This window comes from Atractosteus spatula, chromosome 7, assembly GCF_055471065.1.
Source record: "Atractosteus spatula isolate fAtrSpa1 chromosome 7, fAtrSpa1.hap1, whole genome shotgun sequence".
In the NCBI taxonomy this organism is placed as follows: Eukaryota; Metazoa; Chordata; class Actinopteri; order Semionotiformes; family Lepisosteidae; genus Atractosteus; species Atractosteus spatula.
Genome location: NC_142712.1, coordinates 40571115 through 40683574, shown reverse-complemented (window position 1 = coordinate 40683574; position 112460 = coordinate 40571115). Strand labels below are relative to the sequence as shown.

The 112460-nt window shown below is 40.7% G+C and overlaps 6 protein-coding genes across 8 annotated transcripts; all 6 read left to right on the top strand.

Moving 5' to 3' along the window:
- The first annotated feature begins 4692 nt into the window (after positions 1–4692).
- Positions 4693–40021, top strand: cntn2 (contactin 2). Its single transcript, XM_088920574.1, has 23 exons — positions 4693–5049; positions 17198–17331; positions 19105–19246; positions 20309–20484; positions 20887–20982; positions 21881–22093; positions 22331–22433; positions 23257–23438; positions 24117–24253; positions 24593–24722; positions 25480–25630; positions 25881–26008; positions 26553–26728; positions 27432–27552; positions 28030–28188; positions 28685–28834; positions 29633–29703; positions 30448–30682; positions 31637–31752; positions 33502–33688; positions 34729–34841; positions 36172–36340; positions 36782–40021. The coding sequence occupies exons 2-23, from the start codon at positions 17274–17276 to the stop codon at positions 36886–36888; spliced, it is 3120 nt and encodes a 1039-aa protein (XP_088776700.1). The 5' UTR covers positions 4693–5049; positions 17198–17273; the 3' UTR covers positions 36889–40021.
- A 6474-nt stretch (positions 40022–46495) lies between these two features.
- Positions 46496–55214, top strand: LOC148830996 (acidic mammalian chitinase-like). The gene is made up of 11 exons (XM_088920573.1): positions 46496–46600; positions 47079–47108; positions 47953–48157; positions 48583–48639; positions 48974–49139; positions 50254–50378; positions 51410–51533; positions 51722–51904; positions 52371–52487; positions 53046–53178; positions 54640–55214. Exons 1-11 carry the CDS (start codon positions 46576–46578, stop codon positions 54882–54884), a joined length of 1410 nt encoding a protein of 469 aa, XP_088776699.1. The 5' UTR covers positions 46496–46575; the 3' UTR covers positions 54885–55214.
- A 1625-nt stretch (positions 55215–56839) lies between these two features.
- On the top strand, positions 56840–64798 carry LOC148830995 (acidic mammalian chitinase-like). The gene is made up of 12 exons (XM_088921143.1): positions 56840–56861; positions 57169–57254; positions 57388–57417; positions 58520–58724; positions 59192–59248; positions 59478–59643; positions 59816–59940; positions 60058–60181; positions 60648–60830; positions 61475–61591; positions 62281–62407; positions 63339–64798. Exons 2-12 carry the CDS (start codon positions 57230–57232, stop codon positions 63539–63541), a joined length of 1362 nt encoding a protein of 453 aa, XP_088777269.1. The 5' UTR covers positions 56840–56861; positions 57169–57229; the 3' UTR covers positions 63542–64798.
- Positions 64799–68430: 3632 nt separating this feature from the next.
- On the top strand, positions 68431–81938 carry LOC148830994 (acidic mammalian chitinase-like). Its single transcript, XM_088921926.1, has 12 exons — positions 68431–68496; positions 71073–71141; positions 71596–71622; positions 71719–71923; positions 72542–72598; positions 77040–77205; positions 77688–77812; positions 78520–78643; positions 78888–79070; positions 80490–80606; positions 80890–81022; positions 81500–81938. The coding sequence occupies exons 2-12, from the start codon at positions 71117–71119 to the stop codon at positions 81763–81765; spliced, it is 1428 nt and encodes a 475-aa protein (XP_088778052.1). The 5' UTR covers positions 68431–68496; positions 71073–71116; the 3' UTR covers positions 81766–81938.
- A 2918-nt stretch (positions 81939–84856) lies between these two features.
- zc3h11a (zinc finger CCCH-type containing 11A) lies at positions 84857–100437 on the top strand. 3 transcript variants are annotated; one of them, XM_088920660.1, is made up of 18 exons: positions 84857–84912; positions 88137–88199; positions 88655–88829; positions 89974–90093; positions 90265–90388; positions 90638–90841; positions 91429–91515; positions 92028–92108; positions 92330–92458; positions 93119–93223; positions 94179–94283; positions 94624–94683; positions 95334–95831; positions 96112–96179; positions 96264–96870; positions 96999–97177; positions 97323–97597; positions 97891–100437. In XM_088920660.1, the coding sequence occupies exons 3-18, from the start codon at positions 88776–88778 to the stop codon at positions 98105–98107; spliced, it is 2913 nt and encodes a 970-aa protein (XP_088776786.1). In that variant the 5' UTR covers positions 84857–84912; positions 88137–88199; positions 88655–88775; the 3' UTR covers positions 98108–100437. The 3 variants fall into 3 exon arrangements, with proteins under 3 accessions (XP_088776786.1, XP_088776785.1, XP_088776787.1); XM_088920659.1 differs by having other exon boundaries at positions 84863–84965; XM_088920661.1 differs by lacking the exon at positions 84857–84912 and having other exon boundaries at positions 88073–88199; positions 91429–91446.
- Positions 100438–100866: 429 nt separating this feature from the next.
- Positions 100867–104091, top strand: snrpe (small nuclear ribonucleoprotein polypeptide E). The gene is made up of 5 exons (XM_088921181.1): positions 100867–101082; positions 101644–101670; positions 102148–102210; positions 103363–103441; positions 103589–104091. Exons 1-5 carry the CDS (start codon positions 101029–101031, stop codon positions 103642–103644), a joined length of 279 nt encoding a protein of 92 aa, XP_088777307.1. The 5' UTR covers positions 100867–101028; the 3' UTR covers positions 103645–104091.
- The last annotated feature ends 8369 nt before the right edge of the window (positions 104092–112460 follow it).

The window sequence follows — 112460 nt, the reverse complement described above, 5'->3', positions numbered from 1 at the left end:
ATGTCACAGGATTTTGGAAATATTTACTGTATATTACACAGCTTTTTTGTCTTTCTGAGTGAGTTCATTTTTCCTTGAACCTGACACCATAGTTCTAATTGTTTCCTCCTTATTAGAACAGGTTTTACAATTGGCCTGCAATGCACTGCACTGTTCAATTGCTCTTTAGATCAGTTCAATCTGAGCAGCTGGATTAGAACTGAGTTCCTGGAAAGTTGGGTCATGCTAATTTCCCTGTGAAGTTTGTAAAGCCCTAGTCATGTGTACTCAGATGTACCCTGGAGTTCAGAAAGTACAGCTAACTCAAGCTGCCTATGCTCCCCAATACTTCAAGCAGTAAAGGCCTGCTTCTGCTGGACTAAAAAGCACTCTGATGTCTGTTTTGGCTCTTTGTGCTAAACTCTCGTTTCTGCTGTCACAGAAGAATCTTCCCGGACGCAGCCCAAGTTTAGAAGGATTATTAAGTAGCAGGAAGCTCCTTGTATTCTCCTTGTATTCTTGTCACTGCATTCCTCTTCAAAGTGATGAGAAGATACATGTCTGTGTAACGACACAGTGAAATAACACAGAAATTAAGAATCTAGGTGTCAGGAGTCAGAATGAATATACTGTCTCTCAATGGCCAATCATTAATCTGTAACTTGATCTATTTTTGTGCACATGTGATTATTTTGTCTCTTTGTTAGATAATGTTCCAGTGAATTTGTTTGTGTGTTGAAGATTTGTCAAGTCACTCATAAAGTTTCCACTTCAGCCATATAGTAAACCAACTGTCCTGCCTTGCAGAGGACTTGATTTCAGAGATGGCCAATGCCCACTCTAACCAAGCGGTAAACAAATTGCTGATTCCCTTTCAGTTCCATCGGGTCCTGTGTTAAAGTCTTTTTTCATTTTGTTACAAATTAAATGTTGCTACGCCCCAAATTTTGAAGCATACAGCGGGGCTCTTGAGCACCTCAGCTCAAGATTTTTGCCTGAGTGCAGGTCAAACTCTACAATCCAGACATCTAGGGATAGAGCCCTGGCCCCATAGCTCAAGGGTAGGATATAGTTGGGATTGGGTTGAGGACTCCCAGCAACACAGGAACCCCAGAGCCTGACTGTGTGGTCTGTGCCTGTGCAAAAAGATGCATGGCTTACAGATACTGTAGATGAGTCAGAGGTCATTCCTTGCATGTTCAGTTGCAGGTCTCATAGGTGTGAACTGAGACTTGAGAAACACAGCATTGGAGATTCGACATTGGGTGAGAACATAAACAATTGTTGAACAGCATCTTAAACAAAAGCTGCTCCAAAACGGACACAATTTCTATTACTTTCACAGGGTCACTTGCTTTTTTCAGGTCTAGATTTTCAAGCATCTCACCTCTCCTTAGAAGCCCCTTGGAGTCTCAGTTTAGTGACAGTGCTGCCTTGGGCAGTGAGCTCAGGTTTCTGGGGCCCTTTAACATCAATAAACCCATAACTATTGATCCTCTGGCAACAGATGGCTGTTGTCCAGCCAACTGAGGTCTTTTGCTATTTTTTTCTCAGTCTGCCATTGTGCATCAGATGATAGTCATTCAAAACACAGCACACTATGTGAAGCAAAGACTTTTTTATGAGTATGAATTGAATGGCTTAATGTTTCCGGCTTTAATGACTGTTTTCTCATTTCAAAAAAGTAAAATCAAATTATAATTTCTTAATGTTAGATTGGCACAAACCATTATTTGCATTAATAAATTATTATTAACAGCTTTTGCTGTTACACTCTATGTGCTCAAAAAGGATGTACAAAAGTATAATATTCATCTCTAAATCCTTTCATGACACGGAGATATAAATGGCAATTAAAACAACAAAAGTGATTGTTATGGTTGTTGGTGTACTGTATGTATAGTTAAATGAAAGGTAAAGACACTCAGTTGTGTACTTATAGACATTTCACCTAAGTTAGAACTCACCACTGCAGCACATCTATGTCTTGACCTCTTTTCTGTTTTCAGACTCTGAACAGTCTAAAAGAACAGAGATGTTTTATTCTTGAACTCAGAGGACCAGGTACTTCTTATCACTTCCTTGCTTTACTGAATCCTTCAGCACCAACAGTAAAGCACTGCCTCTTTAAGGAAGTGCATTTCATACTGAAAACAGGAGGCACTTAAATAAAGGCTTGTCGATATTTGGAGCTAGATGGAACAAGCATGATGCCCTGGCTTCCTTCACATCACCACTGGATGAGATCCTACAATCTGTAGCTACTAGTAGCCAAACAAGGTGACCTTTTCTTACATTCTTATTTTCTCCTTATGTGCTAGCAACTCCAGCTGCTCTTAAGGATGTACAGATTCCTGTTTCTATGTCGTATTTTATATATATTTGCACACTGGGAAAATGGCAGCAGAGGTAATTGTAAGAAATGTAATTTGCACAGTGCAATAAACATATATTGTACAAACAAGGGTAGACAGCAAAAATCACTCCCACTAGTAGTGCTGGGTCCAGGGCCAAGTGATGGAGTCAGATCTGTTGCAGGACATACTATTCATTACAGAACCACAAGCAGGCAGAGCTGGGAATACAAGACATAATGCCAGCAGTACAAGTGCAGACAATCGCTATTTGTCTTGCAGATGAATTGCTGTCCCTGTCTGAGATGATGCAATTTGTTATTTGTTATTAAGTTAAGTATGGGAAATTAAAACAAATGTTGATGGAGGGGAGGCATTAAGTAAAATGAAACAGGAATCGAAACCAGATTACCTGAGAGGTTAAATCAGAGGTTAACAGTAGCCTCGAAGCTCGCTCAGCCTTGTGCTCTGTCCCCAATACAGCTCCACCAACACTGCCTCTCCCCGAGAAAACTCAAGAGAATTGGTGTCTGAAGAGCAGAAAGAAGTAAGAAAATGCATCAGTACTTTTTATTAAACCTTCTTTAGCATCAGTATTTCCTGATGCGAGTTTGGGAGTTACAATGCATTAATTTGTAGCTTATAAGTCATATTGATTGCTGTTAGTTATGGAAAACCATGCAGTATATAATTATTATATTACTATAATATTCACTTATAATGTGAAATTTCTTTATGCCATGCTGCAGCTTTTAAAATTGAAAGGTTGAAGTTACAAAAAACACTGGACTAAAAAAGGTGCATTTTGTCTGTTTCCTTATTTTATTTTCAGAAGGGTTTAAAGTGAAACATTTTTGAGCTTGTCAAAAACTGCTTGGATAGATAAGATTCTTGGATCATTTTGCTATTGAAAAAATTACAAACGAGCTACAGTCAATAGGCCAAATGGTCTCATCTCATTTGTAACTATTCTTCTGATTTCCTCAGGTACTTTAGTGGGAATACACTGCTCGTGTGCAGTTTCAGCAGAAGTCGAGGTGCTTCTGAAAGGCACTGCCCAACTGTATTTGTGCATAACTGACATTACCATCTACCTAATATGAGCTCCTACCAAAGTTCACAAATTTAATGGCCAGCAGTGGAAATGATGGGCCTCTAAAGTCTGCTGTAACATAACATATGTTACTTCTTACTCGTTCTGCTATTTTGCGTCTCGGCGGGTGTCCGCAGAGCCATAAAGATAATGGTCCTCTCGAGCAATGATTGCATGCTGCAGTCTAAACTGGGCTGTCGCGTCTGCAGTTTAGCATCCATTCCACCTGCTATTTCTATGATGCTTTGAGAAAGCAATCAGGCAAAGGAGTCGTGACTTTCAGGGCCATGCTGTTGGCGGTGTGGAGCTGCAGTTAGGGCACCTGGCGCCACCCTGGAGGGCCTTCGGTCTGGTTCCCAGGTGAGGCACTGCTGCTGAAGCCTTGAGCAAGGTCCTTTCCCTCTGGTTGCTCTAGTTCATACAGCTATAGACATGTGCACCAAAATGTGCAAGGAAACAAAATCCATTGTTTAAAAAAATAGCTCCTGTTTTCAGTCATAAATGCACATTGGCTTAATTTACAGTTGTCCTTAGGTCCTTTTTTTCCATTGTTGTTCCTGAAGCAGTCCACAGTGTTGACTTTTAGGATTTGCAATGTTTGAATACAGCCCCTATACAATCTCCCCTCTTCAAGACTAAAGAGATTCAGTGCCTTGTACTATATCTATTGAGCACATTTTCATAGGTCATAGGTCAGAAATCAACCTTTCTCTTCTTTAAATCACTCCAGAGCTGTAATGTCTTTTTTGTAATACTGATCAACACTGTACACAATACCCTTACCTGTCTCTGTTTCCCTTGATTGCAATTCTTCCCTTCATGGGATATGTGTGCACGTGGAAAGAGACAGGAAAGAAAATCAGTTGCATTTTAAACAGCTGGAGGAAGGAGAACAAAGAAAGAAGCACTAAAACAAAGACGTATGCACTTGGGGGAAGACACGCAGAAAGAAGTCATGAGGTTTGTAATTTGGATGTAACAATCAATATGATTTTACTTAATTAGTGATATTGCAGTGGGGTTGGGTTTGAGACAAAGGCATATAAATGACTGTGAAAATGGCATTAATGTTCTACAACACTAGGATCTACATGAATAATGTAGGAGAAAGTGATATAGAAGAGATGTTACTAGCGGTCTGGGGAGGAGAGAGAGGGGTTACTGCTTTAGTGTATCAAAGCAGAGAGAGAGAAAGCAGGAGGGAGGGGAGGGTGGGGGGGCTGCTGCTTTTGAGTATGAAAGCAGAGGGTGAGAGAGAGAGCCAGCGAGAGAGCGTGGGCTGTTGTATGGGGAGGAGCACATCCTAATGCGACAGAGCTGCAGCTTTCCTGAATCATCACACACTCGGAGAAAGAGCGAGCGAGGAACACGGCAGGCTCTCCCCCAGACAGCGGCACCACAGTCACTCCGGGGAGGAGAGGACCACCCCAGCCTACCCGCAGCCCAAAACCCATGCAGCCCACCTCGTTCCGGGACGCCCCAGAAACCCCCCCCCTCCCCTCCACCAAACGCACCCCAGCGTCATCCGTCCGCAGCTCCTCTGCATCCATCCAGCGTCGGAGCCGACTGCGTCTCCCTGCTCCCTGCTGCAAAGAGTCCAGCGAGCATCTCGTGCCAATTAAGGTCAGTAAGCATGCTGCCTGATTCCTCATCAGACTGTCGCTTTCCAGCTCCTCTAATTAGCACTGCAGGTCCCGTGACAGCAGCTGTGTGAAAGAAATGCTCCCTCTGAGCAGCACACAAGGGTGTTTGACTTAGCGGTGTTACGGGAGGCTGCAATGATCTTTTTTCTTCACTGTTTTGTTTTGTTCCTTTATCTATTACCCCTCGAGTAAGGGCCTGTATTGGCGCGACCGGGGATTAAGAAAGAATGAAAGCTATCCATCTGAGTTGTACCTAACCCGCACACCAGGACCTCGGCCTCCCTTTTACAATTCCGCCAGAAGTTGGCTTGCGACTCTCAGACTTGCCCTGAAATTCCTCATAATTGCTTTGTGGAAGCAACTCAGTCTTGGCTCTTGGCCTCATCAGTCCTGAAACACTGTGACATTATTTCAGTTTGAAATGTGTGTGTTTGTGAGGGGGCTGCCCTCCTCTGCTTGATACAAGCTGTGTCTGGACCTAAGCCTCTTGGGCTAGGCAGAACCCGGCTTAATCACTTACCTCCCTGTAGAGCTCTAGCCCTGTGCAACACTATTTCCCCTGCTGCTAATCAACTGGCAGACATGCTGGCAGACAGGGTAGCTAGCTGGCACTGCAGGCATAAACACAGGTGCACTGCAGTTTAAGTTAATGCCAGGGCTGTGCCTGATCCCTACTCAAGCACTCTAGTCCAGGTGCAGGTGTGCAACCTGCCGAGTCCTCTGGCCTGAATTCCTTTCTTCTAGCCAGTAGCCACTTACTGGTCTCTTTAATTGAAAAACCGAAGACGTCCTTTCAGTCCTCGTGGTCAACGTAAAGCAGGTTGACTCAGGAAGCATCAGGCTGAATACGGAATGAGCTAGACTGTCCTGTTTGCAGCTGGGCTCAAAGATGTGAGAATGTTTTTCTTAGTGAACGTTGCTTTAATTCCAAAGGCTTCTATTGCATTGTGTTGCATTGCAAGTGTTGAAGGGTGTACAGTATGGCTGTCTTTACATACAGACAGAAAAGGAATTCCTTGCAAAGAAATAAAAGATACTCAACGAGGGTTGGGACCTGACAATTCCTAAAAGAATCAAACAAGTGATTCTTTTTTGCCATCTTGTACTAAAGGAAATCTTAAAAGACTCGACCAGAAAGAAGCTGCTTTCAGAAACATTTGCTATGCTCCCCTGCTCTGACATTCTTTAGATCTCATTTGCTTTTACTTCTTTATTTCACTGTTTGTTCTTAATTCCTGGCTTCTGCAGTCAAAACCCCAAGGCTTGGGGAATATCCTGTAGTGTATAGGATCCACCGGGGAAACAAGGAAGATGATATGGGTTTAAGTATTTGAGCAGTCTGAGCTAAGTGCATTATTTTCTTATTGGAGTCTGTCAATAAATCTAACCCATAACTTAAAAATGTACATTTTCACATAACCAAAAATAAAAAAAAATCGGCGCTTTTTTTTCCCAGGAATGGGCAATGCAGTATTTCTGTGCCTTTTCTTCTGTTTCACATGATTGAGTCCACCCAGACATGTCTGTGTGCAATTGAGCAGTTCCCTAGAATGATCTCATTGTGAAACCCTATGCCTTTAATATCCAGACACTGGGTAAAACAAGGCCTTCGTTAACCACAGAGAGGTCATGTTGGGCTGAATGAGAGGGCATGGGTCTTAGAGTTTAATGCCTAACGCATACAGCAATGAGCATCCAGTGTACTAATGTTGTCAGAGACACGATCCATATGATTGAGATGAAGACTATGAAGGGAGGTTGTGGCCATCCTCACAGCAACATTACTTGCCTTGCTACAGGAGTTACAGCAGCCTGAAATAATTTAATAATAATTATTTCTTGCTATACTGGGGGTGTGTCAGTAGTAGATACAGATGACCGATTTTGTTATCAGTGTCTTGTGCCTTGAACTTGTGAGTGCTGTCAAACAATGAAATGGAATTAATTGCTCTTTTGTGCAAATTTACCCATACTACCACAGATTCCTATCATGTCAAGCATGAATAGCAAGATATTAAGGTGCAATACAGCTGTTCTTTACAGTAATTATGAGCTGCTAGTTAAGATTATGGAGCCGGTGAATGTGTTTGTCAGACCCATTCGTGAAAGCTTTCAATATTCTCTTTAATTGAGCAGTGTGTTTTCTTGAAATGTGTTGTTTTCCTGAATCCTGGGAGGGTTTTCTACTTGCTTGTATTTCTGTTCCTTTTCTAAGTCATCCAAATCTTACATTCTGCAATTTCACTGACACACACTTTTTTCTTTTCTAAGATCCCAGTCTGGAATTTGCTCTGCTCTCCCCTTGGGAAACCATATTTTTGTGAACTGAAAATGCGACACCTGCTTTTTTCACTTGCTTTTCACTTGCCTGGATGAGGAGGTCAGGCATCCCAGTCATAGCCTTTTGACTGTGCTAGGGGAAAGCTCATTGGTTGATAAAAAAAGTCAAGAAACTCAGGACAGACAGGATTGTCCTGGAATAAACAGGACATTTGGTCAATCTCATTTTTCTTGAACAAGGGGTATGGGACAGTGCACTTTTTTAAAGTAATCTTAAAGCAATCTGCCAATTTTGATACTTCAAAGACCAAAGTGTGCACAGGCAGAGGAGTGATGAGGAACGCATGTGTAACACTGGAGATGTGAGACTTATTGTAGAAATTTGCATTTGCTCTCTGTGTTTGGTATCCTGTTGCTGGTGTGATATCTCAGTGCCACAACAGCCATGCCTTTGCTATACAGTATAGGTGATGCTTCAGCATCTTTCGATCTACAGCTCGCTGTTGTTCACTTTTCCTCCCCCTCTCTCATTCACTCTCTCTTCCTTTCTCTCTCTTTGATTTCTCCCTTTCTGTCTCTCCCTCCCCTTTCTGTGCTCTTGCTTCTCTGTCTCCTTGCTCCTGTCCTCTCTGTCCCTCTCCCTGCTGACCCTAGACACTCCTTCTGCTATCTGCCCATATAGGTGACAGTGTGTAGCAATGAGTATTGCTGGGCTCAGCAGCTCCTATTCGCTCTGAGAGCAAGTCAGTCATTGTTCTGGGCCCCAGCATTCAGTCTATTGATTTCTCTCCAGTGGTCTCCACAGAGACAAGCCTGGGTTTTATTTGCAAATGAAACTATTATGAAGGAAAGCACAAACAGAAAAAATAGCTGCTGGAGTGCAGGATATTGTCCAGTGGACTTACTGTCAGTGTTCCCATCTCCTTGTCCCTAGAGAGGACAGACTTTGATCACAGAGACAGACCAGCAGGCAAGAATGACCAGGCTTCGGCTTCAAACTTACTTTAATTAGAGCTGTAGGAACCAGCCATTGATTTATTATTTTTTTAATTTGAAAAGCAATAACAACCAGGCCAACTGAAAACTAATATTCTGTGTGTCTCCTGAACCTGGAGGAAAAATTCTGCTGCTTTTTCAATTCTAAAAAAATTGAAACTCTAGCAAGATTTTCACTTCCAGGGAATGGCAATTATTTTCTGCCTCTCAGGTGGATTGTACCTGAACACATAGGTCAGGAACTAGACTGGCTGGTAAAAAAAAAAATCACACTCCCTCAAAAATGAAAATCTGCAAATGAAAGTAACAGAAGATTTTTAAAAATAATTTCAGATTTTTTTTTTTAGTGGCTGTGAGACCACTGTGAGTCTTTTTAAGACCAAAACTCAATTGAAATAAATCATTTTGTAGCAAATGATCTTGGTACTAAACATGGAATATTAAAAGCATTGGTAATTCATCCATGCTTGAAACTAAAAGCAGATCCGTTATGTGTGTGTGAACAAATTATTATCTCTTTTTTCTGGCCCCTGGCCAGTCAGGTCCCCTAGGCCCTGCAGTTTACAAATATTGGTACCAAATGGACTGTTTCAGTCTTTCTTGTAACAGTTTCTGCCCACAAGTAGCTTTCTGTCATTGGTCAAGGGGTTACCATGACAAAGTAAATGTACCAGAAAATGTAGTCAATATTCTTATTGTTAATAATGTTTAATAATTAATAATGTGTGTATTAGATCATCTGATCAGTAACCTTCAAAATATCAAACAGACTAAAGGGACCACATGGTCTCTTCTCCTTTGTAATGTTATAATTTCATATACTGTATGTGGTCAGTGTGGACTACAGGGATGTACCAGGTTACAAACTTGAGCAAGGTACTTTACTTGAATTATTCTAATCCTGTCCAACTGGGTATCAGCATTGCTGAGGGTGACACTTAGATTGACTAGTGTCCCATCCAGGGGGAGACACAACTCAGTCCATTTAACCCTATAGAAACTGGGCAGAAGGTAAGGCCTGAGAGCCCTCTGGACTCAAGTTAATTCGACATGTCAGAAAGCCTGAGTCAGCAGACTTTGAGAGTAAATTGGTTTTTGGTTGTTGACTTTGAAAGGATTAAATTCAATCCATCCCACTGCTTCAACCAATGGCATTGCCAATAACCCACCAGAGAGCAGAGAACAACAAAATAAGATATAGAGGGATTTTTCTTGTTTCTTATTTTCCCTTTGGTATGAGAATAAACACCACATACGAGAGAGTGCAGTTCTAGATAGTCACAGATAATAGGGGGCTGTATTGAAGTGAATGGAGTAGGAGGAGGATGCCGGACTTCAGGGATTGGGGACTGTAATTAGTGTGAAGTGCCACTCATTAAATAAGCCTGTGTTTAAATCTGGCAGGAGCAACTTCTAGGACAAAGTCCAGCATTGTTCCAATAAATTGTCTGCTGAATATAGAGATCAATGTCCAAAGCTCTTCAGACAGGCTTTTCACTAGATGTCAGATCCAGCTGGCTCTCTCATCTCAAATTTTGGTTTCCCGACTAAAGTTTGTAAAAGTTTTTATTTAGAACGCTCCTAGTACACAACAAGTATTGAAGATGGGAAAGGGTCACTTAGTGGCTCCAGTGTAACAAAGTGTGCTGTCAGTATTGTATTAAACAGACATTACCATTAAGGACTCAAGCAATTATCGTTATTGTGAACTAATGTCTTAATTTTGTTTGAGATACTAATGCACATGTTCTTGAAGTGGGACCATTGTCAGGTAATTAATATGTCATGAACCTTGAATTCAGATTTCCAGATTTAATAGAAGAGTGGCGTGATTCATTACACAATTTAAGAAGTCTTTTATGGTCAGTGTTTAGCTATGTATATTAAAGTAAGCACTTAATCTTTTTTGCTTTCCAAACAGGGAACCTATAGAACTCACTTTCACAGGTCTGTTAAAGAGAAGAAAAGCTTTTATGTAATATAATTTAGGAAGCACTGGGGGGAATGTACTGTGATCATTTATCCATCCTGATGGACATTTGCATTGGTTCTCCATGCTCACGTCATGTCTTTACAAGTCATCCCATAATTCCCCTCTCTCTAAACTTTGCAGTATGCCTTATGTTGCAGCGTTTTTCTGAAACTAAGGCTGTGTTAGCTCTCAAGCTGTTTCCTATGCCACAAGGTTCAGGGGTCATCTCCCGTTTAAAGCACACTCTCTTTATTTAGTCCGCAGGACGTGCAGTTTTGTTTTAATGTGTGATTACATGCCCTCCCCTCATATAGTCTACACTCCCATGTGCACTAAATGAGACTCGTAACCCCCATCAGCTCTGAGGGAGCCACCCACACCTGAGCCAGGAGTCCAGGCTGTGGGCCTACACTGACGAGGGATAACATAGCAGCTCATTAGGTACCAGTTCACCTGCTGGAAGAGCTTTGCGCTCAGTATACTTCGCTGAGTTCTCGGTGCGCTTGCCTAAAGAGCCGGGTGATGTAGCATGCATGTCCTGCGCTCTTCCCCCCCTCCACACTCCCCACACGAGCACTGCCTGTCTGAGCGCTTGCGGCTCCACTCCTGCAGATTGGCTGAAGTTTGCTGCAGCAGGAAGGAGAGAGAGAAAGAGGTGGCTCCGTTCAGCCCAGCTCTCCCCCTCTTCCTGCCATCCGAGCTGTCCCACTTTCCCGAAACTCAGCACTTTTTTTTTCTTTTGCTATTTTTCTGCCTCTTCCTGGCTCCCAAAGGAGTACACACAAAGGCGCAAATTTTTCAAACCATGATGGGTATGAAGGCGCATGCAGTAGATGAGGCTCCAGTCCTTTTTGCTGGATTGCTGTTGTGGGGGTATTCTGTGCATCCTCCTGTGATTGCCTGCAAGGAGGGATTTTCAACTTCAACTGCAAGTGTTAAAGGAGACAAATGCAGAATTGTTCAAAATAATTATATGATGTTAATTATGACCGTCATGGTAATGACATCACAGTTGCATGAACAAACACTATGCTTAAATACATGCAAAAATAAGATTTCAGCACTTGATTCATGACAATGGAGTCACATTGCATGAACATACACAGCACTTACATGTCTTAAACTCTTCTTTCACTGACATGAAAAACTCTTCAAATAATCATTTCTAGCACCAGGCTGATCTCTGGGGGGTTCATACCGCTTCAAGCTATCTCAAATAATATTTTTTATATTCAAAAGACAATTTTTTGTCATGACATGTCTTAGAAATAATTTCTCAAAATCACTAAAGGTTTAGAGTATATTTTGAGATGTATGAGTTTAACAAAAAAAACTTCCAGGTAGGAGCAGTGCTTATTTTCCAGCTCCCCTGTTTGCATCTGTCATGCAAAGAAACATACTTCAAAAAGAAAATGCAAAAAAAGGATTGTATAAAGAAAATTTAAGTTGCTGCAATATGCACATTATTTTTTACAGAAGTAGTGGCAAGTATTTATGTAAAAAATATTTTTCCTTAATATTAATGCAATCATCATAATTGCAGTAACAGTACGACTGTTTTTGTGATCCACATTTCCTATTTGTGCAGTTAAAAGAAAATGTTTTTTTTTATCATGGATACAAATCCTCTAATCTGTTTTAACATTAATCTGGTTACTGCTGCCCATCTGAATGCCAGTGAAATAATATTTCAGAGCATTTCAGTAAATTACACACAGCTGATGTTCATTTCTGATTTTGCACTGTTTCCTCTGTTACATGTGATTCTTTCTGATGGTAGACAGAAATATCAGCCCCATTATGTCTGTGGTGAAAGACAGGGAGAGGTTCAGTCTACTGGCGTGTTGAGATGTGTAATAGTTAATGCTTAACACTGCCTGGGCTTGGTCGTGTCTTATGGATGATTCTGACTGAAATTCCACCAAGATCCAGCTCCCATTAGTAAAGCCACCAGAATCCATACCCTGGACTATGCTGTGCACCTGTGAGAGACCTCCACACCTCCAGGTGGCGCTAACACTCCTGGAAGGCATTGTAAAGCTTGCCTTGGAAGCATTGGAGGGAATGTGCCGTGATATGTGATATGTTTTTCATCTGATATGAAGAACATCTCTGATCAGGCATTGTGGCAAAATTGGTCACCTAAGCCCCCAATATTTCTGTTTTTTATAGAATGTTCAGCAAAAATTAGTTTGATAGAAATCTTTTAATCAATTAAACATCATGCATCTCAGTATGCACAAAAATACACAAAGATCCTAGGTGACATTGAGATAACCTATCACAGTTCCTTGCAGTGACAAGTCTTACTCAGTATCTTACATTAGCATTCTTGGCACAAAAGAGCAAATGCGGTGAATGTGAAGTTGGCAGAGTCTTATTTAATTAGTCAACTGCACGACTGACTAAGTTACAAAATCAGCATCTCACCATTAACAAACCCTTTAAACTTCGTGAGCAAAATAAAGTGCCCCTCCCCAGATGCACCAGAGAACCAGTTATTGCTGGAAATGTAGAAACTACTGATAATGATTCACCACTAGCACCAAAACCAGAGCACCATGCAGCTTCAGTTCCCACTACAGAATGTACTGCTTGCGTTGCTAACGTTACACCTTCTTCTGTGAAATCTCCAATAGGCAGTTCTGGACAGATCTTTATTGTTAGAGCTTTTGAAGGGGAAATAAACACGTGTCTGCTGGTCCTCGTTTCCTCACATTGCGGGACCTGGGTTTCAACAGTAGAGCCGTGGCACTGGCGATTCCAAATTAGGTGAGTATAGACAGGAAATCGCTTGCACCTTCAAATTTAAAAAAGAAACAGGACTACAGTGCTGGTATTCCTGTGTCCTTAACCTAGTGAGTCAGGATTTCCTTAGATTACGGAGGTGTGACCTAGTATGAGACCACTCAAGTCAGTGCAGAGCACGAAATATTTGAATTTTCCTGTTCAAACAAGCTAGGCAGGTGAAGCTAGGTAGAGAATTTCTTTTCATTTTGTCTTTGGCAGCAAAATTGCTCGACACCCTAAGCCTAATAAGTAGTGCAATTTTGATCACTTGTCATGTCTCATGACATATGAAGGAAATCTATTGGAAAATGAAGTCTTTGAGATTTTCTTCTTTTCTTTACCCTGAAGATAATCCTTCTGAGTAGAACTGCAGTGCAAATAATGAAACGTATATTTTTGCATTGTCTTCAACATGAGTTCCCTCGGGCAGCCAGCTGGGTAATAGAGGAAAGATGAAGATGGTTTGGGCTTTCTTCTTCCTCTGAAAGGACCCTCTGAACCTCTAGTAAAGAACAAAGGCTGCATTCAGTACTTCATTGAAGATCTGGGGTGGTGTAGGTCATTGCCTTGGGCTAACAGGGCTGGCCTGCAAAACAGGGCAGTTGAATCTGCACTACAGCACCATAGTACCCAGTACAGCTCTTCACCTCAGTCTGTTTCCATCATTGCTGAGGGACAAGGCCTGCTTTGTGTCTCCTCTTTTTCATTTTAAGGCCTGAAATGCTGTTTTGTGTATGAGGAAGTAAGTGCTCTTGTGTTGTAGACCACTTATCCCATCTGGCACTCTGAGAGGAGAGCACCTTAGTTCTGCAGGCTGAAGTCATTGCTCCCTGACAATTTTCCCTTCCTTCTCTTTGAAGCCCAGATTCAAAGTGCATAGACTTTTGGTACTGGCGGGAGGTCCTGTACGGGTCAGTACTTCCAAGTCCCAACAGGCCCTAAAAGGTGAAAAGGTTCTGGGTGTCTGTTTTGAGGAGGGCGAAGGAGGACAGAAAGGTGAGGCTGTAGGATGTGGCAAGACCTTTTGCCTTTTCCAGGTCTGCAAGATCCTTTTGGTTTTATCATGGTTGAAAACAGGGAACCTGGATGCTCTATCCCTGTGCTCCTTCCTTTCAGTGACAGTGATTGATTTTGGAATCTAATCTTGTGGATGGCTTTACCTGTAGGTCTGGACATCAGGGTCTGAGGGACATTCCTGAGTAATAAATTCAGACACTAACAGACTGTTATATCACAGAGAGCTATGGGTAAGTTATGGGTATGTCATGAAGCAGAACGTTGTCATATCTTATGAGGTGGGTTCAATGTTACTTCATCATAACAGATCAGAAAACAGTTTGAAAAGTGTAAATCCACCAGAAAATTAGTTTTACATCCTGCTCTCGACTGTCTTTTTTTGCCTTTAAGTCACAGGCTTTATGAAGGGGGCAGAATTGCAGTTTAGATGACTGACCCATTTTTTTGTGTTTTCAGTAGATGACTTCCAGCCAAGTTCAATCCATAATTTGCCCCACATCAGAAAAAAATCTTATTGAAACAGGTTATTTTAAGATGTGACTTGTTCTTGTCTTCTTTTTTTAACAGTATCTCATGGAAAGGTAATAACTCATGTTATTAGGAAGACAAATTTTAGTCTTTAAGTTAACAATAGCTCTCTGTGACTAGGCCATGCTGATAAAGTAACACAGGGGTATTGATCAAGAATTCATCATCCCTTTTAAGGTGCCTGTCTTTAATGTTGATCATGTCAATAGAAAAGCCAGGCTGTGGGTTTCAGAAAATCTTTCCCATTTTTTTTCATAAACCGTGCTCTTGCTAGGTGATATCTCTGTCTCCCTTGAAGGTCCAGGAAAGTTACAGAATGCTGCTCATTCAGGAATCCTGCGTTAGTCCATTCAGTACAAATTTGGACTTTTTTGATAAAATTCTTTAGCTACATAAGTGGCTCTTGTTACTGACAGTTTCTGTAAGGAGCTAAAACTATAAAGTTCACCCTTGGTGCTTTGCTGATTACCCAGCATTACCATCACTGTATACAGCCAGCTTGATTAATTAAGGTAATGAACATGTCCCGAGGGTACAGCAGCAGTGTCTGAAATAGGTACATGAATCTACAACACTCTCCTAACAGATCCAGAGCAAAACTATTAGTGTGCGCAGTATTGCGAAAAGCAAGTGGGAGATGGTGTCCAGAAGAATGAGCAGAATGGAGGCATGAGGATGAGAGCTGGACAGCTGCACAAAGGAGCTCATGGGGGGCAGGGATACAGGGTGCGTTTGCTCATCAAATATGCCTTAAATAAATAAGTGTTTTGTCTAGCTGTGCTCATACCAGTCTCCCTCTTGCCCTGCAGAAGGCAGCCCACCTGCTGATGCAGCTCAGCAGGGGTGAAGAATGAATCTTTTCCAGCACATGTCTGCTGGGCTCTGAAAAGCTGAATTGCTGCAGGCTGTCATTAGGTTCTTTATGGAGCCTGTAGGGGGGTTCCAGGGAGGGGAGGATAATTTAATGAAATATTAACTGCATTGAATAGACCACACGCAGGCACGCACAGCCTCTCACATGCTGTCTTGGTCTCTTACCCAACCATGCACACACTGGTACACAAACAGCAGCACTCAGACATTCAAAGACAAATGTGCATCATCCCAGAGCTCACCACAGACAGAGATATCCACTGTGGCAGGCAGCCCATTGAGGTTTATTACTAGAGTTGTATGATTTTGCATCTAAGCGACTTTTGGAAGAGGGAATTAATATCTGAGGACTGTGCAGAGCATCAACAACGGGAGAGGTTTGTTACTACTGAGCTTATTTCAGTGATTATTAGAAAAAAGGTAATTTTGCCTTATTTTAAGTGTTCCAGCTGAGGATTGTCTCTGTGTTTTTAGCACATCTCCAGTATCTTAGAGAGCAGATTGAATGGTGGTGGCAGATTGAATTTGATCTTTATCTTCTCCAACACTGCTTTCCTGATATAACATGGTTAATCACAGCTCAGGCAGTCTTGATTGTTCCTGATGTACACCAGTCCTGGTTATTTTTATAACTTTCAATGTCTAAATATTACATAGAACTCTTTTGTTCGATCACCATGGTAAATTCAGGTTTTCCTTGAGTTCGTAAGATTTACACTTTACCTTTTTCTGTGGAGGTTTAGAAGTGCTGGGCACTTTTCAGTCACCATCTCGAGCCCTCAGCCTGAGGCATCCTGCCCTTCCAGCAGGGAGACTGCGTTGTGTGTCCTGCTCAGCCTAGCATAGAGGCAGCTGGTGTTCAGATCCCCCTGGTTAACTGCAGGCGAGGATGCAGTTGGCAACCCCTCTCTCTCTCTGGCCTTTAAGGCTTTGATGGCTGCTGCTGGAAGTGAAGCATCCAAATTGAGTGGATCTAGTATTTTAGTTCCCACAATGACAGCAGTGATGAAGACTCCATTCACTCCCACCTCCCAGACCCTCTCCTCACATTGTTGCTGCTTATGCAACATCACAGACGGGGCAACATAAGACAAGACACCCCAACGCTCCTCATAATCCCTTTATTTTACCCTTCATTTCATTTTCCATCCACTCTCTGCATTGGTCCCCATTTCTTTTTTTGCACAGAGGGTGCTGGGAGTCTGGATGAAGCTTAAACTTTGGTTTCGTTCAAGACACAGATGGATGATCCCCAAATCAATTAACTACTAACTACCAAATGGGATAGATGGGCCAGATGGCTTCCTCTTGCGTGTAACTTTTCTAATGTTTTTTCCAATTGCTTAGCTAATATCAGCAAAGTCATTTTAGGTGATGTAGATTACTGTGCTTATAGATGCGTATAATTCTTATAATTACTATATAATCCCCATTGATTCCCTTGAAATTAGTTCTTAAACAGGTTTTCAAGAAATTTCTCTGCTACTGATTTATTCTGCTATTTAAAATTGGAGTAGGTCGAGCAAAACCTGCAGATGTATTCAGTTTGGATGTGTCATATGGAGTTAATCTGTACTTCAGCACCACGGTCAGAGCACTGAGTTGTGATATCAGCAAGCAGCGTGCCTTCAAAGGTAGTACGTACTAAGAGTGTTTTTCTCTTTCGGTTCAGAACAGGTCATCCCTTCTGTGACTTGCTTGAGTGCTGACTGGATTCTTTCTGTCTTGGTGCTGGCCTTGAGCTGAAAATGGGACACCTATCCAGCCTCGTGCATCTGGTCTCTCTGACACTCAGCTATGCTGCTGGTAAAAGCCACCCACTTCTCTGCCCTGTCTTCTGATCTCTCTCTTTCTCCCTCTCTTTCTCATTCTCCCTCCACTCTCCTCTCTCTGTCTGCCCCCAAGACACACACACACCTCTGTCTTCTTTTCATTTAATGCCGGGTGAAATGTTGTTTAAAAAATGTGTTGCTGAGTACTTGTACTTGAGCATCTGTGCCAAGACGCTAAGAGGGAATGTATGTCCAGGGAGTTCTTTAAAATATGTTTTAAAAATTAATGTTGTTATTTTATATCAACTGGTGATGGGGGGGTTGCTATTTTCAGCTAAGCTTTCTTTTAAAATAATAAAAAAGGCTTCATACTCATTAAAGATTTATGCAAGTGCAATGCCCTTCATTCAATTAACTCTCCCAGTGTAGTTCCAAGCACACAGAAACATACCCTTCAAGAGCTTTGCTCTGCAAAATTATTTGTGCTCAGTGTTCTTAACCTAGAATATATTTACTGAAACCAGTTGTTTTCTTTGAGGTGTTCATATAATTTACTGCATTGATCTACTCTGATATATCCTTATTATGCCTGCATTTGTGAGGGAACATGCATGTGAACAGGGCTTCAGTCTTGCAAATGTTTAACTACCGTAGATTCATTCAAGAAACTGGAGTCATATGCAAAATACCATCTTCTTAAGGAAGGTCCTTTGTTGTGTTAACACTGACAAGGCACAAAGGCTCCACCCCAGCTGGGAGAGACTGCAACACAAGGTTAAATGTGATATCTCTTCCTAAAACTTTGGATTTCCAGAAAGAGAAAATGAAACATTTTTTTAAAGGCTGACACACATGTACACATGGAAACATATTTCACACTCAAGTGCCAAATCTTTTCTGGGCTGTGGTAAACACATCTTTATTTCTTTACTAACCTTGCTTTCTTCACCTGCTCAGACATTGAGATTTCCTAATAGAGGGAACAGCCTGATTAATTATTCACCTGTCTTTCTATTGTTTCTCATTCCACTACATTTGACTGTGCCAGATTAAAAAAGCACCCCTCCTCCCCCCCACCACACAAATACCTCCTGTTGTACGTCACACACCTAACAGCACATTCCCATGTGTGTATCTCAAGCATATTTGTCAATAAGGTGATGAGGCGCAACACACAGCTACCTAGAGAATAGTCAGCTAATACGCAATTCTCTTTGCTATCCACGTACTCAGTATTCCTGGTGTTATGGCACAGCATCAGCAGACACAGTAATGAATTCATAAATTCCTGATCCTGAATTCATCCTGATAAGGAGGTCTCTCCTGCATTTCTCTTTGCCCCGGGGGAGAGGAACTGCATTTTTCTTGTTTGTGGCTTGCAGAGGATACAATTTTAATGATGCATTTTGACACTTGTCTGCAGAAATAAAGCTGTTTTAAAATCACAGAAGTGGTTTATTGAATTAAGCCCACTGAAGTGTGGCCAGTTTCAAAAATCTAGTGTCACCCCCAAGTCCAGCAGAAGGGCTAAATGGGAAATCTAAACGCGTGGTTCTTGTTTGTATTAATTTATCAAACATTCATAAATACCACCTCTGTGGTCATCTTATCTGGCCTCAATTAACTCCTTGACCTTCAAACGCTTAAAGAGAATGATGTAGAAAATAAATGAATCTGAAAAGAAGCTCACCATTCCTTTCCACTGCTCTATAAATAAAGCAAAGGAGTTGAGCCCCTCCGTGCCAGGCTGTGGGTGTGTGTGGTTGCTATGGTTCCGCAGTGGGGGTTTGTGTGCCATGTGTTTCAGGGATCGGTGACAGTGCGCTGGGCAGCAGCTATGGTCCAGTGTTTGAGGAGCAGCCTTCCAGCCTCCTTTTCCCAGATGGGCTGACGGACGAGAAGATCACATTGACGTGCCGAGCGAGAGCCAGCCCCCCTGCCACCTACAGGTGAGTAGAAATCCAGCAGGGGGTATTGTTTCCTGATGGTGGAATATCCATGTTTGCGTTCCCAGAAAACCACTGACTACTGATGAGAGTCGTGGCTACCTCTAGGAGTTCTAGTGCACAAAATGGCACCACACTCCGGAATGCCAGTCCATTATATGGCATACACACGGGCAATTTAAGAAATCAATATTTATTATTTTTAATAATAAAGTGCTTAGAAGATGTCTACGTCTGGGACAGCTTACAAAAGTATACATGAAATGGACTTGTCCTTGACCAGTATATATATATATGACATTTACTGCAACAGTCATGAACATCAGCAGGATGGGGGACATGATGTGAGAGGATGAAGGTAATCAGGTGGAAGTGGAAAAAGAGGAGGAGCAGAGAAAGTATGGAGGTGGACAGAGGCATTAGGGATAGAAAAAAGTACCACTTTTACCACACATCATAAGTAAGTCAACAGTTATTCTGTTTTAATTGAGAATTTTTGGATAGTACAGGAGGAGACTTTTCAGCACTAGGTGCTGGAAATGAAACTTTGCAAATGTGGCAAGTTTTTAATGAATTTCTGTAAAATGTAAATGCTTTTCTCTTCCACTGGTGTAACCTAAGCATTTGCCTGTAACTTGCTAAATTTCTAACAGGTGAAATGGCTGTATGATAGCAGTCTTACTTCCAATTTCAACATAAGAAAACACAGAGTGTTAAACACTGTAATGAACTAATGCCTGCTCTGGGTACGGGGGGCTAATTGCATTAAATATGTCCTTCCTTCAATGTTAACTTTTCTGAAATTTTGGAGACATGCTAAATGTTGTTGAGAGACACATGGGTTTGTTTTTAAAGACTACTGTGATGTCAACATGCATAATGCAAGAGCTTAATGACAATGACCTCTGGAAAGCAGAGCAACGTGCCCACCCAGCGGCCATGGCCACTCAAAACCAGCCCCCGTGGTGCGTGCATGCATGTGTGCACCGACGCCAGAGCCCAGTCGGGAAGGTGAAAGGCAGACAAGAACCAGCCCTGTGTTATTTGCACGCTCTTCCTCTGCAGCTGGAAGGTGAATGGCTCTGACGTGCAGGTTGGGAACGAGCCACGCTATGCCCTTGTGGCTGGAAACTTGGTGATCAGCTCCCCCCAGCGCAGGAAGGACAGCGGTTCCTACCAGTGCCTGGCCACCAACCCCAGCGGCACCATCATCAGCCGCGAGGCCAGCCTGAGGTTTGGCTGTGAGTGTCTCACTTTGTTTCCACATTGCTCTGGGCTTCCTGGTATCTCAGTGCCTCCCGTGACCACGGAATTATGTTGTTCACAGCTATTATTCAATTAAGGATAAGATTTGAGTAGCAAATCAGCACTCAAGCTGCTGCAGCAGCATAATCAGGACACTATTGCTGAGGTCTTTCTATATGGGCGTGGAATCTTTCTGGATCACAAAGGCTATACAGACATCTTCTGCAGTTCTAGTAAATGTATCACTCCAGTGAAGGCACCCTCATAGATTGTATTTTATAGGAGTGACCATCCTCAATGCATATGGGTCTATTCATTCATGGTAGTTTTATTGAGGTGTTTGCATGTGAACAAAAATTCTGACATTGTGATGTGTTCCCCCTGCTATTGCATTTCAGATCTCCATGAGTTCCCTCCAGATGACAGAAGCCTGCAGACTGTGTATGAGGGAGCAGGAACCATGATTCCCTGTCACCCACCTTCTCACTACCCAGGTAACCAGGCACCCTGATGCCCTATCACCCACCCTTTTGCCAACCAGGAACGCTGATGCCCTGTCTCCGGCCCCCTCACCCACCACCCAGGTAGCCGTTGTGCTCAGCCACAGCGCAGTCAGCCTGGCCCTGATGAGAACAGTTCGGAGAGAAGATGTGAAGACACAACATACCCTTCAAGAGGATAAATTGAAAATAGTCACTCAGATGCTTTTCTTTTTTCTCCTTTTCCTTGTTGACAAATCCTTACTGCTAAAATTTGGAAAAGAGAAACTCCACACAGATGCTGTTTAATTGCAGATCTGCTAGACTGAATGGATTGTGAAAGAACAAATGGAGATGAGAAGCAATGCAAGGCACTGTTTGTGACTGCAAAGAGCAGTTTTATCACATGAGCACATATAGCCAAGTGGTACTCTGTGAGCTGTTCAGTTTTATTATGAAATTGTACAGCTTTTTCCTGGGGCTGTGCACTTCAAACTAATTAAATTCAATTAAATGTTATATCATTCATGTTCAGCTACAATACTACCAGTCCAGTATTTGTTGCAGGCAACAAAGCATCACCCACTCCAGTGCTTCCTGTCTTCCTAAAAGGGCAGTACTTCCAACTTCCAGGCAGGGATCTAAATAGGACTACAGGGTCCTGTACAATACTGTAACAATACAGGCAAAAACAATTAAATGCACATTTTTTAAATTCAATTTAAACACCATGGCTGTCTAAGTCCAACTAAGGGTGGGAAGCCTGTGTTGGCTTAGGGACTCAAGCCTGCAGATGGTAGAACCGGAAATGTGTCACATTTTCTGTATGAGATTGAAGCAGTTATTAACGTATTTCAATGCGCTTTCAGGATTTTATAAAAAAGTTCCTTCTCCTTCTCCTTCTGCCTTGCAGCCCTGTCCTATCGCTGGTTTTTCAACGAGTTTCCTACCTTCGTCCAGCCAGACAGGGGCCGCTGGTTTGTCTCCCAGGCGACAGGGAACCTGTACCTCTCCAGGGCAGAGCCCAATGACACGGGCAACTACTTCTGCTTCGCCACCAACAACATGGAGCTCAGCATCAAGAGCGTCTTCAGCAAGCCCAACCAGCTCAACGTGCTTCCTGATGGTCTGAGCGCAGTTCATCATAAGCAGACATGTTTTCCCTTTTCATTTCCTTAAAAAGCTCTGTGTATGAAGAGCTCTCATAGATTTTCTATTGGCAAGGAATTTCTAATCACAATGCTATGTTTGAAAATGTTCTTACTACAGTATGGGTTATTATGATTTTTTTTCTAATAAATTGAAATTTAAGGTGAGTAGACACATTTTAATTTTAACTCCTTGTATCTCTTGGTCTCTCCAGCCACTCCCAGGAAGTCTTCTCCTAACATTAAAGTGCGCTTCCCATCAGACACGTATGCTCTGGCTGGCCAGTCTCTGCAGCTGGAGTGCTTCGCTTATGGCAAGTGAGTATCTAGCAGACTCGACTTGACTCAAGAGAATGATGGGAGGTTCACAGCCGCTTTTGGAAAAAGAAACATGCCTTGCTGGATAGATATCACCCACGCTACACACAGCAGTCTCTAGGTTGAGAAACCAGCCATCTTCCACACAGCTCAGTTTGGGCTGGGTTTCTTGTGGTAGTGCTCACAGTATGAATAGTCACCTAACACTATAGATTAAAATATATATTGCAGATTATATATAGCAGCTTCTCAATTTCTTCATACCCTCAACGAAGAGCAACTAAAAGTTGGTTTAGCATTAAAATCCAGGTGTACAGTATGTTATGGTACAATTTAACTAAATAATTTCACTATTGTGTGTATGAATAGAATATTTGTCAAAGCTGATGTATACATGATGATAAAGATTAGTATACTCTATTGTTAAGTGCCTGATGTTCAAATTAATTTGTATTTTGGAAATCAGTATTTATGAACCATGGTTTAGGCCTTTAAAAGGTTTAAGTGCTTGTGACAGATATTTGACCATACCAAGCTTCTTCAGCCACACTAGTTTGTGTAGTCTCCATCCGTTTGAACTCTGGGTTGGTATTGTTATCCTTTTGTTACACCTATTTGTAACCCAGTGGGGGTTTAATGACAGAAGGTGTGAGTATAGAGAAGCACAGGGGGAATCCTGTGTCCCTCAGCTCTAACTCCAGGATGAGAGTTTCCAGGAAAAGGACAGAACAGGTGTGTTTTTCTTCTTTCCCCAAGGGATGACATTCTTGTTCAATTCTGTCCTTGCTTCCCTGCCGTAACCCCCCACCCCCTAACATTCCAGCCCTGTGCCCAAGCTGCGGTGGCGGAAGGTGGATGGCACTGTGCCCCCCAAGGCCCTGGGCAGTGTGGACGGGCCCATCCTGCACCTGCCCGAGCTGGATTTCATGGACGAGGGCGTGTACGAGTGTGAGGCACGCAACTCTGAGGGCCGAGACACCTACCAGGGCCGCATCACTGTGCAAGGTACCCCAGTGGCCTGGGGACCACACTCTGCTTCCGGCCTCCTCTCTGCATAAAGGACTGCTTGTGCACTGTAGGCTATCCAGTACCCAGGAATGTACTGTATGTCTCCAGGGAGCTCTGTATTATTCCCCTGAGAAAAAGAATGGAAGTGATATGTGCCACAATACTCATAGTTTTGCACGACCCCCACAGTGGCTACACGGGAAAATTCCTACTAAACCTTGAAGAATATAAAGGAAACACACAAATTCAGGCATTTGTATTCCCTTCTGAATTTATTTTATCAAAGCAGGAATACTTTACCTCTTAAAGTGCTCCTTGCAGTTATACGTAATCGCTTTCAGAATAAATGTGAACATTTTCACACAATGAGTTGAAAATGCATCATTACAAGTAGCAACAAGAATCGCTGGAGACCAATCTGTACACTTGGAGAGGTGAGAAGACTGGCAGACACCTAGAGGGTAATTCATGCGCTAGCTCTTGTGTTTAATCAGGAGCCTTATTAAGTTGCACGGCATAGCGTGAACCTTGCATTTCGACAGATGTCATTTAGATTCATTTAGAATAGACCCTCCACTCCCTTAGTCAGATTATGTAAGATGAAGTCAATGAAAGGTGAACTGAGTTATGCCAAATCGTCTCCGTTTTTCCTGTTTCCTCTCCCTGGGCCTTCAGCCCAGCCAGAGTGGCTGCAGGTGATGAGTGACTCCGAGGTGGAAATCAGCTCGGAGCTGCGCTGGAGCTGCGCGGCGGCAGGAAAACCCCGGCCCTCCATCCGATGGCTGCGGAACGGCCAGCCGCTCGCCTCCCAGGTACCGGCAGTGCACTTACACATTTTTCTCACATTGGGATTTACTAACACGTGTTTCTTACACTCCTGGGGACATAAGCTTTAAGTACAGTTACACGTAATTCAAAAATACCACAAACTCTTGTATCATTGAAAAATCAGTTTTTACATCCACAATCTCCAGGGTGAAATGGGTGACATCTGTTGGAAATCGCTGCATTCCTTTCTGAGATAGACCAGTAAATCTGTATTCTCTTATCCTGGTTGTCCAGGTAGTAAACAGCATTTTTGTCCTCCTAGATAGTGCACGATTATCGAAAGGTAACGTGCGTACCTTTTTACTTATCTCTTGTCTCTCCAGGACCGTATTGAGGTCAATGCTGGACAGCTGAGGTTCTCAAACCTGTCCCTTGAGGATTCTGGGATGTATCAGTGTGTGGCAGAGAACAAGCATGGCACCATTTATGCCAACGCAGAACTGAAGGTGCAAGGTGAGAAGTCAGGGAGGTCACCTCGAGATGAACCCCTACTTTAAGACTGGCAACATTCACACTTGTTTAACATGTTCCTGTTCTCTTTGCTTTTGATCACCACATTTCATCACAAAGATCCCAAGGCACTTTAAATAGATGAAGGGATCCACTTTACTTGTACTATTGCTGGGTCAAGTGCAGCTTTAAGTGCCCGAAGCCCCACTACACAGCAGGTCTGGTTTAGAAGTGAGAAATTATTTTTACTAATTAACTTAAGGGTTGAAATTAGATACAGTAGGACAGATAGAGGAAACCTAAAGGAGAATTTGTTTAAAACACAAGGGAACAGTGCCACGGGTTCCATAATGATCAAATAGTCAGGACCTCAGTTTAAAGTCTCTTCTGAAGGATAGATCCTCCAACAGCGCAATGTCCCCAGTCACCATACTGGGGCACTGGCTTGGAAACAATGCACCAGTGCTCCTCATGACAATTGCCCATCACTGGGCCAATCATACCATGTTATCTGGACTGATATTCTGTTTCTCCTTTCTACTCTGGTCCTGGATAAACAAGCAGCAAAACTCAGGACTCCTGGAGAGGAATTTGGGTTAAGAGAGCAGTTCTGCACATACAATAATGAGCCGCGATATCCAAAACACACTTAATGTTACATCTCAGATGAAGCTGTGCCCCCCCTAATGCTATCCTCTCCACTTATTTAATCTTTTGTCTTCTGCTCTTTTCTCCTTCCGTGCCTTGGTTCCGGTCGCAGTCCAGGCTCCAGATTTCCGGCTGAGCCCTGTGCGCCGCTTGACTCCATCGGCACGGGGGGGCCAGGTGAAGATGGAGTGTCGCCCGAGGGCTGCGCCCCGGCCTGTCCTGTTCTGGAGCCGCGGGACGGAGATCCTGTCCAACAACAGCCGGTGAGGCCTGAGATATCTCTCCTAGCTGGCTCTGTGGCTAAGGATCCGCGCCTGCGGCTGGAAGGTTGCCAGTTTGTATCCCGCGGCCGGCAGAGTAATCCTACTCCGTTGGGCCCCTGAGCAAGGCCCTTAACCCCAACTGCTCCAGGGGTGCCGTATAAATGGCTGACCCTGTGCTCTGTATAAGGCCCCAGTATAAGTGTGGTAATTGATTGATTGACGTTATCTGAGTGCTGGGATTTTCCTGCAGGGTGACAGTCACTCCAGATGGGAGCCTCTGGATCCAGAATATCAGCCGTTCGGATGAGGGGAAGTACACGTGTTTTGCAGAAAACTTCCTTGGGAAAGCGAACAGCACAGGTTTTCTCTCTGTCCGAGGTACAGCAGCCTGTCCTCTCTCCTGATTGATTATTGATTACAGTTGTTAACTGAGCACTGTCCTCTCTCCTGGCTTGTTTCCAGTGTGACAATTGTGACAATTCCATTGTGAGTGTTTTTGATTTAGAAACATTCAGAGTTTTGTTCACTCACAGAATAACAGATAATGTCACACAGATAATGAAAAAAGAAATCTGTGTAGAATTTGTTTGGAATTTAAGTTAAATGTTAAAAAAGATGAAAAAAATGGAATTTCAATATTACCTCTAACATGGGATATTTAACACTTTATAATTGCATAACATCAGATGTAACCAGCAGGTGTTTCAGGTCAAGTGCGAATGTGCTCTTCTGTTTCAGCCTTTCAGTGTCTAAATGTTACAGATAATTTTTAAACTAAATTCTTTGAACATTTCTATTGCACTATATTTTTTCCAGGAAATCTGTTGCAAATTCTACTGTTAAGAAATCATCCAGTCTGTTTCCAGAGAACTATAGTGTTTTCTTGCTGTAACTTTTGCTCACCCTCTCTCCTTACTCATAGAAGCCACCAAAATTACACTGGTGCCTTCCAACGCTGACATCAATCAGGGGGAGAATGTGACCCTGCAGTGCCATGCGTCACATGACCCCACCATGGACCTCACTTTCACCTGGTCCTTGAACGGAATCCTCCTGGACACAGAGGACGCCAGCCGGCACTTCCATCGCATAGAGGGGGTGAGTCTTGCTGCAGCAAGCACTCAGTCAGTAGTCAGTATATGACTGATTGACGCCCTTTTCTAAACAAAGGCAGCCAAACTCAAACTGGATCAGGGGAGAGGTATATTGTGAATAGCTCAGTTGTTTAACTCGTGTTATCATTTGATTAATTGGTGAAGCTTAGCAATACTGTATATCCAAAGACATGCAAGGAAATGACCACTTTGAGTATGTTGTTATGTTATTTAAGTAAAAAGGAGATTCTACACAAAAAAATGCTGCAACCTTCCAGGAATGGAGATGTCCACTTCTGATGTAAGAAGTGTCTTGCAAACTTGACTGACTTGCAAAGCCTTCCCTTTGTTACTATAAAATTCTAAATGAATGATAAAAGTCAATCCAAGAATAGTGCCAGCGTGACCAAGATTGATGTTGGGCTGGGCCTTAGCCTTGAATTCTAGTGCAACTCCAACAACTGCTGATTGCCTACAGGCTTGCAGTGATGTCAGTGAGAGATGCACCTCTCCTATCACCTATCAGCACTTACTCTCCTGCCTGGCACTGTGGCACTCACAGTGTGTCAAAAGCTGAATGACTGTGATAAGTGGGTGTGTCAGAGGAGCATGTCAGCTAGCTCTCATTCTCCCAGTGCAGTCCATGAGTCTCTGCCTGAAAATGAAACCTTAAATAACTGGCAATTCCAAATTGCCTCTCTCCTCAGAAAGAGACTGTGGGGGACCTGATGATTGTAAGTGGCCAGCTGGGGCATGCTGGGATATACAAGTGCACAGCGCAGACAGTGGTGGACAGTGCCTCAGCGTCCGCAAGGCTTGTGGTCAGAGGTAAAATCTAAGCAATGAATCTAAGGCATAGCCTTGAGGTGCCTGCCATCTGGTGTACATCTGAAAATAAATGGATGGCACAAAACCCACTTGAATAAGAACTGATATAACAAGTGTATAATTCCTGATTCCTGTTCACTTAAAAAAAACCTTCCTGAATATTATCAGTAGATCTATGTATCTCTATGCATCAATATGCATTATGAGTTACTACAGAACCACTACACTACCATCTAATCTACTGTAGGATTATTTAAATGTCACACCTTACAATATTTCCTCTTTCCACTATTTAACTACAGAAGTAAGCATCATAACAATGAACAGTTTTAAAAAAGTTGACATAAAACAAAAAAAAAGCTGTAGATCCAAAAACGAGAGTGCAGTAAAAGTGAGGCTGCATCCTAGCAGCTTATCTAATGAGTTGGGGTGAAGACCAACATCAGTCAACCATCCTTGCTTTTCTGTCTGTCACAGGTCCTCCTGGGCCACCAGGGGGCGTAGTTGTAAAGGACATGAACGAGACGTCGGTAGAACTCAGGTGGAGTCGAGGTTATGACAACCACAGCCCAATTGGGAAGTACACAATTGAGGGCAGGTCCCCCCTCTCTGAGGCCTGGAAACAGATGCGAACAGGTGCGCTACAGAGGCGAACCAGGGCTGAACAGAACTGCTGGACAATCAGTATTCGCTTACTACATTGAGGAGATACAATTGTGCAAATCCAAGTAAATAGGAACAGCACCACAGTTTGACAGTCAGGAAACAAACATTAATTATAAGAGACAAACTGACAGGTTTGGGTCCATAGTCCCATGATAAATTGGAATGGAGATGCATTAATGAAAAGATCATGCTGTTGTACAACACTGCATGACTATGGTCATTTTGATTTGACAATTAGATGTTCTTAAGGATTGTTGTCTAAACCACAGCTAAAAAAAACATGCATAGCAGTTTATTCTGAAGTACAGTTTTAGGTTTTCCTAATCTAATGTTAGGAAGTGTTTTTATGTAGCCCGGGGGGTGTGTGGATAAGATGTACACAGATCAATCGATTAGGGCTGTGTGCTGCAGAGAAGAACATGAATCCTGTGGTTGCAGGGTTAACAGTTGCCCTCTGACTCGACAGATCCAGCCAACATTGAGGGCAATGCTGAGTCTGCCCATGTGATTGGGCTCATGCCCTGGATGGACTATGAGTTCAGGGTGATCGCCAGCAACATCCTGGGCAGCGGAGAACCCAGCATGGCATCGCAGAAGGTCCGAACACGACCTGCAGGTCAGAACAATGAGTGGGAGCAGGCAGGCTATTGAATCTGGGCTCGTGAGTTACTGGCATCCATCCTCATCCAACGATGAAGAAGTTTTATTCAGATATGAAATGCATGTTTGGTGTTACCCAAGTGCTTCTCAAATGGGGAAGACACTACCACAATCCTGGATTAAGATAATTCTGAATTTATAAAAATATATACAGTTGACTCACAACACTATCGCAGCTTTAAGAGGTTAGTTCCAGATATTAAAAAATGATTGAAAAAATGCTTTAGTCTCTGAAAAATTAGTCAAGTAAGCCCACAAGACCTAGTCATTTACTTTTATTCACTGTTTTGATGTTTATATTTAATGTCTTGATATAAGGTTAAATCTGAGTGTAAAATTGATATTGTCTTCATATAGGGTAAAATAAGACTATACATGAATTTGGGTTTACGCACTACTCAAAATCCCTAACCCCCACGTAAATGATGAGTCGACTAATCAGGGTATATGCCATAGAGAGGTGTATGGTTCCAATGATGCATTTTTGTCTTTCTCACTTGACACAGTGTCAGGGGTTTTTTTGTGTGCATGTTTTGAAAATGAATTTACAGCTTTACTGTTAAAATTTGCCTTGGCACTCATTCACAGTTACACATTCTGCAAAGTGCTGCAAGCTGTTCAATGTAGTGATGAGGCAGGTGAACGTTCTTGACGATGGAGATCTGGAGGTCTGCCTGTATGATCTTTTATCAGCTTTATCGTCTCTCCATGTGATTGTCCCCTGGTGTGCTAACACTGCACTGTTGTTCATCAGCTCCCATGGTTGCCCCTAGTGGACTTGGTGGAGGTGGCGGAGACCGACATGAGCTCATCATTACTTGGACTGTGAGTGCATCATTGAAATTCTCTGGAATTCACTACCGTTATACTGCTATTGCTTCAATTTTCAATGTTATTACCCTTGATTGCAATTTACAACTTGCATATATTCTGTAATAAGTCCTTACATCATCCTGCTGATTCAGCACATCTTATTGACTCTGAATTGTCCTTATAGTCTCTCACCATCCACACCAAACTATTTCAGTCTATGCATTTTGACATTATTCTCTTTGATCAGCCCATTAAATATTGGTTGAAACAACACTGACACAGCAATTTGTAATAAGAAAACTGCCCACCATCTAGTAAATACTGTAGATGCTGGAATTAGCAGATTCTGAGACCTCAAGAACTGCTGCTTGATCAGTTAAGGGATTTGAAATAGTATTAAAATTTAAAGAGATTAGAATTGTGATAAACATTTAACTCTATTGGGGAGCTTTATGTTGCAAGTGTATTTTAATCCCCCAGGCACAGAATTATGTAATTTGGGGTAATTTTTCCAACAATTATGTTAGTCTATGCCTGATCATGCCATTGAGTGGACTAAGTGCTAGCTAAGAAGCTTTTTCAGAGTGTCAGTATACAATTTCAATGACAACGAGGATCAAGGAATGTGTTAAAACAAGCATTGAGTGGTTTTGGTACTTGAATGTTCTAAATGTTTACATGCCCATCATCTTTTGTGGTCTGACCTTGAAGGATAAAGAGATTCTCTGGTGTCTTTCTGAAATCATGTTGTTCCAGTCCATGGCTCGAGAGTACCAGAATGGAGAAAAGTTTGGCTACATCCTGGCCTTCCGGAAGAAAGCAGCACCACAGTGGCACATTGTCAAGGTGCCCAATGTGGAGTCATCACGCTTTGTGTACCACAACGAGAGCCTGGCAGCCTACTGCCCCTTCGAGGTGAAGATCAAGGCCTACAACGAGAAGGGTGAAGGCCCCTTCAGCCAGACGGCTCTGGTCTACTCTGCAGAGGAAGGTGAGGGGAGGGATGGACAAGGAGGAGCAGGGATGCAGGGTGGGGACCTAGGTGCTTGGAGAGCGATGTAACCTGGGGAACTGGTTTGAGTTTTGAGTGACTTGGTGTAAACAACAATGACAGTAGTAGGACAATGAACAGGTCATAATTAAGAGGTGAGGACATTCGTATCATGGTATGAAAAACCTTAGGAGCATCAAATCTTAGTTATCTTAGTTAAAGAAATTCCTGCATCAGATGCACAGTTCAACATCTCTTATGACTTATGATAGAAAATCTGTGCTTAATTTAATATACAGTAATTAAAATCAAAAACATTTGGAGGCTCTGAAAGAAGTGTTTTGTTTATTCAGGGAATTTAACGGTCACTTAATTCGTTCTACATTCAGGTGGTGGAACAACACCCGTCTTGCTGTTGCTGGAACAAACGATTTTTTTTTGTGTATTGGCAATTTTACACTAGAGGGCATTGTCAAACACAGGCAAGGAAACAGAAGCAGTTCAGTGTCTGTGAATAAAATAGCTTCAGCCTAAATGAAAGCTGAAAATGGTACAAATTAGTGACAGTGTATAGTGACAAAAATAGATCGGTGATGTATTTTGTAGTATAAAATGTATCCTGGTGGCCTCGTGGATGTGCAGAGAGGACCAATCGTTTAGATGCGGCTAGTAAATGTGACGGATGAGCTGCTACAGCTCTTCATATGGACCGTTCATGTATGATTTGCCTTGAGTTTCCAGATTGAAGATCCTGATCAGTGTGACTGGAAGACTGCCCTGCAGGGTGTGCTTTCACCAAGCTGCTCTCAAGGGCTGACCTTGGAGCTCTGCTGGGCGTTTTATTTCTGCATGCAGCAACAACACAGGCCAACCTGATGTCTTATCATTTATTATCTGCTTATTGTTTCAAATGTCATAAACCCCCTTTGTTTCAATCCTCCCCCCCCTCAACAGAGCCCACTGAGACTCCTCGAAGAGTCAACGCCACCAGCCTGTCGGCCTTCGAGATCCAGGTGTCTTGGGAGCCCCTGCAGCACCTGTCCACCAACGGCATCCTGAGAGGATATGAGGTCAGGTACCATGGAGGTGGACTTTTTGTAGCTTTTTTTCCCTGTAAAGATGTGATTATCCAGTTCCCTGGAGGGGAAGGAAAACCTCCTGTATTGTTGTGCAGTTTAGCCAGTTTTAGTCATTTATATAATGGAGTTTTGTTGCTCTTCCTGGCATCCTGTAAAGATGCTCATTCTACTCCTGTATTCATTTATGATTATACCAAGATTTCAGTGTGCTCAGCTCCATCTTGATCCCTATTAACCGTGGTAACCACATTCCATAGTACATTTTCATTTAACACTTTCATTTCAGGTTACTCTAGGAAGGCACAGCACTTAAAAATTAAGACAGAAAACACCTTATTCTAATCAGACCTGCACCAATATTAAACACCAGGAAGAGCACACTGGTATGGAAATAGTCATAATGGGGACAGTAGTACAGGTACATTGTTTTTGAAGAGCAGAGGAGATAGATTCTGTCACTGGAGGTGGAAGAAAGCACTCCATGAGCCCATCTTTAAGCATGTATTTCACAGAAGGAGATTTGAATTTATTTCTGGGATCAGCAGTTTCTTTGCATGCTGTGTTATTGCTGAAAAGTCAAGGCCTTGGATCAGAGCCATACAACTTTCTGTCCACTGCAGCATGAACCCCTACCAGGCAGCGACAGCATGCATGATAATGGGGGGCAGAGTTCCATCGCTCTGATTAGTAGGAGAGAAGCTGAGCCAGTTGGATGAGATAATATTTTCAGTGGGGCAGTGGCATTCCCAAAGTGCCTGTCTGAGAGCTCAATGTGCCTTCCAGAGAGATATCAACTCCACTCTCACCTCATTAGATAAATGATAATACAACATCACGTGGGCCATTTTGGCTATCTGTAACAATTTGATAGTATTTTCCCTTTAGTGGACACAAAAGTGTTATTAAAGAGAGTTTTGAAATTGACCTGCATCAAGCTGAATGTCTTCCACTCACTGAGCAACAGTGACTCCTTGTGGTTACCCAATAGCACACGGGCTTGCAGTGTCAAAAGCAAGAGTTGGCCATGTTACAGTATATATTAAAAACATGGACTCTGCTGTAGATTTCACCTCTCTAAGTCAAAAAGGCAGAAGTGTTTTGGAGCAACGCTGGTCCAAGGGTCACATCAATAAAGCCGATTAACAATTGATGATTTCAAACCAGGGCATATAAAATGAGAATTGCACTATGGTGCCACAAGTTGCTGCTCTCCGATTGGCTATCTGACACTGAACCCATCATGCATTACAGGTGTAACATCATGCATGAAATCCCAGCAACCTGTGCCTGCATTTTCACAACGCTCTTTCTAAGCAAACAATTGTACAGTAGAACAGCAACACCTTTCTGTAGGTTTGTCTGTTATATTTGTTATAAATTATTGAATGCTATAATTTGATTTGTCATAAATTATTAGAAAACTACCAAAACTATTTTGTTTCATGAGAGGGTTAGTGATATTATATGGAGGCTTGTTCTGTCAAAACTAGTCTTTGTATAATAGGAAGAACTCTCTGCAGGATGTCTGTAGCACTGGGATAACTTTGCTCACAACCTTGTTATGATTTCTACCTAAAGGCCAATACCAACTATTAGAAAATATTAGAAAGGTGAGCTCATCCCAGCTGGGTTTGGAATTCTCCCATTTTTCGGACCTCAGGTTACTCCGATGGCCAGTGTATATGGTTTGTGAAATCCGTCGTTTTCCTAACGCTGTGGTGTTCTGACCTCCTGTGCCAGATCCGATACTGGAGGCAGAACGAGAAGGAGGCCGCAGCAGACAGGGTGCGGACCATGGGGCTGGAGACGGTGGCGCGAGTCTCGGGTCTGAGGCCCAGCACCCTCTACCACGTCACCGTCCTGGCGTACAACAGCGCGGGCACTGGGCCGCCCAGCCCCTTCACCAACGTCACCACCAAGAAGCCTCGTAAGACAAGCCCTCTATGTGAGGTGTTACCATGGCACCATTCCCGTGCACTGCTGTGACTTGCTTCCACTGTGCTTCACCTAGTAGAGGAGTTTATTGCCATATGTACATGTGCATTAGAATTGGTATTCGCTTTGCTCTTATTCACCTCACTAGACTAGAGAATGTCAACACTATAATATACTCATACTGAATCTCAGCATAGTGGTAAAAGGTAGTTTGTGGCTCTAGGAATGCTTACTGTAAAAGACTCTGCTATTATATCAAGTTGATATTGTTATGTACATCGATGGTGTGGTAACACTACTGTGGAGCAAATGGAAAACAGAGCATTTTACCATACAAAGATGGAATTACCTAGGGAATTTAGCGAGATAAAATTTTGTTTAAAATTCCCTTTGCACTCTGAGACACATTTTCTCTCTAAATAAGGTGGCTGGTGAGGCTTGAGCGCATGAAAACATACAGTGAAATATGGTGCTACAGGCTTTATTCAAGCAAGATCAACCACCCAAGCTAAAACCCAGCCACCAATCACCAATGTGTCACCCCCTTATATCCCAAACACAACTAATCACACCCATGTTCATTAATCCTCCATCATTATCCTCATTATTAAGTAATTCACCTTAGGTCTGTTTATAAAGAAAGAATAGAGGCCTCGAGTGGAAAGTCAGCAACTACCACCTTCTCCCTAGTGTGGAAATTCTGGCTCTGGCTGGATAAAGTTACCGATATTTGACGTCCACACTGATGGGAAGCAATTTTCACGTCTTGTCACAGATATATGCGGGTGAATACTTTTTCAAGACGCTTGCCTGTGAATTGTCTCTTCCAAAATAGAAACATAACAAAGTCATGCAACTCAATGTGACTTTTTTTTAACATTGAATGACTTATCATTTTCATCTTAAAAAAGGACAATGAATTATTTTTTTAATTACATAAGATTTTTTAAATTAGGTGGACAATCTGTTACTGTATTTCCAGCCTGTTTTGGTCTAAAAGGATGCTAACCGACCTCTGTGCGGTGTGTTTAGCCCCAAGCCGAGCGCCAGACAATGTCTCATGGAGGATTGATGGATCATGGGTAACAGTGGCCTGGGATCATGTCAAGCCTCTGAAGAATGAGTCAGCAGTGTTGGGGTACAAGGTGAGTGACCACAAGACGCCTGATAAAGCGGAAAGAGAAGGGGGGGATTGGATGTGTGGGTGTTGTGGTGGGATTTCTATTTCACTTCAATCATCAATCAATATGACCTTTCTCCTTCCTGTAGCTGATTAGGTCACTCTGGCACCCCTGACTTGTGTCTGTGCTGGTGCAAGCAGAGTCTATTCTCTTCGCTTGTCCTCTCCACACACCACTGTCACACTGGAACAACACATTGAGAGCTGCCTAACTTTTTTCATAGTGACAGAGCAGTATTTTCCTGCAGGATGAGACATTTATTTGCTGCAGAGATAATCTTTTGAGGTTTCTACTTTCTGAAGCAAATTGTATCAAATATTGGGTCTACTGGTGTCTAGATGATGTTAGCTAGGGTCCAAAAACAATGAATTTGTATGGAATGTCTCATCATGCTGAATGTTGAAGTTAATTATGTGCCTTAACTTGCCTTGTTGATGTATTTTGTCTGGTCAGCTTGTCTTACAGGTGTCTTTATAGCTCCAGCAGTTAAAGAACTGGAGGAAGATTGGGACATGTGAACCCATAAGTAGTCAATCAGCTAAATGCTTAGTCACGTTGTACAGGGAGGCCAGTGTTAAGTACACCTAGGGCCCAATTGCGTGTTCAGTTGACTGTTTAAAGAGTTCGTATTTTCCCACAGGCAAAATACAGACTCCTGGGTAACATTTTAGCAGTTCAATCCACACATCAAGCATTATAAATACATTACTGACAAGTTCTCAGCACTCAAATGTGTATTAATAAAAATTGTCTGAGAATAATCGTACTGCTGTTAATAAACTTGCAATTAACCATTAGCAAAGGACAATTACAACTATACACTCTATTAATTCTTATAACCTGTAGCATAAGAAAGGGTTTATAAGAAACATGAAGGAAGGTTATAATTTGTTCTATTTAATCTGAATCTAGTCAGGCTGCTGGAGAAAAAACATTAGAATCTCTCCATTCTGAAGCATCTGCTGCATATTCTGTCCAAGACTAGATTTTAAAAAGCACCTCAGAGGAGCTCAAACAGTAACGATGCTGGTTTGAGCATGGGATATTTCTCTCCCCAAGTGACAGTGCACACCTGGACTTGCAGGACAGAGAGAAATATCCCATTGGCCTTACCAGATTCAGAGATGAAAGATGAGCCACAGAGAACTGCACGCTCCCTCAACATACACCAGCACACAGCTCTAGGAGAGGACGCCAGCTCGAGTCCGAGTGGTCTATGGGCGCCGTGCGGGTCCCACCTGCCCGGGTGGGCATCGGCCAGCCCTCTCACTGCCCGCCCGCCCGTGTCTGGCAGGTTCTCTACAAGCACGAGGGCCAGACGGCGCTGAAGGTGCTGGAGAAGGGCAAGGCCTCGGTGAGGCTCCCCCTGCCCCAAGACAACGGCTACGTGGTGCTGGAGATCCGGGCCTGGGGGGAGGGAGGCGACGGGGCGCCTCACGAGCTCATCGTGTCCAGGGATTCGGGTGAGGAGAGCGGGAGGTAGAGGAGGGTGAACCGGGAAGAAAGACCAGGACACCTCCCTCTCCAGATTTGAGGTCAATGCAAGCAATATAAGGATAGTCTAATTGGAGCTCAAGCAAATGTAGTAAACAGAGATCAACAGGTGAAATGAGATTTGGATTTCTCTTTAATTACATGACATTACATTATAAGCACCCACATGTAACATGTAACATGCAGTAACCCCCACCTTGCCGTCCTGAGAAGCCCTGAGCTACTGTACAAACCTCATTTGTTGAACAGCAATTAATGCCAACCAATTCAATAATTGATTCAATTAGTTTCATAGAAACTCAGGTGAGATGAAGACTAGAAGATTCAGTTGTTCTCCAGAACCAGGAGTGAGAGGTTTAAGGATATTGGATCTGCTTTTCTCATAAAAAGTTTCTCTCTCTTGCTTTCAGGCACAGGCATGATGGTACAGAATGCGGTCAAGGACCTCACCCCCTTTCACACTGTCGTCACCGCCACCGTAGTAACACTCACCCTGATTGGTTTATTGGAGCCCTGACTTAAACCAATCCCTGGAGGGTTTACATCAAGATCTAAACTTATTGGTTAAATTCACTTGCCTTGCCCGGCGCCTTTGTGAAACACGTTGGGAAGAGGCGAAGAAATAAAATGACAATGTACTTTTACTTTTTGATGAGAAAAAAATACAAGATTTTGTACGACTGCAAAAACTTGCTAGTTTGCTAATGTTCAGAAGGGAAAAACTGAAGGAAGGACTGTCATTTGTAAATATAACCATTATATCTGTAGGAATTTGCCTCACAGAATATTACCTTGAATATTTCGACTATTTAATAATTAATTTTACCTTAACGCCACAGTGAGCAGTAACCACTATTTCCCACCCATTTTACCTCCCACGTGCCCTTTACGACCAGATTTCAGATTCTGAGTCATACAAGCCCTGTTCTGAAAGCTCTGATATTAATAACCTCATAAATCTATTAGCTGCTTTAAGTATTCTCTCCCACAACACAATCCTCAATCATAAAATACTAATATGGTGACTCCTGAGTTATCTGTATAAATCAAACAGGCACCTAAGGGCAAAAGATTAGCTTCATATACTGTGCCAATACAGTTTTCCAGTTTCACAGCAGAGCAAATAAAAAAATAAAATCTAATCTGTAGAATCGATCCATGCGGTGCTCATAGTGCAGTCATTAGCGCTTTACTGGAAATGTTTCACTTTGCTGAAAATATGAAATTTTCCAAAATTTTGAGTAATTTCTTTTTTATAAAATTTTTACTAATAAACTAAAAAAGTAATAATACTTTGGCAGAATTCTGAGGCTTTATGTCAAATAATTGGTTAATAGTGGAAAAAATGTTAGGCCTCTTTGGATAAGTATTTATACTTGACTGAAAGGGTCTAAATTTAGAAGGAATATACAGTATACTGTACAGATTTTAACAAATCAAGAAACCGAACTATGTACTTGTGACGATTCCAACACAGGAGCTCCATTGCAGTTGTTTTGAGGAAAAGCAGGGTTACAGTTCATTTTTAAACTTGCAGAACAAAATAGAAGATGGTACAGGGGCCTTATTATCTCATTACCATTTATCTGTTACAAGTCATAGATATAACAGATTATTAACACTGAAACAGTAGATAATTGTCCTTCACAAGGTGAGTGGGGTATCATGCACTGTATACCCAAACAAACTGAGTTTGCTTAAGAAAATAGATTCTAGTTCTGTGAATGTCACTGGCGGTCTTTGGGAGCTATACCATATTTATCTTTACAACCTTTTATTAACTATTACCTTTTTTCAAGACACAAGACACAGTCTCTGCCTTTTCTGAACATAAAGGCTTTAAATTTGAATGATAGTGTTAATCATGTCTTTACAAGGACATCTACTGCCAATATATGGTGATAATGGTTTTGTTTTTCCGACATAATTATCTCGTGATCTCCAAATAAGTAAAAAAATAACTGATTGTACACTAGAAACACAACAGGTAATGCAGTACACCTATGTCTAGTCAAAGACAATTAACAGTAAAAACACACCAAGTCCACCCTTCAGAGATCCCTTGCCAGTATGTTTTATCATAATGCACAAATTGTGTCATTTTCATCAATTCAAGTTCAGATTGACCAAACTAAACTAATCTTAGCAAGAAAAGTGCTCCTTATCTTAATCAACTACGATAACAAAAGCTAATGAAGAATGTCAGCCGTAAGGTTTACGATGTAGTAATCACATTTTGGAGGAACACCGTCATCTTATTTATAGACTTTACTTATGAAAGCTGCTGTCTGTGATACAGCTGCTCTGCAATTTTTGAGCATTTTAACATTTTTAAGAATCTTTATCTATCATAATGTTCTAATACCCTGCACTCTGTCTGGTTTTTTTGTGTTGTCTTTGAGTTACTGCTCAAAAAATGACTTTCTGTAACTGCCTTTATTTCAGAAGACGAGAAATGGACGGACATATTAAGTTATAGTTTGCTAACAAATACGCCCCCTGCTGTACAATTGCAAGGTACTGCTCATCTTGACTGCAAATTTTTTCTGCACCACATCAATGTTTTATGGATAAAAGCAAACATTTATGCAAACTGAAACCAGATTGAATGGAATCTGGTGAAAAATTAGGAAGGACCTCGAATACACTCCATTTCTGCTACGAAAAGATTTAATTTTTGCACTCATGCAAGATGGTAGTTTGAATATTACATCTGTTTTATGCCTTATCATGTTTGCTGGTGCTCAGTGAAGCCAAAAGTGTCCCTTGCAAGAAGGATAGTGAACAAAGGAGCACACTATCCTCTAGGACTACAAATGTTATAACTCTCTTGTATTATAACGTTGGTCTTGTATTGTTGATCCGAAACTCAAGAATTCATGTTCTTTGAGACTTTTGTTTTTCTGGAAGAAGTGAGATGCAAAATCGTTCTCATTGGATGAATGAGCACCCAGGGAGTCCTTTGCATTTAATTTGTGCACCATTAATCATAACATGCTGCTGGCTGTACAGGGTGATTTTTCTATTTGATCTTACTATGATTTTTTTAAGGAATTTTGTATTTCAAAAATGTGAAAAAGGAAACTCATGGAAGGGATAGTAAAAACTAGACAGACATGATTTCTTGCACTAAATGTCCTCTAGTTCACCTGAACTGAAAAACAGCTGGGAAAAGCAGAGCATGCAAAGAAACAAAGTGTCACTCCATAGAAGCCCTATCAATTTGCTGGTCTTTCTTGGATGAATTATAGCTGATTATGTATCAAGCCCTGCAAAATCCGCAGGTCGGATGTGGACTCAGGTCTGTTTGCTGTGTATCGGGGTGTAAGGAGCACCAGAATAGTAATCTATACTCGAATTCAACTCATTTATGCACTGATACTGACATCACCCCCACAGTAGCTTTATTTCCCAGTTCCCCTGTGAAATATGTTAAGCTAAAGAAATAATGCACTTCAATGTCTGTGATGCACAAGAATACATTTACATGTGTGAAAGCTGAGCGAAGCAAAGTGACAGTGTCCCAGCACAATGCATATCCAGAAGTGCATTACTCCTGTTGTATTATGGCTTGTTTCAGTACAAGAAATGTGTGATTGTAAAATGATTTTAGTGAATAAAACTGAAAAGATCCTTCCACCACATAAAAATGCTCCTTTTGCATTTCTCAGCTTTTATGACGTGGTACCTGCACACAGGTACTTGGGACTTGCTGGTACTTCATGCTGGAGCCTGGACAGAAAGGCAAGACCAATCCCAGACTGACCAATCTGTGGAGAGACCAGTATCCTCCCTCACCACTGTATTATAATGTTTTTAAAGTTGTAAACTGTTTAAAATATTATAGTGTATCGTTTCACTATTTCATTATCACGACTGGTATTTTTAACATAAATGCTGTTAACACAGTAGCCTTAAACAGCAGAGTGCCCTGTGTCCTTTACATGTTGATGGTTACGGCATATGACATACAGCTGCCCTATATGTATAGTGTAGCTTAAGACAGTTATCCGTCAGGTGCAAGCCCGAGGTGAATACCTGTGTAGATCTCATTTTGCAGCTGAAAGAGTGAGAGAAACTGTTCGTCTTTATCTCAGCCTCCTCTTTCCCCATCTCTTCACAACCTCTCAGCTTTAAGTTGCTTGGAGTTATCTGCTCTTAACAGAACAGATCCCCCCCCCTGTCCTGCCACCCTCCTTTTTCAGAGGGAAGACCCAGAGATTGCCTCCGTTTGTACATGTTGCAAAAAGTGTCAGGTAGCTGTGTTTAGATACAGTAGTTCAGGTGGGTAGCTGCGTCAGCATGCGTAGGCTGCAAAGGAACAAGTAAATAGGTTTATTCCATGCTGAAAAAAAGGAAGAAAGAAAGTGTTAGATACAGTATCTTTGTCAACACAAAAAGAAAATGTCTTATCTTCCTTAAGTTGACTAACGTCAGTTTGAGCCTGACAGCAATGCCCCCCTTACCCATTGTGGTCTGAATCATGATGCACAACAGGTTATAGACGTTGTGAACCATACTGTCTGTAAAACAATGCACAGCTTCATTGCCTCATTTCTATTCTGGTCCGGAAAGAGGAATTACTAAGTGATTGTTTCCCAGTTGATCTTGTTCACAGATCTTGTGCTGTACATCTCCCAAAATGATCCGTGAATCAAATGGGATTAATTAAATTGATCCAGTGTCACAGGCCATTGTGCAATCCAGATGTCAGAATGGAAACCCCCAAACCTTTTTTTGAGAATATTGGGAAAAATGGCACTCATAAAACATCTTCAATAAACAAGTTGGGTTTGTATTAATAAAAAGTATTTTCTTGTTTGAGTGCAGGAATTATACTGGTTGCATTAAGATGCATGAGGGTCCTATGTACTCAAATGTAATTAAAAGGCATGCAAACATGGCAGGAAAACAATACAGTACAGTATCTCGCTAGAGATACAGTAACAGACACAGGCATTGATATCTTATAACATTAATCAGTTCATTCACTTGAACATTTTAATAGCCACTTTCTAGGATGCAGGTGTTCAGTAAACCTGGAAGAGATGCCATTGATAAATAAAAATGATTTCACATTATTTAATACAGCTGACACACCATCAATATATAAGAGGCTAGAGTAATATGTAAGAGTAGTGAGCTGTGTCAGCATTCAAGCTGCAAAGAAACAAATAAGGTTCATTTCATGCTGTAATGTAAAAATAAGAAATGTTTCACAAAGACATTGTTTCTCTCTTCTGCTCAATATTTACAGTACATAGGAGCAAGTAATAGGTTTATTCCATGCTGAAAAGAGAAGAGAGCACCTCACACTCACACCTGAAGAAGGCTTCACAGCCGAAACATTGCTTTCTCTCTCCTCTTTTCAGCATGGAATAAACCTATTACTTGTTCCTTTGCAGACTACACATGCTGACACAGCTACCCACCTGAACTATTTACAGTACATTACCACTGAAGATGTGCTAATTTCCCATATGGAATCAATTTTATCCTAAACTTAGTATTTAACAAACTATTGCTATTGCATTGGTCTTTCACCAAAACAATAGCTTGATTAACATATTATCTATATGCTTGTGTGAATGAGTTTTTCCAGCTCCTCCCACAAAAAGGGAGGCTCCTCTCTGGCTCCAGACATTGTGAGTTGGAGACAAGGCACTAGGCTTTTGGATACAGGGCTAGGATTTGCCAGCCTGGGTTCCTGTTACTTTTTAGGCACCTGCAGGCTTGTAGTGATGTCAGTGGGACATGCACTTCTTATCCAATCAGCACAAACTCACCTGTCAGGAGCACATTATTCCCTCCACCGGCTGAATGCTGCTCAGCCTGACTTCTTGTGATTGTTTGGTGTGTTTGGATTTTTTCATCTGGGGATGAAAGGGTCCTCATTTACAGTATGGAGCTTTAGGTATATCCTCTTATCTTGTTATTAACATGAAGACTTCAAAACGTCAAAGAAGGTGAATGATTGCACAGGTTCTCCTGCATCGTCATCCACAAGTTGTTGCTGCCTACAGAGAAATAAAGGAATAACAAGCCGTTCCTAAACCGATGGGTATAATATGAGAAATATAACTAATTGTGAGTTGCCCATCTATTCATTTTCTAACCACTTCTTTCAATTCAGGGTTGTGAGGGAGCGAGAGCCTATCCCAGCAAGGCAGGGTAAACTCTGGAGGGGCCTCCAGTCTGTCACATAGCACACAGATACAGACACATACAGTATACTCACGCCAGGGCCAATTTTCCCAGAACCCATTTGTCCTACCTGTATGACTTTGGACTGTGGGAGGAAACCAGAGCACCAAGAGGAAACTTGCGAACACAGGGAGACGTGAGTGCCAAAATTAATCTTTAATGTATGATTGAATTTCTGAGGATAACTGTCCTTGCTAACTGCAACATCACTTTGCGTGTCTTGCACCTAAAATCACATCTGCTTTTGTTTGTCACACATTTTTCCCACCACCTACTGAAGGTTGCTCAGCCTGACCTCTTGTGATTGTTGTGTGTGTTTAGATTTTCTCATCTGGGGATGTAAGTGTCCTCATTTATGGTGCTTTAGGTTAATAGATTGTCTCAAAATATCTAGTATAGAGATCTGTGGAGGAGACCACACACATGTATAGCCGATTGATTTATCCGCACAGTGAGAAGATGATGTCATTCCTTTGTTATTGCGTTTCTTGGTTCCTTCCACAGCTTGTTCTGCTTGTTTTGTTTATTTTTTCTGAAGGCCTGCATTACCACAGCTGCATGACCACAGCTGCATGACCATCACATCAGTCTGTCGCAATCCTGGGATTATTCTTACTTCAGAGTGTGAATCAGCAGCAGCTCTCTCTTCTTGTGTTCTGTACTCATTGCAGATCATCCCAGCAATCTGAAATCCCCCACCAACGTCAGTACAATAGGGTCACTCTCCTTGCATGTTTTTTTTTCCAGCAAAGCTCTTAACAACCCATTTTGGTTTAATTGAAGCAGTTTAAATAATTTTCCCAGCTTAAAGAGACCTATAAAGCTGTTCAGTGTACTTCCATGACTTAAACTTAAACCCTAAGTGCAATGTAGTTTATGTGAGATCAGAAGTATCCATGTTGAAGTATCTAAAAGTAGTAGCTCACAGCTATAAACAAGCCTTGACATTTGACTACCAAACTACCATTTGACCACTGAAATAAGATCTATGTAGTGTGACAAGTGCAGCTCATTCTTCAATAAGATTTGATCGGGATCAGGCTCCAGGGCCAAATGGAATCCTCTTGTTCGGAAATCGTCTTGTGTTCGCTGTGTCAATTCCCAGTCAACAGAGAATTCTGCTACCCCAAAAGGCCACGTCTTCTGCTATGGAAGAATTTAGCACTATCTAGCTGCTAATAAATAACCCTTCTCAGCGGCTGAGAAATGAATCTCTGTAATCCCACACATATCACCAATGTCCCCTATTTATCCTGAGAACAACAGCAAGAACAAAGGATAAATGGTCCATCTTCTGTTTTTTGCACAACTCACTGTATTGTTCTGCATAGGTATTGCTGTTTAATGTTTTAGAATATTCTGCATTAATAATGTCCTGATAGATTAATATACTGTACATAATACTACAGGCAATCATTTTGGTCTTTCCAACTGATAAGATACTGAATAGATCTGATTACGTTTACAGATTTTACCCTGCTCCCCTACTGAAGATTTTCAGGCACCATTTGACTTTGATATCCATGTTATCTGTTCTCTTTGTGTTTACATAACAATCAGTCCAGGAATGGAACAAAAACCATGCAGCTGCCCATGCCGTAATAACAGGCAGGCGTGCAGGTACTTCAACGTGTTGATCTTTGACACTCGCTGTTGGGTTCTTCGATACAATTGAAGGAATTGTTCATTATTGCCTTATAAATAGGATCTAATCTTGAAACTTATATTAATAAATATACTTCTTGTAGTCCTTTAGTGTAGATTTGCTGAGCTAGGTCTTTGCAAAACTGCCAACAGGTCCCTAATTCTTGTAGTATTTGAACAGAAATGAAGGTTGTCTTTGGATCTTTATTGAGAAGGATTTTAAGAATTTCGCAGAGGTTGTTCTGTTGGTTGTATTTGAATTCAGTTTGTATTTGTATTTTGAGAGATCCATCTCTGCAATGATATTCTTAGGTTATCTGTCTCATTTTCAATGCATAGTATTGTAACAAAACATTTAAGAGCATTAAGTTTTCAATGTACATTAACAATAATTATTATTTTGCTTAACTTCTTCTCATCCTTTCTGAATTTGCAAATTAGGGTACTTAATACTTAAATGCACATTCACAGCTGTGGTTTATTTGTAACAATTATATATTTTCATACTTAATTTGTGCCATACAAGTGTACCATAAAACAAATTTAAAATAATCTTGATCCATACCTATCCAGAACTGCTCGGTAAGTTATTTACTCAGCCTTGACACAGAGGCTACTTGTATTCTCTTGCTATAAAGTTACAAACCAAATTGCTTGCCAATTATTTTTTGGTTATTATTTTTTACATATTGATATAAATTATATATAATATGAAATAATTGAATCTCGCTTACTCTGATCTAGTCAAACACCAAGTTTCAAACAATTTGTGCTATAAATTCATTTGTCTTCATTCATTGCTGTTTGTTTAGTAAATGGGTCTACATCCTTCCTTCCTCCTTTTGAAGATCAGGATTAATGTTACTTGATTGTTTTTGTGTTTGTTATTTATGGCATTATGTAATGGAATAGAGATTGTACACAGTATGGAAAATACAGTAGCTCTGACTATAGGAAAATCAAATGTGTCTTCTATAGTACAGTCTTTCCAAAAGTGCTCTAAACTAAGACTTTACACACATTTGATGAATCCATCACACAACCTGGAGGTGAAACTCAAACGTATTTATTTAGCTGAAAAACTAAAGGATGTTTTTAGGTGTTACATAAGGTTTAAAAGGTTAAAAAAATCTGTTTAAGAATGTTTTGGCCAAAGATGTAGAGAAAGAAATGTACATCTATCTGTAATCTAATCTATCTGATGTGACTAGCTGGCCCCAAACCAAACCCTTCCAGGATTATTGACAAACTCTTAACTTTGCTGAGGAGCTTGCTGCAAATATCTCTAAAGGACAGCTATAATGGAGTCATCCTATTCCCATGGCAGAATAAGAGCTTGATATTTTATATTTAAATGTTCTGCACATTAGAGAAGAACATTAACTGGCAACATTCCTGACAACTTTGATTGATTTGTCCCCTTTTGTGTCCATAAACAACACCTACACAACGCTGTTTCAAAAACGCTGCTAAACCTGGTTTATCCTTCCAAAAACAACAAACTCCTCTATGCTATGGTTGTTTCTCTTGGGCTCCTCAAATCAGGTCAAATGAATAAAAGAGCAGCTACTTGGCTTAGTTTTCCTTTTTTATTTTTATTTCCTTAAAGAATGGTGCTGTGTCTTCTGTGCCAATACCACAAGCTGTCTTTACAGCCCTGGATCTCTGGACTTTGAGACTCTTATCTGTTTTGCATATATAAATATGGAAACGTGTGGGCTTTTCATCTCTTTGGGTCCTCAAGCAGATACAGGTAAAATTGGTTTGCTTCTCTATTATTAGTCATAGGATTTGCGAGAATTGTTACTGATCCTCATAACTAGGAATTGAAAGTGTTTGCGGTTAGCAAACTTGCATAACAATGTAATCCATGATGTTTTTATGTACAACACTTATTTCTTTTCAGGTGTGACTGTTCAATATGAATTGTTATGTGTTTTATTTGGGTTTTTTTAATAGAAGTAGGTTATAGTTTAAAGAGTAGTATTATAGTCATCTGAGACATGCAATGTATTCTGAGAGGATTTAAAAAAATGTAACAAATGTACGCTGGAACCAATAACATCTGTTACATCTTAGTCTTTCTCTCAGTATTTTAGAATGAGAATATATGAATCTGAAGCAGCGCCTATTCATTTTGAATCAATTTCATTCCAGTTTTCAACTGCAGAAATGATTCCACTCTCCGAGGAAGTCAGTTGCATGTATTGCACAGTGCACTGCTGTGTTCTCTTAACTAAAGCTCTTATTTAATCCCTTTAATTCTGAACACAGGTGGACCACAGGACTCTCCACTGTTGCTTCTCAAACCATCAAACATTCCAGGCAAGAGAGACAGAATTGCTGGAGAGGTACAATGGCAAGACTGACTGTCTTAGCAGGTAAGGTCTCATCTTTAAACAGCCATAATTACCCTTTTCAACTTCTGAAATGCTTTTTCTGGTGAACTTAGCAACCCATTAGAGGTCTAAGATGCTGACTGTAAGTGACAGCAATGAAGCTATTACATCAGCCAGTATCATGCAAATACTGTACTTCCATTTACTGTAAATTGCACTGAAAATGGATATTCTGCACCACATGCTGGTCAGTGTGTATGAAAGGAGATAGAATATGAATCCCTCCAAAATCCCAGGGGACACATCTTTCCACACTACCCCTTGTATTATTAGGCGGATCGTCATTTAATTAGTCTACCGTAGTCTACTACTACTACAGTCTACCATATTCGAAAGCTTCACATCAGTGCTACAGCCAATGTTTCCAAAGGGTTCAGAAATACATTTTGTTCTACTTTGTGGTTTTTCTAGTCTCTGTCTTGGAATTAAATTCCTCTCTCCTTTTTTAAACCATCTCCAGGTTTGGGTCTGGTGTTGTGTCTTCAGGCATGTAAGTACTTTCACTTCTCATTAAAAAAAATGAAAAAACTAATCAAAGTTTAAAGGTTGTATTCTTGTGACCTCTGACCTTTGCCAGCAAAACATCCTCTTACATAGAGTGTTAACAATATAGTTTGACTGTTTTTCTGAAACAAACCTCTTAAGTATCTGGAACCATAGCTGGTGGGTTGTGGGTTAGACTCCCCGGTTGTGAGTTCACTGTAGTTGTACCTAGGAATTTGCCCCAAATACTCCATTCTGCCCCTGCTGTAGAAATGGGCACCAGTAATGCTGGGTAATTACTGTGCAGGGGACCAATCATGTCCGCTCTAGTCCATTTAACACAACAGAAAGGAAAGGAGTTCCCCACTGCACACCACTAGAGGGCCCTCTAGCCAGTCCCTCTCTAATTAGTTCAGTGTGAGAATGTATATCGTCACCAACTGGGTCTTCATTAGAAACCCTATATAACATTCTCACGCGATCTCCCTGTGTTCGCCTCAGAACCATGGCACCAATCGTCAGACTGCCGGCGTCCATCTCCACTCTCTCATAGAGATCTCAACCATCACATAGAAATTTGTACAATTTCTTCATTGCTTGCAGGAGAACGATACTTAGTGACTACATGTCGGCTCTCTACCTCTGCCAGAGGTATCAATCCTACGCCGGTGAAAAGGCAGCCACAAAACCCACACTGTTACAAACTAAACTTTAAAAAGTGTTTCACAAATTAAACCAGAAGTAGACCCCAGGAGTAGAAAGGCTAGATTAATAACTATGGTCTCCTGTTCTTGTTTGTCAAATGTTCCCTTAACAAAGCTCACTGTTCACTGTTGTGCTCGCCGTTCCAGGTTCTGCCGCCAAGCTGGTGTGCTATTTCACTAACTGGTCCCAGTACAGGCCTGGAACTGGACGGTTTTTGCCTGACAATGTGGACCCTCACTTGTGCACCCACCTGATCTATGCTTTCTCCGTCATCAATTATAACAACGAGCTGGTCACCTATGAGTGGAATGACGAGACTCTGTACCAGTCCTTCAACGGCCTAAAAAACAAGTGAGTATGTGAGCTCTTGTTCGTGTGTGGGCATTGATTTATATGAAAGTGTACCAGATTACTCCTACAAAGTGTCATACTTCTGCTAATTACAAAAATAATCTATAGATGAGTTGTATATTCCAATTCTAAAGAGCACTTCAAGTCAGGGATTTATAGCTCCAGGCCTTGAGATCTGGAATCATGCAAATTTTACTTCACCTGGGTAAATTTACTTGATAAATTGATCCAGTTAAGGTATAAGCTCCTCCAAAGCTGTTGACTATTCAAAAAGACACAGAAGATCTGTTAGGTTCTGGACTCCCTCCAAGACCAGAGTTTTTTTTTTCAGAAAGGCTGAAACGCACTCTGAAAAGATGATTTCTTGCCTGCTTCCCCTCTACAGGAGAGGCCAATGCATGATATTCTTTTGTGCTCTTGTACAGGAACTCTCAGCTGAAGACTCTGCTGGCTGTGGGAGGGTGGAACTTTGGGACAAGCCAGTAAGTACTGTTAATGATGGGACCTGTGGTGGCAGCAATAGTAGAAGCAGCTTGAGGTGAATGTTTTGCACCAACCTCAATGTCAGTCATTCTGCATGTACTGTGCACTGTTAATAAACTGCCCAAGCCCAAAAATGACATCAGATCAGACTATTCCAACCTGCTTAAAGTACATTCTATCTTTAAAAAAACATTTACCAGAAATAGCAGGTTCAAGGGTAATCTAGGAGCTATCAGCAGTGTACAACAAAGGGTCACCTCTAGTACCTACAGGCCCGGTCTGGTGTGAGAAATGCCTGGGAGTTCACCTATGGATTCACCCATCTCACTCCAGGTTCACCATCATGGTTTCTTCAGCTGCAAACCGGCAGAGGTTCATCCAGTCGTCCATCCGTTTCTTGCGGACGCACGGCTTCGACGGGCTGGACCTGGACTGGGAATACCCTGGAGCACGAGGGAGCCCCCCGGAGGACAAGCAGAGGTTCACGGTGCTGGTTAAGGTGGGTCAAGTCACGTAGGTCTTCCTCACAGCCCACTCTTCTCCATCACTCTCAGGTCATCAGATCTTCGTCATTCTGTGAGATATGGAGGGGGGGCTGGTTTTAGCAAGATGCAAGAGGTTACCTACAGCTCCTCTCTGAAGCTGGCTTGCATGTCTTTATTGAAGTTATAACTAATGATGGCAGCAACAGAATGAAATCTGAAGTTTTCAAAAAAACATTTTGTCTACTTATGTAGAAGAAAAAGCTTATATTCTTATTGAGTGGCACTTCACCATGAAACGCAAGGACGCCACGAAACATACAGCCAACGCTACCAAGTAGCTCATAACTTACGACATAAGGAGAAAAACTGGAAAATCATAGTTTGGCCAAGTCAGTCTCTATTGAGCATGTATTTTACATGCAGAAGAAAAACTGAAGTCAGACCACCCCAAGAATAAGCATGAGCTAAAAGCGGCTGAAGCACAGCTTTTTTGACAATTACACCAATTAAATAGATGTGCAACCAATAATACTGACTTTTATCTTCTGAAAGGTCATTGAAGTCAGGTAACATGATAACGTGAAATCACAGGGATGATCACAAAGTATGTTTTTGCTCTTATATTATACAGCCTATGCATCATGTTACTCAAAAATATAATGTGTATTACATTGTACTTATTCAAATTTCATGATCAGAAATACAAGTATTTAAAGCATGGATTTAAAGCAAAAATAACAGGTTTTACTTTTCTGTCCCAATTATTCTTAAAGACACTATCATCACTGCAAAATCTTGAAGGAATTAAGTAACAGAATAGTGCAGGATAGACAGAGAATCAAAGAAGCAGAAAGAAATGAAGAGAAAGAAGAGCAATATGAAAAAAGAATGGCTGTTATATGCATAAACAGTAAATTGGAGATATAATAATTAAGGACAAGTTGGAAAAAAAACAAAATCAGATCAGAGGTAAGAAAAAGGATAACAAGCTCAGTTAGGAAAACCAAGTCTGTACTGCAGAACAAAGTAAAACCTGTTTTAATTTTCTTTAAGGGTTGGTGGGGTGGGGGGAGGGTATGCAGCGGCTCAAGCTGGCAAACATCTGATTTAATTTTTTATCACCTGCAGGAGCTACTGGCAGCATTTGAACAGGAAGCCCTTAGCTCCCGGAAACCCAGACTGCTGCTCACGGCCGCAGTGGCTGCTGGGAAAGCCAACATTGACAACGGCTACGAGATTGCTGAGATTGCCAAGTGAGTGTGAGCCTCAGCTTATTCTATTTGACTTTCTCCTGTGGTTGAGAAAGACATCAAGACAGATTTTCAAATAGGTTTCCCAAAAGCCACATCTCAAAATGTGTTGCGAAACCTATCAAGAGCAGAAATGCTTTGTCATCATTACAGCTGCTGTTTTGACTCACATCAGCAGACAGGAAGAAGGGGGGAAAACTTCTTTCTGTTTCTGGATTGGCCATTTTGGAAAAAATTGACTCACTGAGGACAAAGGACCTTGTGATCAAGAGGTGTCAGCCTGGAGATATTGACAGTGTAGCATCATGCAGGCTTCAGTGTGGAATGCTAAAAGAAGACTTGATCACATTATAGCTGCATGAAATGGTTATTCAATTACAAAAATGATCCAGGCTTGAACCCACAAGTCTGGAATCGTGGAATTCGACCTGCACTTGAGAGTGCAACATTACTAGTGCAGTAGTAACCATCCAGAAGCACTAGCACTAAAATCATTTTAATGGAAATAGTTTGATTAGGAGAACTAAAATCAGAAAACAAGAATATCTAGCCACATGAATCAGTTTCCCTAATTTCCCTACAGGTGCTGATCAGTCAGCATGCACTTGTCAGTGAAGCTAGTCTTCACTTTAAGAGTTAATCATTACCATCAGGATCACACAAAACCCATTCCTGAACATAGCATCTAAATACCAATTTCAGAAAGCATAATATAACAGTGGGAGAAGACATGCCCAACAGCACCATTCTGTCACATTTTCCTGTTTTTGTTAATCAATAAGTTTCAAGTAGGATTCAATTCAATTCTGTATTACACAAGTACATTTTTTTCTGCTGCACTACGGTGATACTAGACCATAACACGGACATTACTGCAGAACAACAGGATTATTATGCAAACTTCTGTGCATGATAATGTTACCCTCCACACTCCTCCTTAAAAACAAATCTACATGGTGCAGGTCTTGACCACATATAGTGGGTGTCCACCTGTATCTCTCATTGCATGACTAAAGACTAAAGCATATCTTCAGGTACCTGGACTTCATCAGTGTGATGACCTATGATTTCCACGGAGCCTGGGATCCCTTCACTGGACACAACAGTCCCCTGTACCACGGCTCCACTGACCAGGGAGACCTCATCTACTTCAACATTGTGAGAAAAATGCACTGCTTTGTACTTCAATGATTTGAAGTGCCCATGTAACGTTTCCCGCTGGTGGGGATTACAGCACTATGGGACAAGTGGCACTGTCTTAAATGTTCTCTTTCCTTCCCTTTTACTTCTCATTTCTCCTCCTCTGTTTGTCTTCTCCCACTCCCTGCCTCTCTCCCTGGCCTCAGGACTTCGCTATGAACTACTGGAGGGATCAAGGAGCTCCTCTGGAGAAGCTCCTCATGGGATTCCCCACCTATGGGCGCACGTTCCGCCTTATCTCGTCCCAGAACAGAGTCGGGGCTCCTGCCAATGGTGCCGCCTCCGAAGGCCCGTACACCCGTGAAGCAGGCTTCTGGTCTTACTACGAGGTGAGTAGGGAAAGAAATCTGAGCAGAACAGCATCTTCACACCATGTTGCAACCCAGTCCAAGCGCAGTGTGGCGTGAGTGCTCAGGGTCTAAAGAGGCAGCTGCTGCTTCCTCAGAGGTGGCCTTCACTTTCGTATATAACATGTTGTATACGCTGCCTAGGTTTCAACTCTTCTGGCGGCAAGCTTAAAATCACTCACTATCTTTGCGAGATTTTCACACCAAGTAGGTTTTGACTAAAAGCTGTGCATCTTCGTGGACGTGCTCCTAAATCTCAGCTCCTCATTTACAAAGTAGATCATCCTACAGTAGATGCTGTTGGAGACAACATCTTAAAGAAACACTACTTTGGTTTGTTGAAAGCTATTTGTTTTAAAAATCAGTTTTCTTAAAATGAGGCTTTCTGAACCTTGGTCCAGTTAGGTTTCTGAATGTCCCAACAGACACTTCTTGTCTTCCTTTTCAGATCTGCTCTTTCCTCCAAAGTACCACTATACAGTGGATAGAAGACCAGAAGGTGCCCTACGCCACCAGAGGAAACGAATGGGTTGGCTTTGATGTCAAGAACAGCTATGAGACTAAGGTACCCTTGAACAGAGCCCACAGAGTTGCCTTTTGCCTCTGCAGGTCTGTGGAGGAAATACAAAATAATTCCAGGTTGTACCAGGGCAGAGACATAGATCCAGGTTGAGGTTTTTCCTGTCTAATTTTGAAATCAAATACTTTAAGTTTCATTTTTTTTTACCCACCCAGTTTAGTCTTCGATTGCTTTTTTAAGAGTATGATCTCCCTTCCCTGTTAGCTCTCAGCAGTTGGGCAGCTTGAATGAGTGCCATGCTGGGACTGTAGTAAGTTAAAGATAAAGCAGAGTGACATTTTGTTTAGCAAGAGCAGGCTGGTGTGCACAAAATGAAATAAGCAGTCTATTTTAGGGATTCCATAACTAAAACCTGAAGGAAAAGCATATAGGATGACATAAGGGAAAGATACTGTAGGAGCTGGTATTGCAAAATACAAGCAGACTTTCCTACCTTGTGCCCTTGCAACCCATTATCTCACGCTGTTTCTGTTTTATGTTTCCATTTGCACATATGCATGTTCTGCCCCCATAAACCTCTCTTCCCATCTCTCCCTCTTTCAGGTTCGATGGCTGCAGGACAACAAGTTTGGAGGGGCCTTCGTGTGGGCCCTGGACCTGGATGACTTCACTGGGGAGTTCTGCAAAGAAGGGACATACCCCCTCATCTCCCACCTCCGCACGCTGCTCTCTTCTGGTAAACCTTCTAAATCCCAGCTCCGCATTTACAAAACAGAATATCCTTCAGTAGAAGGGTTTGGACAAAACAATGCCCTTGATCTCCCTCTGCTATCCCAGGGGAGGAAATAAAATGGGTTTTGTACTCTTGACTCTTCCCCAGCGCTGTTTACCATTGTGCACCTTACATTTTTAAGTCTATTCCCAAAACACCTCCCTAGACTGCATTTTTGAGCTGTGGTTTTGCAATATAGCCAGTCAAGCTCTGGCAATCTTTTGAAAAGAGGTTCCAGGGAAAGTGTCTCTACAGCCAGTTATTAAGACTGCCTCTTGTCAGACTGTCGTAGTGCTATTACGCTCACTGCATTTGAATTAATAATATTCCACAGGATCTTAAGGGTTTAAATGTTGAAGCTCTTATCTATAGGCTGTGCTGTTACAGTCTGCTATATTTGTCTTAAGCAGTCTCCGATGGCTTCTTCTTTTGTTCTTTTGTTTGTTCCCAGGAAAGAAATGAAAAGAATTGAGAAATAATTTCACTTTATACACTATTAACTTTCTGGAATCTTGTTGACTGTTCTGTTAAACAACAGGATTGGTTTTAAGTAACTAGTTGGATTAAAAAAGAAGGTGGGTTGAATATTATGGACATCATTAAAGAGATGTACTGTACATTTATTAATTCTCTATTGCAAAAGCATTATAAAATACTTTGATGTCCAATCTACCACCTGTTGTTCGTCCATTATCTGAGAAGCGTTAGTTCTTTACCTTTAGACTCTAATTTCAAGTAAAGCTTTGCCCAGGTCCACACCAGTGATCCCCAGTAACAGTTCTGATATCATCAATATCTTTAATATCTTATCTTCAATAACTTTATAACCTTCCCACGTCTTTTTAAGGATTAGAAATAGCGCAAGGCCTTCACGCATATCTCATGCAACTTCAGTGTTCTCAGTAGGGAAGTTAAGCTTCAGTCCTCAATAGCCTTTGGCCTGAATATTTTATTAGTATCTTAAAACCCCCCAGCTGCTTAAGACTTAGTAGATATATTGAAATGGTAAAAGATTAACTGACATGAATCATTAAAAGCTCTGACTCAGGGCAGCCTTGGGAGTGTGACCAAACTGGCACATTGACCTTCTTCAAGTCATACATCCTGTCCAGTCTCCCTTCTGCTGTATTTTTGTGCTTGTTATTGATGTCTGTGACTTTGTGCTTTGTGAAAAATAGGGGATATTCATGTACTGCTCAGTTTGAAAAAATCATCCATGTTTGGCTAGTTTTTATGTAAAAAAATAGACCAAAAAAAAGCAATGCTTCATGATATCAAGATTTTTTTCCCCTGGGCTCTGGTTCATGACACTTTGGCACCATCATTCTTTGAAGATTAGGAGTGCAAAAATGGACGTAAATTGCTGTGTGGAATAATCTTAGAGCAGTAGTCAACTGGTGTTTTATTTTTCTTCACCATTGCCAGATTTGCCAACATTGCCACCACTTCCCCCTGTACCTACCCCTGGAGCCAACTCCACCATCACCACTACTACCCCTTCCGGTAGCAACATCGACCTTCGGTTCTGTGTGGGCAAAGTCGATGGACTATATGCCAATGTACACGACCCCAACTCCTTCTACCAGTGCAACCGAGGAGTCACCTATATCCAGAGGTGCCAAGTGGGCCTGGTGTTCAAAGATAAATGCAAGTGCTGTGACTGGCCTTAACCTGACAGAGGTATCTGACCTGCCTGTTTGGAACTGGTATTTCATCAGGCTAGAGCCAGCAGAAATTCAGTGAATGAAATAACCTGCGAAAGAGAGTATAATCAATTATTTCAAGATCTTTTCACAGCTTTATTAAACAACAAAGAAGATTCTTCAAAATATATCAACATCTTCTATTTGTAATTTTTTGGGAGACATCACCAAATTTGGTCATCTTATTTTAATGGTGGCACATTGAAGAAGACAATCAGTCTGTTTTACTGTGCTGCTCCTTATGTCCTGCTGCACAAATTTATGCTGTTCCCTCAATAAAAGAATTCATATTTTCTATTTTTGTGCCTGTTTGTGTTTGATTTTATGGACTATGCATCATAAAACATGGTTGAGTTGCAAAGTTTGAATTTGGTTTTCTTACTAACTTAAAAAGGAAATAGAACAAAACTGATACATAAACCTAGGACCTGAGTTACATCCAAACTACCACCTACCTTCAGTCATAAGTTAATTTCTTTATTGCATTTTCCAGTTTGTCTTTGCTACTACCCTGCAGAATTCCGGTATTCAGGCACCAGCTTCATTGCAATTTATGGGCAGGTGCAACTTCTGATCTGGTCCAATATCATTTTAAGATTCTTCAGCATATATGATAGAACCACACAGATTTTGGTAACTCAAATCCTCTGATGTAATTACAAATAGAGGGCCAAATAAAATCTTGTGTTTTCATCAGGCAACATGATATCTGTATCCGTCTGATCTTTAATCTTTGCAACAAAGTGATAATAGACTAATTAGGTAGCACAAAAGTAACACGATAATAACTACTAAGAGTGACTGACCCTCTAGTAGAGGTAAGGTTCTTGTAGTCATATACTAAATGAGTTTTACAGACGGAGTGATCCTTTGGCTGTTCAATTCAATAGTGATGTACAGTACCTCACATTGTAGAATTATCTTTCATGTTGTTCACATCTTTCTCCTTGCCAAAGCAGACATATACTAATGGTAAACTGCTCCTGAAGGTAAAATTGTCCTAGTTTAATCCATGCCTCTCTGTCTGTTGGTCCCAAGTACCAGCATTATAAAATATATTCTGGTACACAATGAAAACTTAACAATAGTTTTTTAATACATGAATAATTCTTTGGGTACACAGATACTTTTGGTCACCTTTAAACAGTGAGCAGACAGGTTTCTTAATGAGTAGGATTGTTTCTCAGGACTACAAAATATTGTGTTAAAACCAAGTAATTTCATGAAAATCTGAAATCCCCACTGAGTTGACTCAAAATTGAATTAGAATTGATTAGGAAACAGTACCAATATACACGATTCTTAATAATGCAACAGAAGCAGAAGATCGTGCCCTGCTTGATTAATGAAGATGACCTGGATGTTGTCGGCATGATTGAAGTAGGGCTGTCTGAGAGAAGGCAAGATGTTCTGATTCCACAATCAGCAGACCAGTCCAGGGAGACCAGGAACAGGATCTGTGATGAGACAGGCCACTTCCTGGGAAGCAGAAGGTTGCCATACTTTCTCAACACCCTTATATCTGTCTGGTACACCTGTTTTAATCTTTTTAGACTGCAGTTGTCAAGGAACCAGAAATAACCTGCGCATCAGTAGCATCAATATCTGATTGAATCCTTCAGGCCTAAGCATAGTTTTTCCCCCTTGGTTCTGTAATGGGGGAATAACCTTGAATGGAAATGGAAAATGATAAAAAGTTTTTTTTTCACAGATTCTTTTTGACAGACATAGTGCGAAGGCCAGGCTGGGACAATTGGGCTATGTTTCTGCTCAAGGTGCCATTATCAGGTGCTTTGATCGGTTATCTGCAACAATAATTTCCTCATAACTTCTTGAAACAATAAGCCATTATGCCACTGTACTTTGATACTCATTAGTTTAATATAAATAACTTTGAAACACTTATCTACTGCAGTTGCGCTTCCTGCTCTCTTGAGAATAAAGGTAAATGTGGTTTTGTTATTAATATTATCAGTATTGTTATATATTGTATTTTTTTTTATTGGATGGATAAATGGATAGATCCATGGCGGTTTTGAACTTTCCAGTGAATCACATCTAGAAATAAACACCTGCCTCATGAAATGTGACTGTGTAGCATATATCAAGGTTAGTGTGCATATATGTGTTGAGTCCTGAGCATGGGTTTTGCAATGACAAGCCTGGATTATCTGATGGTGGACAACAAAGAAAGCAAGGAGCTGGTGACTTGATCCACCTTGTCATGCTAACAAGTAAGCTGGTGTTATAGATCATCGAGGAATCAGCAACCATCGTGCCGCCTCTGAACCTGACGACAGTGAACGAGAGCAATGTCAAGACTCACTATCTCAGCAGGTAAAGTCATCTTTATCAACACTGGATTTTGTTTTTTTAATCTATTTTATGTATAATACACAAATATATATACATAGTTGAAATATGATATTTTGTTCAGTCATCCTAATAGTATCTGTCTCTTCTCCTGCAGGGCTAGCACTGCTGCTGTGTATTCAGATAGGTAAGCATTGACACTTTTCACTTCATTTATTTCAAATGTCTTGCTTTTGGATTTAAATCATAATGGGACCTATTTTTGCAAACCCAAGCACTTTGAGTCTAATTTTCAATATCATATTTCTGACCTGGAAAGAAAAATGAAACTATTCTTGATTTGTTCAATGAAAAACAAAACTATTGAGGTGCTGTCCAATGAGAATCACCCAGAAACATTAAGTGGGACTCTCTACACCATAACAATTTTTTTTAAGGTGTCAATGTTCCAGCACATGTCAAATGTCCTAATGAAAGCTTTTTTGTGCCAAAATGTTGACAGTTTATAATAAATTACCTTCAAATAGAGTGCAACCTCCTCAAATGAAAATCACTTAAAATGCTGTATTGCTCTTTTCTGTTTAAGAACTTCTTGGTATGATTTAAAAAAAGTTAACTCTGAAAACTGACCTCAGAGAACTTGGTGTCTCGACAGAAACTTGTAATTGTGCTTTTCTGGATAATGACCAAGATTTTCCTCATGCATTATTTATTCAGTTGGAATTTGCCATTGCTTGCTTTTCTGAAAGTTTTGCCTTCTGTAAAGCTGTTTAGAATGCTATTTCAGCACCTTTGAGCAGTTTGCTTCCTGTAACACTATTCCTAAAAGTGCAGCATAGTGGTTAATGTCTTAGAGCCCTAAATTCCAAGCTGGCTTCCCTTCCATGCTGCAGACACTAATGCTGTATCCCTGAATGGAGATCCCTATCTAGAGTGCTCCAGTTCACCCAACTGTATGAGTGTTTACCAGCATTGCTTGGATGGGGGTAGTACAGCAATTGGACGAACATCAATGTGGGGGCAGTCATGCACTAAGTCAGCTTAGAAACTGGGATAATTGCAGGTATGGTAAGTATGAGCCTGGGTGTGGACCTTACTCAGTTAACTACATCTGCTCCTAACTCTGAAGAATACTGTAACTTTAACTTTACCCCAAAAAACAAAAGCAGAGGTCAAATTAGTTTCACATAGTTTTGAATGCCTCCACCCCCACAGACAAATGTTTTTAAGATAATAGATCAGCATCCCACTTTTAAGAGAACCTTGCAAAGACCTGTGTGCTTTTCCAGGTTCCGCCACCAAACTGGTGTGCTACTTCACTAACTGGTCCCAGTACAGGCCTGGCGTTGGCAAGTTCCTCCCAGAAAATGTGAACCCCCACCTTTGCACTCACCTGATCTATGCCTTCGCCAGCATCAACGAAGCTAATGAGCTGGTCACCTATGAGTGGAACGATGAGACTCTGTACCAGTCCTTCAATGGCCTGAAAAAGAGGTTAGTGTGTGTATATGTGTGTCTGCTTTCAGCCTTACAGAAAGCAACACTCTGTCTTTGGCTAATTAAAACTGTGACTCAAACATCAGAAATTGAATGAGCTTTAATAGGATAGAGAGAGTAAAATACAGAGCTATTATAAAAATATATATTTTATATACTGCCTTTTGTGTAAATAAAACATCCTAAGGTGCTTCACAAAAATAAAACAGCAAAAACAATAAACATAAAAATACAATAAATAAGCCAACACACAATTAAAACAAACTAAAAGGGAAAGCTGGGGTGTAAGAGATTTAAAAGAAGTCCTGTGTGATCCTTCAGAGTCTCCATAGCCATACAGAACCCAAGCCAGCAACTCCATACTGTTGGATGTCTCCCTTCACAAATAGGTCACAATTCCTCCTTCCTGACTCCAGCTCTGCAGAAGGATCCCCACTTGTGAGTTTCTCTCTGTCTTTTCTCAGAAACCCTCAGCTGAAGACCCTGCTGGCTGTCGGGGGTTGGGTTAATGGAACCAGCCCGTGAGTACTGCTGGCACACACTGGGATACCAGTTTAACACAATTTTACACTTACATTTAAAATGCAACATTTTACAGAAGCAAAGCCATAAGTCAAAGTATACAAGAAAAGTGCAGTGTGGGTAATGACATTGATCATTTTTCATTTGCAGCAATTAGTCCTCTATGTTATGATATTCAGCAAGTCTTGCAGTTCAGCACTGATCATTTTCTTTGCCCGTCTGTGTCAGGTTCATCAACATGGTGACCACGCAGGCAGGGCTCAATACGTTCATCCAGTCGTCCATCCGTTTCCTGCGAAAGCACGGCTTTGATGGGCTAGACCTGGACTGGGAGTACCCCGGGTATCAGGACAGCCCCCCTGAGGACAAGCAGAGATTTACAGCCCTGGTGAAGGTGAGCTGGGCCTCAGCAGCCTTCTCTGCTCTGAGAAATGCAGGTCACTCCTCTCCCCCACCTTCTCTCCATCATCTTCATGGGATCCATCTGTTCCTTGCTTGCATGTAAAATAAGCTCACAAATCCCTCATTTCTCCTGCTGTTGTCTTTACATGTGTCTTGGGCTGCAGGAATGTATGGCAGCATTTGAGAGGGAAGCCACAAGCAGCAAGCGTCCCAGACTGCTGCTTTCAGCTGCAGTGGCTTCTGGGAGGTCAAAGGTCGACAACGGTTATGAGATCCCGGAGATCTCCAAGTGAGTGTCGAGACTCTGATGTTATCCCTGATGTTTCCCGTTCTACCTGAGATTGGGCACAGCTGTGACTTCAAATAAGATTTAGTCAAGTGAGCAAGGCTCTGTCTATCTCTCCAGGTATCTGGACTTCATCAGCGTAATGACCTACGACTTCCACGGAGCCTGGGAAAACATTACTGGACACAACAGCCCTCTGTACCGTGGCCCCATGGACAAAGGGGAACTCCTCTATTTCAACATTGTAAGAGCACTGCAGAAAAAACTCTAGAAAACAGTTCACATTACACAAAATCCAGGAATCCTTCTGTTATCCTCTGTTAGAAAACCACGACTAATTGCTCATTTTAACTGTTTTAAAGCCAAGTATACCAGCACCATTAACCATTGATATTCACTTCTGGTCCTAGTGGACAGCAGTGTATTTTGTTTTCATTCCACCCTGGAAGGTTAATCACTTCATTTGAATCAATTGTTCAATTTTTTCGTCTTTATTACCATTGTTTCCAAGCCTTTACTCATTGAGGATTGTCAGTTACTATATAACCTGGTGGACCTAGGCCCTCTGGGACCAGTAGTGAATATCACTGCCTTAAACCTTTGAATTTTCCAATTCTTTTACAATAACACCGTAAAGTAAAAATAAATCATTATTGCTTCTCTCAAGTTCTGTAGTCCTTATCTCACTCTCTTTCTCTCCGTGTCTTCAGGACTCCTCTGTGAAGTACTGGCGCGATCAGGGGGCACCTGTGGAGAAGCTGCTGGTGGGCTTCCCCACTTATGGACGCTCCTTCCAGCTGGCGTCCAGTGCCCACAGAGTGGGGTCTCCTGCTGACGGAGCTGGGGCAGCTGGGCCGTACACCCGGGAAGCAGGCTTCTGGTCTTACTACGAGGTGAGCGGGGAACCTACAGTACACTGACTAACAGAAATGCTTTAGCAGGAACACAAAGCTCTCAGCTAAAATAGATAGAGCAGTCTTGACATTGAAACACATGACACAACACCAAATATAAAAAACAGAGCAGCCAAAAAACAGAGCAACCCCATATAGCTTATCTTTGCAGGACAGCATGTGCTGAAGTGTTTTAGACAACTAAGGAAATGTGGGAGTCTAGAACAAGCTACCTACCCAGCTTTGTTATCATGGGATCCAAGAATTAGTTAGCAGCTAGTAGGTAAATGGGTTAGATGTGCTCAGCATCCTCTTCTGATTTGTAACTTTTCTTATATTCTTGTCTGAATAATTCCATTATACCACTGGGTGGCCATTATACTATCACAGGGCCCTGGACAACCTCTACTGGTGTCCAGGCTTATTGAGCAGCTCATGGTTTATCAGGACTTTTGCTGTCCTTATTCATTTCAGGATACTCCTCAAACCTGTTGAGTCTAGCTACTTTGCAGTTGGATAAATCAAATAGTTAGATGACCACTTTCTATCATAGAAATGCAGATTTGAGATAGAAGTTAAACAATCTAAGACCTATTGTTTTTTTTTAATGCCTGTGCCTAACAACACAAGGTCTTGTTTTTCAGATCTGTTCTTTCATCCAGAGTGCCACCGTCCACTGGATCCCAGAGCAGATGGTTCCTTACGCCACCAGAGGAAACTCATGGGTGGGCTTCGACAACACGGACAGCTACGACTACAAGGTATCCCTGCAGCAGAGATTAACTCTACTGTCACAACTAATCAAACAAAACACTGGATGAGAAAACCTCTAGACGATGTTTGGTTGCAGGACTGGTGCTGCTCAGTCCAATAGGAACCGTAGATTCATATTTTTGGTGTCTGTGCTAGGCTTAGTAGCCAGTGGTGCTAGATTAAGGCTGAATGCCACTCAGTCAGAATCCCCCCAAAAATCTTTTCAAGCTTAGAATAAGTTGATAAAGTCACTCTAACAAGAATGTTTCTAAACATATCAGTGCTTCATTTAAATATGGTTGAGAGTCTAATTGGTTTTAAATTTTTGCCGGTGATTTCAGATTTGATATTTCTTGTATTAGTTGTCTAAATGAGGTCTTATGTATCCAGCAAGACACCCACACAGAGGCTCAATTCACAATGCTGTACTACTATTTTTTCATCTTTGTAGTCATTGTTTTCAGAAGACATTACTACAGATGCATACATATTCATATTCATTCCTAATACGAACCCTAACCCCAACCCTGAGCCTATTCACAGCCCTAAAACAAAGCTACAAGCCCTGCTGTTGCAGCTATTATTCACCAGTCTGTGTCTGTCTACCTGCTATCTTTTGGCATGGTAGTCCTCACGGCCTCTCTGACCATCCTCAACACCTCACTGTCTTCCTGTCATGCCTCCCTTTCTGCCTCAGATCCAGTGGCTGAAGGACCATAATCTGGGCGGGGCCTTTGTTTGGACACTGGATCTGGACGACTTTGTGGGACAGTTCTGTGAACAGGGCCGTTACCCCCTCATCAGCCACTTGCGTGACCGGCTAGGTAAACCAGGGCACTGGTCACCCCCCCAGGGTTGATTCTGGGAGTGGATTTTATTCTCTGTGATTCATCGCCATTGATACGTTGCTTGTTTCCTTCCTGTTTCCACTGTCCCAGCTGGCTCCATGGGTCTGCCATCTGTTGTGTAAGGTTTTGAAATAGTTTTAGCCCCAGTCCTATTCCATTCTTCCAGATTTATTTGAGGTTATATGTGTGCATAATGCTGTGTTGAGATTAAACAGCATGGTCCAGCGGTTCCAGCAGTTTTCAGCAGGACTGGGATAGATTAGTCCATTATTAAATAAATAAGACACTAAATAAATAGCAAGTTATAAATACATCCACTTTAGACTAATCATATTGGACTTTTTGCATGGCAACAGCAATGAAACATTATTAATCATTTATCATAATAGCACTAATAAAAGCTAGAAACAAGGAATTGAAACCTCCTTTTGGCATTTATCCCTTAGACTTTGCTATGTTTGCAATGGTGAGAGATCCGGTCCAGCTAATTAGAAGTGTAATGTTTAATTAACCTTATCTCTTATATTGAATAAGAAAACCTTCTGTGGTAGAGCAGAAGAATAAAGTGATACTGTGTTTAAAAAAACAAACAAAAGACCAATAAAACAAAGGCCATCTCTTGTGTTTCCCCTGTGAACTGTCTGCAACTGATTTAAGCAAAGAGCCTCCAACACTGGTGTCAGGAGGAGTCCCAGTCCAGCAATCAGTTTCTGAAGAATTGCAATAACTTCTATGCCATGCATTGAGCAGTGATTTAGCTATCATTTGGAATTAAAATCCAGGATCCCTTATTTATACAAGTTGCCTGGTCGGCTGTTCCTAAGAGTTCACGATCTTCCTGAAACAGGTGAGTTGAGACTGTCTAAGACCAAACTTGGGGAATGACCATGTGATTTTGCTCTTGCAGGTCTTCCTCCTCCCCCCACCACCACGGCCCCTCCCCCCACCACTCCGGGAGATGACTTCTGTGCCAACAGACTGGACGGGCTGTACCCCAACCCCGCCGACCCCACCACCTTCTACCACTGCTACCGCGGGGAGACATTCCTGCAGAAGTGCCAGCCGGGCCTGGTTTACGTGGATGCCTGCAAGTGCTGCAACTGGCCGTAGAGCGCTTGGGCCAGACCGGGCAGCACTCACTCCTGTCGAGCACACTCTGACAACAGACATCCCCCCGAGCCGCAGAGATCAGCCTGCTCTCTCTGAAGTGGAACGACAAGGCATCCCAAAATACAAAGACTAAACTTCTTTCATGCATCTGTTTTTGCTATTGTTCTTTATCATTGTAGTGTTCTTTAGAGTTGCTTCATCTGAAATAGAAACAGAAAATAAAAACTGAATTAAGAGGAATTTAGACCAAGATGCCCTTGAATTCACATGCAGTAGGATTACGGATGTATAACTGAAAGATACTGTGGTACAATATTGCTGAGCTTTGCAGATTGTGTTTTGCTTTGTCTTGTCACACAATCAGTCGATTAGTTCATACATTTGCCATACAAGGCCAGTATGAGGACTTCAAAAATATCATAAGTTAATTTTATCAATTTAATCCATTATCATCTAATTTAGTCAACGCAAGTCCTCAAAAACTAAATTCAAAGTTATTGTGTAAAGTGAACAGTGATTAATTGTATGAAGTTAATTTAATGATCTAGAAAGACTGTTAAGGATTAATTGCACTCTTTTTTAATATATCGGGATAAAACTATGGTTGATTCTAGTTAACCACTGCCTAGCTTGCAAAGACGTTTTAAGGTTAAATATCCTTTACACACAAACCTAATAAATTTGTTCTACTCAGTACTTTTAATGAAAGGGGCGTAATAACAAATTCAAATGACACAATCCTGTCACTGCAGAAGTCGGGCACAGCACATCCCCCAAATCATTTCTTTAAATGGAATTTCCCTGCAGCGATCCCACTTCCTTTCGAAAAAGAAGGAAGAAGTAGATGCCTATCAAAAAGTAATCTGTGCAGTTCGACAGATAACTTACCATTGAGCTGTTTGCCAAAAAGAAATGGAACTTTAGAAAACTTACAGTCATCCCAGAAAGTGGCTCTTTGACTTGCCTCAATAGTTGGACTTGGTCTGCATTGGGGAACAGATGTTTTAAGTTACGTCCAAGATTTTCTTTTATTAGGAAAAAAACAGACCCAAACGTTTATTGTGTGAGGTGATAGACTGACAATTACATAACCCTCTTATCAATTACCTTTGGAATGTTGCATTACTGGGGTTAATTTGTGTCCAATCACCATGGTGGTGAGAGCAAATCAGTAAACATTCCTCTAATTCTACAGTTCTGTCGCATAGACCTTTGAGGACAATGGAAAATGTTTATAGATAAAAATATGTAATTCAAGTCAATCTGTAATTAAACTAAAAGATTGTTGTTTTTCTCATCTGTATTATCCAATCCTTCATTTTCACAAAAATAGCAAAAACACCAAACATATCTTTGTTGCACCCACAAGTGCAGTTATTAAGGTACTAGTTTCTGAGTCATAAATTAAAACCACAGTTGGCCAGAAGTTTAGACTGCACCATTTCTTGAATAACCAGTAAAACTGGAACTAATCATAATTTATTCATTTTCATCATAATGGTTCGTTTCAGGAACAATATGCACACTTGTCATTGATCATAATTGTTGTGTCATATAAATGACAGAGTCCTGCTGTCTGTGAAAGAAGAGTAAATTATTTCGTATGCGTACGGGAGAGCAGCCTGCACTGGCCAGTCTCTCCGAACGGTTATAAAGTTAGTCCTTTTATACAGTGTAACAAACAAAGTCTGGCGTAGACCAGTGGTTCTCAAAGTTCTATGGTCCGCGGACCACTTACACCAAGTCACCGATGCGGTGGACCACCTATGTCCACTTTTCACCCTATAAAAATCATCACCTATTAATGTACTAAAAATAACTGATATTGAATTAAATTTGATGAAAAGTACTAATATTTTTTAAAACAAAGCTGCATATTTTGCAAATATTTTTATTTCTTAAAAAGTTAATGTGAAGAATGGAACTACTTTTGTTGAGCAATCAGAGAAGTGATATCTGGATCCAAGCTGGACAACTTTAGTCTCATGTCCGAAAGCAGACGAAGACATCACATCAAGCACCCCTTCTGCTTCCTTGCACATCACATTTATCAATCTGTTGGAATTAGAATTACAGCACCGCTGGTATGGTTCACACATTACCTCACTCGCATTTTCACTTCTATTCTGCATCTTACTCGCACTTGCGCTGTCGCTATCGTCGCTATCGCTATCGTCGCTATATTTGCGTTTCAGAGACCCAGATTTGAGCCAGTGCTCCATAATAACCCTTCGGCTTTGACTGCTTCTTTCAATTACACTTTGAACTTTCAAACTGAAAGAAGGCTATTCAAAAGTGAGAACACAATGGCACTAAATGGAGTTTATAAAGAAAGTTCGGGAGGGATGTCAACAACCAAGCTCAATCGTACTCAGCTGTCAGTAATTAGCAATCACTCCCTTCATCCTTCCTCCACCAAACGCTATAAATACCAACGTGATTTCCTACTTTCCCTCACGTGCGACTTTTGTATCCCACCTCCACCCCAACTCCAGACCTTGGTTACCCTGTTTCAATAAATGTTGATCAAATGAATGTTCGAATACTGTCCGGTGTAATTTCTAATGGAGCGGGTTCGGACCGGCTTCGAGTTAGTACTTTTATCATTTTAAATCGGGTCGGGCGGGCGCGGGTAAAAAAAAGCCGACCTGTGCATCACTAATGACAATAGCTGCACGGCGGCAAGTACGTCGCCGCAAAACTTACTTGTCTTGTTTTCAATGTGTGACCTCATTTCATTCGTGGGGCATAAAACTAAAACACTGAAGCGATAGGCGCTGATGGGGAGAACGAAGAAGCGAGGTAGTCCGCCATAATTCAAGCTTCGTTAAAACACAAAGGCAACAGAAGGGTACGGCCAAGGAGAATGAATGGAAACTTTGCCCTTTCGGCAGACCCTCAAGCCAGCCAAGCCTACCACTACACTGGTGCTCGCCCCATTACTGACACACACAGTCCCCTTAATGGCTGGTGAAACCCCGATACCTAGAACCAATACATAAGTCCTTCCTTCCACTTTTTACAGCTTGCAGTTCTTAACAGTGCTCCTAGGGGGAGCCCCTTCGTGGCGAGCACTACAATATTCTTTCCTCTGACTTAAACAGCGTAGACTTGCTTTAATAATAATAATAATTGCTTTCACTTATATAATGCTTTTCTGGACACTCCACTCAAAGCGCTTTACAGGTAATGGGGACTCCCCTCCACCACCACCAATGTGCAGCCCCACCTGGATGATGCGACAGCAGCCATAGTGCGCCAGAACACACATCAGCTATCAGTGGGGAGGAGACCAGAGTAATGAAGCCAATTCAAGATGGGGATTATTAGGAGGCCATGATTGGTAAAGGCCAATGGGAAATTTGGCCAGGCCAGGGGTTACACCCCTACTATTTTTGAGATACGCCCTGGGATTTTTTATGACCACAGAGAGTCAGGACCTCGGTTTTATGTCTCATCCAAAGGATGGCACCTGTTTACAGTATAGTGTCCCTGTCACTCTATTGGGGCATTAGGACCCACATGGACTGCAGGGTGAGTGCCCCCTGTTGGTCCCACTAACACCTCTTCCAGCAGCAACCTTAGTTTTACCCAGGAGGTGTCCCATCCAGGTACTGAGCAGGCTCACACCTGCTGTGCTTCAGTGGGTTGCCAGTTGTGAGTTTAGAGTGATATGGCTGCTTTTAAGAAAGATGATTAGGTCAGCCCGCAGACCACCTGGTGCACGCTCCCAGACCACACTTCGAGAACCACTGGCGTAGACAACAGATAATGCAATATCCTTAACAAATGTTATCAAACAATGTTCTTGAACTGGGTTAATGGACAAACCATTCTATATATGGTAAGTTTTAGAGCACAGCTTCAGAAGAGAGGATATGTGTCCAAGGTTTCATAAGGCATTGTGCTCATGTTATTCTTAGTCTTGCTGACACAACACAAATCCTGTGGTGCTCGCAGACGCACAAAGGTGAACAGTTTAATTCTTTGCCGAGAAGCAAGAAAGATTAAAGAAGAGTAGTTTAACATTTCTTAATTCATCATAATGATTAAGTAAAAAATGAACATTTTTTTCAATCATGTTACATAATTTTAATCTGAATCTCTATAACCATACAGTATATATTAACCCTCATCCTCATGGGTGGTGAAGGATTTAGGCCACCCAGCTACACTGACAGTGACAAATACCTTTTATTTTCTTGGTCTTAGAGATAATATGAAAAATAATCCTGGACAAATTGGGAACTATGTTAGGGTACATTAAATTAAGAGCATTCAAATGATTTTATTTTACAAGCATGTAAGTGCTAGCACCTAGTACTTTAAGAATACTAGCTAAAAAGTTTTTTTTTTTACTTTATATCAAATCAGTATATTACAGTAATCTTTATGTTAACTAATTCCTACAAGGCCCATGATATTAAAGAGATACTGGGTGATTACATTGGGCTTTTTTACATTATATGGCACAAACTAGGTATGAAAAAGTGTCTTATCATCATATTAAGATTGTAGTGATGTACAATCTTGTACAACCAATGGCAAGACACCAAAACAAACTACAGCTGTAACCATTCCTTAATAAGTAAGGAAATGAAGGCAAAATGTTCAGACATGCTTTGCCTTAACATGCTTGTGTATCCTATATCCTATCTGATCAAGTGATGAAAAAACTATATATTGTATATATAACTATATGTGTATATTTCTGGCTCTGTGACATTCTTTGATATTGTTCTTTAATATCTCTTCCACTGCGTCTGTGTTTTTTTAAATGTGAATACCTTATCTAATCTAATCTTGCAGGTAATTATTTAATAACATTTATTGCTTATATTCGTGTTTATATGCCTCTGTTCAAACCCTGTGCTTTCTTTTTCACACATCGTGACTTATCGCAGCTGGTACAAGAGGACACTGTGGCTTTCTGATAATTTCTGAAGGCGTTAGAGGTAAGAGTTACCAGGTTGTAGAGCTGGCAAGTCTGTAGGAGCCTGTGAGAGCCTTTGGCTGCTCAGTAACTCCAGAAATCGCTCCCACGCTGACATCGTACTGTGGAGACTGGAGATAGAATCTTAACAGCTGCATCAGTATCGTGTAACACCCATTCAGTCAGTTCACTTTGTTGTATATGGTGTATGATTGGTATGATTGAAAGAAATTTAGACACAAATAAATTGTTTGTAAATTATTAGACCACAGTTGGGATGAAAGCAAATATTTGTCTGAGTGGATGTACAGTATATAGAAACATGCAAATGATTTTCTTTATAATTTTTTGCAAATGGTCAGTATTACCTCAGTGTGTATTTTCCCACTTCTAGCTGTTTGCATTTACATATGAGTATAAGAAAGTATACAGTCAGGAGGAGGGGTTTAGGAGCTAATTGATCCTAGAATCTCATCCAGCTTTTTCCTGTAAAAAATGATGTTATCAGCTTCAGCAATATGGCTGGGTAGCTTGGTTTCAGACTTCAACAATTGAAATGCTCGTCCTCTTATATTTAACTTGTGCCATCTGGTTCATGTTTCATTGCTAATTTCAATAACTCTAATGAGCTGATTTTGCCACCACCCTTCAGGATGAATACCTGAATTCTTTTCAAGGCTAAACAGATCCAGCTTTTTTAGTCCAACAGAGTAGGATATTCCTTTGAGCTGGAATGTACCTGATTACTCTTCACTGATCTAATTCCAGAGTATCTTCTTTGTAACAAAGTGACCAAAGGTTTTTACTACATATATTTTGTTTCAGAACCAGGATTATATATAGTTAAATGTATTACAACTATATTAATTTGCCTTTTTATTCCTTTCCCACATTTTTAAAAGATGGACATTTTATTTCAACCTAAGTCTTTTTCTTAGGTCGCTTCTTCAAGCTCAGTGATTCCTGTCTTATAGCAGTAGTCTTTGGCTTTGCTACCTGCATGTACCTGAACCTACATTGTTCTACATTAAACATCATCTGCCAGATGTTTGCACAGTCTTGAGTTGTACCTTAATCATTTTGAATTTCCATTGCCGGTTCTACAATGTTTGTTAATAATTATTAAATTATTACAAAAATGTAGTATAATATCTCTCTGTAGACAATTTCACACTTGTTACTTTTATTTCCTTGTTTTTAGTAAAAACACATTAAAACTCATCACTTGTATCAATGTTGAGCAAACTCCAACTTGAAATCCCACACAGGATGATCTGCTATCGGCCTGCCATCTCTGTACTTTGGTATTGTAATCAGTTTTACAGATAAGCAATAAAGGTGCAAAATGGTTTTCAGATCAATTTGAGCTTTAACCACGCTACAGGTAAATCATACTGCTCTTTGTCACTTTCTGTTACTTTTACTATTAAAAGGAAGCGGCTGTAGTCTTTTAAAATTGAACATAGACTTAATATGTTTCTGCACGATTGTTCTTTCTGTTTATCATTGTGGAATTGACTCCTTTTGTTCCATGAATTGATTGAATGTTAAATTTGTAATTAATTACACCGTAAGCAAACAACTTTTAAAATACAGGTGTATTTCAATGTTCTTTGATTAACCTGAATTCTGCTTTCTAAGTACTTCATAATGATATTTATATAAATTAAGTGAGAAAATCTGTGTTCTGGATAAAACAATTGCCATCAATTGTAATCCAGTGAAATGGAAATTAAAAAGTATGAGAGGAAAAGAATAAAGCATCAATGAGTATATATGTATTCACAAGTTCACAAGGCAAACAAAAAGATAATGCTCTACAACAATACTTTGGAAATTAAACCCAGATAAAATATTTCAAGTCGTTTTTGACTAGAGTTTCAAGTAGTCAATCTTAGATTTATTCAGACTGTTTTTTTAAAAAAGGCCTGTTCATGCATTCTCTCAATGTGATATTTGAAAAATAGCTGGTATTTGGGAGCACTGAGACATGCAAAGCCTTGGGAAAAAAACAACAACTGTGGTTTAGCACTCCATGCTGTGCTGTGTGAAAGCGAAAAGCACATCCACTCAGTGTGAGAATTTGATCACCAGTTGTGGTCTGCAGTGGGGAGTCTTGAGAAGGTGGGTTCTGAGAGAAGCTATAACCTGAGGTACAGTATATAACTCAGTCAAGGATAGGTCCTGATGCCTTGAGGGTGTCTGTATCCTGGGGGCCCAGTGCAAAAGCAGAACTGTGGACCCATGTTGTGTGATGATGATAATAATAATATGATAATAATATTCTTGCACTTAAAAGAGCGATCTTTTCTGGGCACTCCAATGAATGTGATTTACAAGTAATGGGGATTCCCCTCCACCACCACCAGTATGCAACCACACCTGGATGATGTAACAGCAGCCTTGCCTTGAAGGGATAAAGTTGTTTTGATTGATTAATTCAGCAAAAACAGACATGGTTCAATCCTTCAACCCTGCTGGGAGTCTGTCATCAAAAGCTATGATTCATCTGCTAGGGGAAGTTAGTCTTTGTCCAATCCAAGAGAGTGTATTGTTTCAAGCAGTACTTTATAACTCTCTCTCCTTCCTTGTTTTCAGATAGAAGGTGAGGAAACAGAGAAGTAACGTCTTGCAGAGACACAATGACAAAGCTGACTAGTTTAGCAGGTAAGATTCACTTAACTGGGACAATGAAGTTGTGCTTTTATAATAGTTAAACCTTTATGGAAAAATGACAAGAGAACTAAAATAAATAACTAAAATAATAAAATAATAACTAAAATGTGATGAGTCAATCACACTGGCTTTATTTTCATGGAACATGGTTCAATGGCAGAACAGCTTTCTTTCTTAGTGATTTTTAGTAAGATTTTCTCATTAAAAGTAAAAACATGAAACTTTTATCAACAATTAATTTATTGTCCTGGTTTGGGTTTTCTATCTTTGCATGCACAACATAATTGCTGCATTACTCTGGTGTGTCACATTAACTGGGCAATTTTCTTGCAAATATGTGATTGGGTAACAGCAAGAGCTCTAGAGCTCATTAAAGGTTGTGTTTCCTTGTGATGAAACAAACTGATGGTTCGTCAGTAACATCCTGCCTGTGTCTCCCTGACAGGTCTGTGCCTGCTGCTGTTTCAGCTGGGTAAGTGAATGGTTCAGGGCCAGACATTTTTTGTCCAGCTGTTCCCCTCTCTGTGACTTTACTAGAGCCCATCTCCTCCTGTGCTCATTTTTCCAGGTTCTGCCACCAAGCTGGTTTGCTACTTCACTAACTGGTCCCAGTACAGACCTGGAACTGGACGTTTTTTGCCTGACAATGTGGACCCTCACCTGTGCACCCACCTGATCTATGCTTTCTCCGTCATCAATTATGCTAATGAGCTGGTCACCTATGAGTGGAATGATGAGACTCTGTACCAATCCTTCAACGCACTAAAGAATAGGTGTGTTTGGAGTTCACGGGTGAATGTTGGTATGCCCTTACATCACCTCTGTGATGTAAACAGTCTGTGGCACGGTTTTCACAATATTACTGGAAGCGTGCAGTTTGTTCAAATCAGACACTCAGATGTAGTGTTGTAGTCATTATGAAAATTTCAAATATATTAAATAGTGTATGTGTTTTAGAAGATATTACCTGGGGGTGTTTTATACACATTACTAACATGTCAGAATGTTCCAGTATTCCAAACTCATAATTCCAGGAACATTTTTTTAGTTATTTTCTTGCTATTACCACTACATTTCTGTACAGGTTTTAGGATGCTGCCACTACCTTACTTGGTCTGATGTTTATCAGTGAGACACTGATTATTTTTTCATTTACCAAGGTTACAATATACTGAGAATTATTAACAAATCACAAAAACAGTACAGCTTCAGTCATTATCCATCATATGTTTGGTTCAGGAATGAAAGGCTGAATACCCTTCTGTTGCATCTCATTGGATCTCAATGACAGTATGCTGTATTTTACAGTTTAATGTAGTAGCAGTGCTCTGTAAAATCAACCACACCACTGCACGGTCCGGTGAATCATTTTCTGTCCTGCTCTTTCACAGGAACCCTCAGCTGAAGACTCTGCTGGCTGTGGGAGGGTGGAACTTTGGGACAAGCCAGTAAGTTTTTCTTTCTTTTATGCATTTACTGTAACTGCACATAACAAGGCCACAGTGTTCCTGGGACTAGTAAGAAAATTAGAAATTAGGACCACATTTTTTTGTTTTTCATTTGTTTTTATTGTTTTGGCTATTGTTCTAAGCAATTAAATGAACAGAACGTGTTCCTGTGCCAAAAGGCTGAGTTTAAACTAAGTGTAAAGTGCTATGAAGAAGAATGCATGAAGATACTCTCTCATTTTTATGAAAGCTATAGTTTTTTAAATCTTTTAAATATTGGCTGCTCCTACAGTTAAAGGATCCAAAGAATCTAAAAGCTTCACAGCTCAAGGTATCCATAGATTTTCCCAAAGCTATTTGAATCAAATGGCTTTTTTTATTCCTTTTTAGGAACAAATTATGCCTAGCGACATTTTTTACAGCAAGAAATTGTTCTGTCTGTACAACTGAAACACATGTTGGAGTACTTTCACAATGCTTTTGTTTTTTTAATTAATCCAAACATTTCTGGCTCCTGCATGTCAAACAACATGGTCTTTAACATCATCCCTGAAGGAACTGTATCAGAGATATTTTTTTAACTGCACTGCCTCAGGGAGAATCAGTATATCTTCTGGGAAATACATTTTTCCTGCCTCAAAGTTTAACTCGTTCAGAGTGCCACACACAAACACACACACACCAGGGCCAGTTTTCCCATAAGCCAATTAACCTACCAGTATGCTTTGGAGGTCGAGAGGGAATCATATCACACATAAGGAGAAAAACCACGGAACCCAGAGAGGACATGCAAACTCCACACACACAGGATGGCAGGAATTGAACCTAGTGCCCTAGTGCTGCAAGATAGCAATGCTAGCCACTTCGCCACCATTAGAAATGGATGGAGATCTTATCTTTCTAGTTCAGAGGTTTGTGTGCATAATTTAATTTTGAAAGCCACTGAGACATCTGGTACTACTGTTGCATTTATGAAAAAAAAACATACAAAAAGCATACTAACAACTGTGCCATCCTATTCCTTAGTTAATACATTTTATTTTTATAAACAGTTAACATTGTTAGCAAAATATTTTGAATTATATTTTTCCCTATTTTTTCTTTAGTTGTGTATTTAACTTATTTTCTGATAGTCAGATTTAATGTATATTTGAACTACTAAAATATATTTTACAAGATGCGGGGAAAAGTGCAACAATTAGTGCTAAATTTAATATTATTGATTACTAATAGTTTACGCTAACACCTAACTTTCTTAATTAGATGTATTTAAAACAATGAACTAAGTGTAACATAGCATTCAGAAATACAATCGAGAATAGTTTTGTGGTGTATGTATAGATGAAACTTTTCTAAAATGTATAACAAAATTAAAGACGATTAAAATTTGTAATTTTTCCACCTGTCATTAGAAAGTACAATAAGTTCCTGCTTTGTCTGACAATGGTATCAAAAAGTAGTCTAAGTGATGATAAACCTGTGCTTAATTATAATCAAGGGACTTAGAAGTCAAAGAAAATAATTTACGTTGTTTAATTTTAAACACTAAGTTATGAATGCAGACACAATTGGTGCAATACTGAGCTCCGCGCTTCCTCCTTCTCTCGGTGCCACCTCGCCTTCTGACGCAGCGCAGTGGGCAGCACACTGTTTTCAGAGCCTCTGTTTGGGGGAAAAAAGACCTGCTGATCTGTTGTACATACCAGGAAGACAACAGAATATGATTTTTTCTATTCAAAACGTGTGTTGTTTTTATGAAATTCGTGTATTTTAAACGTTTAATTAAAAAGTTAAAACCTTACAGCGTACACAGAGATACTAAGCTGATCATGAGGAAGAAAAATCACCCGTTTTTCGCACATAAAAAGTGGTTATTAACTATCGAAACCTGATTTTATAGCTTTTAAAGTCGTGCAATGTCTAAGCAGGAACACATCATTATATCTCATTTTTTATTTATTTTTTAAGAATTAAAAAAATCGTTTGCCCAGCCTAATTTTAAAGACCTCTACTTGTGAAACTTTTCGCAGCCTGTACATAAAACTATATACAAAATACTGCTGACAGCAGGAAAATTCCTATTCTTTTACTCAGCAGCTTATTAAAAACAGCACCCATGGTGTTCAAACCGGGTTTTTTTTGTTGTCACAGAAGAGTGGCACAGCTTCGCATTGTGAATCTGTTTTTCTAAGAAAACATTTGTCAGTCTGTCCGTGGGGGGAAGGTGGACTGTCTTTCATTGGAAGGCTTGCCCTATTCTACTTTGAAAATGAGGAAGCTGAGAAAATACCTGTGAAACCAGTTTGTTTACAAACAATGTAGACACAGACTCAGACTTTGTGGAGTGAAATTTGGCACAGCCAGCACTCCTGCGCGCCAGCAGAGACAGAGAGCCCCAGCCGGGTGCTCCTCGGCCACAGGGCCAGGCAAATGCACTACATTAATGTAGGGCTTTCGGGCTCACACGGGTTTGCGCCCTACACCCTGCGGTACTGCTGTGTACATACAGTACGAACATGTTGTGATATTTAGAAATCTAAAAAATGTCAATATAATGCCAATAATATTTGCTATTTTAGTTTTTCAAAGAAATGTTTATTTTATTAAAAGAAAACTCATGGTAACAGCTGGATTTGAACACCCACCCTCATCTTTATAAGTCAGTCACTTAAGCCATCATGCCACATATCAAGCACTGAAACAGCAATACACATATCAATGGAAAGTCTTATACTACTGTTTGTGCAACAGTACATGAATATAATTACATCGTTATTAATTTATTTAGATATGAATTCCATATTATATTCCCTATTAATCCAATTGTAAAAGTATGCTTTTGTTTACTCCTATAATGAGCGTATTCGCAGAAAAGGTTAAAACGATCAAATTTCACAAAGTATATAAATGTACAGTACAGTAATATGGTCAGAAGGAGCACGTAAAAACATTGCTGAAATAACCAAATGTAAGGCTTTGATGCTTAAAATGTTTAGGGAGAAATGGAATACTGGTGTGTATTTTTTCTTTAAACTACCAAGAGCAGCCATATACAGTACAGTTTACATAATATGTTTATGTTCCTAAATGAATATCATTGATGAGCATGTGAAAAGCATGGTGAATCGGAGATTCTCAAGACTTACTTTGTATGACTGGAAACGAATACGTGATTGGATCAACGAAATGCTGTGGTGTTAATTTTTGTCAATGAAGATGATTACAACGAATGTGGACCGGGGTAATACTTTGAGTTTACAGCTTGTCCAAGGTCATTCATTATTAATACTATTAGTAATATCTTCGGTAAAGACTTTGATGCATAAAATATTTCTGCATAATTAAAATATTTGTGGTAAAGGTGGTAGGTTGTGTACTTTTGTCCAACTGAGCAATCTTGCTTTCATAAAATATACCAACTTTTTAATGTATAATGATTAACATGCTCAAATACACAGTTAAAATTTAAAAGTCTAAAGAGTATACAACTTAAATTCTTAATCGAATAAAGATTGTCCCTCAGCAGTGATTGGGATTTGAAACCAGGTGTTTTCTGGTGACAGCTCAAATGCTGTACATGAGAGGTTAAGCTTTATTAGCTCCACCTGGCAGTTTTACAAGGTGAGCCTGGATACTATGGCCATATCTAATTTGCATAAAGCGTGGTATGACGCGAAATGTTGCGATATGATGCGACACGACCACCGCATTGTACCGCGTTTTGAATAGCTGCATCTGTAGATTCCTGTTGGACAGCAGCTCAGTACCTTTGGGTCTGCATTCTCTTTTTCTTTTTGTTATACCCTTGTGTGTCTCATTGTCATTATTGATAACACTTCTGATTTTTTTTCTGAAATTAGTTCTGAGTTATGCTAATGATAGAGGAAGGGCTTGAAAATGTCCTAAAAATGTACAAGCAAATTCAAAAGTAAACCCGAATACCTCAAACTTTCAGTGAAAAAAAAATGACAATGAAACACTTCAGGCATTTTGTTTGTAAATAGACATTCAATAGAAGCAAGTTTAATTTCTTCTGTCCATGGAAATTTGCAGTAGAAAAGCCTTGGATGATTGAATACTGACAACAGCCCTTTCCTTTCCAACTTACCATTGACGAATAGTGCAGCTGGAGGTTATGACAAATATTAAAGAAAGAAGAAAAGCCATCAATCGAATCTGTGTGATGCACTGAGGCTGAGGGATTGACCCTTTGATTTTGTTCCCTGGTTTTATTACACAGTGTCCTCCAAGATTCAGTCAATCCTAGAGATCTAAATAGAGTCATTGAAGTGGTTACTAAGGTGACTGGACCGAATCCCAGCTATCAAAGTCCTCATCACTGCGGAGTGTGAGCTGCCTGGCAGATCCGCGGGGCTGTAGACCCCTGGGACCGGGCACGGGCGTCACAGGATTAACCCTTTCCTTGCCTGTTCTCCCCAAGGTTCACCATCATGGTTTCTTCAGCTGCAAACCGGCAGACGTTCATCCAGTCGTCCATCCGATTCTTGCGGACGCACGGCTTCGACGGGCTGGACCTGGACTGGGAATACCCTGGAGCACGAGGGAGCCCTCCAGAGGACAAGCAGAGGTTCACGGTGCTGGTTAAGGTGGGTCAAGTCATGGAAGCCTTCCCCGAACAACACAGCATTTATGGATATAATAATTCATTTTCATAGTTTTTTCAAGTTTTGATTGTAACATATCAATGTTATTTGCAATTTTACAGAGAGGCTTTGAGGCAATTGTTGTTTTCAGTTGAATCATGCTGCCATGAAGTCAGAGAACATGTTTTATTTTTCATATTTCATGCTGCCTTGTGTTGGAGGACTATGTTCGTGGTTGTTTCCATGCAGCATGTGGGCTGTAGCAGAAACTCATGCTAAGACATGGCAATTTCAGATTAAGAAGATGCAAAAATAGAAAACAATTAGTGATTCTAAATATTAGAAAAAATATTCCTGTCAATGACTCACTAGCAGTTGTCTGTGGTAAGCAATAATTATTAAATGAAGCCAACACGTGACGTTTGCAGCATTTTAACTTTTCTGATTTGTTTAATACCCTGATGTCCATTTCTCTGTGGCTGCAGGAGCTCTTAGCTGCATTTAAGGATGAGGGTCAGAAAACTGGGATGCCCAGACTGCTGCTTACAGCTGCAGTGGCTGCCGGGAAAGCCAACATTGACAACGGCTATGAGATTGCAGAGATCTCCAAGTGAGTCTGGTGTTCTGTCTTAGACTCAGAAGCTATTAACAATCAGGCACATTGTCTCTTGGATCTGTATCAGTTAAACGTATGTTTAGAATCCCTACATACAGTATATCGATGCATAATACATATATTAAAGCTGTTTTGAATGCTAGCCATTATTTTTAAACCAGCATGGTTATAAATATTCTTTGGGCATCACAGTGGTGTTGCAGTTCATACTGTTGCTTTGCTGCTCTATGAATCTGGATTCTGGGCTGGAGACCATTCTGTGTGGAGTTTGCTTTTTTAGCATGTTCATGTAAGTTTTCTGTCAGTACTCCCAGAGTATTGAGTATTTTCTCTCATGTCCCAGAGACATACATACATTAAAGTGGCTCATGCTATAAGGAGCAGGGGTGGGATCCCTTCCCCATTAATCAGCCCTGTCGAGAGAAGCTCAGCTACAGCTCTGACCCCAGTGTTGCAGGGATAAGCTGAAGAAGAAGATGATTTTGAATGTTAGAACTCACTTTACAGAAAGGAGTTATAAAACCTCAGGTGAAATGTTATCCTGTTTTCTCCTCATGGTACGGAGGCAGTCCTTCAGATTATGGAGATTTAAAGTACCCCTGAAGGGAGGGCCCAAATGTAAAATTGGGATTCTCTACTGAAACCTGCAGGACCCTGAAGAGAAACACATTTTTTCAAAGATTCTGTGTCTCTCTTTCCAGGTACCTGGACTTCATCAGTGTGATGACCTATGATTTCCACGGAGCCTGGGATCCCTTCACTGGACACAACAGCCCCCTGTACCGCGGCTCCACTGACCAGGGAGACCTCATCTACTTCAACATTGTGCGTAAAGTAGAGGGCCAAGGAAAAGCCAAGTGCATTGTAAAAAGTTTTATTACAATAAAATTTTCAGGTGTTTCATCTTCAAATACACTTAATGTTTACTTGCTACCTAATGTCTGTGTATAAGCATTTTTTAAACTGAGTGGTATGTACCTTCTAGGGACCCAGTGCAAAATTGCAAAGTTCTGGTAATGTAAAAATGACCTACTCTTTTCCCACTCTCTCTTTCTCTCCCTGGCCTCAGGACTTTGCTATGAAGTACTGGAGGGATCAGGGAACTCCTCCAGAGAAGCTCCTCCTGGGATTTCCCACCTATGGGCGCACGTTCCGTCTTTCCTCTTCTGACAGCAAAGTTGGGGCTCCAGCCAGTGGGGCCGCCTCCGCCGGCCAGTACACCCGTGAAGTGGGCTTCTGGTCTTACTATGAGGTGAGCAGGACAGAGGAGGAGATTCGAATGTGCTCTTCCTGCATTTAAAACTACTTAATTGTCCATTTATTCCTATTCCTAGCTCCAGTCCTGATAAAACATCTACTTTTAAGAAACACACCATCACGGGAGCAAGTCTTTACTCCTGTGTAGTGTGTATTTAGGACCCTATGCAGACGATATAATCCGGAAGAGACTGGAGAAGGACAATAGGAAAAAACACAGAGAGGAATGGATGAGAGGACTGACAGGGGGTGGTACCGATAGTGATCTTGGTGCGAGGGGGATCACAGGCGAATAAGTCCAGTGGGAGTCCAAAAGGAAAAAACAGGGCCCAGTCCAAAGTCCAGGTAGCCGGGAGATCAATCCAAGACAGACGGTTAAATCAGGAACCTGGTCGGAACCAGAACATTAACAGGGAAGTTAAAAACACAATGACGAGGCCAGGCGCTCCGAGCCCCGGACCCAGACGCCGTGATGAAGCCTATGCTGTCAGGTTTCTCCTGGACCCACTGGTAGGCGGGCTTCTGGACATCCATCTTCCAATACTGAGCCCAGAGCTTAGGAGGCACGTAACACATAATAATGAAACTAACAATAAATGTTCGGAGAGCCCTGTAGAGGAGGGATGACGATCGTGACACATACTTTAAAATCAGAAAAGTGCAAGAAGTGCTTTAGCTAAAAGGATTTTTATTGTGTCACATAATACTCTGTTCCACGGTCAGTAAAGAGTGAGATCTTTTTTAAAAGCTATAGATGTCATCAACATGTCACCTTTTGGCCCAGTTGAGTTTAGAGTTCAGGTCTAACTTTTGACAGTTATTAGCTAATTCAACAACAAAACTGAGAATAGGAGGCACTTTTCTTAAAGAGGTGTCTGCTGTTCTCAGTTATAAATAAACTACCAAGCAGTTTTGACTTGTGTCATCTGCTTCATGTTGCGCTGTTCATTCTGAAGCAGTCTGCTGAGTTGAGTTTTTCAGTGCCTTTAAAGAGTGTGAATACTTGTATAAAATTCTGTTGTAATCGTCTCCGTTCTAGATTAAATAGGTGCAAAAAAGGTCCTTCAGCCTGTCAGAGCACGACATTCCCTTTATTTCTGGATTTTTTCAATTAAACTATCTGAAGGCACTGGCATCCCATCCAGGGTGTACCCTGCCATCTGCCTGTTGCTTGCAGAGATCGACTATGGCTCCCCTACAACCCTGAAGTAGAAGAAGCAGATAGAAAATAAATGAATGTATCCAGAGGATTTTTCATTCTTAATTATAATTTGTCAACCAAATTGTGACCAAACTTTAAAATGAATAAAAAAAATAGAAATAAAAGGTTGTGTGAAGTCTCATAATCTGCTAAGGCTCTCCCTCAAATCCTCTTTTCTTTTCACTTCTAAGTAGAAGAGGTCTTCTCTTTCAGATCTGCACTTTCCTCCAAGGAACCAGCATTCAGTGGATTGATGACCAGAAGGTGCCCTATGCTACTAAGGGAAATGAGTGGGTGGGCTTTGACACCACAGACAGCTACAACACCAAGGTACAGTACCCTTGCTGCTATAAAAACAGAGACTATGATGTTGCGCCCTGTTTACCACATCACTAACCAATTCTGACTTTGGTTTCTGCAGAGCAACAGTACTTTTCAGTAAGGTCAGTCATAGATCATCTGTGAAATAAGTTCCAGGTTAACATGTCTGTATTTCATTGTTGCTTTTCTACCTCCAGCAATGGCATGCCCTGATATTCTCTCAGAAGGAGAGCAGCAACAATAAACCTGTCTTTTCCTGCCCCCTCCTCCTCTTCTCACTGCCTGCTCTCAGGTTCAATGGCTGAAGGATAACAACTTTGGAGGCGCCTTTGTTTGGGCCCTCGACCTGGATGACTTTGCTGGAGACTTCTGCAAACAGGGACGCTACCCTCTCATCTCCCACCTCCGCACGCTGCTTAATACATGTAAGCTACTAGGATCCCTCTGGCCTGAATGGCAAAGTAGCGTCTCATGGCATTATAGATGAACAGGTGTTTGGATGAGGGTTCTGACCTGCTTTGTAATAAAACCAACTCCTTCACATGCAGCCAACAAGTCTTTATTGTACCACGTCTTACCTGTCATTTCTGTATTTCTGTCAAAGCCCAAGCTGTGTCCAAACAGCTTGTACCATGCACTTCTTCGTAGTAGCAGAGATGTTCACTGGAGGTTAGGGTTGCTGGTTATATGTTTGCTCTTCTGTGAGCAAATGACCTGCTGATTGGTAACTCTTCCATCATCTATTGGTGACACCCATCAGAAAGTCACACAATGACCTAAACAGTCGCTTTCTCTTCAGAGAGGCTCACCAAATATCAAGGAGTCTCCAAGAGCCCAGTCACCTTCAACAGCTCGACCCAGGACAGATTTCAGTGGTAAAAGTTTCTGTTTTCTTTTTGCAGCATTCCCACCTTTGCCTCCCACCACTGCCCGTCCACCTGGAGCATCCTCCACCAAGACCACCACCAAGACCACCACCCAGGCCACAACCACTATGACCACACGGAAACCAGGCACTGGCTTCTGCGCTGGCCAGCCTGATGGACTATATCCCAAGACAGACGACCCTAATGCCTTCTATTCATGTGCGCATGGCATGACCTACCTCCAGAGGTGCGCTGCTGGGCTGGTTTTTAACAACCAGTGCAAATGCTGCAACTGGCTATAGGGACGAGCCAATCAGAGCGTATATTCCCTGCTCAGCGCCACCATCACCACCTTGTAAGCTCAAGCACAGCTAACTCCCTTAAGCCTTTGCCCAGCGAATGAAACAGAGTGCTGCCTTTGACTATTCCTACTAATGTTTCTGACCAGTTTTTAAATAATAAACTATGGAGCAACATGCCTTGATGTTTTGAAGTTAATTGCCTGAATCATGTGAATTATCTTTCCAGCTGGTAATGGTCTGTGACAGGGCTTTCTGACCTTCACATGTAGCGTGACCTACACACACGAACCCCTAATACAGTGTACCTACACCCTACTCACTCGCTGCAAACTGAATAATATATCTTGAAAAGCAAGAAGCCAAGGCAGAGAGTGGACCCACCCAGGTATAAACCTTCACACACTGACAAGGTCCACAACCTGCTTTTGTCTCACCAGATTCCCCTGTGAACTTAATTTTAAATGACGGAAGAGCAGTGCTGTGTTCTACTTTAAACCTTTTGACCTTAACTTTTCAATTAAAAAATAAAACATTATGTTCTCTTTCAGCCAATGGGAGATCCAGCCTGCTTCTCCCTTCTCCCCTGTGGGAAATAATAATCTCTACCCTGGTTTAACTGTAACCCTAAACTAGCCTGACTCCATGGCTGGTCAGTTTAGAGTCTTAGACCTGTCTTCTGAACCTCTTTGTGATCAAACACACTTCTCTCTTCACCTTCTGGAAACCTGCTGCACTTTTTTGCTGCCTGTACACCCTCAGCGCTAGGGGTTGTGGGTTCAAATCCCAGGGGGCGCACTGCTGCATTCTTGAATAAGACACTTCACTTAGGTGTTTTTATAAAAAGCTCAGCTGTATAAATGGATGCAATACCTACTTCTATATGTTGTTTTAGTATGGTTTGTGCTTTTCATTTCTTTACTTGTTTGTGTTAGCTCATAATCGTTGTGCCTATGGCCTTGTAGAGGAAAACCTACTCTGCTCGTAGGCCATTGACTGTTCCACTGATCAGACCACTAGCTTATATCAGTTTTGAACAGTTTTTATTTATCAAAACACAACAAACTCACAAACAAAAGATTGCAAACTCTGTACTTCCTGCAAGAAAAAGAACAATACTTTGTTAGGTCTTTAAAACAAGGCCGCAACATAACAATTCTGTTGCAGTTTGTTGTTAACATTATTACAAATGGTGAAAATCAGTATTTGACCGAGGAGTTTAGTCAATAAGTAAAATAATTATTCATAACCCCCAATTTGCAAGAGCTTTCTCTAAGAACATAGGTCAGCAAACTATGGCCTGTGAACTTTTCTGAGTGGCCCACAGCTCACTTCTGTTTGAATCTCGAGGGTTACTTTTTGCATCAGATTTTGAAAATCTTCTGCCTGTGGCCTCTACTTGTTAGCTCTGCTGCTCTATCTCAGCACTAACGGTCAATTGCAGAACAACACCTATTGCACGTTGCTTTTTACTTGTAGCCTATGAGACGTCGGCTTTGGCCAAGGTTACATACGCCTGTGCTACAACTGATTCTTACTGTAAATTCATTTGGACTTTTGTTGCCTACTGTGATTGGCTCAGTCACGCAAATGACGTCTAGTGTATGCTATCTTGTTTGAAAGCAGGTAATAATTTCAAATGGTTCTAAAAGTTATAACTGACCAGAGGCTAACTGTAAGTTATTCCTGCCATGTCAAAAAAAGAAAGATTGATGCAGAAGGTCAAAAATTCAACGACAAATGGTCAGAAGAGTACTTTTACGTCCCTTGGAAAGAAAAGGTAATGTCTTATCTGTCAGGAAACAATCGCCATGATTAAACCCTTAATGTTTAAAGAGATCACATAAGAGATGAGCTGCCTTCTAATAAATACAATGCAACCTGCACTTAAATCTGTCTCTCTGAACCCCGGATGTCACAGAAAAATGAGAGTCTGTATCCCTAAAAATGCACCCCAAGCGGGAAAGACATTTCTAAGAGAGGTATCTTTTACCTAGGAAACCCAAGATCCCTGAAAAGGTTAATTGCACGCTTTCTCTAGCAAAGTTCAAATACTTAGCTCCAGTCAGCTTTGGTTTGGATGATCATGACGTAGGAGCCCTCGGCTGGCAAGCTTCAGGTCCCGACTCTTCCAGACTCTTGTCTCTCCTCTCCTTGTTCCCCACTTCTTGTTTCTTCTCTTTCTCTGTCCTTATATTGGTCTTATATTGTGTGTTTCTGTACCGTTCCTTGACCATCATTAACCCACAACCCACTAGGTATACCAAGATAAACTTTACAATTGTTTGCTCAAGGGACCACCACCAAAAGCAAAAAGTAATTTAATGTTTAAAATATTACATAAGAATATAAGGAAGGATTCAAATGAGAGAAAGTCATTCAGTCCTTCTTTCGTGCTTTGTTTTAGTAGTTCAGTGATCAGATGATCTCATCCAGCTGTTCCTTTAAAAGAAGCTAAGGTATCAGCTTTGATAGCATGGCAAGGTATCTTGTTCCAAGCTCCCACAAATTTACCCAGATATTTTCCATAATCGTTAAAGCTTTCAAAGACTTCACTATTTAAGGTCTGAAACACAAATATAAATTATGAACTGTATTGGACCATTTCATTTTTATCCATCTTTCTGTGCCTGTAGCTAATAAACCATGTTTAAAGAAAAATCCTGCTGGGTAATACAAAAATAGTATATACAAAGTTTATACTTTTTCTATATCAGCTTCCAATATTGCAGGTCTTTAAGACAGATTTAAAATAACATTTTTAAAACAGTTTTGTATCACATTTTACAACAGCCAGTTCCACTCAGTAAAATACATCACTCAAGCAAAAATAAAATCAGATTTAAGCTAGAAAGAGCTATCCCATTAGATGATAATAAGATGTTATTTCTTAAAAGGAAGTTTTTTTAAACTGGCTTTCCGGAAACCGACCGGCAATATCAGTCATAAGTAGAAGGGACGGGTAATCATATTGTACTTATTCGCGGTTCAAGAAAAACGGGTAAAAGGAACGCTTTTCATACTCCATCTTTACAAAAGCCATGTAACTATATTGGACGCCATTTTTCTTACTGGCACCAGCGACGCAGGCGCCATCTTTGTTCTAAAGCCACAGAGAGACGAGGAAGAGCCGACGGAGAGAGAAGAGTGGTGTGTTGTCTTGGGGGGCACGAGTATATAATATTTGTTTTTAAATATTCCGGGTAACTACATCGTTATTTAACTAAACTATGGCGTATGGTATTGGTATTTTGTTTGTTGTTGGAGACTGTAAGGCAACGTGAAGATGTTTGTTTAGTTTGCTTTGCGGGCCCGGAAGGCCTTTTTTTGTTGTGAGTGAGGCTCAATTACCTTAAGATCTAAAAAATTACAGTATGACAGTTCATATTTGTGCTCGTCAGCGCTGTTATGAGGAATAGGAGAGTTTTCTGGTTACGGTGTGTAAAAAGATGCTTAGCTACTTTATAAAAGACGTTTAGTGATCAAGATGTGTTCGGGTAAACAAAACAACAGGCTAAATTAATTGTTAACGTATGTTAACAACGGGGATCTAAATGATTAATTGTAACAAGGTGTTTAAATGCAGCTTGCAGTATTGTGGATAAAAGACACCCATTGTCTTTGAACCCCGGTAAATCTTGCTCCTTAAAAGAATGGGCTCTAATGGCTCCGTCTGGCGAGGTCTCACTCCATTATACAGTGCCTTACAGTAAGAGGGTTTCATCATGGACGCTCAGACACGGTATCAGTAGCTACAAAATACATTAATTTACAATATTCTAACTTAATTGTTTGGGAAATCATTTTATATACATATAGTTAAGGCTTAAATGGGAAATGTTTTTAATGTAGTTAAGGCTTGAATGTTTTATCATATTCCCCATATCAGTCTCCATATTCATAATATTTAGTCCTGTTATCATCGAAGTGGTCTCTCACGACTTGTACTTTTCACACAGACTACATATGTTAAGGCATGTGTAGCGTTTTCTTTTGTTCTGTTACTATGTTACTTGTCACTATTATACAGTCAGGTTATAGCAATATGGGAAATGCACAGAATGACCTTAGAAAATCAATTTGCAGTGTGTTGCATAATCAAGGGATTATACAACATGAAGCGCTAACTGATTGGCCTGGTTGAATATTATGTGACTGGCTGTGAAGAACCATTTTTGTGAATATCTTTGTTCTAAAAAACGGCACAAAATGATATGTGAAGTTTCTAGAAATGGCTAAAGCTCACATCTCTGAAGTTTGAAGTGAAGGTGCCTGTGGGAAGTGCGTGTTTGTGCATCTGCATGTGCAGAGTTGACCTGTGCACCACATACAAGGCTGCTGGTATCCAAATCAAGGCAACTGTAACACAAGTCACCCTCACTGGGCCGAATGACTGCAGCTTGCAAGTCAACATGGACAAATTGGGAAGCGGTATTGTCTTCCCACCATGGGAAACTGGAAACAGTTTTCCCAGTTCTGTCTCGGTTGCTGGTTGCGGGTGTGCACAGTAGAACCTGAGAACGTTTCCCAGAGGATCAGCATCACTTTGGCGTCAGTCACATGTTGGCGTGAGGGCTCCTTTTATCGGCAGGTTTTGGAGTTGCCTTGATGTCGCCATATCAGCCTCACAGCACCAAGACACCAAGAGAATTAGTGTCGTGTACCAACCTGGATGTCGCACAGGCAGGCACCTGTGGAAATACACTGGTTAACATTTACCACCACCAAAGAATGTGGCTGATCTGTCAGTTTCTTTACAGATTGAAAACAGGAAAACCCCAGTATTTTGTGCAGCCTTTGCAGTGCCATTAGCATACTTGTGTTTGAGTAGACATGGGGTCACCAGACCTAAACCCCACGTTATTACCCATATCATACGGTCTCTTCAGAAACCTTTTTTGACCTAGAGTTGTTTGCAAAAGGTTAATAAACCAGATGTTATCCTTTCTCACCTTCACCTAGAATCTGATTTTGTACTTTCAAAATGTCCCTGCAACCCAAAGTGTTGCAGTAGATTATTGTTCCTCCTTATGTTTATGTGACTAAAGGCTGCATCAAAATCAAGCCAAATGAGGGCAGTAGTGTACCAAACTGAATGTACCTTACAAGATAGTAGCTCAGTTAGACCTTTTTATCCTCACAGGTTAGTATTCTAAAATGACTGCATTACATAAAGCCTGCAGCTGGAGCTGGCCCTGAACATTTTTAGAATACCAAAAATGTCAGTCTCTTCTCATAAAGAATTTTTACCTTGCACTTTAATCAGCCTCAATTCAGGTTTATTTTTTTAAATATCATCCCTTGCATTTATGATTAACTTGTATTAAGCAGTAAAATAACTAGAAAGAAAATGAATGCTGTTCAGTTTTGTTCAGCTTCTTGAACTAGGTTTAAAACAATACTTCTGTGGTTCATAATTTTACAATTTAAACAATTTGTGTACAGTGTTGTTGCATTTATGAAGTATTATAAGGAAAGTATAGAGCATTTTAAGATTATATCAAGGTGTATTTTTTAATTAGAGATATAAAAAATACCCTATAACCATATTTCCTTATGGCTTTTTTTACAGCAGGAGTTAATCTGTCCAATCTCATTGTTTGTTATTCAGACAATATGACATGCATGGTTTTAGTAATTTTCATTGTAACACTATCAATACTTGATAGCTGCTGTAAGTAAATATGGTTAAATTGGAATTTTTAAGAAAGCCGTGTTGACAAGCTGGGAGAAGTACTTAAAAGGTTATTGGATTAAAAGCTATAGCAAGGTCATCTTTTTTTTAAAAGCATGGATAATTCCCCCATTTCCCATGGGGGAAGGGAACTGTCCTTCTGTATAGTCTTACATCACAGTTCCTGACCTAAATTTTCAAAGAGGGGGAGTTTGTCTTCTTTCTTTCTTGATTTAGGTAAAGAAGCAACTTATTCACCAAGCCGGAAGATTTCTGGATCGGAAATATATTTGTTTTTTTTAAAAAAAATCAAATTTCATTATGCAGAAGACGGCTGATTTCTTTGGCTTTTTTGGCTGCTGTGAAACCATGGCAGTTTCCCTACCCTGTTTCTCTATCCTTCACTGGACACTGTAGTGGAAGATTTTTTTTTCTGGCCTCACCCCCCCACCCCTCCCCCCTCTCAGTACTGAATTGTTTTCCTGGCCGTCTTCTGGGATCCCACTCGAGAGGAAAGTTCTATTTCAGCCTGTACCCTACAATCCACCTCGCCCCCCCTACACACAAAAATAAAAAAGGACTTGCCCCATCCATCTCTAGTGATGTGCAGTCTGATGTGAAGCTGTGTATCGGAGAGGGGAAGTAAAGCAAGTGTCTCTGGCCCTGTTCGTTGTAACTCATGGAGTGAGTGTTCCTTCAGGACCTGCAGGACACATCGAGTGGAAGTGGGTGAAGAAAGGAAGGACCCACTCAGCCACACCAGGTAAAAAAGGGGCGTGTCTCATCTTTCTCTGGTTAGGTGTGGGGATCTCTCATTAATTAATGTTAATGAATATATGACACCCTTGATTGTATGTATGCCAGGTGAATCTAACAGCCCTAGATTCATCTTTTCTTGTGTATATTGAAAGCATTCCCATTTTCCAATTTCATGTTTTACCTTTATATCCTGCCTAAAACCATTGAGCAGTGCCTATTGACGGTTTTAAAAAAACTCTTTTGGCAGAAACCCCATTGAAGGTCAGTGCACTCCACCTTAGGCTGTTTGCAAAAACAGAGCTGAAAAATTAATTGTTGGCTGTGCTTTTAAAAAGTGTGGTCTAGCCTGAACTGATAGGAGCATTATTATTATTTGTTTTTGTGTGATTGTGGTGACAGTGCTAACAGCAGACTATCTGAATAAAATACTTCAGAGCATTTATCTTTACCCATGAGCAGGGGAGATTCCTGCGGGCCTGGTTCTTGAAGAGACGCGACCCAAGAGAAGATCACCGTCGTTAGAAAAATAACTCAGACCAGCAAGGAAGAAGCCAAAGTTATATTTCGTATCTGCTTGAGCATGTCTAACCAAGGAGATGACTGCTATTTCTACTACTATTCCACCTGCGTGAAGGTAAGATGAGTGGGGTACTTGCCATAGTGATCATGCGAAAGGCTACTCTGATGCTTTCTGTACATTTGAAAAATACAGTTTTGATTGTCCAGGCCTGAGATGTATTGATTTTGGAAATTGTATTTTCATTTATTATCATTTTAAGTAGATTATAAGTCTTCTGCTCTTATGCAAGTTTGTATATGCAAGTAAACATTCATTTGGTCCCTGTAGGACTGTTGGTGTCCCTGGGTTACAGAGAGCTCTTTGTTTTAATTGCTGGCCCTTTGAGCACCTGATGCATTTTGTACTGCCCTAGGTACTACTTTTTATGGCCAGATAGAAAACAGTGGAAAATAAATTTCTTACAGTGTCCTTTATGGTGCATAAACCTTTATCATGCACTCTTATCACTCAGGCCTACATTATTTTTGGTGATGTAATATAGAGAACTGTCATTGGGTGTTGTTCTCTAGGGTCAGAAACAATGTGAAAGTATTAAATCCTGGAATGATTGCCAAGAGTTTAACTGGGCTAGCTACATTTTATATTCCAGAATTCATCAGGATTCATTAGCTCGGTGGGGCTTATATTTTCAAATACAGATGTCTATAATCGTGACATTATTCAGTTAAGAATAATAAATATTTATCATTTCCATTTCAAGAGAAAAGCAGTAAATCAGTGATGTACTACAATGATGGCCCACACTGTTTTTAAATGATAGAAGGTCATAGTTTTTAACAAAGGCTGAAACTTACAATCATGCTCAGGTTCTCAAGTAAAATTTTATTAAAATGGGAGGGTGGACTAGCGAATGGGTATAATCAAATGGGTAGTGTTAGCTACCCTTTTCAAAGACTTTTAAAATTCAGATTTAGTGGTTAAATGTAGTTAAGCTTTATGTGCACTTAATACAAAAATGTAACTCATCTATTTCAGCCTGTAATGGCATGTTCCCATTGCAAAAAAAAAACTCCAGTTTCTACACATTTTAGATCAATCCTTGGTCACAGCTTTGAAATTTCCACACATATAGCAATTTATTGAAATAGAAACGAGAAGGTTCTGCATAGCAGTTGTTTTGTTTGGATGAAGTGTGTGTCTGGAAGGCGTTTTAAATGTGGTGCAACTCAAACCACTTTCGCAATGGCGCTCCTTGCAGGGTGACAGCTGTTCCTTCCGCCACTGCGAAGCAGCCATGGGCAGCGAGGTTGTGTGCACTCTGTGGCAGGAGAGCCGCTGCTTTCGCAAGATCTGCAAGTTCCGCCACACGGAGATTGAGGTGAGTCCCCCTCTGCTCCCTGCCTCCAGATTTCACATTCCCGTTGATGTGCTGCTGCCTCCAACTTCCTATGGATTAATGCTCCTGCATAGCATATATAATCTTGACTTTTTTTTAACAGAAAAAGGAAGCATTTTTTAAGTATGTTTTTGCAATTTTTCCACCCTGCAGAAAAAACGAAGTGAGATTCCCTGTTACTGGGAGAACCAGTCTGCTGGTTGTCAGAAAGCGAACTGTGCCTTTCACCACGACAAGCCCCGGGTCATTGACGGAATATTCCTTCCTCCAAGTAAAGGTGAACTGCTGCTTTTTTATGAACAGCAAAGTGTTTGCTTATTCGGGTACTGTTTTCTTTTCCGGCATGTTTGATGTTGGGGATATCTGAAGCATTCATACTACGAGTCCAAATGACTAGGCAGTAAAGATGATTTTTTTTTATTGTGGCTAAACTGCCATCACAGTTTTTTTGAAGACCAGTCACCGGTATTGGAGGTGAGTGATTGGATTTTTTTCATTTGTTGTATTTTTTCTTGTGATGGTGCAGGTCCTGTCTTGAGGAAGGAGGAAACTGGAGAGGAGGCCTCTGGGGCTCCTGTCCCCCCTACCCCAGCCCCATCTGCGCTCCCAAACCCAGCCAACCCTCAGCTCCGAGGAGTCATCAAGGCGGATAATTCAGAGAATGTCCCGAGCCCCACTCACCCACCAGTGGTCATCAACCCAGCTGACGATGAAGACGAGGATGACGAAGGTAACATTGGGGATACACTGTGCACCGTGTGAGAGTGCACAGATCAGACAACTGCATAGGATGGTTCATGTCTCTTTTGCATCGTATTTTATCCTTTGAGAAATTGCTGGACCGAATGCTTGAATCAGTAAGCAGTTAAATACACAAAAGAGCAAGATGGGGCACACAGCCTCCTGTCATTTATAACCTTAATGTTTGTAATGTGCACATTGTACATCTAATTTGCAAACATTCATTTTGTAGTTTTAAAATGGTTTTGATTTCCTGGAGTATTTTTTAAGTTGTGGGTTGTAATTAAGCTTGTTGGGGTTCAGAACAAGCTGAATAGCCACTTTGTCATAGCAAAAACTTAGTCCTGACATCTTTCAAGAAATGGCTGGGTGAGATCCTAGGATGAATAAGTTGTTAACAATTAAGCAGACTAGATGGGCTGAATGACCTCTTATCATTTTTAATCTTGCTTATGTCGTTAGAGGCATATATTGATACTCATCAATGAATGTTAGTCATTAACATGTCTTTGTATGGAATGTTTCAAGGAAAGTGCTTTACGTTTTGACATTTTGTGCTCCTCTGCTACCGTACAGATCAAATCTCGGAGGAAGGTGAGGAGCTTAAAGCTGGATCAGATTCGTCGAAGTTGACATCACCAAGAAAACTGGTCTCCAGCAAAGGCATGAGAATGTTCTGATTTGCAAACTACCATTGCATGCTACCTTTCTTGACCTTGTTATAAAAAAAGTATTTCTCTGCATCAATTTACATTTTTAAACAACTTAATTAAATGTTAAATGTTTTGTTTAGCAGCCTGAAAAAGGGTTTGTAATAAAATGTGAACCAAAGAAAGGAGTCATAACATTTTCAAGACACAGTTGCCCTTGGGTCCAGTGTAAGTAGATTAAATGAACTGCATTAAACAAAAATGACTGGGTACACTGGGTGTTTTCATAGTTACTTTACAATACTATGAATTTAATGTTGGAATTAGATTGGTGCTAATCAGCATCCATAAACTCATAGTTATGTGTTTAAACATTTGTTAACAAATTTTGAAATGACTTTTTTAAAAATTCAGACTCCCAATTAGGACTGATCATAGACTACCTAATGTTATTTAATGTAAACAAGTCTTGCAGATCTTGGTGTGTTAAACCATCCAGTTAAGTCTTTTTTTTTTGCTTTTCAGATGATTCATTGAACTTTGGCATTAAAACACTTGAAGAAATACGGTTGAGGAAAGCACTCAAGGCAAATTTAAAGAAAGCTGGTAATTATATTTTGAAATGCTCTGTGTTGTCTTTCACATTTTACTTGCATTAAATTTAATTTCTTTCTGTATGATTTATCTGTTTTCTTCTTTGCATTTGCAAATGTGAATTTGTTTTATTTGAAAACTAGTTCACTTCCAAAGAAGCACGCATGTAGAAAATTCCAGAGAAATTAATTGATCTAGTTAGATTTGGACTGATCTTTACTCAAATCACGCAGGTTTTACCTCAGAGAGTCTTCCCCAGTCAGCTACAGTTCTTTCCCAAACTGCCCAGCAGAAGAATGGAAACGGTCTGGAAAAGGAGAATGTGAGGACTGTGCTGAGACTATTTCCCTCCACTGAGGAAGGTAAATTTATAATCAGCATTTGTATTTGTGTTTGTGGTGTTTCTTAGCATTGGTGCATCACTGATCCTTGACCACTGAGGTCTGAAAGATGAAGGTAAAATGGTACTACTATAATACACTGTTTAATATTGTAAAATTAGATTGACTAGGCTACTAAAAGCTGCATTAAGGCCCAAGGACTGGAGCTATAAATGTTTTCACAAAAATCTTATCAAGAGTCATATTTGGCATCTATCCTCGGTTACGTTAGCATTTATTTCTCTACATCTGAAGATGATAATGTGATTCTCACTGCAGACTGATGCTTATCTGGAAGAAACGACACCATCTTGGGCTGCAGTGGTGACTCTTGTGTAGATAAAGAAACGTATATTTAAACATCAGTAGCTGAGTTGAATTCACTATAATTTTGCTTGACATTTGTATCTTTGGAACGTATAGAGATTAAATAGCTGATAGTGGTTAACCTTCGTGTAGTTGTAACACAATATGCCACTTTACTTCCCTTGATTAAAGCAGCAGAATTACAACTATTTACTGTAATGTTGCTTTGCTTTTTTTTCCAGTGGGTGTTTGTCATACACGTCTGGAATGAAACTAATTTTGGTACTGCATTGAAGGTGCAGCTCTTGATTTACTGTATTTTTCTTCCTGTGACAGGTGTCCCAGTCAAGGGTGACGTGCCTGTTAAGTGTAACATTGCTGAGAGGCTTGGGAAGCGAAAGGCTGCCCTGATGGGAGACGTGACCGTCCTTGTGAATAAAGGTACAATGTGGCAGCTTACACCTTACTGGTTCAATGTGCACAGAGCAGGGAGACCAATATCAAACCATACTTACTGGCTCATTGTGCGCAGCATAGGAAGACCATGCTGAAGGGTCAAGGTACTGTGATTTATTGTGTGTAATGGTACCCTGATCACTGTAATCTTTAAGCTTTAGTGTTGATAGCCGAGTTTTAAAAACCTGTTCAGGTTCACCTTGTGGGTTGAACTCAAATCAAAGACAGCCACTGAAGGCATGGGAGAACAAAGGGCCATGTATTGTGTGCTCAATAATATATAAGAGCCTGACAAGACAATTTTCAAGATCACAGGTAACCAGTCAACAATGACAACTTTTGTGACCTCAGTGTCTTGCCTAGGAAATGGCATTCTACTTTTAGGGAAATGCATTACTAGATAGTATCACTATAATCTGTTCATGTGATGCTGTTTTAGCCTTATGGTGTATCCATTCTTTATTTTTTTGGTCAGTAGAAATCTTTCAGTCACAGGGCATCATCCTGGCTGCAGAAATCATGCCCTACATGGTCTGTCTGAACTGTTCATTTCAGCCTGGGCAAATGTACAGATTTTGCATTTCTGTGTAAAATGTGGCGGTCTAGCTTGTGATACCTTGTGTACAGGGTTTGCATGTTCTCTCCATGGCAATGTGGAATTGTTCTGTATTCTCCAGTTTTTTCCTGCATTCCAGACAGATACCGATTTCCTTAACCTTTCTAAATAGTCCTCTCATGTGTGTGCCCAGCCATAGGCTGGTGACCAGAAACGGACAGATGTTAAATAGGTAAATTCTCAGAAAAAAGACTTAAGCAATTAATTTTTAAGTGCATGAAATATACATCTAAAGTTAAAATTTTAACCTTACTTCTTGTTTAAAATGTACAGTAGTGGAGGTGTTTAGACAAAAGCTTATGTTTTGATGTTTTTTCTCTGTAGAACTGGCTGTTGTAAGTGACCTGCCCCTGAAACGCAGTCTGGCTGACCGCCTAGGCAGGAAAGTGAACTGTACGGATGACAGTGCTGATATTCTTCCACCAAAAGGTAAGGAGTTATTATTGCACTATTTCTGCTTTGTCTTTGTTTTGATTTCAAATTGTTTTGTAAAAGGTTTAAAGGACTGAATCCCATATTCCTATTGGAATGGGGACTGATTTTTTTCATTCCTATTGTGGAATTTAATTTGAATAATTATGAATCAAATTTAGGATACAAGTGTAAGTGGAATTAAATAAGAAGAACTGATCCAAGCACTTCTGTCCAGAGCTTCTATTATTCTAAATCCGGTAGAAAAAGCACTTAGCAATTATTAATTCATAATTGAAATGGGATTGTTGCTTTACTTAATTTTTAAAATCTGCTTTTCTTCTAATTCATTTTTTAGTTCCAAAACCAGTACGAGAGAGACTGGGTTTACCTGTTGAACATGCTACTTCTGAAATGGGTAAGCTGGAACGAACTTTCACAAGTATTAAAAAAATGAGATATAAAATACAAATTGTAAGGTACCTTAAAATAAAAGCATATATAGTTACAGAAAATTACTTTTTGTTTTACCACTGTGTACATAATCAGGGGCTATCATGATATAGAGAGATCTTTCAAAGCCTGTCAGTAAATTATTGATATTATCAGGCCAATGAGAATTGTTTTATTCATAGAATGTATAATGGTGTATATGAAAACAGTTTTACACCACAATCACTAATACAGCATTTGTAGACCATGTTGTCCCAGGTATCCCACTTTCTGCAGGGATTTTATAGTGTGTGTATGAACCCAGTGCCTGATTGGGCAAGAGTCAGTCCTCGAAGCACTAACAGGCTCGTTTGAAGGTGGAGGATTACACTGTACTGATGATGTTTGGCACATTGGCAGTGTGACTTGATACAAGTGTTTTGAAAGTGGTACTATACAATGAACTCTCTAAACAACAAGTAGGATACTATATTTTAATTTCCCTGTAGTCCTTTGTGACTATTGAGAGGTGCTGTTCTTTTTTATGTTTTTCTCATGTTTATTATTTTGCCAAAATTAGCATTCTGTAACACTAACATAAGTAATTAACTCATCTTAAATTCTTGGCCTTGCCAGATTGCGGTGGTCAGGGCAAGTCAACAGGTGAGATCCGCATTAAGACTCTGGAGGAGATCAGACAGGAGAAAGCAGCCAAGGCACAGATGGGAGAAGAGAAGACCCAGCCTGAGCAAGCCCCGGCCAAGGTATCCATCCCCAATAAAAAGACTATCAAGGCCCCAGCCAAAGCTCATATCAAAACCTTCTCAGAAATCCTGCATGCCAAGAACCAAAAGCAGACAGAAGAGCAGAGCAAGGCAGTCAAGGACAACTCATCTGATCCTCTTTCAACCCCTGTGGAGAAGGAAGCAGCCCCGGAAGTACAAGCTCCGGGGAAAGGGGCTCCCGCACAAGAAGTGAGGGTTAAAACCTTGGAAGAGATCCGCAGAGAAAAGGCAGCTCGGATGCAGAATAAATTGGAGAACGCTGGAAATCAAGAGAAGAGTGTGACTACTAGTGAAGGTAGAGCACCCGAGCCAACAAGGAGGAGAATACTGCGCATTAACAAATCTGCAGGTAATGACTCTTTAACTTTTTTATCCTATGTAAAATCCAGTGTGGTTTTCAGTCATCCTTGTAGCTCATGAAAAGTCAGGTTAGCAGCAATTTGTCTTTGTGTTCACAGATTCAGAGCCACCACAAGCAAAACTTGGTTGGATTTATGTTTAAATAATCCATATCTCTTTCAAACATTATAAAAAAGAAAATTCAAAAGTTTGAAACGCTGTGAAATTTTTTTCCGAAAGACATTTGCCTTTAAGTTCACTCATTCCAGTGTGTTCTCACCATTTCTCAGGAGCAGCCTGTAAAGAGGAGAAGAAAACCGCAGAACTGACAGAAAAAAACAAAAATCCCCCTGTGCAGGTAGGAAAGAGTTGAGCTCTGCTGTTTTTCTTTGTCTTTTCTTTGGCGAGACATTAAACCCATTTTTGCATCCCCCTCTCTCAGACAGGGATGACAAATGGGAAGGGAGATCAGCCAGTGGAGAAGGTGCAGGTGAAGAGCTTTGAAGAGATCATGCGAGAGAAGAGACTTCGCAGACAGCAGGAAGAGTCAGCGGCCTGCCCTCCACAACCTATGGAGGCTTCTCCTTCGTCTGTGAAACACGAAGAGGCCCTGCAAGCACCAGCTCCACAGACCGAGCGATCGCCCATTTCAGTCAGGCAGAGAGCAAGTAAAGCATGTGCCCCCCAGCATGTGCCAACCTCCGTCCAACAGAAAACCTCACCACCAGGCCCTTCCAAACCACGCATAACCCTCAGAAAAAAAGAGACTGTGCCTGTCCCAAAAAAGGAGCAAGGACCTATGGCTGTTGAGCAGAAAGACTCTCATTCTCCTGAAGATTCAGCTAATACTTCAAAACAGACAGCCATCTCACCTGTTGTGGATGACCAGGGAAGCTCTTCTGCAGCCCAGGTCCCAGAGGCCGGAACACTTTCCTCAGCTGAAAGCCCTGGAATCTCTTCCCCATTGACCCCTAATCCAGAGCCTCAGGCTGAGAAGTCAGAAGAAGCTGCAGCTAAAAGATCCACTACACATACACGGGAACCAAAAGGTAGTACTGATTTGGTGCCGTGTTGACATTGTGCAGAGTTGCGCTTTATCAGTGTCTTGATAATCTGGTGTTTAACAACAAATTCCAAAAACTTTGTCTCATCCTTCTCTTTCTTATAAACATTTCAGTGAGGCCCAAGTTGAATGTGAAGCCGTCAGTGGTAAAACCAGCTACCCCAGTTAGACTTGGCCAAAAGCGCAAAGTGCCTGAGAGCCACCGCTCTGCAGTTGCGGCTGTCAAGCCTCTGAATAGCGCCCCCGCAGCATCGGAGGAGCAAGAGCAGGATCTGCTGTGCAGGTGGCCTGAGGTGAGAGCAAGCAGCTACTTCACTCTTTTTTTTTGTAGTTTGGGCGAAAACAGGAAAGGATTAATTACTAAATTTTTTAAATTAAATATTCTTGAGTCAGACTGCAATTGGAAAGTTCTCATTTTCACAGTAATTTTGTTTTCAGACTCCAGCGCTCACAGATACAGAGGCTGACCTGACATCATCGCTCCAGAGCCCTCAGATCGCAGAACCTGCAAAGAAAGCCAGGACCCCTGTCCCAGAGTCCCCACTGCAGGACCCCAGCACCATCCCCCAAGAGGAGTCCGACAAATTGTCTGTCACCCAGTCTCCTGCTGCCCCACAGGCACAGCCTCAGAGACCACCTGCTCCAGAGTGTGAGCTGCCTGTGCCCAAGCCTAGTGCCATCCCAGCCAGAGATACTCTGTCAGTTCCACAGAGGTAAAACTGCACCCCTGATCACAAGCCTTTCATTTTAACGCAGCTTAATCTTGGGACAATTCAAAATCCCTCTCTGTGTTAAATTTAGTAATATTTAAATGCACTAATCTTAATTCTTAAAATGACTTTTATTTTTTTCCCGGTGCTGAAGTGGACACTCCCTGTTACGGTTTTCTTTCTTGAGAGCATAACTGTCCATTCCGTCAGGCTTTTTAAAAAATAATTTCCTTCTTTGCTCCAGGTCACATGTTCTTTCTTACTTTAACTTTTCCTTTCTGTGTGCCCACCCCCAGCTCTGCTGCAGTGACGAGCCCCCCAGTGCGTGCCGCCCCCCTTGCGAAGACACGCCGGCTGAGCTCGGCGTCCTCGCGGGTCCCGGGCACGGAAGTAGATGACTTTGAGGAACTGATCAAGGAGTTTGACGACGGCCTGGACAACGAGATTGAGCTGGACCCTGCTAAGGATGACGAGGATCTGCTGCTGGAGCTGTCTGAGATGATTGGCAGCTAGGGGCAGGGCAGAGGGTCCTTTTCAGTTTCTCTTTGGACAGCTTAACGGTTGCTACCTTCACTTAGATGAAAAGGGCACTTTTTTAAACAAATCGGCTGACTTGTGGGTTTTTATTCCCCCTCCCCTGTATTTTACCTTAAAAACTGACTTTTTAATGAAGTTTGGAATGGTTTACCCAACATCCATTGGCGGCCCAATGTTAACATTTTAGTGCTAGAACTTCAAATGCAGTACCTCCAGTGTGTCTCCTCAATGATTTTTACACAATCAGGAGGTATGGTGGTTTGCACTGCATAACTTGAAGTGCACGGTGCTTTTTTGTTTTTTAAAAAAAGGTATTGTAAAAAGCAGGGAGATCTTTCTGTTTTTTATTATTTCTTAAGCTCCCTTCTTTTGTCTGTATAGTAGTTGCTACACATTTAACATTTAAATGTCAAAATTACACACAGTGTTCCCAGAGGGAATTTTTATTGGCTGTATTTGCATTTTTTGTTTACTGGTTCTATGTTAATCTTTCACTGATGGAAAAATGTATAGCATAAAGAAACGTGAGAATCGTGTTGAAATACTGCTTCAAAGAAAACACCATTCATATTCTGTTCATTCTTCAGGTATAGAATGGAAAAGCCTGCTCTAGAAATTGTGACTACTGCCATACAAAGCAGTCTTACACTTACTGTTAGATTCACTATCTTTTTTGTTTAATGCTAATATTGAACATCTTTCAGTGCTACTCATAATCTGACCCACAGCTTGACTGAAATGTGTTGATGTATATTTGTCTGAATTGTATGCTCGCCATGGGTGTCAAGTGCAGAATAGTTATTTTCACCTTCACCTTTTATTCTATATAGGCTAAGAAGACTTTGAGCCTGGAAATAACTGAGATTGTGGTGTGGAATAAAACAAGCTAACAACACTTACTTTTAGGATTTACTGATTAGCATTCACATTTTTTGCACCCAGCCCTGCTGTCCTCTTGAAGATATTGCTCATCATGGCTTCATATCAAGGTTTGCTATTTCCAAAAAAAAAAACTGAGTGACTGACCTGTAACTGCTTAATTACCTGTTATTGCTGAGCACAGTGTGTGATTTGTACTCCATTATATTGTCCTGGAAGACCTCCAAAAAATGTTTATTTGTAAATCTTACTGACTGTACTGTGAACACAATGGTCTTTTACATGTGGGGTAGGATGAAATTTGAAAAAAAAAACAGACCTAGTTCATCCAGGTAAAGGGCTTGTTCTGTTACAATATGTATATCCCTTTAAGTGAGTCTGTATTAATTAGGAAATGAGCACTACTTGAGTGGAATTTATCAGTTTGGAGGGAGGGTACATATCCGCTTTTGGTGGAGTTTGCCATGAAATCTGCTTGGTACTGTCAGCTTGTCGTGCTGATAGGCAAAACTGAGCTAAACTTCTGACAATGGTAATTTTATCTACACATAAAGTAAGGAAATAACTCTCAAGGGTGTCAGCCAACAAAGTCAGTGCAGTTTGCAGATTGCATTTCAGTCCACTGTTATATAGTGCACACCAGTTCTAGTGCAAAAGCCTTTTTCACACATCGCCAGTGCAGCCAGCGTGCAGTCTCTTCCATTCTTTGGAAATACTGTCTGTAGCTTGTTGCATAAGGCATACATCTTCACTTCAAAAAACAATTATAGGATTCATTACATTGGAAGCACTAGAGGATGGAGAGGTTTTGTAACTAGCAAACAGGAGATACAAACTAAAAACACAAAAGGCAAACCCAGTTGCTTTAATGTAATTGTGTACTATAATTTACATCATTTAAAGAGTGTCTTAATCTAAAATGTGGTGCTGAAATTCCACTGGGGACCATGTTTTAATTTTTCAAGAGTGCCGTATCATGTTTCATCTCAACATAGTGCTGTGTTCTCCCCCCTGAAAAACTAGTAGTATATTTTACAATCTTGAAGCTTCTCAGGGATGACTGTCTTTTGTGGAGGGAACATTGTTTCTCATTTTTCTTCTGCACTGTGCTGTGTGAATGAAAGTATATGTACTCTAGTTAAAACATTTCAGTAAGGTGTGTGTCACCAGGCTGTGGATGTTTTCAGAATGTGAAATAGGTTGTGTTCATGTGAGGGAAATACATTTATATTTTATTTTTCTCACCATTGACCACAAATCTTAAAAGTGGCTATATTGCTACATTTGAGATGTATGGTCTGTTAAGGGGGCTGGACTGGGTTCCTTGTCCTATTTTCTGTCGGTTAAATTTCTGTTATAATTAAATGCCTGTATACCGTTTCCAAAATTCACTTATTTGTAAATAAAAAATGCCTTTTTCAAAACCATAGATTTGTTTGCATTTTCAGTGTCACTCCCATTTGTTGCAGATTTTTAATGATAAGCTAGTGAATGGAGGCAAAAACATTCTGTAATTTCTGTCATTATTCATACAAAAACACAAAGATCTGCAGAGTTAGCTTCTGTTGATCCTGGGGCTAGATATCGTTCTTTGTACCTAAACATTTATGAGAAATTAGGTGGTAATTTTCACTTCCGTTTGGCGAAATATTGCTTTTAGGATGATATTGTCTCTTTTTTACAGTTCTTAAACCAAAGAAAATTTGTTCCGTATGTCCTATTTCCGTAGTTGTACTTTGCAATTGAAGTATACAATTCCAATGGTCTAGCGAACTCCCATCAGCAGATGGCGCAAACATTTTTGTAGCTTACCGAGGCCAGAAACTTAATCCTCCAACATCTTACGCTGCTTTGAAGTGACCCGGAAATTCCGCCATTGAAGGGAAGTTGCAGCGTGGGGGCACCGTCCGCAGAGAGAAGAAAAGAAGCGCGGTGTTCGACAGGAAGACCGGACCCGGTAATTCTGTGAAAGAGTCTGTTTTTAAGGTTAATTTTGAACCAGCAGAACTTACAGAACTATGGCGTACAGAGGCCAAGGACAGAAGGTTCAGAAGGTTATGGTGCAGCCGATTGTATCCTTTGAAACGCATAGTGCTCTGCATGCGTTGTGTGAGCCGGTGTGCATAAATGTTATGTAGTTTGGCCTAGCTAGTAAGAACTCTTTTTATGTCTACATTGTCGGCGTTCGTACACTGCTATTTACATTAGATATGTTGGCCTGAATTGTCGTCTGCTTCTGTGTGAATAACAGACTGATATACCCCTCTATTCGGTTAATATGTAAGTTTTTTTTTTAATTGTAATAACTTGTAATAGTTTCAAATCAGAAAAGGGCATTCTACAAACTGTTTAATCAACTCTGGCCTTACCCAACATGACATAACGCGCTTCGCTAGTTTTTTGTTTTGGTATCACGAACGTATTAGATTCTTAACAGTAAATGATTCAGAAACTAGTAATTGGCATACGCATTTACATTATATGCTTTTTATTTATAACGCGTGTTGTCTTAAAAGTGTGGATTCCCGCTGAAGACCGAAGGCTTTATTCATTTAAACTGATAAATGATAACTGGTAAGAGTTGATGTGAGAAGAATTTATGAAAACTAATTTTCCTTGACTGATCCCTTCAGAATCTTATCTTCAGATATCTTCAAAATGTAAGTTTTGTTTCTTTAAGCTACTTTCAAAGTCATTAGTTAGCCTTTGGTTGCATTTGTTCAATATATCGGCTACTCATACACACGGATTCTCTGTTGAAGACCCAGGTCTTTCAAGTTTCCATGCTTCCAGAGAAAAAACGTAATTAATTTTTTTTTAATGGCCCCCTCACTCAAGAAAGCTGCAGATTTATACAGCATGTGTAGAAGATTACATGCTCGTGCTTATGATGTGCTAGGTGCCTGTGTATGAATGCTGAGAATGTATTCCAAAGAACATCATTAACATTTTCTGTAATGAAGGAGTCAGTGATCTGAACATTTTGTAGCCCTGCCTGTATGTAACCTCAGTTAAAGAGTCTAATAAAACAGTCCTGACACTTTTCACAGGGTTTTCCTGTCACACTGGACAGGGCTTTTAAGCCTTCAACCACATCTTGACTTCAGCTAGTTCACTCCTGTCTCTCTCCTTCTCAGCGATCCAGGATCCAGGTGTGGCTGTATGAACAAGTTAACATGCGGATAGAAGGCTGCATTATTGTGAGTGAATCCTGAGCTCTTCCACAGAACTGCTGCATTTCTTCAGCCCCGGATGCTCTGCTTTCTGCTTCTGATATCACACAGCAGGGTGTACCATTTTTCCATTACACAGGATTGGATATAGATCAGGTTTAATGGCAGTTTGACACATTTCAGGTTTTATAAGTAGTTTAAAATGGCAATTGCTACTGCAAATGTACTGGAAAGGGGGTGACATCATACCTAATATAGGACCTGGCACTTGGTTCTGGCTCCCTTAAAAGAACATGAAGCCAGTCTCAGATGAACTACTGTAGGTCCAATTAAAAGCTGTTACATCAATATAGTGTAATTGTTTGATAGTAGTATATACTACTCTCTGTAGGGGGGATTGTTCTTAATGTTCTATTCCAGGGATCTCCAACTAGAGTTCTTGAGACCCCAATCAAGCAGGTTTTATGGGTCACTAGTAAATCTCTAAAGAGATGGAACGTTTCTGTTGGGATCAATCTTAACAGATGGTATTCTTAAATGTTCCCTAAATCATTGAACTGATGAAAACTGGAATATGGATATTTATTCTGTGTACATTAATTGGTTTTATTTATTGGAATTGGACAGTTACAAGAAAATTGTCAATAAAGCATGCACATATTTAACAGAGACAAATGTTATGGAAGGGTTTTGAAAATGTAAAAGCCTGGAAGAAGTCTGGAAAAGGTCTGGAATTTGTCTATGGGAAAAGAGCAAGCACCGTGAGAGTCTGCAAGTTCTCCTCGTGTTCATGTGGGTTTCTGACAGGTGCTCCAGTCTCCTCCCACAGTCCATTCTGGTAGGTTAATTGGCCTCAGGGACAATTTGACCCTGATGGGAATGTGTGCGTGTTTCTGTTAGAGTGTGCATCCTGCAGTGGACTGGTGTCCTGTCCAGGGTGTATCCTGCCTGTGCCCGTTGCTTGCTGGGACAGGCTCCAGCTCCCCAGCTACCCCGAATTTAAAGAAGCAGTTAGAAAGTTTGTTGGAATATTAGCCGAGGGAAGCGGTTGGTTTTATGTGTTGCTGTTTGCACATAAATGAATTTTCTGTGCACGTTAGGTGTGTCATTTTTGAGGGATCTACATTGACTAAATCCCACTTTTTCCCTGTCCATGTCTTATAATTTTGTTAATTTCAGGGTTTTGATGAATACATGAACTTGGTGCTTGATGACGCTGAAGAGGTTCACATGAAAACAAAAACCAGAAAACCCCTTGGTAAGCATGTTTGCTTATTCTTTTTTTTTATCCATGACTTGAGCTTTTTTTGGTACTAGTCTACATTAAAATGGCTTCATGTCCAGTTTAGGTTATGCTGAAACTAATATGTGGTTAATCTGAATGACTTGTTTCTTTCTCTTGCAGGACGGATAATGCTGAAAGGAGACAATATCACCCTACTACAAAGTGTGGCGAACTAGTGCACCCAGGGTATCCCTTGTTTAATGGCCAATAGTTTCTTTGATCGGTTGTGGCTGTTGTGGAGCAGGTGATGAAATGTATGTTGATGGTCATAAGAGTATTTTAGGCTTTAACCACCCAACTATATAACAGACAGATGTATGCTGAATGGAGTCTTTCTGACCGCTTATTTTGTATTTTCTTGTGTAGTGTGTACCAATAAAACTGGAGTGCTTTTTGTAATCCTCTTATTTTTATGACCAAGGTGATTTTATTTTGGGAAATTAAACTTTAACATGGAATGGAGAGCACCTTTGAAACTGATAGGAAAGGTGCCGACATTCCATTCATGTTGCGAGTGTTCTTCAGCCCCAAGTGATGATGCTGAGCAGCTGGATGTTGTGAAAACTATTTTTTGTTTTATATAAACTGCTCCATTAAAGGCAAGCTGTCTCTCCAGGTCTAAACCCCGGCTCTGTCTCATTGCTGGTTTACCATGTCGCTCAGCCCTTCCTTATCACTGCTTACATCTGCCACTGTCGGTATTCTTCCTCCCTGCTGCAGTATGTTTTTTATAAAGCACAAAGCCGACATTCACATTCTGGAAGTTGATAATCAACCCTTTATTAACTCAAGCGCTGTATGTGCTCTGAGGGGGGGTGAAGTGATGTCTTCAGGTTTTTTTTTGCTGGTGACTGCAGCATCTTCTCTGCCACTGTAATACAGTAAAACAAGCAGGTTACATTTTTTGCTTATACTCACCATCAACATTAACATATTTGTTGGTTGTAGTTTAATGTACAGTAAATTGAATGCACTAATATGGGAGATGGATTGCAGGTTATTGCTGAGTGTCCATTAAATCACAATCAAGCTTTTCACCCACCCCCAAACACACTTATATAAGTTAACATATATGTGTCTTATTTTAACAATTGCAATCCACACCACCAATGAAATTTGTTCCATTGCTTTTTTATCAGAAATATTCAAGCTCTTTATTTTATGTAAATATATTTCTGTATAAAAATTTCCTAAAGCATATAAAACAATTCCATACTAAGCAACTAACTGCACTCTTACAGGGTCGTTGATATTTCCATTGATATTCTGAAATTTCAAATTTATGCATTTATTTCACTTGGATTATTTTTGTATTTTATTATCAATGTCTGATTTTACAGATTATTGATTTTCTCATTAAATTGAGGGTTTACTAGTACTACATGTTAAGGATGAGCTTATTCATAATGGCTTAAATTACACTAATGTAACTTGGCAAGACAGCAGAAACATTAAAAGGCAAATGCATTTGTAAAGGAATCGTCTAGACAATGACGGGGAAATGGCCACTGCACTTATTTCACTCAGATGGTCACTAAGGATGCAGTCAACATGCCTCTAATAGCATTGAGATGGCAGACATATTCACAATCCATAAACCTACAAGGCCCAATGGTATCTTGCCACTTCACATGTTCACAGTTATTCATAAGCCATTAATGCAACTTTTACAACAATCATTTAAGACAGGTAGTATCCACAGACTCCAAAATTAATATAGCAAAGCAACTATCTACAAATAGGGTGACAAACCCGACTCAAGTATTTACAATACACCTAGCTCCTACTTATTGTAAGTTATGACAATAGCCTAGGGGAATAGTAAACATGGAGGGAAGAAGAGACAGATAGTGCCTCCCCAACTTAAGAGTTCTCTGAACATGCAACAACAGTAGTTGAGCATATGGTCTGGTGCATTTATCACAAGCCTTCTGAAAATAGTTTCTCAAAAGAAATACAGGCCATAGGCAATCAGGAAAATGCATGTCTGTTTTGAGAATATGTTGATGGAAAACTACAGATAAAGGGGTGCTTACTAAAACTGGGTTGATGTAATAAAGGAGTCTGTATTGTTTTCTATCTGTGATCAAAATTCTGGTATAGTTAGTCATCAATTCACATTTGCAGGTATCAAAATAGAAGGACTGGCACTGTAGAAACAACAAATGCCATCCAAAAATTACAGATACAATTCAATGCTAGGCACATACTTGGGAGATGATGTTAATGTAGATGTGCAGAGTTTCGCATGCAGATAGTAAAACCATAAAAAACTAAACTATAAGGTGTCACGTATGAAAAAGACTAGTGTTGCTTGTGGTACAGCCTCCTTCAATCACTTACTTCCTGTCAACAAGACACCAAAGAGTTGACGGTGTTATAACCTTGACCAGATATGAAGATGATGTAAGCACTGGTGCTACTAGAGTATGTAAAAAGTGCACCACTGTTAGATAAAAATTCAGCCCTAATTTTCCATATCCCTACACAGGGAAACTAAACCTTAATGTGGGCCTACACATTAAACACATAATAAATAATAATAAAAAAGAATTAACAAAATACTGGAAGTCAACGGTAGTGTACATTCACCTTTTCTGTGTATAAAAGAAATATACTGTAATGACCCATTAAATTGAGCACCTAAATGTAATTTAAACCTGTTTGAAACATTTTGGAAACATCTGAGAATTAACCATCAATGAGAGAGCTTGCGAGAAATGTTGTGTGAGTTGGCTTGTGTGTGCGAGAGGAGCTTCTATATGTGTGAGAGTGTGAGTGAGCAACGACCTACATTTTTTTTAACATTACACTCACTTAAACATTAAACTTTAAGTTTAACACTTAAGAATTTTAATGCGCAGTATATTGCTTACATACAGTAAACACAAAGATGACTGCAACATAGGGTGGAGTTTGTTCTTTGGATGTAAATTTGGGGAAGTTTCACATCCAGGGTCACAAAAAGTCAAGGGGAGACGTTAAGTAGGGACCCCCTGTACCTATTTTCTCAACTTCTAATTCTCTCCAAGATCTAAATCTCTTCCGCTGCCAAATCATTATCCATTTCGAGATCCTCTTGATAAACATGAAATTAAGGAGAATCAAGTTTGGAAAAACTTTACAGCTCTGCCAGTGATAATCACCTAGTTTTCTCTCAAACTGGGAACTTTAAACAATTAATCTGTTGTGACTCTGAATATATTGCAGATAAAAGCTGAAATCTGTTACATCTTCTTAAACTGTTGCATACTGACACTTGATATTTCTCTTTGCGAATGTGAATTATTGAGGAGAGCTTATTGTTATGTGACAGGGGTATTAAAATGTTTACATAACCTCACAGTGAAGTGGTCACAAAGTACCTCTTATCTTTAAAGGTAAGATAATGGGCATTCTCTGGAGCATCTGCTCAGCTGCCCCTTTCCCTATCTTGTCATTTGAGTACTCAGAACGGCCAGAATTCAGATGGCCAGTGGTTCAGACAAAATGACAGTCCAGCTGGGATGACCAAGCTGCTGACCTCACTGGTGGTCTTTCAGCAGCAACTGAAAGAAGTTTAAGAAGCAGGAAGCAAGAGACCTTCTAGGTTAGTGGTATCTGCTGTCTAGGAGACCGAACGCAGATCTTTGGTGCAGAACATCCCAAGGGTGAAGGTGACACTGACTGAGGGAGAAGGGAGCATTGTGTGATGTTATTTCTGGAACAACTCTTGAGAAAAGAGGGTATCTGAGTGTTGTTTCCCGATTTTATTAATCAGGGCCCTGGTAAATGTATGTATATAATAGAACCAGATGTTGTACAATTGCATTTATAATAGTGATGTTAATAACAGTCTGCTGTTTTATTACCACATTAATTAAACTACAAAGAAATTGTGCTTGTATAACTGTTCCACACAGTAGTAACTGACAGTGTGTAACTGGTAAGCTGGTGTCAGGACCTGATTTTACTTTTAAAGTTTTAACATTCTTCATTCAATTAACTCACATTAATTTTTTACACAATGTATTTAAGCATTAAAAGACATAATACTATGTCTTACAATCATGCTCGGCTTTTGAAGCCATTAAAACACTATGATAACCTTCGTGAAGCTCTAGTTCCGTGGTCTTTTAAACCAGGTTTGCATGGTTTAGATTAAGCCACAGTCCAAGAACCGACCAACCTGGAGACAACAATATTCTAAATCAATGTGTAACCCAAACACCACTTGCAACCACTGACACTGAACCCCTAATTACACTTCTTCAGATCTCTATCCTGTTTAAGCTAGTACTTAAACTAAACTTCAATATGGCCTCACACATCAAACAAGTGGGAGCGTCCTGCAAGCAATTAGAGCCATTTTTTCCCAATTAGTATGATTATATATACTCCGATTGTAGCTCTCGGCATTATAAAATCTGATTCATTCTAATATTAAATTCTTGTAAGAATAGAAGTGTGGATGGATATAATCACATATTGTATTAGATGCGATTCAAATATACCATTTTCTGGTCTTCCGAACATTAATTTTAAAAGGACCGTGGTAAGTATTAAGCTGTCATCTAATACTTAAAGAAAAGGAGAGCTATTTTAGACTGTATTAAAATGGTTCGCGTTTGTAAAAAGCAACACTGGTTATGCACAAACCTGTACCTCGGACAAATGCACTACTGTAAATAAGAGATGAAACACTTACCTGATGATTTTCTTACCTGTTACCGGCGGATCCATGTCCTGCAGCATTTAAGGTAGTGGCAGTCTAAAGCAGGAAAGGGAAAACCAGTTATTTTTTTAATTGTAAATACTTCTCTAACACTACGTTTCTAAAGCTGTAGCTAAATTTCACCCCCTAAACTAAAGGTCAAAAACCTGTTAAATAAAATAACCTGCAACGTAGTAACCGGACAGCCGTCGGTCTTCTTCCACAGTGCCCTCCTGCGGAGCGGAGACGATCTACTCTTCCCATTGATACAAATACATCTGTGTGTATCCGTTTAGCCATGTATCACCATATTTGTGTAAAAAAAATGTTTAGGAGAATCTAAAATACATTTGTGTTTATATACATCGCCCGCTGGATGTATTCATGGATCCCCTACGAAATAGGGACAAGAATCAGTAGCGGATTGGATAATATGCCTCGTTTAAAAAAATAATTTTATACTGCAACTATAATAGCGTTGTGTAAGTCATTTTTATTATAAAGAATCAAATTCCAGAAAAGAGGGTAACGTTTATGCACACCTCTAAGTACCCCTCTAAATTAAATTAAACAAAAACAAATCTACAGTAACATTCTGCCCCTTAGAAGTGGAATAGAAGCTTCTGCAACTCATTAAGGTCAAGGTCAGAGAGCTCTTCGAAGACTGCAGGCATTGCATATGGTCATTGACCACTACAAGTTGGAGGATGGATATGAAATAATTCATTATTTTTAAAATATATATTTGAAACGTCCATTAATAAGACGTCTAAGGTGGCGAACTGGCAAGAGGGCACAAGTGTATCGGCGACCATCTCGGGGCTCTGCCACGCGTGGGCTTGGCGTGAATGTCTAATTCGTAGCTAGGCTGCAAGGAAGTTCTGAGGACCGACCAGGAAAAGAGGTGACTCGGACCCGCCAGACAACTGACATCCGGTCAGATGAAATGAAAATGGAGCTTTTTGGACACGCTTGTCGTAATGAAAATTAAACGCATGTTCGGAAAGCATCTCATTTTACAAAGTTTCGCGTAGTGCAAAAATCCTGTTGCAACAGATCAAACATAAAATGTATGCTGAATTAATTTCATTAGTTCCAGTTGAGTTTTCGATCTATTGAGACTTGTTTGCAATATTATTTCTTCAATCACGAGAACTAGTGGCGCTCAATGAAATTGGTTACAGTATATCAAACGTCACTCAACAAAAGTGTGAGATGCAGTTTAGAAGGGAACCACCAGAGGGCGACTGATTTGTTTTGGGTCTTCCTGTCATTTTTGTTAATATTACGTTTCTGCCTTTTATTCTGTAAGTTTAAAGTGAGCCTTTTTTTAATGAACATTCCTCCCAAAAACAATGTGAACATACAAACCCCACACAGACAGCACCCAGGGTCCCAGCACTGTGAGGCAGCAATGCTAATTCCTGTGCCACTCTGTCAGCCTTGATAAATATTAGTAAAGTTTAAAATTTGGAATTGCCAGAATTCTTGTTAATTATACAGTTTGCTGTGAACCAACTGCAAAACCCTGTGAAGCCATATTTTATTATTTTTACCATGTACTGTCTTTTAGGATATTATGTGGCTTTCCTGTGTAAAACGATGGCGACTACTCACAGTGTATAGAAAGCTTATGTTCAAGTGAGTCTGCACATCAGACCCTGACAATTACTTTATTAGAAACAAGTAATAGGTTTATTCCATGCTGAAAAGAGAAGAGAAAAAACACAATGTTTCGGCTGTGAAGCCTTCTTCAGGTGTGAGGAAGAAGAACTCCCCTCACGCCTGAAGAAGGCTTCACAGCTAAACCATTGTTTTCTTTCTTCTCTTTTCAGCATGGAATAAACCTATTACTTGTTCCTTTGCAGACTACGCATGCTGACGCAGCTACCCACCTGAATTACTTTATTACTTGGGTGTTAGATAGATAGATACTTTATTGATCCCGTGAGGGAAATTGCAGTGCAACAGCAGCTTAACACGGACAACACAGCAACAGTGTAACGAATGATACAATAATAATAATACAATACATACAATACAATCAGTACAGTGAGAAGTGCACTACGAAGAGTTACTCACAGTCCAGAACACACAAAGAACAGAACAGAACAGTTTTAAATGACTTTCATGGATGTTTTTTTTTTCGCCAAGCCAAGAAGGGTGTTTTCTAAGACCCCAATTTCTCTAAGAAACCAAACCGCCCGGCCCACGTTTCGGCCAGGTGAAGTGCTCAGAGTGCTCCCAAACAGAGATCCTCTGGAATCGTGGAGCCCTTTATAGTTCTGCTGCAGACACAGGAATTGCCAAAGGGCTGAACAGCAATGCACACACTGCTGGGTCTCCATGAAAGCTCACTGCCTGTCAGGGCTTGGTGTACCCTCCCTGCGTCTTCACCCGACCGCATTCCATTTTTTAAACTAAAACACCATGATTCCTAGTACAACAGGAATGTGTTTGTGGAACAGGTAATGGAAAAGTGCTGTATTTTGCTCGTAAGGGTTTGGAGGGGAAATTGCTTATCCCTGACAGGCGACACTTGTCTGAAGTGACCCAGGCTGAGGCGATTCAGAGATATCTGGGGGGGACCTTAGGGTTCACATGATGAAGGTCCAGCGCATCACCTCTAGTGAGGTCTTTCATGTTCAAGCATTCATTGTGTGATCACTCACCTGTTCAAACTGTCAGCTTCGGAGTCCGCCACCATCCATCATCCCAGGAGAATGAACTCCTTTGGCATATACATTTTCAATGTTGTTATATTTACGAGTCTGGTTATTCCTTATTGTGTATTCATTGGATGTTGTCTTTTATTCTTTTGTGTTCATTGTTTTTTGTGTATTACTTGTTGCTGTGGATCCACAGGCTCTTTCATTGCTGTGCTTGCTTTCTCCTGTCTGCTCTGCCATCGTGTGTTGGGTTACAGAGTCTGACTGGCCGCTGGTTCAGAGTCTTACCTGTCCATCAAGAGGAGCTGGGGTACTGTACTGTATATAACCTGGCACTTGTGGAGCAGAAGCCAGTCTTTGCTTAGTATGTGCTGTTCCACAGCTTGATTTGTTTTAAGGCAGGTTTTCTTAAAACTGCTGGTGACGAGTTCTCTTTTATTTGCACCTCTCCGTGCTCTACCTCATAATCTCTTATTGGGCCATCTGGTCTTAATTTTATTGTTAAACACAAGGTAGCAGGCCAATGGGTTGACAATGGACACAAGAAAGGTTATAAACCTTGCAGTTTACTAGCAGCTAATTGATCCGAGGATTGAATTGAGCTGTTTCTTGAAAGAGCCTGGGGTATGTGCTTGTTCCAGACTGGGGTTTCTACCTGGCCCCAGAATACACAGACACTTTCAGACAGAACAATGTTTGAACTTTTTGAAAACAAATTAACTTTTGAATTGAGTGTGAAACCATCACTAATTTGATATTGCTGCTTAATTACAGTGTGTGTCCTGACAATACGATAGTCCTCTATGAATATTGAATATTGCTGTAGGAAATGTTTATTTTCCTTGATCATTTTTCCTTTTTTCCTCATACATGCAACTCAATTAAAGGATATTTGTAATTTGCAGTGATTAACAATCCAACTTGTTCATCTATAGAAGTAAGAATGCATTGCTGATTACTTAATTAGCAGGCTGTGGAAAATAGTACAAAAGTAGGAAGGCAATGTAAATAGATTCTTTTAAGTAAAATAAACTTTTTTTTAATAACTGATCTAAGAATATTGTGTCATCAAGCCCTGCTCAGTAAAACAATGTAGTAAAAGTTTAGCTTTTGTTTAGCTTCAGTTTCAGGTCTTTTACTTTTACTTTACAAGCCTGTTGCGTCTCAGAGGGCCTGGGGTTTCTAAGGCCCAGGCAGCAACAGACTCCAACAGCAATTTTGTGTAAAGAGTGGGGAACCAGGAGTGGTCATTCTGAACTGTCAGAGGTGGCAGATACACAGGTCTACACCAGCCTCCCACCTGCTGGCTCGGAGCCCTGTGACCCCCACCTCCGACACCTGAGCCCAAAACACTGGCTCCCCTGCAAACCCCCAACCTTCTCAGAACCAGGTGCATTTCTGCCAGAGCTCTCTGATACCGAGAGACCACCCAACCCCCCCCCCCGCTTTCTTGAGAGGTAAAAATTTTAACGGTAACAATTCAGACTGCAAGCCAGTACTACTGTTGTGCTGACACTCAGTTTCACCTTACTGATGGAAGTGGGTTTTTAATTTTTTTTACTCTTCTACTGAGGAAGTGAGATAAGAATCAGCAGCAGTAGCAGCACTGAGGGATGGGAGCTCATTAACA

Excerpts from the sequence above, each read along its gene's own strand:
- snrpe (XM_088921181.1), top strand. The coding sequence starts at position 101,029 with ATGGCGTACAGAGGCCAAGGACAGAAGGTTCAGAAGGTTATGGTGCAG. Across the intron at positions 102,211-103,362 it reads GGATAGAAGGCTGCATTATT|GGTTTTGATGAATACATGAA; the intron begins GTGAGTGAATCC and ends TGTTAATTTCAG. Across the intron at positions 103,442-103,588 it reads AAAAACCAGAAAACCCCTTG|GACGGATAATGCTGAAAGGA; the intron begins GTAAGCATGTTT and ends TTTCTCTTGCAG.
- LOC148830996 (XM_088920573.1), top strand. The coding sequence starts at position 46,576 with ATGGCAAGACTGACTGTCTTAGCAG. Across the intron at positions 48,158-48,582 it reads TTCAACGGCCTAAAAAACAA|GAACTCTCAGCTGAAGACTC; the intron begins GTGAGTATGTGA and ends GCTCTTGTACAG. Across the intron at positions 51,905-52,370 it reads GCTTCTGGTCTTACTACGAG|ATCTGCTCTTTCCTCCAAAG; the intron begins GTGAGTAGGGAA and ends CTTCCTTTTCAG.
- zc3h11a (XM_088920660.1), top strand. The coding sequence starts at position 88,776 with ATGTCTAACCAAGGAGATGACTGCTATTTCTACTACTATTCCACCTGC. Across the intron at positions 94,284-94,623 it reads TGATATTCTTCCACCAAAAG|TTCCAAAACCAGTACGAGAG; the intron begins GTAAGGAGTTAT and ends TTCATTTTTTAG. Across the intron at positions 97,178-97,322 it reads TGCTGTGCAGGTGGCCTGAG|ACTCCAGCGCTCACAGATAC; the intron begins GTGAGAGCAAGC and ends TTTTGTTTTCAG.
- LOC148830995 (XM_088921143.1), top strand. The coding sequence starts at position 57,230 with ATGTCAAGACTCACTATCTCAGCAG. Across the intron at positions 57,255-57,387 it reads AAGACTCACTATCTCAGCAG|GGCTAGCACTGCTGCTGTGT; the intron begins GTAAAGTCATCT and ends CTTCTCCTGCAG. Across the intron at positions 61,592-62,280 it reads CGGACAGCTACGACTACAAG|ATCCAGTGGCTGAAGGACCA; the intron begins GTATCCCTGCAG and ends TTTCTGCCTCAG.
- cntn2 (XM_088920574.1), top strand. The coding sequence starts at position 17,274 with ATGGGACACCTATCCAGCCTCGTGCATCTGGTCTCTCTGACACTCAGC. Across the intron at positions 27,553-28,029 it reads CGCAAGGCTTGTGGTCAGAG|GTCCTCCTGGGCCACCAGGG; the intron begins GTAAAATCTAAG and ends TGTCTGTCACAG. Across the intron at positions 30,683-31,636 it reads GGTCTACTCTGCAGAGGAAG|AGCCCACTGAGACTCCTCGA; the intron begins GTGAGGGGAGGG and ends CCCCCTCAACAG.
- LOC148830994 (XM_088921926.1), top strand. The coding sequence starts at position 71,117 with ATGACAAAGCTGACTAGTTTAGCAG. Across the intron at positions 72,599-77,039 it reads TGGAACTTTGGGACAAGCCA|GTTCACCATCATGGTTTCTT; the intron begins GTAAGTTTTTCT and ends GTTCTCCCCAAG. Across the intron at positions 77,206-77,687 it reads GGTTCACGGTGCTGGTTAAG|GAGCTCTTAGCTGCATTTAA; the intron begins GTGGGTCAAGTC and ends CTGTGGCTGCAG.